A 116,740-nucleotide genomic window follows, 5' to 3' on the forward strand; every position below is an offset into this window, starting at 1 on the left:
TGACCGCAGGGGTGGTCACGCTGCACACACTCACCTCCTTGCCCTGTGCTGGCTGCAGGCTGGATGCCTTGTGCCGCGCCTCAGTTTCCCCTTTGGCAAATGAGGGCTTGCTTTTCCCTGAAGCCATCCCTGGGCTGAGGCCATGCCCGGTCAAGTGTCCGCGCATGTGTGCGGCTGGCTCCTTCCCAAGCCCACTTACTCGTGAGGTGCTGGGAACAGCGGGAGGGTCTGACATGGTGCTCTGTGTTTCAGGAGGGTTTGGTGGCCGGCCCCATCCTGCGGAGCTGGGGAGCCCACCCCAAGGATCGGCTGTGCCGGGCCGTCGGCAGCGGGCTGGGCGGCTGCCCGCGCCGGGGGAGCGGGAAGATGAGCAGCAGCACGGCCCATCTCCTGACGACTCTCTTCATGGCGGCGGCGGCGGCGATGGGCTACCCGTCACGGCGGTCTGCCACTGACCTGGATGCCACCCCCAGGACAACAGTCACCTTTGACGGTAAGGGGGTGTGGGTCTTGGTGGTGGCAGTGAGGTTTGGGATCCTGCTGGCACCCTGTTTGGTGCAACATGGCTGCATCCAGCCTTCACCAACCTCTCGGAGCAGGGGAGCTCAGCATGGGGGTGGCTACAGGGGGCCTCCGGTCCCCCAGGCTCCAGAAACTGGAGCCCACATGGCTGTGTGCCGTTGGATGGCCAGACATAGCTTGTGCCAGACGTGGTGCCACCAAAGCAACTTGTTTCTCTTTGACCTCCATCCCAACTCAGCCGCCCCACAGGATGGAGCAGGGCAAAGGCAGCTCCTCAAAAGCCAGGGGGGGACAAGGACATGCAGGGAGGCAGCCTGGGCCAGCCCCCAGCCCTGCCCAGCAGCCCGTGGAGGGTGGGCTGAGCTGGGCATCGCACCCAGGCTGGGCTCTCCTGGACCAAATAGTTGGCAGGGAGTTTTCTGCCATGGCTGTCTCTAATTGCCACTGGGCTCTTGTCCTCCAGCCTCCGCAGTGTCAGCCAGCCCCACAGTGTCATCGTGCCTTGGGCACCCACACGACATCGTTGACCTCATTAGTGAAGCTCAGCTCATTGGTCAATGGTGGGAGAGTGTTTCATTTGCAGCTGGGGTGCCTGGTTCTCCTCAAGCAATGACTCCTTTCAGGGGGGTCGTTCTCTCTCCAGCTGTCTCTGGGGTCCCAAGCCCCATGGGACTTTCTCCTCCTGCAGCAGGAGGGTCTGAGCCTGGCTTGGGGTCCCTCTGGCCAGGGCTGAGGCCCCCCTAGCACTTCTCAGCACCCTAAATTGGATGGTTTCTCCATCTGGGTGGGCAGGGAGCACCCAGCCTCGCTGCAGGAGCCCTCCCCTTGCACGGCAGTTTTGGTTCAGGTCTTTTGCATCCTTCCTTTTGGGCTGGCTGGGTTCGTCTGAAAGCTGAGGTCACTGCCGGTGTGTTTTCACTTCCTCCAGCGGTTCCCAAACAGTGTGGCAGGTCCATGCTGGGCATGGACATTGAGCTCCTACCCCGAGCCGCTGTTTTAATTAGCGGGGAGAAATTTCTCCTGTGAGTTTGAGCCCAATTAGTGCCTTTCACCTCCTACCAAACCTCCCCTCTTCCTTTCTTCCTGCTGTAGCTGCCGGCACCTGGCACCGTCTGCCCAATAACCTCACTGGGTGACTTCCCACCCACTTGTGGCTCCATCCTCTGTCTTTTCCTGGTGGCTTGCACCCTGCCTGCCCCAGGGACCCACATCAGCGCCCCTGTTCCCTTTGCAGAACTCTCAGGTGTCCGGCGCTTCAGCGGGCGCAGCCTCAACTACAGCACCCTGCTGCTGGAGGACGACCAGGGCATCCTCTATGTGGGCGCCAGGGGAGCCATCTTCGCCCTCAACTCCAGCGACGTGGCCGACGGCTCCCACCGCACGGTGAGCCCAGTCTCTGCCCACCACCGCCTGCTTGTCCCCTCCTGTCCTGTGCTGCCTGGGTCCCTGCCCAAATCCTGGCCACCCTGTCCCTGCTCAGGCTCCCGCTCGCCATCTCAGGTCTTGCCTGGAGGTGCTGTCCCTAGCTCTGTCCCCAGCTCCCCTGTGGGTGCCTGGTCCTTCTCAGCCAGGCAGCATGGGGATGGTGCTGAGAGATGTCCCCAAGTTCAGAGCTGCCTGGTACAGTGACCCCCCGACAGGACAAGAGGCAGCGGGGGAAGCACACCCCTTTGCTCCCCCAGGAAGGACACCTCAGAATCATCCAGGCTTCTGCAGGTGCTCTGGGGTTTCTGCCCACAGGTCAGGGTGTGGGACCGCTCTCGCCCTGGGCTGGAGTGATGCGGGCAGGGTGCCATCTCCTCCTCTAAGCTGCTGTCCCCTCTCTAAATAGAAGAGAGGATTTTAGTATCTCGAATGGCTCTTGCAGAGGTTGGAGCCTGCAGTGATAGGGAGACCCTGCGGTGATGGGAGGTCACACGGTGACAGTCCATCTTTCCCTTGCAGATCCACTGGGAAGCCTCTCCGGAGAAGCAGATGGACTGCCTGCAGAAGGGCAAAAACAACAAGGTAGAGCCAGTGGGGGGTGCTGAGGGGGGCTGCCACCACTTTCCCGAGGTGGTGACGCCTGTCCTCCCCCTCTGCAGACCGAGTGCTTCAACCACGTGCGGTTCCTGCAGCGGCTGAACAGCACCCACCTCTACGCCTGTGGCACCTACGCCTTCCACCCACTCTGTGCCACCATCGTGAGTACTGCTTGGCCCCATGGCTGTCACCCATCCCCTGCCACCGTGTCACCCCAGGGTGGCACAGCCCCTGTCCTCTCCCACCACCTCCATCCGCAGCCCCACTCCATTTCTGCCCCTGTCCCAGCCCTTTCCCAGCTCGCGGGGGCGGTGAGTGACACCCAGGCTGGGGTGTGTCAGTTTGGGGACAGCCACTGTGATGCAGGTGCACAAAGTTCCCACTCTGGTGCTGGGGTTGGACTCTGACCCCATAGCGAGATGGCTGGGGGTGGCTGTGGCAGGAACATGTGGGGGAGTGGGACATGCCTGCACTGGAGCTGGTCCCCAGCCCCTGCTGTTGCAGGGTCCCTTCCCAAAGCAGGGGCTGCAGACCGGCTGGTGGCCAGTGGCATGCCCAGGGAAGGTGACGGTGGCAGGGAGGGTGACGGTTGTGGGGCTGACTCAGCGGCCCCTCCCCAGGAATTTCCTGTGCTGGGGGTCCCCGTGTGACTGTGACTCACAGTAGAGCAACCAGAGGCAGCCACGTCCCCCAGCAGTGGGACTTTCACCCGTGTAGTGGCTTCTCGGTGACTCAGCTGCCCTTTGCCCACCTCCCTCTATGAGCTGGGGGACAAAGGGGCCTGGAGCCATGTCCCCAGTGTGGCCAGAGAGCCCCAGAGGGGCTGTGCCCATTCCCACGGCTGTGCCACCTGTCCGGTTTGGCCATCGCACGCCCTGGGAATCTGGTGGAGGAGCTGCAAAGTTAGAAGGGCCTCGTCATTATTTGACATGCTTTGAACTGCAAACCTCAAAGAAAATAACTCCTGCCGTGACGGGGATGGGGGGACCCAGCCGGGCTGGGCAGCATCTGCTGGCCAGGTACAGCCCGGGAACATCGGCTGCGCTGGCTCCTGCCTGGTGCCCATACGATGCCAAAGTGGAGAGTCAGGGCTCCCCTTCCCCGCTGCGCCCTCTCCCTGCCCTTGGCTGGGGGCTCTGGGTGTCCATGTGGTTTCTGACCAGCTGGAGGGTGCTGGGGGAGGTCGTATTGCCTGGACAATGACACAGGCATGGGCATCGCTTTGTCCCCACTAGCAGCCTCTGCAGAGAGCCTGGGGCTGGCAGTTGAGGCAGGTCTATCTCCTCCTGTCTAACCCTGTCCCCTCTCCCCACCTCAAGGATGCTGACAGGTTCATGTTGCCATCCCACTTTGAGGAAGGCAAGGAGAAATGCCCATATGACCCTGCCCGTGGCTACACTGGCCTCATCGTGGGTAAGCAGCACCTTTCCCAGAGCTGGCGGGGACGTGTGGGATGCCACCGACCCTGGTGCCATCCCAAGCATCCACACAGGGGGTCCCAAGTTAGGTGGGCTCTGCATGCTGGGGCTTAGCAAGCCAGGACCTGGTCGTCCTCCTCCTCTTCCTCCTTCTCCGCCTGGGGCATGGGGATGCTGGTGGCTTTTGGGGCTGTACCCACTGTCCCCAGGGTGCGGGGCCATGCTGACAGGTGTCTGCTCTGCCCAGACGGCGGCTTGTACACGGCCACGCGCTACGAGTTTCGGAGCCTGCCCGACATCCGGAGGAACCTGCACCAGCGGCCGCTGAAGACAGAGGAGTCCCCGCTGCACTGGCTGAATGGTGAGACATCCCCGTCCCCCTCCCAGGACCAGCGTCATGGGCTGTGGGATGCTGTGGATCACCTCAGGGAGGGTGGCCCTGGGGTCCTTTGTGGTTTGCCATGAGAGGAAACTGAGGCAGGGAGGGAATGCCCCATCCTCTGGCGGGTCCCTGATCTCTGCCTTTTGCTCTGCGCTCCCCAGATGCTGAGTTTGTGGCCTCTGTGCTGGTCCGGGAAAGCAAGGACAGCCCTGTGGGTGACGATGACAAAATCTACTACTTCTTCACGGAGCGGGCAGGCGAGGAGACCACGTCCTTCTTTGACAAGAACCAGGTGGCCCGAGTGGCCCGGGTGGCCCGTGTCTGCAAGGTAGGCTTGTCCCCAGCCACAGGGAGCCAAGTGCTGCTCCTCCTGGCAGCAGGAGTTGTGTGCCTGCACCTTGGGGGAAACCAAGGCGTGGGCAGAGGGGGACACGCAAGCCCACCAGCCTGTGCAGAAACGCTCCCTGCACCCTCCTAGAGTGATGTAGGGGGGAAGAAGATCCTGCAGCGCAAGTGGACGTCCTTCATGAAGGCACGCCTCGTCTGCTACATCCCCTACTACGAGGTGCTGCACAGCGTCTGCAGCCTGGACGGGGGCGGCTGGGCCAGCACTGTCTTCTATGCTGCCTTCACCCTCTCGGCGCAGTGGTGAGCAGGGCAGAGCTCGAAACGGCTGGGGCTAAGAGTCTGCGGTGTGGAGGGGACCAGAGATGCTCAAGGGGATGTGCAGGCGGGTGATGAGCACCTGGGGGTGCAATGGTGGGGAGCACCCAAGTGTCTGCCCAGGCTCAGGCAGGGCTCTGCCCCACAGGAGGACCATGGAGGCCTCGGCTGTGTGCCGCTACAGCATCTCGGCGGTGCAGCGCGCCTTTGAGGGCCCCTACATGGAGTACCAGGACTCGGCTCGCAAGTGGTCCCGCTATGATGGCGCGGTGCCTGAGCCCCGGCCCGGCTCTGTGAGTGCCCAGGGATGCAGAGCGGGGGGGTGGGGGGCAGTCGCATCCCCCTCTGATCCCACATCTCCCCTGGGCAGTGCATCACGGACCACTCCCGCAGGAAGGGTTACAACTCCTCGCAGGACCTGCCCAACAGTGTCCTGGACTTTGTCAAGCTGCACCCGCTGATGTTCGAGGAGGTGAAGCCGGTCGGTGGGGGGCCACTGTTGGTGAAGAAGAACGTGGCCTACAGCCGGCTGGCCGTGGACAGGGTGCAGGCTCTTGATGGCCATTCCTACGATGTGCTGTTCATGGGGACAGGTGAGCACAGGATGAGTTTCCTGGGTCTCTGCTGGGCAGAGGGATCACCCCACACTCCCTCTTGATCCCCCGGCTCTGCTCTTCAGGGGACGGCTGGATCCAGAAGGCTGTGGTGGTGGGTTCCAGCATCCACATCGTGGAGGAGGTGCAGGTGTTCAGGGACCCACAGCCCGTGGAGAGCCTGGTGATCTCCCACGCCCAGGTGAGGGGTGGAAGAGTCATAGAAGCATAGAATAATTTGGGTTGGAAGGGACCTTCAAAGGTCATCTAGTCTGACCCCCCTGCAATGAGCAGGGACATCTTCAACTAGATCAGGTTGCTCGGAAGTGGGAGTACACCACGCACAGGGCATGTTTGTGCTGTGGAGCTGCCGTTGGGCTGTTTGGGGGTGGCAGGGACACAACTCCTGGGTCAGTCCAGCTTGGGATACATGCCAAAGCCCCACGGAGCAGCCTGTGGTCAGGCACCACCTCCTTGACGTGTGCCAGCCACAGCTGTCAGCACCAACTGGAGCTGGGGGCCTGGCCCCATGCACCTCCACCAAGGGAGAACTGTTCTGTGGGGCTGGGGGGATCTCTGGGCACCATGGGGTGCCCCACAGCCCAGCCACCCCATGCTGAGCCAGCCCTTTTCCCCCAGCGGAGCCTGTACGTTGGGGCAGCCAGTGGGGTCCTGCAGGTGCCCCTGTCCTCCTGCGACAGGTATGTCTCCTGCTACGACTGCATCCTCGCCCGGGACCCCTACTGCGCCTGGGACGGCCGGGGCTGCCGCACCATCACCACTGCTGACAGGTAGGGATGGGCTGCCTGTCCCCAGGAAGGGCCCCACCTGCCCCATCCCATGCTGCTGCACGTCACCCCATGGCATGGTCACCCCAGTGACCCCTCAGGGTCTGGCATCCAGCGGCGGGTCTGCCAGTGGCTGTGACCCTGTCAGGGTGGGCTCAGCTGGGGCTGCATGGTGAAGCCCCTCATGTCTTGCAGGACGGGGCTGGTGCAGGACATTCAGAGTGGCAACAAGGGATGCCGGAGCAGCTTCGGGCGGGGTAAGTCCATAGAGTAGAATCATAGAACCATTTTGGTTGGAAGAGACCCTCAAGATCATCAAGTCCAACCGTTAACCCAACACTGGCACTAAACCATGTCCCTAAGAACCTCATCTCTGCATCTTTTAAACACCTCCAGGGATGGTGGCTCCATCACTGCCCTGGGCAGCCTGTTCCAATGCCTGACAACCCTTTCCATTAAGAAATTTTCCTAATATCCAATCTAAACCTCCCCTGGTGCAACTGTGGCCATTTCCTCTCATCCTGTCACTTGCTATATATCCTGTGCCACCCCTCGGGACCACAGGAGATGCCAGTGTCCCTTAGGTTGCCCGGGCCAGGTGCAAGGCGCTGTGTGTCCCCGCAGGCTCCCTGCTGTGGAAGAACCGGACGGTGCTGCGGGGGGATGATGTGCTGCTGCCCTGCGACCAGCGCTCCAACCTGGCCCGGGCTGTCTGGCTGCTGAACGGCAGCGAGGTGCCGGCTGCGGGGCAGGACCGGCTGCGTGTTGGGGTGGATGGGCTGCTGGTGACAGACACGCTGCTCCAGCACAGCGGCGAGTACCGCTGCTACGGGGAGGAGCAGGGACTGCAGACGCTGCTGGCTGCCTACAGCCTCACCGTGCTGCCTGAGCTGCCCCGCGGCCCCACGGCTGCCCCACGGCCCCATGCTGCCAGCCAGGCGGCCGGTGACATGAAGGTGGCCTACGTGTCTGCCATTGTCACCTTGGTAGTGCTGTGTGCCGTGCTCAGCACCATCCTCCTCTACGTCTCCTGTCTGGAGAAGCGCAAAGGCAAGTACGTGCTCGGGGAGCCGCGGCCGGCCAGCGTGGAGCTGCAGACTGTCTCGGCCAACTGCCTGCGCAAGGGCCGCCGGGAGGAGGAGGAGGAGGATGAAGAAGGGCTTGCCTACCCTGACGGCTGCCTACGGATCATCCCCGGCGAGGCACCCACAGCTGCCACCTCCCCGGTGAAGGAGGTGCCGGTCGCCGTGCCCCCGCTGCCGCCGCCCCCGCCACTGCCGGCTGAGCTCACCAACGGCGTGGGGGCTCTGCCCAGTGTCCTGCGCAAGATGAATGGCAACAGCTACATGTTGCTGCAGCAGCAGGAGGAGCCGCTGGCCTCCCCTCTCTACAGCGCGTCCTTCACTGAGGAACTCAGCAAGATCCTGGAGAAGCGGAAACACACGCAGCTGGTGGAGAAGCTGGACGAGAGCTCCGTGTAGGGGCTGGGGGGGGGGTCCTGCCAGCGGGACCCCCCTCCCTCTGGCCCCTTTTCCCACCCCCTGCCAGCAGTGTTACAAGACTTGGGCAAAACTACCTCCCGGATGGCAGAGCCAGGCCGGGCCTGGGCTCAGCCATTCCTTCAGCTTTTCACTCACTTTTGAGACTCACTGTACAGAAAAAAAAAAAAGAAGAAAAGAATCTATTTAAATTTGGGAGCTCTATTTATGTATAAAAACCCACCGATGGCGGCCACAAGCTGGAGGCAGGAGCTGGCACCTGGCTGAAGGTGGACACTGGGGGGAGGGAGAGTTTCTGTCTGTCTGTCCATGTCCATGCAGGTGTGAGATGCTGTTGTGGACGTGTGGACTCGAGCAGCCCTGCTGGGCATCCCTCAGTGCGCTGGAGACGAACGGCTGCTGAGAGGTGGGTGAGGAGCTGGGAGGGGGGCTGGGGGCTACCCCGAGGTGCCTGCACCTCTCGCGGGGTGCAGGGTCCCTTCCCGGTGTGGGGCGGGGGGGGTTCCCCCAGCTGCAGGAGAGGGGCTGCAGACACATGTGGGGGTTGGCCTGAGTGGCTGTCAGCCTCTGCCAGCTCCCCCATGGCTGCCCTCCAGGGTTTCCTTTCAGGAAGAGGATGGTTCAGCGAGGGATGGAGCAGGGATGCGGAGCCCATGTCCCGAATGCCCTGGAACAGCTGTTGGAATGGTGTGTGCCCACTGCAGGGGGGCCCCAGGTGAAATGCAGGGCCAAACGCCTGGGGAGGTGGCACGCCCGGGGCCCTCAACCCTGACAGGGCTCTGCTGGCTCCCCCCAGGGCACTGCAGGGGAAGAGCAGGACACAGCAGCAGCTGGCAGCAAGATGCACCAGCAGCAGAGGCAGTAGCCACCACTGTGCCCTGCAGCATGACGAGGGACCAGCACAGCACCCACGTCTCCCCAGCATCCACAGTGGCCATGGCCCCACAGTTCTGCTCTCCCGTGTGGTGCTGTTGGAGACCTGGGGTTCAGGCACAGCCCTGTCATCCATGGGACAACACGTGAGAGGGAGAAACGTCCTCACACAGACCTGGACCAGGGCCTGGCTCCCTCTGGGGCCTCCTGCTCTTCATGGCACTTTCCAGGGGCAGCCACTGTTCCTAAATCCCCCCAACTACCTCTGCTCCTGCTGCCTCCTGAGGGAACCCGAGGGACTGTGGTGACAAGAATGTGTTGTGCCCAGAGGACAGAGTGGTGACACCATGACAGACGTGCTAGGGGCTGTGTGTGTCCTCACCATGTTTGTTGCCAGGATCAGGACATCACCTGGAGCTCAGCCCTGCCGGCGAGGGCAGCAGCCCCAGGGGTCCATAACAGCAGGAGCTCAGGCCCTTCTCCCCCAGAAGAGCAAGGCTTAGTGGGAAAAGCCAAGAGTCGGACCCTTGGGCTCCCCTTGTCCTGCCCCCACCCTCATTTTTGCTGCTGGGGGGATGAGCCACCCCCAAGCACAGCTGTCCCCAACAAGGGGCATCACCCTCCGTGCGTGGCACCCCTTGTGCGCAGCCCCACTTGCCCCCAGCAATAAACGCGGCTCTGTCTGGACACGTCGCTGCAGCATCTCTCTGTGGATGTGGGACAGCGGGAGGAGAGATGGTCGTGGAGGTGTGAGGTGGGGGCAGAGGCTTTATTGGGGCTGCAGCCGTGGGCCCTGGACGGTGAGGGCGGAGGGTTTGTTGGTGAGCGGGTGCCACTGGCCCTGCACGCTGGGGTTGTTGGTGTGGAAGGGCTTGCGGATGCGGATGATGTCCAGGCCAGACTGGCCGGCGAGCTTGGTGGCCAATTGCACGATCTCCTCGCTTGTCTTGCTGGCGATCAGCTCCTCCCGCACTGTCCCGTTCACTGTGGCAGAGCGGAGGGGGTCAGACCCGTGTCCCCCCCCCCTGCCGCCCCCCAGGGGGGTGGCTACTGCTCCCCCGCCCGCAGGGCAGCCAGCCCAGCCCTGCCTGTCGCTGGGCAGCAGCAGCGCAGAGCCGGGCAGGGCCGGTCCCCATCCTGCCCCGCAAGCCCCCAGCTCCCGCACTCACGGTACTCGGCCAGCAGCGCGGGGGCCAGCCCGGGGCGGGGGCTGATGTACAGGACCACGTCGGGGTGTTGCTGGGCGAAGTCCAGCGCTGCCTCTTCCACGAACTGCCTGCGGGGGGTGGGGACGTGAGCGGGGTCAGAGGTCACCACGGCCAGGGCAAAGGTCGTGGGTGGGGTCAGTCCTGCTCGGGGCCGCTGCCCACGGGAGGGGTCACAGCGCAGAGGGCGGGGCTGTGCCGCCTGCGGGTCAGGGGTCACCAGGCAGCCGGGGGTCGGAGGTCAGGGGTCAGCAGCGCCACCGCCGGGGGTCACAGCCCCTGCCCTGCCCCCCCCCGTGCGGGTCAGAGACCAGCAACACCTTCCCTACGCACACAGGTCAGAGGTCACCACAGCTCCTCCTAGGCCGCTCCCTCACCAGGTCAGAGGTCAGGGGTCACCAGGCCACTCCCTCCCCATCCCCGGCGGTCGGGGGCAGCAGTCGGGGTGACTCCGGCGGTACCTGGCGCCGCGGGAGTCGGCCGCGGTGGGGCTGAAGAGGAGCTGGAGGCGCTGGAGCTGCCGCACGTAGCGGCCCACGCCGTTGTGCAGGACGGCGGCCAGGAACCGGCTGGGGGACCCGCGGGCCGTCATGGTGCCGCCCTGACCCGGACCCGGAACCCCGCGGGGAGCGCGAAAACATCCGCTTCCGGCTCCGCCCGGATGTGACGCGCTGAGCGCGGCCGCGGCGGGGCCGGGCAATGGCGGCGTCCGTGGGGCTCCACGTGAGCGGCGCGGCCTGAGTGCCGCGGGGCCGGGGGGGCCGGGGGGCCGCCCATGCGGGTCGGCAGCGCCGCGGGCGGGTGCCGGGGCGGCGCGGGCGGAGGCGGGCGCGATGGCGCTGGTGCCCCTGCGGCCCTGCAGAGCCGCCGGCCGCCTCCTGCCACTGCTGTGCGGGGCTGTGAGGAGCAAAGGAGCCGCCCTGAGCCCCGGGGTGCCGGGCCGCCTCACCCAGCGGCGCTACAAGAAGGACGTGCTGCCCTCCCCCGAGGGGCCCGTGCCCTCCGTCTCCATCACCGAGATCCGGCAGTACCTGCGCGCCCAGGGCATCCCCTTCCACGATGGGTACAGCTGCCTGCACACCCCCAGCCTCTTCACGGGCTGCCGGGACGAACAGCTGCCGCCTGCCAGCACCCCGTACACACTTTTCATTGACAAGACCACGGGCAGCTTCTTGTGCACAGCCACCCTGGCCGAGGGCACTTGGCAGGACTTCCAGGCCAACGTGGAGCTGCGACACCATGGCATTCCCCCCACAAGCTTGGAGGAGCAGGAGGAGGATGCACGACGGGCTTGCGAGGATGCCCGCTGCATCTGGGACCGGGCGCTGCCGCTCTGGGAGCTGCTGGATAAGGAAGAGACCAACGAGACCAAGGCCATGTTTGGCATCTCCCTGGTGACGGACGCCACCCTCAAACGCTTCGGGGTGCGTTACCTGAGAACTGCCAAGTCCCTCGTTTTCCCCTGGTTCAGCCCGCGCGATGCGACACTGAAGGGCCTGAAGCTCTTGAGGGCAGAGAAGAAGGGGGATGCGATAGCTTATGTGGAAGAGACTTTACCCCGCTTCGATTCCTATCACAATCTCTTTGGGCTGCCCCTAATTGGCCGCCGAGACACAGAACTGGTCTTAACCGGGTGGGAGCTGGATGCCTTGGCCCTGCACCAAGCTACAGGGGTGGCCAGCCTGGCCCTGCCACGGGGGGCCACGTCCTTACCCCCCGCCCTCCTTCCCTACCTGGAGCAGTTCAAACGTATCACACTGTGGTTGGGCGAGGACCTGCGCTCCTGGGAAGCTGCCAAGCTCTTCGCTCGCAAGCTGAGCCTCAAACGCTGCTCCCTGGTGCGCCCCGGCGACCTGCAGCCCCGGCCCTTAGAGGCCCTGAACCAGGACCTGAACCTCACCAAGATCCTGCGCGCCGCCCTGCCCGCCAGCCACAAATCCATCGTCTCCTTCCGGCAGCTGCGCGAGGAGGTGTTCGGGGAGCTGGTCAACACCGAGCAGGTGGCTGGCGTCAAGTGGGCGCGTTTCCCTGAGCTCAACAAGCTCCTCAAAGGGCACCGCAGAGGGGAGCTCACCATCTTCACAGGTGACGGGCAAACAGCTGGGGAGTGGGAGCAGCAGAGGGCACGTCAGTGGCTTCACCCCGCTGGGGGTGACGCCTCACAAGTCTTCCTGGTCCGTTTCTGCTCATGGCTTCGGCTGAGCCTGTCATGGGGATGCACAAGAGGCTGGGGCACGTTTCTGGGTGCGCTGTGGCTGAACACACCCATGTGGTGATGGGCTCCCTGCCCACAGTGGCACAAGAAACCCAGCGCTGCGCCCTACCCCTGCTCCTACCCACCGCCCCCTCATCTGAGGCCTCCCTGTGCCACCCCGCCAGCTGCTCAGCTCTTCCCCGCACCCCACAGGGACCTGCTGGAGCTGTCACACGTGCACCTGGACCTGCAGCCTGGCTGCTTGTTCGTGGTGGGAGTGCTGTGGATGGTTTGCTCTGATCCTTCTCCCTAGCACTTCCACGTCTGAACAGCCTCCAGCATGTTCAGGAGGGGTCAGATCTTTTCCTCCAGCTAATTCCTCCCCTTGTTGTCCTGCCAGGCCCGACGGGCAGCGGGAAGACAACCTTTATCAGTGAGTACGCGCTGGACCTGTGCATGCAGGGGGTGTGCACGCTGTGGGGCAGCTTTGAGATCAACAACGTCCGTCTGGCCAAGATCATGCTGACGCAGTTTGCCACCCGGCGCCTGGAAGAGCAGCTGGAGCTGTATGATGAGTGGGCTGACCGCTTTGAGGACCTCCCACTCTACTTCATGACCTTCCATGGCCAGCAGAACATCAAGTATGGCTCTGCACCTTCCTCCTCGGTAGCACTTACCTCTTGTGGCGCGTGTTGTGGGGCCGTGTGGAGCCAGAGCTCTTCTCCTGCAGTGGGTTGTGGCTTTGGGGCTGAAGGGAGGCACATTGGGGCTGGTCACGTCCTGGGTTTGGCACGTGTGGACTGTGTGGCTCAACCAGCTGCACCCCTGCTGTCACGGGGACTGTGACAGCCTTCCTCTGGGGCGGGGATGAGGGGAGGGAACTGTCCTTGTGCTAGGTGGCCACTCCAAAACCAGCTTCTGTTTCTGGCAGGACGTGTCCCCCCACACCCTGCTCACCCAGCAGCATTGACATTTGCTGAGGAGGGAGGACATGATGGTCACCACGGGCTGGGGGCAGGAGCTGTGTGGGCAGCAGCTGAGTCCTCCTGATCCAGCTGCTCTTACCTCTGGTGAGGGGGCTGCCCCATCCTGTGGTGCAGGTGATGTGGAGGTGGGACGTGCCCAGGGCCTGGTGGTCAGTGGCCAGCTGTCACCAGCACCAGCCTGGTGCCTCCCCGCTCTGCCTTTCCCCGTCCTTGTTCCTGCCTTAGCATCCCCCTTCTCGCCTCTGCGCATCCCTGTGGCTGATCCTGGCTGATCCTGGTCTCCCTCCGCCCAGGACAGTGATTGATACCATGCAGCACGCTGTCTACATGTACGACATCACCCACGTGGTCATTGACAACCTCCAGTTCATGATGGGACACGAGCACCTCTCTGTGGACAGGTAGCCCTTCTCCAAGCTGCCCCCTCCTTCCTCTGCCACCCTTGTCTCTGGAGCTGGCACCATTGGGTGTCATGGCAGGTGCTGGGGACACACACTGGCTGTCCCTCCCTCACCGCACTGGTTTTGTTAAAAGGGAGATCACTGCCCCGGGAGAGAAAGAGGTGGGGAAGGGTGAGCTGGTTACCTGTGATCCATGTCACACTCCGTCCCTTTGCCCACAAGGGCCTGCCTGCCCCATGGAGTGTGAGCCTGGACCCCTGGGTGCTTCCTGCTGTGGGGGGGGCTGAACCTGGAAACACCTTCCTGCCCCCCACCCCAGGCAGTACCAGCCACTGACCCCCTTCTCGCTGCCTTGGCAGGCTCGCTGTCCAGGACTACATTGTCGGTGCCTTCCGCAAGTTCGCCACGGACAACAACTGCCACATCACGCTGGTCATCCACCCCCGCAAGGAGGATGACGAGAAGGAGCTGCAGACTGCCTCCATCTTTGGCTCTGCCAAGGTGAGCTGGATTGGGATGGCCCTTCCTGTCCCTTGGGCACAGCATGTTCCCAGGAGGGAGCTGGGATGTTTTTGGCAGCCGTTCCCACCTCCCTGTATCTTCGCTGGGGACCTGAAAGGTGCTGTGAGGGGCAGAATGTCCCCAGGACTCCAGTCACCTGTTGTGGATGTGCGGAGTGCTGATTTGGCCAGGCCTTGGTACAGAGATGGAGACAGGGAGCAAACTCTTTGCTAACTGAAGCTCTATTGAGGCTTTAGGTGCAGTTAATTAACGCTTATTGACTGTGAGTGTGATGTAGGATGAGATAATTAAAGAAGGAGCCAGGGAGGGTGCAGGGATGGGCGCTCTGAGTGCTGCAGTCTGTTTTGATGCTGCACGATGGTGCAGCAGTGGGCTGGAGATGCTCTGGGTGTGCATGGCCGCCTCTGTGCTCCCTCATATCCCCAGGGCTGTGGCTTCAGCTCAAGCCTGTCTCCCCAGCCTGTCACTGTGATGTCCCAGGGGAAGACAAGTGGTCAGTGTTGGGGAGGTGCTGGAGTTCCCACGGCCTGAGATGCCCTGTAACAGGGCTCAAAGGAGCCAGGCAGGCAGCCTGTGAGCAGCTCCAAGCCCTGTGACTCTAGCTACATCAGCAGCACCATCCTGGAGATGTTTTCTTCCCCCCAGGCCAGCCAAGAGGCCGACAATGTCCTCATCCTGCAGGACCGTAAGCTGGTGACGGGGCCAGGGAGGCGCTACCTGCAGGTGTCCAAGAACCGCTTTGATGGGGACGTGGGTGTCTTCCCCCTGGAGTTCAGCAAGGCCTCACTCACCTTCTCATCATCCAGCAAAAGCAAGGTCAAGCTGAAGAAGATGAAGGAGGAGAAGGCAGTTTCAGCCAAAAAATCTCCAGAGGGAGGCTCAGGAACCTCCAAGAAGCTGTGAGCCCGGCAGGTCTCTTCCTTGGTCTGTCAGAAGGAACGGGGACTGGTGCTGGGAGCATGGGGCTGGGGTACACCAACCCTCTCCCCTGGGAGCAGCACTCACCTGCTGCTGTGGCTCCGTCTCCTGAACGAAGCAGCCTCTTTGCCACCAGCACGGTATCTCTGAGAGACACGGGGCCACCGTGAGAGGAGGAGTGGGCTTGTCATGGAGAAGAGCGGCAGGGGGTGGGGTGTTTGGCAAATGCTGACTGCTCCATACGGGTGCTGAGTGCTGGGAGCACGACGTGGGGAACAGAGTCAGCGTGGGCTGAGTGATGGAGGAGTAACCTGCAGCTCTGGGACTTCTGGGGTAGGTTGTTAAATTGCGGCTAAAACAGAGCCAAAATCCTGGGCTGTCACTGGTGGGAGGGACTGTGCAGGGGGACACATGGTGGGAGCCCCCTGTCAGGGGTAGGGGTCTCTGGGCTCAATCCTGGCTGGGCTGGAGGCAGCAAGGGGAAGGTGGTGCAGGGTGGTGTGGGAGGTTGCGGGTGGCTCTCACCCCAGAGCTGTGATCTATCCGTGGGACATGGTGTGAGCTGGGCCCCCTGTGGCATCACTGCTCACAGCGGGTTGAAGGCAGTGCTGGCTTCCTCCCGTGCCAGTTCTGCCCGCTCGGCTGATGCCTCACCCAGCCCTCTTTGCTCAGGGTTCTCCCCGTCCCCTTTCTCCAGGGGACATCACCAGCAGTAAAACCTTGTGGGGAGTGGCCATCCCTGTGCCCTCTGGGTTGTAGGGCAGCAAATACTGTGACCTGGCCGGTCCTTGCCGTGGTAGAAGTCCACAGCTGGATCTTGGTCTAATCCCTTTGGTTTTTTTCCCCTTCCTAGTTTTATTAAAGCAAAAACGTGAGTGCTGTTCCTGTGCCGCTGTCCCTGTGACCAGGCGACCCTGGGGCTGGGGAGGGGGTGGACCCCAGAGGATTGCGGGGTGTGGTGCCAGGGGAGGTCCCAGCTGCGCAGAGCATCGTGCCTCGGCCCACGGGTTATTACCAGCCTCCGTGCCGGGCATAGTTTTAACCTGAGCCATAATGAGGGGCTGGTGCGTGCGGTACACACCCAGCCCCGGATTTCGGGGTGCACCAGCTCTCCGGGGCCAGGAGAGCACCCTTGGGTGCTGTCAGCGCAGGTGTGAGCTCCCCCCAAGGCCGGCAGTGGGTGATGGAGGAGGAGGGTCCTGGGGACATGGAGGTAAGGTGGGGAATGGTGGGGGATGCCAGGCCCCAAGCACAGCTGGGGTGAGGGTTGTGGGTGTCCCCCTTTTGGCCCAAGGGCCCCCTGGCTCCCTGGCCCCTATTTTCCCCGAGTCTAGCTCAGCGCTGGTGCTGTCACAGGGCTGTGGAGTAGAAATGGGGCAGAGGAAAAGTCTGGGACCCCCATCTCCCACCTACCCACCCCTTGCTGGGGCTGGGAGCAGGTGATGGAGACCCAGGGGGGTAGCCCGGGTGACACCAGACTGCCTGGAGTGGATGGTGTGTGTCTGGGTGCCCACGGCTGAGTCCTGCCCAGTGGCTTTCTGGGCTGGGGATGGGTTTATATGTGTTTATTTTTTTTCTCCATTTCCCCCCGATTTGAAGCTCTTGAAGAGTCTCAAGAGCTGCAATATCCCATGGTGGGAGGGGAGCAGCAGACGGGGCAGAGCCCCCCCCCAGTCTCCTTGGCAAGGGGGCTGGGCTCTCCGGACAAATTTTGGGGGAGCGCATCCTCGGGGGCAACCTCCACCTGGCGGGCCTGGGGCTGCTTTGGGGGACGGAGATTCCCCCGGCGGGGCTGGGCCGGTGCGATGCAGGAGATGAGGCCCCCAGCCCCGGGATCGACGTGACTGGGTCTGTACGGGGCGAGGGTGACCCACGCGGCGGGTGCCCCCAGCCCCTTCCCGCTCGGGGGCGGGGCCTGAGGGGGCGGGGCTTTGCAGGGGGCGTGGCCTGGCGCGGGGCGGCGGGGCGCGGCGCGGCGCGGGAGGCGGCGGCGGGGCCGCGGTGAGTGCGGGGGCCGGGCCCGGGGGGTCCCGCGGGGCTGGGGTGGGGGGGCGCGCTGCGGCGGCGCTCGGAGCGAACCGTGGGGCGGCCAAGGCGCGGGGGCCACGGGGAGCGCTTTGGGGGAGCTGCCGGCACTTGAGGTGTTGGGGGGGCCGGGCCCCGGGGGCCGCTTTGGGGGGAACCGGGTGTCCGGGGGGCTGCGGCGCTGTGTGGCGCTTTGGGGCTGTTTCAGGGGCACTTTGGGGCGTCCTGGGGATGCAGAGGCCCTGGGGGTCCATGGGGCGCTTTTTGGGATTGCGGGGCACTTTGGAGGTGCTTTTGGGGCACTCTGGGGGAGTTTTGGGGCAGTGCAGGCCCAGCGGCCCCGTGGAGAACTTTGGGGGTGTTTTGGAGCACTTTGGAGGTGCTTTAGGGGCACTTTGGGGGAGCTGAGGGGCAGCAGAGGCCCAGGAGCTCCGTGCGGCACTTTGGGGGTGCCATGGGGCACTTTGGGGGTGTTGTGGGGCGGTACAGGCCCTGGGGCTCCGTAGGCCACTTTGGGGGTGTCATGGGGAACTTTGGGGGTATTTAGGGCACGTTGGGGGAGCTGTGGGGCAGCGGGGGCCCAGGGGAGCCGTGGGGCACTTAGTGGAGCTGAGGGGTCAGGCAGGGTGGAAGCACTGTGGGGCGGGCTGGGGGCTGCAGAGCTCAGTGGGGCAGTGTGGGGTGGTTGGGAGGGCAAGGGGGGTTGTGGGGTGGGCAAAGGGGGCAGCACCACTCGGGGAGCCTTGGGATGTGGGGGAGGCTAAAAGGGGGCATGCGGGGGTGCACACGGGCCAGGTGCATTGGGAGGGATGAGGGGCTGCTTCCCCTTGCCCTGGGGTGGCTCTGAGGTGCTGTTGTCATGTGGGGGTCCCCAGGGACCAGAAGCACCCAGCAGCTCAGGGTGGGGGTTCGACGGAGCAGGGACTGAGCCTTCCCTTGCCTTTTTGGGGTCGGAACGGTGCGATCTGGCTTTGCTGCGCTCCGGACGGAGCGGCTGGTGGTGACGCCGCCCCAGTTGCTGACTGGTTTTACTGGGTGGCTGGAGGGAGGTTTCATGGAGTGCTGGCAGCTGGCTGGGTGGCTGCCCCTGTCCCCCTGGTGACTTGCTCCCTTTGGCAGCAGTGGGACCCTCTCAGCGGGCTGGGGGGGCTTGTGGGAGGGAGAAGATGGAGCCCCTTCCCACCACCTCCCAGCCTGGCTGCTGAGCGTGGGGCTCTGGTGGTGGCAGCATCCCCTCTGTGGCTGTGTGGGGACCCGGCTGTCCCCAGAGGCTTCCACCTGACCCACACGTCCTGGGGGGTTTTCGCAGGGGTGGGGTGCTGCGCCTTGCCTGGCTGCAGCTGTGGGGGACTGAGATGCCCTTTGGGACAGGGTTGCTTCATGTCCCTCCCCAGTCCCTGATCCTGCCTCTCTGGCAACGTCAGGTCCCCACGGCAGGCCGTTGTCCCCAGCACCCCTCCCAGGGCGGCCACAGCCATCTCTGGGTGTTTGGAGAAGTGTACCGGCTGCTGGGCTCCCTTCACAGCCCCTGTGCCATGCTGGCACTGGTGGGCTTGAGCAGAGAGGACTGTGGGGGGCGCAGGGACCCCCGTTGCTGTTTGGCACCCTAACCCCCCTCCTCTTTCTCCATCCTGCTTCAGGGGCTGGTGGAGCCATCTTCGTGGTGCAAGAGCCCAAGCGGACCGGACGGATGGGCAGCGGCTGGCGAGGTTAGTGGGGGGAGGTCACCCACTTTCGCACCCTGGGGTGTCACAGGCATGACGTGAGGTCACCGTGTCCCTGGGGGTGCGTGTGCCAGTGGGGGCGATGGTGTCATGGGGGGCTGGCTCGTCGGTATCTCTCCCCTGCTCGTCCCCCTGGGCGCTGGCAGGCGGATTGATTTCAGGTGACAGCTCGGCAGGCGAGACCATGCGGGCAGCGGCCCCCCCGCCCGTGCCCCGTGCCAGCCGCAGCCATGTGCAAGATGTGATGAGGCAGCAGGGGACGGATCCAGCCCGTTGGCTGGCGCCCGTCATGCAGGCGTATGGCATGAGTTGGGGCGGGGGGGCCGCAGCAGGGCACTGGCAGAGCACCCTCCCCAGCTGGAGAGGGGCATGTGGGGCAGGAACCAGGGGCACCCATGTGTTGAGGCTGGGAAAGAGCCTGGTGCCCACATCTTGGACAACCTGCCTGCCTGGCAGCTGTCCTCTCAGTGGAGTGGGTGGCCAGCGGGGGTTCAATGCGGAGTGCCTGGGGCAGAGCCCCCTGCCCTGTGCTGTTCCATGTAGTCTCCAACTCACCCACCTGGTACCACGGTAGCCCTCCAACCTCAGTGGGTGGGTCAGGGGAGGGACCCCCTGCCTGGCCCCCCTGGTCAGCAGAGGCTTGATTAGCAGATGGTCAAGGCCTGGCAGCTCTCTGGGGTACCCTGCACCCCGCTGTGGGTGTCTGGGGTTAGGGGGCACCCTCTGTGGGGTCACTGCAGAGAGGTGGGGGCTGTGGGGCAGGGCAAGGGGCTGGCCTCTGGTCTCCATGTGGGCTGTGCTGGCGGGTGCCTTGGGGCAGGCAGGAGCCATGGGGCAGGCAGGCGGGCAGCCTGCCCGGGAGCCGTCTCTCTGCGGGCCTCTCGGGATTCGCCTCCAGCCCTGGCATGCTTCCTGCGGCGGGGTCACGCTGCAGGGCAGGACCTCATTGCTGCTGCCCCACGGTGCCACCAGCACCCACAGCCCCTGGCACCCCTGGGCTGCTCCCCTGGGATGCTGAGCCCAGCTGGGGGGTGTTGATGCTGCCCCCCCGGCTAAAACTTGTTTCATTCTTGTTCATTTGGCCTCTCATTCTGCCTGCTTCCCGTTGGGCCAACGTGCACCCACAAGATTGGGGATGATGTCTGCGAACCTGGGGTTTCCCCTGTGCCCACCCAGGGATGCTGGCAGCCATTGGGGCACGGCCAGCAGTCCCCATGGCTCTGACGTCCCATCTCCCTTGCCCACAGGCTGCCTGCGTGCCCCTGCCCGCTGGGGGCGCCCCCGCCATGGCCATCGTGCAGACGCTGCCGGTGCCCCTTGAGGCAGCTGCTGAGGGGTCTGCGCAGCTCCGCACGGCCACCCGCTCGCCCCCCGCCGCCATGGGCAGCGTCGGCAGCCTCCTGCCCGGCCGGCCCCGCCACGACCGTGCTGGCCAGCCCTGTGATGGGGGGCCCCCTGCCGCCTCATTCCGCAAGCAAGAGGGGCTGCTCCGGGCCAGCCCCGGGGACCCCCCGTCTCCTGAGGAGCCCCATACGGCCGTGTCCAGTGTCGCCCACGCCTACGCCAACGGGGGCTTCTGCGGTGACTGGCTCGACGCCCCCTCTCCTGCCAGCCTCTGCAGTGACTCAGATGAGCCCCACGATGACCGAGCCCCCAGTGATCACCTCCAGGGGCCGCCCCCCAAGCTGGTCCCTGTCTCTGGCAAGCTGGAGGAGGTGAGGGGGAGGCAGCAGCAGGTTGAGTGGGTGCTGGGGTCTTGGCTTTGCTCCCTGTGCCATGCTGGGTTGGCTATGGGCTGGGGTATGTGAACTGGGGCCACGTGGCCCCATTTTTGTTGCGCCTGGGGAGGTGGTGATCCTGTGCCCTTGATGTCCCTTCCTTCATGCCAAGGGTGCCTGTCGGAACCCACCTAGGCACCCCGTAGAGTAGGGACAGAGCAGGCAGCGACCGGCTCTTGTCTCCTTTTAGGTGCAAAGGCATTGGGGCTGAGGGCACCCCACTGTCACCACCCCAGGCAGACCCTTGGGATGGTGGCAGGTCCCCGAGACCCCCTACTCTCTCGTCTTCCCTTGGCAGAACGTGGAGAAGACCCTGATCCGCCCCATGGCCTTCAAGCCAGTGGTGCCCAAGCTCCGGAGCACCCAGCCAGGTGCACGCCCGGGGCTCTCAGAGAGCCAGGTGAGCCTCACCCACTTGCTGGGTGCTGAGAAGCCCGGCTCCCTGAGCTGCCGCGCCAGCACCCTCTCGGATTCAGGGCGCAACTCCCTCTCCAGCCTGCCCACCTACAGCACGGGCTGCAGCCAACACCCCGAGGTGGGCGCCCTGCCAGCCAGCCTCCACGGTCCCCCTGACCCCGTGGGGGGCTGCCGCCCCTCCAACTCGGACAGCGGGCGCTCATCCTCCAGCAAGAGCACGGGCTCGCTGAGCGGCAGGGGCCGGCCCTCCTCGGAGAGCGGCTCCTGCGGGCGCTCGCCCCTGCCCAGCGAGGAGGCCATGCTGGTGCGGGAGCTGGAGGACAAGCTGCGGGAGAGGGAGGCTGAGCTGCAGCTCCTGCGCGACAGCCTGGATGAGAACGAGGTGGCCATCTGCCAGGTATGCCACAGTGTCCCCCCATCCTGTCCCTGCCTCCCTCCCTGAGGTGCCTCACGTGGACATCTCTCCTGGTTGTGAAGCAGGGGACCCCCTTTGGGAACTCTCTACAGACCCTTGTATGGGAATACTTTTTCCCGTGGTTTTGGGAATGGGGGTTTTCCTCACCAGTGGGTGGTCCTATATAGGCTCTGGGGGATCCTCATATGATGTGGGGGGAGCATTTGTACTGACTGAGGTGCCTTGTCTTGAGGTGCCCTATTTTGGATGCACCTGGGACTTCTCCCCACTGGTGTTGGGGCTGGGGGAGCCCTATAGACTCTGGGAGTACTGACATAGGGGGGCCAGCATGACAAGGGATGGGAGCATGAGGAGAGAGGGGACACCACTACATCACACCCCTTCTGGGCCTCTCCTCTGCTTTGGGGCGGACATGCCACCCTCCTCCCTGTAGGCAGGGGATGCCCATCCTGGAGAGGGCAGCAGAAGCATGGAGGTGCCCCACCGCCCCCACAACACGTCCTTCCCTGCCACCCAGGTGTACGAGGAGAAGCAGCGGCGCTGTGAGCAGGAGCTGGAGGGGCTGCGGCAGCGCTGTGCGGCTCAGGCGCGGCAGGCAGCGCAGGCAGCGCAGCGTGGGCAGCAGGTCCTGCAGCTCCAGGTGCTGCAGCTGCAGCAGGAGAAGAAGCAGCTGCAGGAGGACTTGGCCCAGCTGCTGCAGGAGCGGGACCTGCTAGAGCGGCGCTGCGCCTCCTTCCAGCGCGAGCACACCGAGCTGGCACCCCGGCTGGAGGAGACCAAGTGGGAGGTGAGTTGTCCGACAGTGCTGGGCGAGTCGGGGAGTGCAGGGTGTGGCTGGGGGGGTCCTGGCCTGCACCTGAGCCCCATCAGCTGCAGGGGCTCAGTATTAGGGCCAGTTCTGTTTAATAATTTTATCAATGATCTGGACAAGGGGATTGAGTGCACCTCAGTAAGTTTGCAGACAATGCCAAGTCAGGTGGGAGTGTTGATCTGCTCAAGGGTAGGAAGGCTCTACAGAGGGATCTGGACCGGCTGGATCATTAGGCTGAGGCCAACTGTATGAGGTTTAACAAGGCCAAGTGCCAGGTCCTGCACTTGGATCACAACAACCCCATGGAGCGCTACAGGCTCAGGGAAGAGTGGCTGGAAAGCTGCCTGGAGGAAAAGGATCTTGGAGTGTTGATCAACAGCCGCCTGAATGTGAGCCAGCAGTGTGCCCAGGTGGCCAAAAAGGCCAACAGCATCTTGGCTTGTATCAGGAATAGTGTGGCCAGCAGGACTAGGGCAGTGATTGTCCTCCTGTACTCCGTGCTGGTGAGGCCCCACCTTGAATACTGTGTTTGTGTTTGGGCCCCTCACTACAAGAAAGACATGAAGGTGCAGGAGAGAGTGCAGAGAAGGGCAACAGAGCTGGTGAGGGGTCTGGAGCACAAGTCTGATGAGGATTGGCTGAGGGAAGTGGGACTGTTTAGCCTGGGGAAAAGGAGGCTGAGGGGAGACCTTATCGCTGTCTACAACTACCTGAAAGGAGGTTGTAGCATGGAGAGTCTTGGTCTCTTCTCCCGAGTAGCAAGTGATAGGATGAGAGGAAATGGCCTCAGGTTGCACCAGGGGAGGTTTAGATTGGGTATTAGGAAACATTTCTTCACAGGAAGGGTTGTCAAGCATTGGAACAGGCTGCCCAGGGAAGTGATGGAGTCGCCATCCCTTGAGGTGTTTAAGAGACGTGTAGATGATAATCTTAGGGACGTGCTTTAGTGCCAGTGTTGGGTTAATGGTTGGACTCGATGATCTCGAGAGTCTCTTCCAACCAAAATGATTCTATGATTCCATCATCCCGCAGGTGTGCCAGAAGTCGGGGGAGATCTCACTGCTGAAGCAGCAGCTGAAGGAGGCGCAGGCGGAGCTGGCGCAGCGGGGCGCCGAGCTGCTGGGGCTGCGGGCGCAGCTGCGGGAGGCGCGGGCGCAGCTGCAGGCGGGCGAGCGGCGGGCGCAGGGGCTGCAGGAGGCTGCTCGCCTGAAGGCACTGGAGCTGGAGGTCTGTGCCAACGAACTGCAGCGGCGCAAGAGCGAGGCTGACCTCTTCCGCGCCAAAGCCGGCCGGCTCGAGCAGGAGGTGGCAGGGCTGCGGGAAGCCACCCGCGGGCGATGCCACCAGCCCAGCGAGGGGTGTCCCCCACCTGCTGAGGGTTGTCCCCAACCCAGCGAGGAGCCCCGGGGCAGCGTGGGGCTGCGGCGGCAGCTGGAGCGGCTGCGGGCAGAGGTGGCCCTGGAGCGGCAGCATGGGCAGGAGCAGCGGGACGCCTTCGAGCAGGAGCGCAGCACATGGCAGGGTGAGAAGGAGCGGGTGATCCGCTACCAGAAGCAGCTGCAGTACAGCTACATCCAGATGTACCGCCGCAATCGGCGGCTCGAGCAGCGGCTCCAGCATCTCCGGCTCCAGGGTGAGGAGCCCCCGCCTGAGCCTTGCGACCCCCCTGGCCCTGACCCACCCTTCGAGGAGATCACAGCCACCGAGATCTGAGACACTGCCTGCCCTCGCCCTGTGCTCGGAGGGTGGAGGGAGCCTCCAGCCTCATGGATTTTGGGAGCCATGGGGGGTCCCTGCGCTCTCCCCAGCTCTGCAGAGACTGCTGGCACTGTGAGGGGGCAGAGGGGACCACAGGCACTGCTCCCTCCCCAGCACTGCAATGGTGGGGTGAGGGTGCATTGGCGCCCATCACGGTGGGGGGATGCCTGTGAGATGTGGGGCCAGGTGGGTGCTGAGTCCCGGCTTCAGGGCTGCCCAGAACTGGTTCCAGCTGATCCTCTTAGCGCCCGGGGGATTAGCAGCACTGGCTTCAGCCAGGGTCACCTTGGGCAGGGGGAGGGCTGGCTTGTCCCCTCCCTCTCATCCCTGCTGGCATTGTCACGCAGCCACTTCCAAAGGGGATGGCATGTGCCCTGTCCCTGCCTGTGCCAGCCTCCCCTCCACCCCCATGTGTTTGTCAGGGGATCGTTTCTGTGCCATTTTAAATAACTCTATTTTTATAGGACCTACCAAAACATATCACCCTTGCTCAGCTCACACCCCACCTGTCTGTGCCCCTCAGTGCCTTTCCCATGCCCTCACCCCCAGCATCCCTCTGTTTCCTCCCCAAAGAAATGCCTGGCCCATGCCCTTGTGATGCCCAGCCTGCCAGGGGAGAGGGGCACGGCGCTGGGAGTGACAGCTGGGGACATCCCTGGGGTGGGCCGAGGTGGGGGGGCCCAGCTGGGCACCCAGACGGGGTGTCAAACCAAAGGAAAAGCCTGGCTGTGTCCAGCTCTGGCTTGGTCGCCCCCAGCTCCAGAGGGGGGATTTTTGTACTTTATTTCAGTTATGTCCTGTTCCCAGAGCCTGGCTCGCCCATGTACCACCCAGAAATGCCAATTAAAAATGAGCCCCTGGCTGTGTTTTTTTTCAGGGCTGTGTCCATGTGTCCAGAGCGGGGCCAGGGGCCGCATGCCCCACTCCTGTATAACCAGCATTTGCCCCCCCGCAAGTCCTGCTGCGGGCAGCTCCTCTGTGCCTGTGTAGCAGCTCTGGCTCTCACACCCTCTGGCTACGCTGAGACCGGCCAAAGCTTGGTGCAGGAATGAGCTGTCTTGCTCCTCCAGAGGCAGGGGATGGCTCAAAGTGGGGGTGCAGCATCACTCTGGGGGGCCTCTGGGCACCCGCACCACCAGCTCCATGGGCTCCTTGGCTTTGTTGCGGTAGGCCTGGCGGATGATGTCCACAGCCCGCTGGTGGGTGACGTTCTGCAGGCTCTCCCCATCCACTGACACCAGCTCCTGCCCGGCCTGATCCCCAGGAGAGAAGGCAGTGGGTTGAAGTGCAGCTGCTTTTGGGGTGCCATGGGGCTGCCAGCACCCAGCAGCACTATAGGATGGGGGTGTCAGGATTCATGCCTACCCCCCTCCTTCTGGGGTTTGCTGTGTCCCTTAAGGTCCCCCCATACCTTGAGGACACCGCTGAGGAAGGCAGCTCCTCCGGGGAAGATCTTCTCAATCTTCACCACTGGCTGCGCTCTGGACTCGATGCCACCGGAGATGCTGATGCCTGCAGGGGAGACACAACACCCTCGTACCTGGGTAGGTTGGGACCCCCACCCACTCCCAGGTGTGGTACCCCGTCCCCTGTGCAGCTGTGCCTCCATCCCACCCTGTCTTGGTAGGTCCTACATGCATGCGAGCACGTCAGGGGCAGCTCCTCCCCTTCTAGTTTTGGAGAACTGCGACCGGGCAATGTTCAGGGTTTCGCTGTCTGCCTCCTAAATGGGGTGCCCCTTGCCAAGGGGGTGTCATGCAGGCCAGTGATGCTGGTGTTGGGGGGGGCCCGTCCCCACCCCACGCCCAGGGTCCCACCTGAAGGTCACCCACCCAGCGAGTGCTTCAGCTTGGAGAGGGTGACAGTGAGCAGCTGGTACTCTTCCTCCTCTTCCTCCCTGCCAGCATCCCCAGGGCCATTGATGGCTGTCCCAGCCCCCGCCTCACCTCCTGACCCCCCAAAGAGGGGTGCGAGGGGGGGCCGTGCCCGCCGGGGCTTCCCCAGCACCTCAGCCCCTCCATCAGGCGCCGACCCAGGGGGCTCCTTGTGCCAGACGGGCCGGGGGCTGCGTGAGCGCCCACGCCCCTCGCCTGGCGGGGGCTCGGCCAGCAGCCAGTTGGGGGACCGGGGGCTGGCGGCAGGTGGGGGGCGGCTGGCGCAGGCGTAGGCATCCACTGGCACGTCGGGGAGCGGGGTGTAGGCGCGGGGGTGAAGCCGGTGGGGGCTAGGGGAGGCCCGCGGCCGGGCTGGGCTTGCCTGCAGCCCCCCAGCTTCCTCTGGCTCTGGGGCTCCTGCCGGCTTCAGCAGAAACCCGCCCCGGTAGTCTGCAATGAGAAGGGTTTAGGGACGCCCCCAGCCCTGCTCCCTGAGATCCCCATCACCCAGGGATCCCCCCAGGACCCCAGCACCTGGGGACTCCTGCCACCCAGGGACCCCCTGGACACCAAGACCCCCATCTCTTCCTCCTCCAGGGACACCCTGCTCCCTGCCCGGGACCTCTGACACCCAGGGGCCCCCAGGCACCTCTCTCCAGGGACCCCAGATCCTTCTCCCCAAACCCCCCTGGTATCCAGGTTCCACAGATCCTGCTACCCCAGGACCAGCCAGGGATACCAGACCTGCCCTCTCCTGGGACCCTGTGCACCCAGACATCCCAGCTCACCCTTCTTTGGCTCCCACCTCCCTTTCTCCTCCCTCAAATTGCTCCTGCCAGGCAGACCCTAGGGGGTGGCACTCACCAGGCACTGGTGTGATAAGGTGTCTTTTGGGGGGGACATCGTGGTGGGCTGGACGGAGGGCAGGCGAGCGCACTGCGGGCAGGGAGAGCCAATGGTCACCCTTCACTGGCTGTGCCCACCCTGCCCACTGCCCCCCATGCCAGCCAAGGTCCCGAGGGGGTGGGGTTCTACCTGAGCGGCTCTTCAGGGCATCGAAGGCTTCCAGCTCCAGGGGCATCACCATGCTGTCAAACCGGCCTAGGTCTGTGGGGGCCACCACACTCCTGTGGGGGCATGGAGAGGGGACAGGTTGTGTCCACCTCTGGGATGGAGCACAAGCGGGGCAAAAGAGCGAGTGGGAGGCTCTGGGTCCTTCCCAACCCGCTGGATGGTATTAGAGTACCCCTGGCATCACCCACCTCACATCCCGCAGCAGTAGGACCTTCTCGGGCCGGTCCAGGATGGCCAGCAGCGGCCGCACCAAATCCTCCACGCTGCCCTCATGCAGGTACTGCGGGCACAGGAGGGGTGTTAGCAGATAGGTGCCCCCTACCCCGTGCCTCAGTTTACCTCTCAGACCTTAACATGCGCAGGTAGCACTGGTCGTGGTGCCCCGTGGGATGCAGGAGCTGCCTGGGGATAAGCCCAGGGCACCAGCACTGTTTTGCCTACACCCTGCCACTACACAGTGCCATACCCGGGAGCAGTGGCGCAGCACAGCTGTCACCTCGTCAGGGCTGAGGAGGCGTGCGGCGGTGTCCTGGATGTGTGGCAGCCGGGCCTCAGAGTCACTGCCGTTGGGCTGCAGGGTGGTGATGCTGGCCGGGCCCAGGATGCTGGCACGCCGGCTCTTCTCTGGTGGGGAGACAGCAAGGAGGGGTAGCCAGGGGGGCACCCCACAACCTCCCGTGACCCCACCACCTCAATCCACACCAGAGTTGCACAGACACATGCAGCACGGGGTCAGGTGCATGCAGAGCCTGCCCCGCGGCCCGCCCCGGGCACACGGGCACCCCCGTTACCCCGCTTTAGGCTCCGGATGACAAACTTCTGCACAGCGCCTACTGCAATGGAGATGGAGAGGGGTGAGCACCTGGCGGGAGGGGCGGTGAGCAGTGGCATTGCTGCCCATCACCAAAATTGCATGCCCAAGGACCCCTTTCCTACAACCGCTTCATGCAGGGGTGCCGTTTGCAGTGCCACAGAAGGGTAGACTGGTCCCAGACTGGATCCCTCCCCACGCTGTCCCCCAGCTCAGTACCTCTGTCCCCATCGGGGCGCCCCGGGGACTTGGCGCGTGTCCAGTGGTCGGAGGTGGAGGGCTCCTGGCTGGGGGGTGCCCAGCTCTGGCTGGCAGCACGGCCCCCCTTGAAGAAGAGGTTGACGAGGGTCTTGGAGCGGTGCAGCCCTGGGGGGGCTCCCCGTGCCCCTTGTCCCTCTGGCTTCTCCTTCTTCCGCTTCTCCTCTGGGGACAGAGAAGGGGGGTTGGAGTGGAGGGTCCAGGGGACACCACCCCAAATGGTGTTTGGCACCTGGGAAGTGGGGTCTGGGCTGGGAACCTGGGGGGGGCAGAGGGACTACTGGGGGGCACTGACTGGAAGACAGACCTGTTTTGTGGAGCAAGGGGTCTCCAGGAGCTGTGGGGTTGGGCTTTGGGGTGCCTGGCAATCTGCAAGGACACGACTGAGGCTATGCAGGTCTATAGGATGCCCAGGACTGGTGGTCTGGTGTCCGTATGGGGGGGGGGCGCAATATGATGCTGGGATAGGGGCCAGGGACTTGACTATAGGATGCTAAGGAGCGGCGGTCAGAAATCCGTGTGGGTCAGGGGTTATAGGATACTGGAGCAAGGGATGGGCACCACATGAGGCATAGACTGCGCTATGGGACTCCCAGGGCTAGGGGTGCAGGGTTGGAGGGGTACCCCAGCCAGGCGTGAGTCCCACACATGGGGTCGTACCCTGGTGCTTACCGGCGACGGTGAGGTCGCTCTGGGAGCGCGTGATGGGCTGCCGGGGCCGGCTCAGCGCCAGCAGCAGTGCCGTCTTGGGTGAGTGGGTGAAGGTCCGGCGCGGGTGGGTGCCAGGGAGCTCGCGGGCACCCTGGCCCCGGATGGCTGTGTCCCGCAGCAGCTCAGGGGGCCGCACCGTGCGCCGTGTCTCTGGCAGCCCCTCGGTGGCCGGCTCAGTCTGCATGGCCCGCTCAGCACGCTCCCGTGCCCAGCTCCGCCGTGGCCCATCCTCTGTGGAGATGGCCACGTCCACGGTGCGGGCGGGAGGCCCCAGGGTGGCCGTCCCCAGCCCGTTCACTGTCCCTGGCGCTGGCCCCGAGGAGTAGGAGGAGATGGAAGAGCTGGTCTCTGAGGCCTGAGACAGCTGCTGCAGCTGCCCGTTGGTCACTGCAAAGTCACAGCAGGGAGATGGTGTGACACACCATGGGGCCACAAGGAGCTCCACATAGCCCCTGAGGACAGGGGACATGTGAAGACCCACAGAGTCATGGGGATTGGGGAAGGGCTGCTGAGCATTGCATAGGGATCTTCATGTCCCCTGCAAGAATGGGAACACGTGGGACCCTGCAGGATCAACGGGACCACGAGGCTGCTGGCCACGGTACAGGGCTCTCCATGTCCCTTCCAAGGATAGGGTACAGGTGGGACTCTGCAAGGCCACGGGGACCATAGGGATGCTGACTCTGGCACAGGGAGCTTCGTACCCTTCCAAGGCCATGGCACAAGGACCTTCTCCCTCCCCACTAGGGACGGATGCCCCTTGCATGGGGGTCCCAGCCCCCCTGTGCCCCAGCCCAGTGTCCCTGCTGGTACCCGCACAGCACTGTCCTTACAGCGACTGAGCCAGCAGTACTCGGCCACCATCTCCTTGTAGGCAGGGAACCGGCCGGTCTCCTAGGCACAGGGGGAGAGGACATGGGGGTCAGTGAGTGCCGTCCGCCCTGGGCGAACCCGATACAGTGCCAGCCATGAATAATAAATTCCCCCCTCCCACCCGCTTGAAACCCAACCAGCCGGCAGCCGCACCGGCCCCACAGGCACCAGGCCAAGCTGGGGCAGTGCCAGTGTGGGGGGACACCGACCCCCCTGCCTCACCCAGGGGTCCCACAGGTACCTTGATGGTTAGCATGATATGTGTCTGCCCCTTGAGCACCTCCACTGCCTTGCTATGGCTTATGTCTTCAAACTTGACTCCATTGGCTGCAAGGACTTGGTCTCCCACCCGAATGCCGTTCTGCTCCGCCAGCCCCCCGGGGTCCACCCTAGGGCAGCAGCAGGGGCAGGATGGGTCAAAGCTCTTGCCGGAGCTCTGCTCCAACCCCACACCTCCAGCTGGGCAGTCCCATGCTCCAGCACCCATAGTGATGATGCCCCCAGACTTGTGAGCCTGAGGGGCTCAGCCAAGGAAGCGGTGCTGAGCCCCAGCATGGGCACAGCAGAGATGAGGGTGCCGTGTCCCGCTCCTGCCCCCCAGGGTGGCCGTACTTGGAAACATAGATGCCGAGGCCGAACTCCCTGCCACCGCGGATGTTGAAGCCCAGGCAGTAGTCATCGGAGGTGGTGTAGAGGTGGACAATGCGCCGCAAGCCATCCTCAGATCCACTCTCTGATGGTGTCGAGCCACTTTTCTCCACCACCAGGCGCCTGTTCACCACATCCACCCTGGGGCATGGGCACAGTGTTTGGGGGGGGCCTCAGTGGTCTGGTTCTTGTCTCCCAGTGGGATGGGGACATCAGTGTCACCCAGCAGACAAGAATGATGGGGATGGAGGATAGTGAGGATGGGGCTTGTGCCCACCCTGCCTGCTCCAGACCTTCCTGTTCCATCCTGTGCCCCACCTTGGGTTCTCCCCACCTTCCTTGGAGACCTCTGATGCCCTCCACCCTGGGGATCACCCAGCATTCCCCAGCAAGCTTCCCCACCATGACCTCCATGGAGCTGGGCTTTGGGACGCTGGCATGAGGGACACTCTGCTCACCATGCCGTCTTCTCCTTGGAGAACTTGATGCCTGGCACACGGCCCATCCGCCGAACCACCATGCGGAGGCGATTGTTGCCAGTGAGGACCTTGACAGCACTGCTCATGGTGATGTTCTCCAGGCTCACGCTGTTCACCTCCGTGATCTTGTCACCAACACACAGCCCGGCCTGCTCTGCAAGGGGCACATGGCTTGGCTGGGCACCTGACCCAGCACTGATGTCCTTGTTTGGTGTCTCCCTAAATGTGTCCCCAGCCTGATCTAGACCCCATGGTAGCAGAGGTGGGGATGCTCAGCAAATGCAGCAAGGCTGTGGCAGGCGAGAGGCTTGTCACCTTGCTGTGGCTTGGGGATGGAGCTCAGAGACATCAGCACGAGTCTGCCCGCTCCGGTCCCTGCCCCTTCTCTGTGGTCAGAGGCGGCAGGGAGCAAATGGTGGCTTGCCACCACGAAGGGTGGAATCGCTGCTGCAGCATTGTGTCACTGGGAGCTCCCCAAAGGGTCTTGCTGGCATGTGCCTGTCCCCACTGGTGTCCCTCAGCCTGCCCCACTTACCAGCAGCGCTGCCCTCGTCCACCTTGCTGACGAAGATGCCCAGCCCGTGCTCGGAGCCGCCACGGACGCTGAAACCCAGCTTGCCGTCCATGCTCTTCTCCACCGTGATGGCATTGATGACGTTGCTGTCATTGCTGCTGGCTGTGGGGACAGAAAATGTCACCTGGGCCGGGTCCAAGTGATAGGGAGGGTTGTCTCTTGCTGGGGATGTCCCCAGTCCCAGGATAACTCTCCCTGCTCCTGGGCCTGGACAACCCAGGTGTCTGGGCCCTCTGGCCACGTGTGTGAGCAGAGGGCTGGGACACCACACGCACCTTCGATGGGGTTGTTGATGAGGATGACACGGCCCATGGGGGAGGCAGTGCGGCTGCCCCGGTCGTCCCCGTTGAGCAGGCGGCTCTGCTTGCTGAGGAGGTAGCGGGGAGCCAGGCTGGCCTCGCTGCTGGAGCTCCGTGACCGGCTGCCCGCCGTCATCCCTGACAGCGCTGCATCCCAGCCCTGGGCCATGGTGGCGCTGGGCACCCTGGCGTCCCGGTGTCCCAGTGTCCGGCTCAGGACTGGCCGTGTCCTCACGGGACCAGGGCTGCCCACCGGCCGGGCGTGGACATGGCATAGTCCAGCAGCACATACCCGAGCTCCGGCACTGCTCTCTCTTAGCAGTGCGATGCTGGGGCCAGCTGGTGCAGGTGCTCGGTGCTGGCAGGACAGGTCCTGGGCACAGCTACACAGCCTGGAGGGACCAGGAACTTCGTGACCCCTTCTCAAGCCCTGTCCCCTCTCGTCCCACAGCGCCCCGGGGACCAAACTGCTGCAGGGTCCTGGGTACCACCATGGGGGTGGCAGGCACAGGCTGCCCTGCCCTGGGGCAAGGATGCTGAAATGCAAAGGGGCTTTACCTGGCAGGGATCTCAGTTTTAGGCCAGTGAGCAGGACCTGACCCCCCCCGGCCCCTCCCTGGGGAAGATTTGCAGCAGGAGATGGGGAGAGCCCCCTCTGTCCTCCCACGTTTGCACCGCCGGGAGCTGCCATGGGGTAGGGGACCGGCTGATGCCCCCAGCAAAGTGCTCACGGGGATTTTCCAGGTGTGGATGAAACGCCATCACGGGGCCCCCCCGCTTCGTCCCCTGTTTGCCCCAGCCTGACCTCAATAAATAAGTGATGATCCCGGCCAGGGGAACACGCCGGTGTCCCCGTCGCCTGACAGCCCCCCATGGCACCCCCGGCTGCTCCTTTCCCCCCCCAGCACCATCCAGCAGTGCTCACTCCTCAAAGGGGCGCTGGAGACCCCCTTACCGCCGCCCCCCCTTCCGCCGTCCCGTGCCCTCCTCACCTGTCCCCATGGTGCCACCTGCGAAAGAGACACCCGGCAGCGCGGGGGGGATGGAGAAGCCGGGGGGAGCAGCACCGCCTCCTGCCCCCCCGCCCGCGGGGATTGGCTGTCCCTGCGGGACCGGCGCGGCCATCGGGCGCGGGAGCTGTCAATCAAGAGCGGCCAGGGCTGGCCTTGCAGCTGGGGAGGGAGCCCTGTGTGTGTGTTTTCCCCACGGGCACGGCATGGTGGGGCTCGGGGGGCGAGTCTCCCCGCGGGGCTGCGTGGGGCGAGGGATTCGGTGCCCCCCCAAACCCCTCCTTTAGCGCGAGGGACCCCGGGGGACACAGGGGAAACTGAGGCACGGCCAGGGAAGGGGGTGTGTCCCCCCTCCGCCCACTCCGGTGATGCGAGCCGGTGTCCCCCCGTGTCCTCCCTCCCCGTGGGGCATCGCCTCCAACCCGGGCTGGCCGTGACCACCCGGCGGGGCCCGGCGCCGCCAGCGCGAACCCGACACCGTGGCGGTTTCAGGTGATGCGCGGCGGCCGGGGGTGCCGCGGGGGGGCTGCGGCCGGGCGGCGGGGGCGGGGACCAGGGTAGGGGGGTCCCTGCGCTCCCACAGTGGCAGGGTCCACGCTGCGCCCCGGGGCAGCCCCCCCGGGACACACCGACAGCGGGCGGCGGGGAAGCGCCGGGGTGAGGGGCTGGGGGGGCACGGCCGGCGTGGGGACGCGCACCCACACACACATACACCCCATGCACCCACACGTCCACGACATGCGTGTTTATACCCCTGCGCAGTCACACGCGTGCAAGCTCAGGCGTGCCGCCTGTGCGCACGCACTCGCAGACACCCACGGAGCGCCGCTGCACGCGCAGCGGGCCACACGCGTGCACGCAGCCCTGTGCATACGCAGGCACAGCGGTGCACACGCGTGTGCCAGTACCTTCTCCACAAGCCGACACACACTGGCACGCAGCCGCCCTGCCGAGACACCGTGCCACGCGTGAACACCGATGCGACACGCGTGAGCACGACGGTACGAGCACGCGCGCGCGTGGCACAGGCACCGACACCCGCGTGAGCCCCGCGGGCACACACGGCTGGAACGGGGACGCCCCTTGTGCGCGCAGCGACGCGCAGAAACACGCACGTGAACGCCCACGTGAAAACACACACACGTGCACCCGAGTGAGCGGAAAGCCGACGTGAACGCACACGCACGGACACCGATACGCACGTGAGCGCACAGGCACGCACCCACGTGAGAGCGCGCGCGCCCACGCGCGAATACTCCCGCGCACGCACCCACGCGAGCAATCGGAGGCGGGGGGGGGGGCGGGGGCGGACGCCGCGTGCGGCTCGGCACGTACCGCCCCTCCCGCAGCCAGACCGGTCCCGCGTGGCCCCCGCCGCCCCCCGCGCGGCGCCGCCGCCCGGCTCCCCCCGCCGCGGGGCCGCCCCCCCCGTGACGAGGCCGGACGTCAGCGCGCCGGGCGGGAGAGGGGCGGCGGCAGCGGCGGCGGCGGCGCGGGCACGGTGGGCGCTGCCCGGGAAGCCGTGAGTGCGGGGGGTCGTTATGGGGGCGGGGGAGGGAGGGCTACGCGTGCGGGAAGGGATGAGGGGAGGGATGATCTGACCTGGGAGGGGGGAGCAGAGCCCCGGTTCTCGCGGGGAAGGGCGGGCGTGGAGATGGGGCCGTGCCGTGTCTTTTGGTGCCTTCCGGGCGGGGTGTTATTCCTCCTTCCCGTTCCTTTCCTCGCCCTCCCCGCGACTGGTACCAACACCAGCCTCGAAGTAGGGGAGTCCCCGTCCCCCACCCGTGGCTGGGGTGTCCTGCTGGGGTGGGGGGTCCCTAACTGTTCTGGTGGCTGGTGTTAGCCATGTCGGAGGGCTCCTTACTGACAGATTGCAGGGTGAGAGGGTGCAGTGGTGGGGTCACCCCACCCGGGAGCTGCCCCGTGTGCTGGGTGGGCTTGGGGCTCCCACTCAGGGGCACCCTGGCCCCTGCCTGTGTCTCCTCCAGGCTGAGGGAACTGCAGAGCTGCCCCAGCAGGGCTGCAGGAGGGGAGCGCTCAGGCACTACATTCCATTAACTGCCTCTCCCCAGAAGATGCCACCATCCCTCCCTGCCACCATCAACATCCGAGAACCCCGCTGGGACCAGAGCACTTTCCAGGGACGGGCCAAGCACTTCTTCATGGTGACTGACCCCCGAAACCTGCTGCTCTCGGGGGCCACGCTGGACGAGGCTCGCCGGGTGGTGGAGGACTACAGGTATTGGGGTGGCTGTACCCCAGCACTGCTCCAGGACAGGGTATGGCCTTAGGGCCATCCCCAGGAGTGGGAATGGGAGCAGTTCTAGCCTTCCCCAGCCAAAGCGAACTGGTTGGTCCCCAAGGCATCTCCCTGCTGCCCCACATGGGGTCGGGGGACCAGGTATGGCATGGGTGCTGGCAGAGGTTCTCCCAACGGGTGCTACTCTTACCTGGCAGGGCAGGCACAGTACCCCCAGGTCTAACGGAGGACCAGCTTTGGCGGGCGAAGTACATCTACGACTCGGCTTTCCACCCCGACACGGGTGAGAAGATGCTCCTTATAGGGCGCATGTCCGCCCAGGTGCCCATGAACATGACCATCACCGGTTGCATGCTGACTTTCTACAGGTACCTGTCCCCTCCTCACCCCAGGGCCAAGAGGGTGTCTAGGGGAAGAAAGCCATCCCCTGGGTGCCCTTCTGCCACTGGGGTGAGGAGGGGACGCATGCCCTGTACCCTGCAAGGCACCCATGCCATAGGAGCATGGGTGGCATCCCCCAGTACCACCAGCACCATCTTCTCTCTGATAGGACCACTCCGGCCGTGCTCTTCTGGCAGTGGGTCAACCAGTCCTTCAATGCCGTTGTCAACTACACCAACCGCAGCGGGGATGCACCCATCACCCCCAGGTAAACATCCCTCTGAGCAGGTCCCTAGGGAACCCCAAAATGCCATGAGTAGGGTGCCTTGAATACCTTCTTGAGTAGCGGGGGGCTGTGAGATGGGACAATGGGGACCTGGCACAGCTAGAGATGGGCACCAATGGGGCTGTCAAGGTTGGTGGTAGAGCTGGGAGAGGAACCCAGGTGTCCTGCTGCTATTGAAAATCATGCTGTCCCATCCTTTGGGGGGGTGGCAGGTTGGGGAGATGCTCGTTTATTGGTGTCACTTCCTGCTCTTGCAGCCAGCTGGGCACAGCCTATGTGAGTGCAACCACGGGGGCAGTTGTCACAGCACTGGGGCTCAAATCTCTCACCAAGGTAAGGTGGCCTTTGGCCATCACTAGTTGGAGGCACCTGGACCCTCCCTGTGGGGTCTCCCTGAGGTCTGAGCTGAGCAGGGGATTTACCCCATCACCTGGGGCAGAGAAGAAAATGGAGGAAAGGGGTTTCCTGGGGCAGCCACACAAGTCAGCCCCTCTCCCCAGTGATGGCTCTGGAAATGGCCTGTCCCTCTGGCCCTGTTCCATCCCCAGCTGGATCTCTCCAGGCTTCTTTCACCCCTTGGCCTCCTCCAGGGCTGGGAGGGGACGTGGGACGTGCCAGACTCCCTGGGCTTTCACCAGCTGGAAGTTGTAGATGTAGAGAGAATGGTTTTCCCCAGCGGGGCTGGAATCCCTCAGGGTCTTGCAGCTCTGCCCCCAGACCCTTTGCATGACATGCTCCCTGCTTGCCCCCACAGCACTTGCCAGCCATCATCGGCCGGTACGTGCCTTTTGCAGCCGTGGCTGCTGCCAACTGCATCAACATCCCGCTGATGAGGCAGAGGTGAGCCCCTGGGCTGGGACACGGCACTTGGGCTTGCGTTGGGATTCACCAGACACTGGTGAGGGGACACAGGGAGGGTAGCAGTGCCCTGGGCTTACGGGGAGCTTCCTTCTGGCCCTGCTGGCAGCCCTTGCCCTGGATGTTTGGTTTGAGGGTACAAGCTCCCCTTTGCATCCCAAGGGATTATCAGTTAATGCCAGCTGTCAACTCCCCATCCCTGCCCTGCTGCACATCCAGCCTTGCTGTGTGTGGGTGTGAATGGGGATCCAGCTGTGACCCCTTAGACTCTTTACACAGGCAGTAATGGGGAATATAGGGGGACACCAACCTCTCCTGGAGATGTGCCCCTGTGCTGTCTCCCTGCCCTGCGTCTTGATCTCCCCATCTACGTGCCCTGGGGCCCTTCTCATGCTCCCTCTCCCTGCAGAGAACTCAAGCTGGGGATCCCTGTCACGGATGAGAACGGGAACCGCCTAGGTGAGTCCACAGCCGCAGCCCAGAAGGCCATTTTCCAGGTGGTGGTGTCCCGCATTGGCATGGCAGCCCCGGCCATGGGTGAGTATCCCTTCCTCCACCCATGTCCAAGGGCTGCAGCTGGTCCCTGGCAGCGTGGGACAGGGTCCCGTGGCTGGCAGGGGGCTGTGAGCACTGGGAACTCATCTCCTTCCCCTCTGCCCCAGCCATCCCACCGGTGATCATGAATGCCCTGGAGAAGAGAGCTTTCCTGAAGGTACTGCTGGTACTGGGAGGGGAGGGTGGGCACAGAGACACCCCCAAGCATGTGCCTGTGCTGGCACCCCTTGGGACTGGCACCCTGTCAGGGAACATACACCTTCCCGCCCCATCTGCCCCACTGACCTCAGCCTCTCCCTGTCCCCGGCAGCGGTACCCGTACCTGAACGCTCCTCTGCAGGTCGGCCTGGTGGGACTCTGGTAAGTCACCCTCTGCCGACGGGCATCACCACCCCAGGCACAGACCAACCCTGGCTACAGGGGGCGATGCCGCTGGGGAGTCTGCTTGGCAGGGGCAGTGAGAGCCACCCCAGAGCTCCTTGGGGAGGTGCCAGAGCTCAGCCAGGCTGTTATCCCCCCAGGCAGATAGGATGGGGTATGAGGTCCTGGGACTGGGAGCTGTTTTGCTCCGTCTTTATGTACCTCAAGCTCCAGTGGGCTCCTGCTCATCATTGCTGTACACCCATACTGATGGGGACAGGATTTGCCCCACTTCAGGAGCCGAATGTAGGGTCTGGAGCTTGGACAGGGCATCTCCTTACCCCTTCCTTGGCTGAGCACCCAGCACAGCTATGGGCTGCCTCCTTGTTGCCCTGCAGCCCAGCTTCTCCTCTCTGTGTCTTTCCCTTGCAGCTTGGTGTTTGCGACCCCACTGTGCTGTGCACTCTTCCCGCAGAAAAGGTGAGGATGGGCACCTTGCCTGCAAGCCTGGCCCCATGGGGCAGGATATGGGGGGTAGGTGGGGGTGCATGGGCTCCTTGTGCTCTCTAACTCCCAAGAGATGATTTGGCTCCTTCAAGCAGTCAGAGGCTTGAAACTGTGTGCACACACACGTCCCTGTGCACACACACATGCAGTGGGGCCGTGGGGACAATATCCCCATGGGCCGCAGGTGAGGAAGGAGTGACAGCAGGTGTTTTACCAACCTGAGGCTACTGGTGGGTGTCGCTTCTCCACTCCCTGTATCTGTGTCTGCTTGGCAGCTCGATGCCTGTGAGCCGCCTGGAGCCTGAAGTCCAAGCTCGGATCCGGGAGAAAGACCCACGGCTGGAGACCGTCTACTTCAACAAAGGGCTCTGAACAGGGGTCCCGGGGTGGCCGAGATGCCTGCTGCAGAGCTGCTGGGCCAGCACATTGCTGAGTTTCGCCCCTCAGATCCCTTTGGGGCCACTGCCGCTTTCCCTTGGCTGTTACGTGTCCGTAGATTCCAGGTGCTGAGCCCCGCATCCCAGGATGCCCACAGTACTGCACCACACCAAACCCTGTCCCCATGCCTTGGCTCAGCCCTGCTCTGGGGACATGCTGGCTGCCACCCCTGTGCATGTCTCTCGTGCTCAGCCTGCCTGTAGCTGTGTGCTGGAGCATAGGCAGCAGCACCAGGGACCTTGGGAGCAGGGATGTGGGGTGGAGAAGAAAATAATATAATCACAGAATAGTTCGGGTTGGAAGGGACCTTCAAAGGTCATCTAGTGCTACCCCCTTGCAATGAGAGGGACATCTTCAACTAGATCAGGTTGCTCAGAGCCCTGTCCAGCCTGGCCTTGAATATTTCCAGGGATGGAACATCTACCAGTTCTCTGGGCAACTTCCAGTATTTTACAGCCTTCATGGTAAAAAATTTCTTCCTCATGTCTAGCCTGAATGGTGCTCCTCAGCTTTAGGAGGCAGTGGACAATCATGGCATTTGAGGGTTAAACCCCTCTGCAGGCACCTCATGTTCCCCATCAGTTCAACAGCTGGCGCCTGGGGATGGCAGAGCAGCTTTCAGAGAGGAAAACTCCCTATACCCAAAATAGCCAAGGGTGAGTGATTTGAAGCACACACAGCAGCTCAAATGCCGGGGGGGCTCTCCCAGCCCAGGCATGTGATCTCAGCTCACCCTCTGCTCTCATCTGGGCTGCTCCGGGGATTTAATCTGACTTTCTGCTCCTTCCATCCCAGAGCAAATGGCACATTTTAATCCCAGCAGAGAGTCTCCCTTTTTATTCTTATCTTAATGCCATCTCTGTTCAGGGCTGGGCTCCCCCTGAGGGTTCATTCTCCCCCTCCTGGAGTGCTTGCTTTCAGGTAGACCTTCTTAAATAGCTTTAAGTATACCATGTTCTTCTCTAGTTATTTTTTATATACATACGATGTACCTATATATACCAAATAATAAAAGCAGGTTGTTTATACAAAACCAAATGAAAAGAGAAAAGTGTTGCTTGCCATTTTGTATACAGTGGAAAGGGACTGCCAATCGTGTGAAGATGGGAGTGGGAGGGATGGACAAGTCAGCTGCTGTGTTGCCCCTGTGCTCCCTGGGGCCAGGCTCTGCTCCCATGTTCCAGCCTGCTGCCTTTGCAGTGGCTCCGGCTGGCTTGGTGTGTGGTTAAGCTCATCCAGCTGTCGGGAGGTCTTTTTTTAGCACAGTCAGCTTTGCCCCTCACCACTGCACAGAGGGCTCTGCTAAGCTGCTGCCCTGGTTGCTGCTGGTTTGGAGAGGCTGGTGCATCCCCTTGGCTCTGCCCACACTCCCACCCTCTCTTGCAGCCCACTCACAGGCTGCTCTGCTTCAATCACTGGCCCTGGGCCTGTGCCTGCCTCCCCAGCGAGGATATTTTTATCCTGCTTTCTATGCACGGCTATCAGAGAGCACATTGCTGCTGTCGTGGGACCGCGGCAAGCCTGCAGGCAGCGGCTGTGTCACCCTGAAGCCAGGGCAGTCAGAAGGAGCTGTGGGTGACCATGCAAGGAGAAGAGGGAAGAAGGTAACCATGCTCCACCCTGCACTAAGCTGGGATGGAGGAGAGAGTGTTGCTGCAAAGCCAAAGACGGAGAGATGCCGCAGCTGGTGAGAGAAGGGCCAGGCAGCCCAAAACCACCCTGTGCTGTAGCTTCCCTGGCAGGCAGGGGCTGGGCAGGGGGTGCTCTCGCCCTGGGGCAGCCAGGAAGACACCTGCACCCAGCACCCACACAGGGTGGGGGAGAGGACTGAGACAGGCGTGTCGGGGATCTGTCCCCCTCCTTCTGCCAGCCCCGGCATATAGCAAATATCTCCCCTGAGCCAGCCATTGGCGGCTTATAAATAATGCAGCCCCTCGCCGTGCAATAAGGGCCTGTCAGTAGCTATTCTGCTCTCATAAATTAAAGATGAAAAGGTACAAGGCTCTTGCCAGAAAAATGAAGACAAATTTTTAATAGCTTGCCAAGACACAGGGAGATGGAACGCTCGGGAAGAATGAATTACGTTTTTATTATGTGTTTTATTGTGGTGTAATTGAACGGGATTAGCTGAGAATACAATATATTTCCAGGGCAGTGCAAAGAAAACAAAAATAATGATGACACCTGCTCCCCCCCGCCCCCCCCGCACTGCCAGCCTGCACAGGAATACTGTGTGTGCACTGAGTGGGAGCTGGCCCTGAGCTGCCAGTGGCCAGGAGAGGCAGAGGTGGGACTGGGAGGGACACTGAAGGGGAAACTGGGCACAGAGGGGCTCGGGGTGGCTGGGTCTGGTTGGATGGTCAGGCAGGGTCTGGGCTCACCCCAAGAGCCCACAGAGCTTTGGCGGCCAGGATGCAAGGCGGGCTGGCACGGCAGCACTAGCACAGAGTCTCTGGGTATCTTTCCCCATGTCTCCACCTGCTTTCATCCCACCCCTGAGACCCGCTTTGGCCTGCCCCCCACCCATACAAGCTGACACTGCTAGGCTGAGACCTGACAAACTCAGTTCTGGTGAGAAGCAGGTCTGAGGTGCTGCCCTGAAAGCCAGTCATGCTGGCTGTCCTCTCCCAGAGTTGGCAGCACTGCTGAGAGACCATGGACTTGGTCACTTCCCTGGTCTAGGGACAACCTGTCCCCATGGGTCCCCTGGTCAGTAAGGAATTACGACCTCCCAGCCAGTGAGTTTTGGGGGGCTGACAAGCCCAAAGGTGACACCACTGCCTCTGCAGGGAGCCCAGGATGCAGCAGTAGATGCAGGGGAGCAAGGATGCTCAGTCCCCTCCTGAGCTGGCTCATCCCAGAGCTCACGGGCCAGTCCCCGAAAGGCAGCGGCTGCATGTCTCCAGGGGTGCTGGGCAGCCCTGGGCTGGGAACATCGATTGGTCCCTGGCATTTTTAATGAGCTGCCCGACCACAAGCTTTAACCTTGCCCATAATGAGGGCGAGCAGCAGCAATTCCTACTGCCACAGCCGGCTCCCCCAGCCTTAATGAGCTAATCAATACTTGTTCTCAGCTTAATTTCCAGCTAATTGCTCTTTAATGACGGCTGGAAACGGGCAGCCTCTTGCAGGAGGGGGTGGGCAAGCTCCCCCTCCCCTATGCCCATCCCTGGTGGCAGGGGGTGCCGGGTGGCTGACCGTGGGTCACCTTTCCTGGCTGCTTCCCAGCCCAGCTGGCGCTGCTGGAGGCTGGGGAAAGGGAGGGTGTCAAAGAGGACAGTGGGCACAGGGCACCGCGCCACTGAGCTGGCAGCACCCTCGGGAGCACTCACCCCAGCCAGGGGGGCTGTGCAGCCCTGTGCACCCAGAGCAGGCGGAGCAGAGGGTCCCCGCACCCCAGGAGGGTCCCTAGGTTCCTCAGGATGCTCCATTGCGGTGTGGATCCCCACGGTGGGCTCATGGGGGGGGTTGTTTTGGGGTGCGGGGAGATGGGGGCCGCTGAGGTGGCCACGCATTGCTCCAGGATCTGCAGCACCCCAGGCACAGGGACAGTGTCGCGGCAAGCGGGCGAGGCCAGCAGTGCCCTGGAGGTGGCAGCAGAGACCCCGCAGCCTGCTGCCTGCACCGCCTGCCTGCGCCTCCGCAGTGTCAGCCCCTCGGGCAGGGGCTGCGGGAGGGTGGGGGACGTTTAGGGGGTGCTCCTGTTTCCTGCAGGGTCAGGGGTGTAGGGGGAACCTGGCATGTCGTGGGGCGGTGGGAACCGCGCTAACCCGGCCCCGAGGTGACAAAGTTGGCATGGCTGTGTCAGCCGGGGGGGCCACCCCCGGGAATGCAGCCCCCACCGCCTCTCTGGTTCCTGGCCCCGGGTTACACGACCTGCTTTTGGATGGCGCTGGTGGAAAAATCCCAGCGAGAAGCAGGGGGATTTCTGCGGGGAAGGAGCTGAACCGCATCCCCGCTCCTCGGCAGCGGCTGAGAGCCCCCCGTCCCTCCTGCTCACAGCTGCAACCATTTCCCCAAGAATTTGCTGATGGGTTTGTTCTGGAAAAGCCTGAAGAAACCTGAGCCTGGCTGCTTCCCAGTGCCGGTCCTGCCTGGCACGCTGACGGGAGGGACCTGCCTGCTGCTTGTCCCTGTGCTGGACCTCTGGAACGTGGCTGGGGGCCCTGAGAGCTACGTGGCCTTGGGGTGGGCTGGCCTGACCCTAGCTGTGTCAGGCTGCTCCGAACAGCAGGAAATGGAGAGAAGCAGCAGAGTGTTTGCAGTAAAACAAGGGAGATGTAGTTTATTATCAAAATGAGAACCCCACAGCCCCAGGCAGTGTGCCGGCTGCACTACTGTCCCAGGATCTCCCAGTGACATTTGCTGCTGCTGTGACATAACCCGCATTCATGTCCCTACCAGCCCCAATGCTGCTTGCCAGCCCTCCGTGACATCATGTGTGTTGAGTCACTTGGCTCATGGCTTTTTTTCCAGGGTGGGTTTTTTCCTTGACCTTGCCTGCTGGAAGCCACAGATCCCTGTGGAATGGTCCGGGAGATCAGCCTGGGGCTGGGGCAGAGGTCAGTGGGGCACCCTGGACCTGCTGTGATGGTTCTGCCATCAGAGGCACATCCTCATGACAGAGCTATGGATGGATGCCATGGCTGTGGTACCACTGGGAGAATCTACAGACTAGTGGCTTCAATGGGACCATCACGGGGGGGCAAATGGTGACAGGGAGCAATGCACTGGGGAGGGAGAAGGGGGCTTTGGTGCCTGAGGCTTGCTGAACCTTCAAAGACCAATTTCAGGAGCTTCACTGGGCTTGAGGCAAGTGAGGAAGAAGGAAGGATAACTGGCCAGCATGGACAGGGAGCTGAGAATTTGATCTACCCCAGTGTCAGGCCATGCAGGGCTGTGACCATCCTTTCCCACCCCCAGTCTACTCCCAGCAGCTGGAGCCACAAACCCGGGGTATAGCCAGAAACTGTGCTGATTGAATCAAGGTGATTGAACACAGCTCCTTGTTAAGCACAAGTTAGATCTTCCACCCTTCATTCATAGCTGCTACTGCTTATTAGCACATTCAACAGTCTCATTAAGTGGGAGGTTTAGTTACCTGCCAGGTGTGAGCTCCATCTTGTTTTCCTGAGCTGCACTGTGCTGCCCATGGCTTCCAGGCAGTGGGTTGTGTTGCCCCATGGCTGGAGCTTTCCCCAATCAGATCTGTGGTTGGATTTCACCTCCAGCTGGGAGATCTCCACCCAGAGACGTGACCTCTCTCCACCTTCCAGGTGACAGATGCTGCTTTGGTGACTGGGTGAATCCAGCCATTCACAGGCCACAGTAAGCCCACAGGAACAGGGATATGCCAGGCACCTGTGCCCAGGCCATTGCACATGGAAGAAAGAGTGAAGGCTGGGATCCTCGTGTGTGGAGAAGAGAGACAGCATTAGGGCCTGTGCCCCCTGCCCAGGGCAGGAGAAGCAAACAACCAGGGATCATTGCTGGCCCTGCTTTTCAGTGGCATTTGGGATTTAAGTGCTGGCTCTATCTCTGTGCTGGCCAGGAGCTGTGTGGGCTGAAGGTGGCACCTGGGGCCAGGCTCACCCCACTGCTTTGCTCGCCAGCATGGGACAGGGGCAGGCAAGGGTACACTTGGTGCAGGGATGCCCAAACTCACAGGCGATGCTTCATCCCAAGGCAAGGAAGCAGGTCATGGCGAGTGCAGCCCAGGGGGCTTGGCTGAGTCACGTACAGCCTGTCCCCTCTCTGCTCAGGCTGTGAACTGGTTCTGGGGGTGCGGGCAGGGGAACCTCAGCCTCCCTGCTCCCAAAGCAGCTGCAGCCTCAGCTGCTTGGTGACTCGTGGATGAGGGGCCCAAAAACCTGTGGCATGCCAGGACGGCACTTGATGGGCGCGGTGAGGGGAGCTGGGGAAGAAGCCAGCCCTGAGCCAAGGGGCTGGGGGCCATGGAGGGGGAGCAGGAGATGAGATCGAGTGTAGAGCCAGCAAGAAACCCCTGTCTGTGGCTGGGGGCTGGAGGGGGAGGGTTGGCCAGCAAAGGTGGATTTAGCAGGGGGTGGTGGTGAAGCCTGGTGCATTTTCCCTCATTAGCCATGGCCGGATTCGTAACGTGACCAAGTAAAAGCCGCGGAGCCCGGAACAAATTTGCAGGAGGGTGTTGGAAAGCAAAAGCAGATTTTTGCAGTGTGGTGAAGGAAACCAGATCCTTTGAGGGGTCCTGCAACAGCTCTGCTTTGCCTGAGTTTCACCAGGGAAACAAATCCCTAAAATTCCTTGCCTGGAGGAGGTGAGTGGGCTGCTGGCTCCCCCCGCACAGCAGCAGGAGCAAGATGCAAATGCACAGCATGTTTGTGCTGCAAAGGCACTATGGGTACCCTGCTCCTCGGATCCCAGGGAAACTGAGGCAGAGAGCACTGAGGCAGCTTTCTGGGGGGCTCCAGAGCCCCAGTCCTGTGCACACAGGTTTTGCATTGCCATGGCATGGAGCAGCCCCACCACTGCTCCTGACGGCTCTGCTCCAGCCAAGGTAATGCCATGGCTTGCACCACAGTACTTCCTTCGTACCTGGTTCCCAGGGTGGAGTGAGTGTGGACATCCCCTGGGAATTATCCCTCTGTTTAATTACAGTGTTTCAGCCTGTGTTTCTCACCTAAACTACCGGTTAAAAGATGCTTTTGCCTGCTTCCCTGGCTGTGCCTTCCTCAGGCCTGGGGCAGTTGCTGCCCCCACCCTGGTCTCCTTCTCCATGAATGGAGCTGAGCATCAGCTCAGGTCCCAGCACACGGCTTGGGGTGACCCCAGCGTCGGGGTTCACCGAGAGGTGCCGGTGTTGGGGGACCAGAGCAACAGAGCCCCGGGGCCAGGGTGCAGTGGGTGGCAGGACCCCGGCAGGGAAGGGGTGCCGGCCAGCCCGGGTCCCGGTCCAGGGATGGGCCGCGGGCCCGGAGAGGGGCGGGGGGACTCACGTTTCGCTGACATCACGGCGGGTGCCGGAGCAGCCGGGGGCCACCAGCCCCATCGCCACGGCCGCTGCGCACCCGCCGCTCCCCAGCACCGGCACCTCCGGTAAGTGGTGACTTGCGGCTGAGTGGCTCCCGGGGGACCCCAGGGGACACCGTGCTCCTTCTCAGCTTTCAGACAGGATCCCCAGCACCTGCACGCCGGACTTGGGGAGCCAGACACCAACTTTGCAGCCCGGGGTAGGGGGTGTGGGGGCGGCTCCGGCACCGGGACCCCCTGCCTCTTTCCACCCGCTGTAGCCGGGGATCCCCCAGGCCCTGGGGGGCTCGGTGCTCTCCGGTAAACAGGCCAAAGGTTCGCAGTTTGTTATCCGGGCGGGGGGCGAGGGGCGGTTACGTGTATGTAAACCTGCAAACCCACCGACCTGGCCATCCCCATCACCCCCGCTCTGGGTTCCATTAGCCCCGGAGGGTGGGGGCTCTGCGGAGTGCAGCTGTGGGGGGCTGCAGCCTGCTCTTCGGTGCTTTTCCCAGCAGGAGGGGAGGAGACAGCCCGGTCACCTGGGTCCTCTCTCCTGCTCTTAGGGAGAGGACTAATTTCACTCTATCACAGGGAAGGCAGACAGAGTGTAACAGGGGGGCAGGGGATGTTTGCAAAGGGGATTTGTTCATCATCACCCTCTCTGGGGATGGGTTCCAAAACCCTTCATGTCCCCCTGACAGAGATGGGAAGCCCAGGGGCAGATCAGCTGATCTGCTTGCCCAGAATGGGTTTGCAGGCTTGGGGTCTGTGGACAGGGACCCTGCTGTGCTGGTACAGGCTGATCACACTGGGCCTGCTACCAGCCCACTGACTACCCATTTATGCACTGAGTTCCCCTGTGCTCAACCTGTTGCCTACATGATCATTGAAGGGGGTCACAAAGCTCTCCTGGAGGAATGTTTTTGCTCCTGGTCAGGCGAGTGGTGCCAAAAAGAGGGGTTATGGTGCAGGGAGAGGACAAGGACAAAAGCTAGTCATGACCCAGAGCATCCTCCTGGCTCAGCTCCTCTCGGCTGGCTGTCTCCAGTGCAGAAAGGACCGCTTGTCTGCAGGATCAGCTGCTCCACTGCGCTTGGCTGGATGGTGAGGGAGGAAAAAAGGGCTCGTGACTCTTGCAAAGAAATGGGGAAAGGGGTACCTGGCTTGAAAGTGGCTTCCTGAGAGGAGACAAGGAACAGGCTACAAATCAGCCAAGCTGTGATGGTGCAGTGCAGCCTGTCCGGCTGCCTGCCAGCCCTGTGGCTCCCCAGGCCATGGTGGGGTCAGTGCAGGCTGGGCTCTGCCCGCTGGGCTGCCAGGGAAGAAGGATGAAACCTAGTGAGTCTGGGGCCAGCAGCCCTGTCCCACTGGAAGATGCTCAGCATCCCGAGGTGGGAGCTTGTTGAGGAGCCTGGCAGGAGTTGGGGACCCCCAGGGTGCATAGGATGTGGCTGCAGGGCGGGGGGTGAGAGGGGCTGGGATCAACCCTCCTCTGCACATCACACAGTGGTGCTGCTCAGGGCAAGCCAGCCAGGAGCCAGAGGGATGAGAAACCCTCCCTGCACTGGTAACACACATCCTTCCTCCTCGCAGGCCAGGATGGCTCCTTGGATGTAGCCAAGGGGGCCAGAGCAGTGCTGGAGATCTCTGTCCAAGTGATGGTTGGACTGTGATAGAGGAGCTGTCGCAAGGATGTCTGAAGTCAAGACTCTGAGCTCCTCTTGCCTTCTGCTTTCCTTGCTCTCCTTACACTGGGCTTTGCTCCAGCTGGGCCAGGCTTTTCCCAGCACCTCTGACTACCTTCAGCGGGGCTGGCAGCGGTTGTTGGAGGAAGGGGAGGGCTGTGCCGAGTGCCGGCCGGAGGAGTGCCCAGTGCCTCGTGGATGCCTGGCTGGCACGGTGCAGGATGCCTGCGACTGCTGCTGGGAGTGTGCCAACCTGGAAGGACAGATCTGCGACCTGGACAACACCAACCACTTCTATGGCAAGTGCGGGGAGCACCTGGAGTGCCGACTGGATACTGGGGACCTGCGACATGGAGAGGTGCCTGAGCCTCAATGTGCCTGCCTTTCCAGCCTGGCCCTCTGTGGCTCCGATGGCAAAACCTATGCCCAGATCTGCAGGTTCCTGGAAGCTGCCCATGCCCAGCCCGACGCCAACCTCACTGTGGCCCATGAGGGTCCCTGCGAGTCAGGTAGTGCCCCAGGAATGGCTGTGCAGGCAGTGGGATGGAGGCTTGTGCATCTTGGGAAGGAACAAGGAAGGGAGTCTGGTTTAAATATTTCACCTGGCAGCAAATCCACAGCATCTGCAGGGACATGGCAGCACCAGGGTCTGGGTACAGGGTACCCACCCTGTGGGGTCCCTCTCCCCCAGTCCCCCCAGCTCTGCTGCGCTAGGGCAGCCCCTGCGGATCCCACGCCTGGAGAGGTCTGGGAGCAGTTTGCCAAGTGGGATTGGGGTTTATGGGAAGCAGCAAATCCTGCTGGAGCAGATGGGGAAGTTCCAGGGAATTGTTAGCGAATTCTTGGCGACGGCTCCAGGTTCACGCTGGCCCAGAGCTCCCAAGAAATACGTCTGCCTCCTGCAAATGGAAACGTGGGGTGGTTTGACTTGGCTGCATGATTTCCATCTCTGTTTAAAACCCAGCAGGAGGCTGGGGGGCAGGCAGTGGTGGGGAGGTAGTGACCCAGCCTGCCCAGTCTACACAGGTTACCCAGTGTTGTCCTTCCAGGAAGGAATGTGGGACCTGGAGATATCGGCTCTGTACAGAAGCCGGGGACCCACTGGCTCCCTTAATCTCTGGCCTGAGCCCTGTGCTAGAGCCTCATTCAGCTAGAACCTCATCTACCTCATCCATCCCCACCAGCCTTGGGCTGGATTAGTGTTCCTTGGCCTTTGCCCTGCAGGAGGAGTGCGCCCCTCTTGCACCGGAGGGCTTTGCTTTGCAGCATTGCTGTTATTGAATTGTTCCTGCTGCCCATGTGTCCCTGAGATTCACTGCACAGGTGGGGAAAGCAAGGCCAGGAGGGATGGCAACTCCCTATGGGCTGGGGAGGGAGCCCCAAACCCAGCTGCGAGGAGGGACCATGTCCTGGGTCAAGGTGAGGGTGTGCTATGGGCAGGAAAGGAGAAGGTGAGGGGAAGGGTCCCAGCATCTCTATGTGAGCCAAATGCTGCCACCCAGCCCAGGAGAGCACGTGGGACCTGCCAAAGGTGGGACCTCGTCTGAGCCCACCCTGTTCTCCTGTCCCCCTCCCCAGAGCCCCAGATCACCTCTCCTCCCTACGACACATGGAACATCACTGGGCAGGATGTAATCTTTGGCTGTGAGGTCTTTGCCTACCCCATGGCATCCATCGAGTGGAGGAAGGATGGCACAGAGATGCTGCTGCCCGGAGATGATCCCCACATCTCTGTCCAGGTGAGTGGTGTGCCTAGGGCATTGGGCATGGCCCTGGAGTGACCCAGCCCTTCCCAGAGCTTGTGGGCAACAAGACCTGGGAGTGGCCATCTTCTGGGGGTGGCCAAGCCTGGATGCCTGGAGATGAGAAGGGGTGACTGGAGTCTGCACACCACAAGGACTGGCTGAGCCAGGGCTGGTGTCTCGGTGGTAGGAGCCATCAGCATAGCTCTCTTTGGCAATTTTCTCTAGTAGTTTTTGAACTTACTAATATTTTGGGGGACATGCAGAGGCCTTCAGCAGGCAGCTCCCCTGCTCTGCCTGCTGGCTTCACTTGCAGCAGGGCTGGAGAAGACCTCCCGAGGCCCCTTCCAGCCTGGGTTATCCTCTGCTCCCACCAGCAGATGCAGGCACTCCCTGCCCTTTTCTGCCCACCGCTCCGAGCAGGGTTCCCCTCCCAGGGCTAGCACAACCGGAGGTCAGCATCCTGCCCCTGGCCAGCCCCAAAATAGCCCCCAGTCTAGCGTACCCAGCTATTAGAGGGTGTGGGCTGAGGCACAGGGGCCGTGCACCACAGCCAGGCACTGGCAGGGAGTAAACTCTGGTGGGATGGATGGGGAGCAGGTGGGACCCAGCACTATTTCAGGGTGACAGGCTGGTCTCCTTCCACCTTTCTGACCTTCATATTGCCCCATACCCTGTCACAGGGTCTGGCCAAGGACCTTCTCCCCAAACAGGGCTACCCAGCCTGCCTAGAGGAGCCTTGACTGTCCTCCACCCCCAGCCACCGCACCATAATTGCAGCCTGCAAACACAGCTGCAGCCCAGCTGGGTCAGGAGAAGGTTATTTCTTGCTGGGGACAAACAGAAAATAGCATGTTTGGTGCCAAAGTAGTCCTGGGACCTCATTGTCTGCCGAAACAGGGGACTTGGTCTCCTCTGAGCCCTCCCAGGCTGGCTGTGTCCATGGCACAGGTACCCCCTTGCTTCTGCCACCCTGCAAAGCACTGAACCCAGTATCCTCCTGCTGCTTGGGGACCATGGTGGCACTGGGGGCACAGCTGGGAGCCTGGGACACATCTGTAGGGTCCTGCTGAAAGCAGGGCTCCCGGGCCTTCCCAGGGGCAAGAAGATGCCCATTCCCCCAACCTCACCTGGGTAGTGGGAAAAGGGGAGACCTGCATCCAGGGGGTCTGCGCCTGCCCCCAGAGTGGTACTTAGGTGGGACGCAAAGAGTTTTCCTGGGCTTGTATCCCCCTTCCCATCCATCCCAGCCCCACTCAGGGGCTTTCCTGGCCCCAGGGCTAACTAAAATCTCCCTCCTTGTAGTTCAGAGGTGGCCCCCAGAAATACGAAGTGACAGGCTGGCTCCAGATCCAGGATGTGCGGGTGACAGATGAAGGCACCTACCGCTGCTTTGCCAGGAACAGGGTCGGAGAGGTGATGGCATTAGCCAGCCTGACCGTCTTCACACCAGGTGAGCACCGCATCCTTGTTCCCATGTACTCACGGGGACAAGGGAGGGAATGTTTGGGCAGGGTGCACTGGTATGGTGGGAGCTGCTGGCGCATCGGGCTGTGCTGGGGCTGCCCCAGCAAGCTGCTATGCATGGTTTGGCTTTGATCCTGGTGGGGAAGGGGGCAGGCACCAATTGGGCACAATATCACATCATCCCTGTGCTGCCATTTCAGACCAGCTCAACATGACGGGCTTTTCCCTGCCGAAGCCCCGCACGACACCCGAGGACTATGGAGAAAGTGAGGAGGACTATTACTAGCCCAGAGATGGCATGTTCGGCCGCGGAGATCACTTTGCCCATGGTGGCTGTTCCCAGGGGTCGGGGACATCTCCTGAGCACCACTCCCAGCCCAAAACTCCTTCTCTGAACAGCCTTGGCACAGCAGCCTCTCTTTTTGGGGTGAGGGACAGGGTGACACATCCCTTTGCTGGGGCTGCTCAGGGAGGGGACACTGGCTAGTTGGTGGCACAGGGCTGGGACTGGTGGTGGCTCCACCTGGGGCAGGGTGGGTCTGTCCTCCAGCACCGAGCAGGGATGCAGTGGCAGGTAGGACACTGCGGGGACAGCCATGCTGTGTATGACATGGACTGGGTTCTGGGGGTGCAGGCAGCCTCACCGGGAAAGGGAAGCCAGGGCAGGGGCATCTCTGCCCTGTGTGAAGCATTTTGGGGAAGCTGGCGCCAAGGGCTGGGACCTGGCCATGACACTCAGTGTGTCCTCCCCCAGGCCCAACCTGTGTTCCCAAAGGCAGAGACAGCCAGGCTTGTCCCCAGGACCTGCAGAACTTGCTGCTGAAACATCCTTCTGGTTTGTTTTTAACCAGAAAAGTAGTGATTTGAGGAACCCAGACGCTTGTGGTTTTCAGTGCTATTTTTGCTTCCCTGGACAATGTTGGCCCAGTCACCCTTGTGGTCAGAAACACTTTGGCCTTTTTCAACTGATTTTGTGCTTTCCCTACCAAGCAGCTATTTACTTTGCCGTTTCGGTTAATGTTAGTTAAAATATACGTGTAGGTCAAAGCCGACACAGACCAGGCGACTGTTCTCTATCTGCAAGGATTATTGTGGGGATGAGGGAGCGTGCAAACACTGTGGATGCTCCCTTGTCTGTGGTGGAAGTGCTTGAGTTGAGGAGCCCTCCTGCCCATCCTGGTGCTTGCAGCTGGTCCTGGTGTGGGTCCTGTCCCTCTCACCCCACGTGGGGATGGGGGTCCCGAGCAGACCATCCCCTGTGCAGTGGGGATACATCAGGCTGTCTCTTTGCAACCCTATCACTTCGAGTCCCATCCCACCTCTGCCCATCTTCATTCCAGGGTCCTGCTGAGGGGGCAGAGCAGTTCTGTGTGTGGCTGGAGAAGGACAGAGAGGCTCCCATTTCCACTGGAAATGGTCCATTTTTAAAGAAAACCCACCTGCCTTCCAGTGCTGGTGATTTAGAGCAAATCGGCATTTTGGGGGAGAGTGGGAAGGAAGCCCAGAGCAGCGCTGTGCTGCTCTGTGCCTGGAGGCGGCTGGAAGGGCCCTTTCCCATGGGCATCCTGGGGCTGAGCTCACACTCAAGGAGGGTTTTTCACCCCAAACCATCAGCATTTACAGGACTTTTGAGACTCAAAACCTCCCCGTGGACCAAACTGCTCCTGGTTACTCAATCCGAGCTCCAGGGAGGTCCAAAGCTGCGGTGGAGAGCCAGAGCCAGGAGGAAGGATTTGGCCAGTCCCCAGGCAGGATGCGACAAGGCTGGCGGCTTGGGCGCAGTGCTGCTCTCCCTCCCCCTTCCCCCTTTTTTTTTTTTCATTTCGTTTCTTCCTTTTTCTCTTGAGAGCTGGCTTAGACGATGCAATTACAGCATCGAAACCTGAACAAGCAAATAAAAGGGATCTGTCTGGAGTTGGCAGCGGAGCAAAATTCCTGCAGCCAGTGAGGCTGGGCCAGCCCCGGCTCCTGCGCCGCAGCCTGACGAGGCACAGCCGGCAGTGCTGCACCCTGCCTGCCTGGCTGCCTGTCCCCTCTGGCAGCAGCCCCCTTCTCCGCTGCAGACACACAGCAGCCCCCTTCTCCGCTGCAGACACACAGCAGCCCCCTTCTCGGCTGCAGACATGCAGAAGCCACCCTTAGTTTCTCTCTTCATCTAATGAAATAATAGCATCTTCCCAGGGCTGCTACATTGAAGTCGGAGTGTGGTGGGAGAGACCACAGACAGAAACGTGCTATTGGCTTTTATTTTGCTTTTTTTGGGTGCAAAACCTGCTCTCAGAGAAGCCAAGGTGTTTTCATCTGTCCCGATCCCCTCCCCGCTTCACACACAAGTTGGCTGGTGGAACTGGGCCGTGTTCAGGCTGACGCTGCCACAGGGAAACCCGAGAGCATCCCGGCGTTTCATCAGGCATGAGCTGCTCGCTGGGCTCCCTGCCGGTGCCTGGTGCTGGCCCCTGGCCAGGGCTGCCATGCCAACCCTCCCAGGGGCCAGGCTCCCCCTGCCCACCCTGCATGTGCCAGCCCAAATCCAGGTCGTGCCAGATGTCGGTGCAGTGCCTGGTGCTGGCTGGGGGAGGTTGGATGGGTCAGACCCCGTCTCTGGCTCTCTGTATGCTCTGCAGGGTGATACCTGGACACAGCTGGGCATCTGCATTTTGGTCTGAGTCCTTGTCCCCCTCAGCTCCTCACCCGGCCTCTGTGGTATCCCCCGTGTACCTGGCAGCAGGTGCCGTCAGCTCCCGCTCCTGCCCTGCAGGAATGACAGCAGGCACATAGTGGCTGAGGGAGGGAGGAGCTTAAGCAGGAGTCCTGGGCCAAAATTAACCAAACCGAAGGCTTTGTCTCCCAGTTTCCCCGGATCCCAGTTCAGGAGAGGGCTGTCTGCATTACAGGCTGGCATTTCAGTCAGCATTTGGGCTCCATTCACCTCAGTATGAGGGGCAGCAGAGTAGCCCCAGGGGCACGGAGGGGAGGCCCCTGGCTCCCAGCCTTGCCATTTCCAACCACTTAAAAATTAAACGAGCCAATATAGCTACACGGCTGGAATCGGTCACTGCCACAGAGCTTAATTGAGGTTATTTGTTGGCTCTAAAAATGTTTGGTCAGCTTTGCCACAGGCTGCTCGGATGGCTGCTTTTGAGGAGGGGTCCCTCCCCAGTTCTGCTAGCAGTGGATGTTCTGCTTGGCAGTGGGCACCCAGAGGATCCTAGGGACCCAACCAAACCTTGCCTGGTGTCAGTGTGATCATGCCACAACAACATGCAGTGCCAAATCTCTTCGCTGACCAGTTTTTGGGTGGTTGCTTCCTGGGGGTGGTAGGGGCAGAGGTGGCTGAGCAGCTCCTGCCTGCCCAGCTGCCTGCACTCAGAGCAGCAGCTTGGCCCAGATGTTGGGCTGACGTCAGGGACAGGGTCGGCTGGACCGGGAAGTGCTAATGTGGCCACTGGCCCCGGGCACACACCAGCCCCAGCACCTCCTGGCCACCCAGGGTGAGCAGGGTGAGCAGGTCACTGTGAGGCTGGGGACAGAGAAAGAGGGGCGCTAGTCATGCCAGCACCTGACCTACCCTGAAGACACACTAAGGGAGGCAAAACTGTGGTTTGTGTGGTTAAAAGCCCTCTGGACCCCAGCTCCTGCAAGGACATGCACAAAGCTGGCACTGCTGATACCATCAAAAATTTCAGTCACCTCTGATGTGTACTTGCACCTCAGGATGCTATGGGGGACATTCAGGTAAAACAGGCCCCCCAGCCTCCAGAGCAGCTGCTTTCTGCTCCAGACCTGTGGTTCGTGTTGCACCCAGCCCCTGCTGCAGGCTGCCTGTGGGACCTCAGCTCTTCCCCTCACTCCAGCCTCCAGCGTGGGGGCATCATCCATGTCCTCAGACCTCTTCCGGGACCACTATGGGCCAGGAGTCCACCAAGACGGTCAGCAGCTCACCCAGAGGTGACACTAGGATGCCCTGCTCCCTGAACAGCCGACCTGGACACCCCTGGTGCCTCCCCCATCCTTGCACCCCCCTGATGCTGCCTGGCAGCAAGCACCCCAAGCAGCCACTTAGCCACGGGACTTTGTGGTCTGCAGGGAAATCTCACCAGGTTTGGAAAATAAAGATGATCCACCAGTGAACACACACTGTCCCTGTCCTTCCCTGCCCTCGGGGGTGCCGGGCCTGGCTCCTGAGTCCAAGCTAGATGCACATCTATGACTCCATCGCAGAGTCCGAATTTGGGCCACCGGCGTGATTAGCCGCTAAACAGTGCCATCTCCTGGCAAAGCCACCGGCCACGCCGAGCCCTGCCACTGTGCTGGGCAGCCGGTGAAGGAACATGGGGCTTTGGGCACCCCTTGAGCACCCGGAACCCCCAAATCCAGCCCTGCCTGCTCCGTGCCCTTCCCCTTGCCCCTGGCAGCAGCTCTGCCTTGCTGGGGGGGCGATGCCATTCCGAGGGATGTGGGTGCTAAACTGTCTCTCGAAATGCTCATGGGAGCCAGAGCATCCTCTTGACAGTGGCTTTGGGTGGCTGCAGCAGGTACAGCTGGGATGAGGCAGAGCCTGGAGGTGTTCAGCCACTGTCCTGAGGTGTGTACTTTAAACAGGGGCTGCAGAAGGGTCAAAACACCTCCTGGCTGCCCTGACAGTTCCCACACACCATGGGTATCTCCCATGGGAGATGAGTGGCTTCTGGCAGGGGTCTCAGCAGGCCTGAGCTGAAGGTTGGTCATGCCTGGATGGAAACTGGCAGCACTGTAACCTCACTCTGCTAACAGGTAAAATGAGGCACAGAGCAACCAGGCATGGGGAACTCAACCAGAGCCAGGGAGACAAGCGGGGCAGAGCAGCCAGCTATACCAAAGACTTCTGTCCCCATCCCTGGCAGGGTGGCATTTTCCAGTGTGCCCTCTCCATGGCACCTCTTTGCTGTGCTGGTTCAGGGGGAAAATAAAAAGAGCAAGGCCTCTTCCCTGCCTCCACCCAGCACTTACACTGCCTGATAAACAAAATGGAAATAAATCCTCCTGCGTTTGCAGCAAATAGGTCTCTACGGGGGGTTGCTTTCAATAATTCAAATGCCATTGCAGAGCAGAGCCCACGCCAATGGGTTTTAATAAACACAGCTGTAATGTGACATGCAATTTATTATTAAGCTTAAAACAGGAAGCAAAGACTTTAATAAAAGCACCAGGTTCACTGTATCAGTCATGGCAAGCAGGGGGATGCTGGTTGCTGGGGAAAGCTAGCTGAGCTGGCTGCAGGGGCACACAGAGCCAGGTTTACTTTGCTACACAGCCCCTGAGCTGGGACCGCAGGGATCCCAGGCAGGGCACAGGGATGTGAGCCAGACTGAGGGAAAAGGGGATTATTGCATGGACAGGGGTAAGGCATGAAATGCTGCCTGCACCAGGCTGCTGCCTTCACCCTGCCTGCTACACCCCTCACAGCTGCTCAACCGCCCAGAGCACCTTGGCAGAGCTCTGCTCTGGCATCACAGCTTGTGAGGGCAGATTAAAGCCTCAGGCTTAGTCCCTCTCCCCCAAGACTTTCTCAACCACATCCCTTCCTAACTCAGCTCCACCTGGGCAGCCCTGCCCTGCTCCACCCTTGCCATCCCTGGGTCTGCCTTTAAAAGCAGGCAGAGGGGACAGCTGAGCTCCTGGGGACAGTGTGCCTGTACAAGGTGAGGTGCTGCAAGGCATGGGGGACAGGAGCTGGTGACTGGTACTGCCTCAAGCGTGTGTGCTGCCCACTGGGCCACATGGCTGTTCCTTCAGGCGCTGGGCCTGCTCAAGGGCTGCTGACAAGCAGAATCTCTGCAGAGAGGTGGCTCAGCTGACGGATGGAGCTGAGTGTGAGGTTCTCTTCCGCTCAGGGCTGCAGAGGACCTTCTGTGCACAGATGAGAGGTGATGCAGGTGGCAGCATCCCGTGTTTGAGGGTGGTAAAATGCTGGCACAGGTTGCCCAGGGAGGTGGTAGATGCTCCATCCCTGGAAACGTTTGAGGCCAGGCTGGACAGGGCTCTGAACTACCTGATCTAGTTGAAGATGTCTCTGCTCAGTGCAGGGGGATTGGGCTAGATGAGCCTAGAAGGTCCCTGTCAACCCAAACTATTCTATGATTCTGTGTTCATCACCTAGCAGGAGCGAGGCACTGCCTTCTCACTGTCTCCACTCTCGGCTTTCCTGGGCACTTGAATGCTGACACTTCCCCTGGGGATGTGGTTTTCTTGCCTTCTCTCCTTGGTCTTGCATCCCAGCAGCACTTTTTCTGTTTTGGAAGGGTCCTGGCAAACTCCAGTACCTACTGCAGAGACCAGCACAGCTGCTGGAAGAGGGATGAAAGATGGTGCAGGGACTGCCTGTGCTGGTCCCCTATGGAAATGGGGTTTGTATGACTGCCCTGTGCTCTGGCTTAGGCGAATGGCCTTCAGGAGATGCAGGTCCCTAGATGCAAGACTTGCTCCTGCTGTATTAGACAACAGAGTTCCTTCCCCACTAAAGCTGTGGGAGATGGGTGGCTTTGTCCCAGTCTAGCCAAGGAGCAGACTGGGGCTGAGCCAGGGGCTCCAGGGCACCTGCAGCTCCTTCCAGCAGAGCGAGCAGCCTCCTATCTTAAGGAGGGCTTTTCAGCCAGATAAAGTCATGCAAGTAGCCCCTGTCCTCCAGCTTGGCTGAAGTGCTGGCAGGGCTTTTGCGGGCTCTTTATCTGGTGTTGACAGCAGAGTGTTCACGCTGGGACTGATGCTGGGTGACACCCTCTGGCTCCTGCCAGCACCAGTGCCTGGTGGAGCCTGTTTAAAGGACTTTAACTTGAGATTGCTTTTTTTTTTTTTTTTTCTTCAGCTGTGTTTGCTGATGTGACTCCACTACCCCTGGCTTTAAATGCCCAAAGGCTGCTGATGTGACTCTGTGTCCACTACTGAGGCTGCAAGTGGGATTTTGAACCTGAATCCAGTGAAGGGACATAGTGTCTTGCTTATCTTCCTGAGGTGACTATCCCTGGGCAGGGCCATCAGGAGGGCCCCTGCAGCTCTCCATGTGAAGGAATTGGAGGGGTTGGGGGTGCTCCTTGTGACACAGATGGTTTTTGTCCTTCACCCCTGTTCAGCTGGGGGAAGGACCTGCCCTTAGTGGTATGTGGAGATGATCCTGGTTATATCTCAGTATGTGTGCTTGTCTGATGTCTCAAGTCTGCTCCCTGTGCCAAGCACCACCCCACTTGATCCGGGCTTTCCATGTGGGGCTGGAAGTGTGGGGCCAGGATTTGACCCCATGGAGAGAGGGAGATGAACTGGAGCAAGGCAATAACCCGTGCCTGGGCACAACCTGCGGAGAGCACAGGTACCCTTTGGGGCGGGTTATCTCAGCAGCAAGGAGGTGCTCAGCAGGGATCTGCCTTATCGCAGGGGCTGGTTGCTGTCTCTCCTCGCAGCCCTTTCTGCCTGGGGGCTGCTCTCTGTCACTTCTCTGCTCCGTAACAGCCGGAGGCAGGCGGAAATGGAAGCCCCTCTGCCTGGTCCCTGCTGGAGAGCGTTGTTTCGGAAGTGGTGTGGGGGGGTATCTGGCTTGCAATTACTGTGCCTTTGGCTTGGCAGGCCTGAAAGTGTGAGTGATGGGGGCTCTGCAGAGCAACCCCTGAGCCCTGGTGGGTTGGGAGTGCTCAGACCCATCAGCAGCCTCTCCAACTGACTGGGCTCAACCGGTTTGGGAATGCAGGAGGGGAGCATGGGACAACAACTTTGGCCTACTAGTGAACACCTCCAAAAAATTCACTCAGCTGGATGCTCACATTCAAACACAGCCCAAGCCTTTCCCTTTAATCACCTCTCTCTCTTAACTATGGCTGGGAGAAGAGGCAGAAGCAGTGGGAGGTTTGCATCTCCTGTGCCCATCCACACTTCTTGCTTTGGAGCTGCATGTTGCTGTATGCAGGGGAGGGCTGGGGTGGCTGTTCAGCATCTCTCCAGGGCATCTGCTGGAGCCAGTCCTTCCCTTTCAGGAGAGCTAATGTAGGCAGGAGGGGAAAAAAGAAAAAAATCTGTTATTGCCTCTTGGCTGAGGCCAGTGGGACCAAGAGGGTCTTGGGAGCCCTGGTATTCTGTGTTCTGCAAGTGCAGCTGCAGTCAGCAGGTTGAAGCCGCTGTGCCTGTAGATAACAAATCATCAGCCACTGGGCTGCTGGATGGGACCAGCACTTCCCTCTCAAGTATTTTGAGAGGGAGGATGCTGCCTGCCTTGCTCAAGGGTGGAGGGGCCAGGAATAAGTGATAGGGGGGTGGATAGTAGGTCGAGAGAGGTTCTCCTTTCCCTCTACTCTGCCCTGGTGAGACCTCATCTGGAATATTGTGTCCAGTTCTGGGCCCCTCAGTTCAGGAAGGACAGGGAACTGCTGGAGAGAGTCCAGCGCAGGGCCACAAAGATGATGAAGGGAGTGGAGCATCTCCCTTATGAGAAAAGGCTGAGGGAGCTGGGGCTCTTTAGCTTGGAGAAGAGGAGACTGAGGGGTGACCTCATCAATGTTTATAAATATATAAAGGGTGGGTGTCACGAGGATGGAGCCAGGCTCTTCTCGGTGACAACCAACAGTAAGACAAGGGGTAATGGGTTCAAGCTGGAACACAAGAGGTTCCACTTAAATTTGAGAAGAAACTTCTTCTCAGTGAGGGTGACGGAACACTGGAACAGGCTGCCCAGGGAGGTTGTAGATTCTCCTTCTCTGGAGACATTCAAAACCCGCCTGGATGCCTTCCTGTGTAACCTCACCTAGGTGTTCCTGCCCTGGCAGGGGGATTGGACTCGATGATCTTTTGAGGTCCCTTCCAATCCCTAACATTCTGTGATTCTGTGATTCTGATTTCAGCTCAAGAGACCTCAGTTTAAACATGAGTAGAGCGCCAAAAGCCCTGAGCGCATTAAGATGGTGTCCTCAGGACTCATCCCAAATTCCAGCGCTCTCCCACCTCCAGCTTACTCTGGCCTTGGAGAATGAAGGGTTAAGCTGCAGGTCTCAGCAAAGCAAGTGCTCTCCAAAAAAACCAGCCAGGCTACCCAAATGCTGGCCTCCCCTCTGCCCCCACCCTTATCCATCTCTCTTATCTGCCCTGGGCAAGAGCAGGGCATTTCCCTTCCTCAGACTGACGAGGACCAGAGCTGGCGACAGGCGGAAGCCAGAGCTGCCTGTGCGAAGGGCTTGGGGAGGCCATGGCCATGGTGTCCCGGCTGTGAGGTGGCCTCTGTAGCTGCAGGTCAGAGATGTGGAAGGACGATACTGTCCACCATGGGGCTGGACCCACTGAGGGAGTCTGCTGTCCCATGCAGGCTGTCTCACATCCCAGAGACCTCCAGATGAGCCTCATTTACGCAGTCTGCATGTAACGAGCTGCTGGATCTCAACTCCTCTCTGGAAAGCAGGGCTCGTGTCACAGGGGGTGGTAGCTCTGCAAGGTCTAAGTACCCTCTGGGCACTGATATCTGAGGGCATGGCAGCCCAGTTTGGGGTGGCATCACGCAAGCTAGGGCTGTGCTCTGCCTGTGCCAGGAGTGCAGGTGGGGGGGTCCAAAGATCTGGCAAGGGCTGTAATGTGAGCGAGGCGCCAGGACATCTCCGGCAGTGTGGCGGGCTCTGCCGACATGAGGCAAGCTTGGATGGGCTATTTAATTAAATGTGAAGGGCTCTTGCACTTCACAAGCTGCAGTCCTCAATGCAGCCTGAGCGACTTCGGAAAAGAGACCTTTTATTAAAAGAGAGAGAGACTCCAGCTCTGCCAGGCAGCCATCAAATGGCACATTTAATTGTCTTGGCTCGTTTAGCTGTCGAGCAGGGAGGGATGTGCTCAGCTCTTCAGCCTTTCCTATACATCCTCCCTGGCAGGCACATACACTTGCCTGCAGTCTAGGTGCTCCTGCTGCTCTCCAGGAGGACTGGTGAGGAGGAGGAGGAGGTGGGAGATGAGCTGTCCAAGGACAGCACTGGGGGCTTGCCAGGGGCTGGGCAGAGCCCTGGCTTGCTCAGTGCACTGATGGCCCAGCCTGCCTGGGGCTGAGGACTGAGGTTCCAAAGGGCTTGGGAAAGCATCTGGGGAGATGGGAGGCTCCTGGGGTTGTGGGAGCTGTCTGGAAGGCAGGGGGTAACTAAATGGCAGCTTAGAAGTGTCTTCTTGTTTATTCCCATAGTATAAATGAGGCAGAACATTTCTGGCTCTGAAGAAGCCATCCTAGCCTGGTTGCAATATGGCAACCTCAGTGTATAAACCACATGGCAGGCTGGCAGTGGGTTGGGAGAACTGTGCTGCTCCCCTCCTCTAGGAACTTTAAGTCCTTGGAAATATCTTCTGGACTCTGCACCCTCCCTGCACTGGGACCTGGCCCGTTCAGCGTGCACAAGGAGGAAGAAAGGACCTCTGGGTGGCTTTGTTTTAATTCCACTGTTTTGCTGCTGGGTGATATGGACAGATTGAACTCAGGTTCAGCTGCTGGTACCGAGCCCATCATCCTGGGGGAGAGGCTGTTTGGCTGAGCGAGGGGAGGTGTCCCTGGGGTGAAGACACAGCCTTTCCCTTGGCTGTGTGGGACCAGCCATGCCAAAGCTCACCATTTGGAAAGGAGGAAGAAAAAAAAGATCAAGAGGGGGAGGAAATACAGGCTTTTATCAAAACCTCCTACTTCAAAGTTGTCCGGCTGAAGTGCTCCCTCTTGGTTTAATTTGAAGTGATGTTTCCTTCAGCAACTGCAGCTAAATGGCATCAAATGAGGTTGAAAGAGCCGGAAAGCCTGGAAAGGAAAGGCACCGTTTGGGAATGGCTCAAGGCAGATCTTCCCATTGGGGTCACCCATGAAAGCCTTTCCATGGGGATTAAAACTTCCAGTGCTGGCACTTCTCATCCCTCAGCTCGTGGCATGGGATAAAATCCAAGCCCTTTTGGGAGTAGGAACAAGGGTAATTTCCCGTCTGGGATACCTGAGGATGGCTCTGCCCTTCTGAACCCGCTGCAGTGTCAGTGCTCACAAGCAAGGGGAAGGCAGGTTCCTGGCCGGGAGCTAGAGGCAGAGTGCTGCTTTGGCAGCCCTTCCACACGGGCGAGAGCTAAACCAGGTTGTGGGGAGTGCCAGGGGAAGGGGCTCAAATCCGTCTTCCTGATGAATCCTTCCAAGCCCTCCTGGAGAGGAAAAGGCCAGTCCATGCTCCTGCTGCCTGGGGAATTCCTGTGTGGGGGCAGTCGGGAAAACCAGCAACAGTGGGGCACGTGCTCCCCTGTCACAGCATCCCTTAACTACCAAAAAACTGCCTGGGAGGCAAAGCAGCTGGATTTTCCTGGGAGAGCCCAGCATGCTCCTGTCTGCTACCTAGGAACTGATTTTTCCCATCTGGCTGGAAAATGGAGAGAAGTCATTCTGGAGGCAGCTGTGTCCTGTCTCAGTTGGGGACAGTGGGGCTGGGTGACTCCTGGGCAGTGAGTCTGGTTGCTGGGAGGACAAAGCTGGTCAACAAATGTGAAAGTTTCTTTGGAGGGAGGGATGTGTCCTGGGAAACAGAGAAAGGTCATGGTCATCTCTTCCCTCTCCAGCAGTCAAAGAAAGTTTTTAATGGCAATAATTATCCTAGCTCTAAAGCCACTGGCTAGGGAGGGAAGTGAATGATAAGTCATCTAGCACTGCACATGGAGGAGGGATACTCAGGACTGTCTGTCTGCTAGGGAGTGTTCATAAGAGCACCTCCAAAGCTTCTTCCACCCAAAAGACTTGAGTATTGTTCCAGCCAGAGGCTGCTTTACAGAATGAGACTTCAGAGACCTGTGATGGTGGCAAAGCTGGAACCCGGATCCTGTGAGGTTTTCTTCCATTAAATCTCAAGGGGGAGATGCTCAAATATGTGTCTGCTTGCAGTGATGGAAGCTTCATGGAGCAGAAAGCATCCGACCATGTGCTCTTTCTCATGCTCAACCTCAATCTGTGATGTTCGGTGAAAGGTGTCCGCCAGTTTTACTTGTAGTCTTCAAGCTGCTTGAAGAGGCAAGGAAGACAAAAAATAAGAGTGGCGTGAAAGAATCTGTAATTTCTCTTCTCCCAGTCCAGAAACCCCACATCCCACGCAGCAGATCCATTACAGTGCTGGTAGGGTTGCTGCTGTCTCAACTCTCCCCCTTCCTCTGCCTCCCCCCAGCTCCGCTCCGTGTGCTCTCAGCTGCTCTAGGATGATACAGGCGGGCGCAGAGTTCATGGGAGCTGTACCTGTGCTTTGTCTTCATCTGTCACCCCTCCTGACAGTCAGATCCATCTTAAACGGGGAGCGAGAGGGGAAAAGAGGGAAGCAATAATTAACCTCTGTGCAGGCCGCTCCCGAAATGCTGCAGTCTGGTGATGCACAAGGAGACATCCCTGACACTTTTATTGCTACTCCAGCACTGTGCTGCGTCTGTAGGAGGTGATTTGGCCAAGCTGGGATACCTGAGACTTTCATTACAGTTGAAGAGCTGCTGGCACCCACAGCTCTTCCTTGCATTAGTGAGGGCTCCCCACTGCCCTTGCCTGTGGAGCTGGGGGGCCCAAGCTCATTTGGGGTATCTGCAGGCAGGCTGGGTTAGGGTCTTCATGGTGCAGTCCGCAGGGGGGGTTAGATTTAGGGGTTCAAGTTGTCTGATGTGTGGGTGGAATACAGGTGTGCAGGAGCAGAGTTGGTGGGGTGGTCCAGGATGGGTAGTCCCAGCCCCAGGGTGAGCTGCCGGGGAGCACAGCCCCAGGGCCGGGATGTGCCTGAGGTCTAGGGCAGGACCTCAGGTGTTACAGAGCCTGAGCTCCCATTGCCTGTGATGGATCCTTGGTGGCAACCTTGTCCTGGACTGGAAAGTTCCTTCCATGGGGACGTGAAGAGGCTGGGGGCTTTTGGGCTCCTTCATGGTGCTATGTCAGACTGTGATGCCACCTTGGCAAGGGATGCTGCTGAACATCTCTCTCGGTCCCTGCAGGTCCCTGCCCCAGGTGCCTGTGGGGCCCTGTGCCAGCACCCTTGGGGTGGAGTGGCCCCACAGCCACCTCCCAGTGGCACTGACACAACAGCGACACTGCAGAGCTGACAAAGTCAGCTACATGCCTGTCTGCTCAGACCTGGTAGCAAAAGAGCCCAGCAATTAAAGCAGCATTAGTGGCCAAGCTCCATGAAATGCAAAGGCAAGGATTATTCTTCTGAACCCAGTACAGCCTGGGGACAAACACAGCCTGACCCTGCATGGAAGCCAGGAAATGCTGTCCAGGGATTGGTGTCTGGCTTGGTTGTCTGCTCCTTGGTCCTTCTACATGATTCCTGGGCCGTCAGTCAGAGCAGTGACTGCATTTCATTACATACCAATGCCCGTTCAGCAGAAGTTGCAGCCTCATCTTGTATGAGCATGAGAGAAAAATCAATGCCAAAAGCCCTTGGCAGCCAAACCCTGGTCATGCTGATCCAAAGCACCTCATGGTCAGCCTGGTGATGTGTCAAAATCCTGGTCCTCTGTGTAGGCGTGTGAAGGCTGGGTAAGGATGGGGCAGCACTGGCCTGAGCTGGGTACTGGGTGTAGAGCCAGAACCTGGTGTGGGATGTGCTGTTGTGCAGTGCCCTGAACATGGAAGTTACTGTGAAGAACAGAAAGGGCTCCTTGGGATGTGTCTTTGGGATAGTACCAGCATATTGTGTTTACCCATGAGATGGGTTGCAGTGGCTATTCCTCCCCCAAAAATGGTCCCGAGTAAACAGGACTGTGAGTGGGCAGGAGCTCAGCACCAGGTTCCCAGGGTCTGCAGCAAGGGGTGGCCATCCAAGGGCTGTGAACTTCCTGGGATGGAGGGTTGGTAGGTCAGTGCCATCTTCTGGGTGGGAGGATGGAGGTGCCACTGGAGCTGGCACAGGGAAGAGCCATGGAGGGATTTCAGGTCCAGAGAAAAATGCCTTGTTGGGTCTGGTGGACTGAGCTTATCAAAATGAGTGTGAGGGTCCCTGGTCACTTTGTGAGGAGGAATCACCAAATGTTGAAGGTCTGGCTCATGAAACTAAGAAAGGGAAAACAAGAATCTAGACCTGAGTCCAAACCAAGAAAAAGAACACTTGAAAATAAAATCCATTTTGGTTTTCAGTTGTTTTAGCAGTGAGGGGGACAGAAATAAACCTGTCCACCCAGATAAGAGATGGCTTAGCTTGTTCTTGTTGACTGCAGAGAAAGATGGGATGCTTTTCCGTGTGTTTTTGTCATAAAGATGCTTTAAGCAAACCTGAGTTACAGCTGTTGGAGTTTGGAGGCAGGCTGAAATAACCTGGCCTGGGTAGTCTCAGGGGCACCTGAAGAAGATCCTAACATCAATCCTAGCCTTGAATTCTCTAATTGCAGCCTCGGTCCTGGCAAGTTTCTTACTCCATGTCCTGGCACCCAGGTCTTATGAACCGTCAGTCACATGGGTGTCCCCAGGCTATTTCTAAGGGATTTGTGAAAAGCCACCAAGAAAAGCAGAAGTGGCTTCTGCATGGGCCAGAATTTTGGGCAAATTCCTAGTGGGAGACAGTCTCTGCTTTAAAGAAAACACAGTCCCTGCATGTAAGAAGTTGTTGCTCATATCAGTTGGAGATAGAGGAACTGAGGCACAGAGGATGAGACTGATTGGTAGCAAGCCCAGAGATGACTCAAAGTCTTGTACAGCTTCCCTCTTCTAGCTGTAAAAGCATCCATTGGGAACAGGTCACCAGACTGAGGAAAACCAGCCCCAAACTTTCCAGTTCAACCTTCAAGGGGTAGTTTGCTAGGGGTGGAGTGGGGAAAAAAAGCTCCTGAAGACCTGAAATTTCTGAAGAGGCTGCAGATGAGGCCGTGCACAAGAGCTGCCAGCTCCCTGGCTTTTGAGCAGTGGCGAGACTTGGCCTTTTCCTGCACAGATGGGGGTTTAATCAGGCACAGTTTAAGCACATGGGCATTCAGCACTAATCCAATTTCCCTCCATTCATTAGGGTGGTTATTCATCACTTGGGAATGATGAAAGGCTGTGAGTCTGCATGGATGCTGGAGAGCGGTGCTGCTGCTCGATGCCGGCATAAAGCCCTTCCCTTACCACAGAGCCTGACCACTGGTGGGGGTGGCAAATGAGCTGCTGGGTCATCCCAACCTCTTCACAATGCCAAATCGCGAGGTAGGTTTGCTCAGCCAGACTCTGGAGACTAAGTCACCTTAGGCTTGCCCAGAAATTGGATGGGAAACTGGCTGAACTGCCAGATAATGCAGGCAGACAGAGAGCTGCTGGGTTGGGAGAGGACCTGAAGAAATATAAATCTGTAGCCCTGCTCTTCTCCATCAGATTTCCGCATCACTCCTGAGGGTTAATTGTAGGACGAAGGTTGCAGGGCAAAGCCAGCCTCCCATGCCTCTGTGAGTCCACAAACCACTGTGTTCAACAAGCTCGGCCCATCCCTACAGAGAAAGGCAATGGTCTGTGAGACCAGAGTTATGGGATGGCCGGTGCCCTGGGCTGGGCAGAGCTTGGGTAGGACATCAGCTGGTACAGACACAGGTGAGGCTGCACGGGGAAGGCAGCTGCCCTGGGTGCATGTTTGTTTCTTCCAAGGGTTTGGCAGATGCACTTCCAACTCTGCCACTCGGTGCTTGGGCAGATGGGTCAGGAGGCTGCCAGAATAGGTCCTGGCTGTGTCCTGGGACCCTGGACCTGAAAAAAAGGTAAAAGATGTGTCTCCGTCTGTCCCTTTCCTCCGTATATAGAGCTCAACACACCTTAGATTTCCAGACAAACAGGAAAGTTTGCACAAACGTCTAAGATGCTCCCTCCCGTCTCTCAACTCCTGTCTCTGGTGCAAATATTCTGGCCATTAAAGGCAAAAAAAATAAGTTATGCACCATGGTTGGTCTAAATTTTTTGCGTGAGGTGAATGAAAGGGGCTGCAGCCGTGGTACAGGAGGAATCAAAGGCTGTTGGGTGGATGCAAGAGTTTCCCTGATGCATTTATTCCCCTAACTCTAGTAAATGACAGTCGGTAGCATGGCTCTTCGTGCATGAGAGTTACTACCCTGCCCCAGGGAGCTAAAGGGTAAATACCAATTAGTGGCTGGAGAGTTACTGGATAATTCAGATTATCACGAGGTGTCTGGGGACCTCCAGGTCATCACCACGGGGCACCTGGGCTTTGAGCAGTTATTTAACTGTGTTCTGGAGTGAAGTGATTTCCACATCCTGGCCAGGGCTTGGTCCTGCAGACCCCACTTGGGTGTCCCAGCACAGAGCCCGGGAGGAGTGGGGAGTAAGAGCTGTTAACCACCCATGGAGCTGAGCTCCTGGCCAGTTTGTCTGTCCATCCTGTGCCTTCCTTGGCTGGGAGCTGGGTACTAACATATCTGAGATGCCCTCCCTCTGGACCTGGAAACTGAACATACTTTTGGGGGCCCTTAAGTCGCCTCCAGGATGCCTGCTGGCATGGGGTCTCCTTTGCCTCCCCACTTCTTTCCTTTCCTTTGCAGGATCTCTTCTCCAAAGCACTGAACCCACAGTTCCCACCACCTGAGTTCCTCATTCATTTGGTCTCCAGCTCACAGCATCTTCCAAAATCCCCCTAGCATCCTTATAGCCCCCTGCCCACCCTGAGCCCATCACCCCTCCCTCCCCAGCACCACACTTCCCAGACCCCAGCAAAGCAATGAGGTGCTAACACCGGCACCTCTCTACCTTCCGAAAGAGGCTGGTGGTTGTGTTTGATGGGAGCAATCCATCTCCATCATTGTAATGACCATTCCCATTAATCGGCCATAAACTAATAAAGTAAGCACTTTCCCCTCCATCCCCACCACCCCCCCAAACTTCATTAAGTCTTTAGTACATTAATATGTCTTACTTAGTGTCTGCTTTGGCCTCTGTTGTTGTTTTTTGTTGTTGTTGATGGGGTTTTGTTTGTTTGGTTTGGGGGTTTTGTAATTTTTGTTTGTTTTGGTTTTGTTTGTTTGTTTGTTTTGTTGTGGGTAGTATGGGTTTACCCGATGATGTTATTCCCTGCAGCCCTGAGGAAGCTTTGACAGCCCAGGTCATCCCTATGGCAGCGGGAGCATCACACGTGCTCTTGAGCTGAGAAGAAAGGGACAGGGATGGGGGAGTGGAGGGAGGGAGGAATAAAAGATCCCGTACACCTCCAAATTAAATTTGTGATGCCTGGCATCAGATGGGCCCGCAGCCAGAGATTAATTCGACTGATCAAGTTATAAAGAGCGCTGAGGCGGGTAATCAATCTTGGAGCTGTCAGGCGAATCTGCAGCAGTATTAACCTGGCAGGACTCGCACACACATTCACACGCAGAAGCCTTTTTAATTCCTTTCACATTGACTATTATTTCCCAGACCTGTATATTTTGGAAGGGCTGGGGGCAGCTGAGGGGCTGCGGTGCTTTGCTCTCTCCTCCCCTGTCCCCAGCAGCAATAGCCCCATCCAAGTGGAGCATCGTTCTGCCTATTGTGTGTCCACCACTTCCACATGTGAAGTGAAAGCCCTTGGCCATGAAGTTGGAAGCCTTTGGGGTCTGTTTTCCAAGGGACAACACCAGACTTTTTGCCTGATACTGAGAAGACTTGGGCTGGATTTCCTCCTCTTCCCAGACCCATGGTGGTGGTGTTGCTCTTCCCTGCCAGCCCCCAGGTTGCGACTGCCCCCAGGCTGGTGATGCTCTGCCCAGGGCACCTGTCTGGGCAGGCACAGTGCCCATGTGTCCCCAGAGGGTCACAGAGCCACTGAGCCACCCCGAGTCAGCTGCAAACTGGAGCTCCTTGGAGCTGTGTCTGCACAGCCCACAGCAGATGAAGGCCAGGAGCTCTCTTTGGAGCTCTTCCTCGGGAACAGGGTGCAAAAACAGGGTCCAGCTTAGAAGTGGTGAGAGCTGGGCAGGTCCCTCTTTGCTCTGAGCCTTGGGACTGACAAGTCCCAGCAGCAGCAGAGGAGGGCTCTACCCACATGGGCTGGGCACTCCTGTGCTGGCCAGGTGCTGTGCAGAGACCTTGTCTGGTCCAGCCTCATAGGTGGACAGAGCAGGTCCTACAGGCTCAGGGTTGGGAGTCTAAAGAGTGATCAACTCCAGAGAGAAAAAAAGACTCGCAGGTGAGAGCAGGGGCAAGTCCAGCCAGAGACCAGGGAATGGGCTGTTTCAGGAGAGAGCTACATTGGGCCACTTGGAAAGATGACAGAAGGAGCAGGAGTTTGGGGTGCTCAGCCAGCAGCCCTCACTGCAGTGAATCTAGGAGACCTCCAGTGCTGTGTAGAATCGTTTGCTATAAATGTGCACCCAGCTACTGGCTGTTCATAGCAAATCACCCATAACATTTGGAGGCAGTGGGACCTCCTTGCATGAGAAGTGTGGGATATTGTCCCTTGATAACTCCTCTCTGGCTGGGAACATCTCAGGGGTTATAGTCAAAGAGCAATATCTCCATGCAGAGGTCACTGCGAGCAGCCACTAAAAGCTGTTGGGGCTTTTTTTGCCAGAGCAAATGTGTGATGCCTCATCTGGCATCCTCCAGGAGCTGGGAGGAGACCTGGGCAGGTGAACCAGGTCATACTGGTCCTAGCTTTGAACTCAAGAGCTGAGCATGGCCCAAATGCATGGGGACTGAGGGCTGGCTCTGCAGAGTTCTACTCCTGGTGGCTGGTGGCCATGGGTCCTCCATATGAGTGTGAATACTGGTTTAAAGAAAAGGCTGTGGGTGCTTCACTGGCATGAGTCCTCCTTGTACCACAGCTCTTCTGGTTGTCCTGGCTGGCTGAGAAGCAAGGAGCCCATATTGAGCCCTGGGCTCAGGGTCATGCTGCCCCAAGGCCCCAGTAGGCTGGAGTTTTTCAGCAGCCCTGGAGTCCCTTCCAGTGCCAAAGCTGCAAGCCGTCAGTGTGACACAAGCAGGACACGTGGCTCAGGCTGCTGGGAACACTGTGGCCTTTCTAGAATGCTCAAGTGGATCCTTCCAAGCTGGAACAAACTGCGTGGGCAGCTGATGGGTCTCTGAGAAACATGCTGGGGTGGGAGCTGGCATTCCTGCTGGAGGAGCTGTTTCCAAGCAAGGCTCCCCGGTCAAATATTTCAAAATCCTTTCACTCCCACAGTTTCCCTGCACATCCCCTTCAGGGGCTGTCAGTCAGGCAGCAATGGCCCTGCAGCTCACAGCCTGCTCCTGTATCTGTGCATCCAGCACTTGAGGGCATGCAAGAGCTGTGCTGAAAGGAGACAGCCGCCTTTGGGGTGCTTGGGGTAGTTCCCCAAAAGGGGCAAGGGTTGAGGAAGGATTGCTGGATGACGTTCTCAGTGCCAGCACTCATCCTCCACATCTTGAAGGGGATGTGGGGCTCCCTGGGTCCTCCTTGCCATGGACGATGCATGTCCTGGTGGCATCCCCATCCTCCCTCATGTCTCCCATGGAGCAGAGCAGAGGATTGCCCTTGTCCTCCATGTTGAGCAGGTGTCCTCTCTGCTCAGAGCAGGTGACTGTAGCCATTCCCCCATCTCCTGTTCCCATGGCCCCATCCCTGCCGTCCTGCAGAGCTCTGATTGATGCTGCAGCTCCTTCGCCTGGATCCACTGACAAACACCTGTATCCTCCACCGGCTGCGCCGACCCCGCCAGCTCGCAGGGCTGCAGGCAAGAGGCAGCATCCTGGTGCCAGCACTGCTCCCACTCAGCTCATGCCGGTGGATTTTAGAGCTGTTTGGTGCCAAAGTCTTCTCCAATTAATCTTCCCCCTCCCTGGCTCCCTCCCCTCCTTGCTGAGTGACATCTTGGGGAGGATCCATCAATCTCAAAAGTGCCCAACAGAGCATCTGGAGCTCAGGCTAGGCTGCATTTCCAAGCATCTTCTCCAGGTTCCTGGGTACCAGTGTGGTTGGTGTCTTCATATTTGATGTGGTTATTAGCACAGGGGGAGGAGGAGGGGAGAAAGAAAGCACTAATTGATCTGCTAATAAAGTAAATAGATGCTCTTATGAGCTTGCCCATTAAGAATAATTAAGGAAGGGTGAGTGAGGGGAGGAGAGTGAATTCTCCTGAGGCTGGGGCAGGCTGGTTGGCTTGGTGGGGGTTTGCAGAAGCCCTTCCAGCCCACACCTCCTGCTCTTGGCCTTCATCCCCAAATGGTTTCCTCTCCCTGCTCCTAAGGCCTCAGGCAGGTCCAGCTTCTCCAGTTGGGACTGGGGCAGCTGGGAGCATGGGTCACTCTGGACCTGGGAGGGGTGAGGCTGGGGTCCTCCCTGCTGGTATCCAGGCAAGGCTGGGGTCCTGTAGGAAGTTGTTGGGGGCAGGAACTGGAGACAATGGGGATCTTCTTCCAAAGATCTTCCAGCAGAAGGTGAAGACAAGTTTTTACCAGGCTTTTCAGAGATGCTGGGATACTCTGTCTCACCGGCTGGCTTGGCAGGAGCAGCATCCTTGTGCTGAGCTGCGGCTGCTGCAGACTGTTCAAGCTGCGAAGGGCCAGGAAGCATCCTGGGCTGGAGACAGGATGGCTGAGCTCTGGCATGGAGAAAAAAGCCAACCTCCAAGCAGCTGGTAAACACAATTGTTGAAAGAAGAAAAGAGCAGCTCGGCGGGGTCAGGGGTTAATACCGGCAGGGCTACTACTACAAATGGCAAGGAAAACAGGTGGGATTTCAGCAGCCGATAACAGGGGGAAGCGTGGACAGGCATGTGGTGGGGTTGTGAGGTGACAGCAGTAGGACCAGCCTGGCTGTGGGGTAAGGGGCTGCCGAGTATCTGGGGGCAACGGGGAGTCAGCCCCCCACTCCATCCCTGCCTGTGGGACAGCAGGCAGCATGGCACAGGCTGCCCATGACATGGCCTCTCTGAACTCCTGGAGACACTCTCCCCTGCTTTCTCAGGGCTCGTTGTAGGGGTGTGCCCAGTTTGGTGGATGCTGCCAGCTACCAGCACTAAGCTGGATTCCAGGAAGCTGGGCAGAATATGCCCAATAAACAAAGAATTCAGAGGATGAGCGCGATGCTGCCGGTCCATCTGCAGCAAATAGCAGTGTCCCAGCTGCCACGTAGTGAAAGTACCTGGGGACTCTCAGCAGTGCTGGCCCCATCTGCTGCCGAGCATTGAAATGGAGCTAGAGGGAGAAAGTAGGGACCTGCCTTCACCTGCAGCTCTGCCCCCGCAGCGGCATGCAGGTGAGCTGCCCCAAAAGGGAGGCAAAGTTTCTCCTGACTCCCAGCTCCTCTGCCTGCTCCTGGGTGGCTCCCAGCCCATCCGCCTGCAACCAGCCGGGACGTGCAGCTGGGCCGGGCTGTGGGGCAGGCGGATGCAGGGTTGATTTGAGTGGCAGGCGGATTTTGCTGTGGGCACCAAAATGCAGACACCAGGTAGCGGGGCTGGACTGGCTCTGCCCAATGGTCTCCCCAGCCTGGATCCCTCCTCATCCCCCTGCCCTTGGCTTTGCAGCTCAGCCCTGACGTTCTCTGCCCATCCCTGAAGCACCCACTGCAGCACCGTGCCCGTGGGTTTCCAGGCAGCTCTGCCAACCAAATCTACATGCAGCATGGACTTCTGTCCTGCTCGTACCACACAAAGAGTGGCTTCATTGTTGTGTGAGTGGCATGGCAACCCTAAGGCTCTCTGCCATGGGGAGAGATGGGCTGGTTTCTCCCACCAGCAGGGTGCAAGGAGGAGCCTTGGCGGTGGAGCGGGATGTGGAAGGTGCAGCCTGGAGCACCCAACCCAGCCCAGGCTGGCTGCATGTGGTGTCAATGGGAGGATGAAGCCTGCCCTGCTGTCCCCCAAGCTGAAGCAGTGGGCAATGCTGTCTGTGTGTGTTTGCTTTGAGAAAAAGCGTGAAACCAGATCCAGCTGTGCTGCTGTTTGTGGCGAGGCCCTGACCCAAACACAGGAGACATGGTAAACAGCAGCGGGAGGCCAGTGCTCACCGGAGAGACTGTGTCCTTCCTGCAAGTGCCTTGGCCACAGGGAAGCACCCCCACACTGCTTCCATCCATCTCTGCCCCTCCTGGCCCCCTCTGCAGCACTTCTGTGTCTGGAGCAGAAAATCCCATTTGCTGGTGACTTTGTAGCATTGCCACATGACGTGCCGGCTACTAACATGGGCATGGGAGCCAGGCTGCTGGCATGACCCTGGAGAGGTCCTTGGACTCTCCCACTGATTCAGTCAACGTGACTGGCAGAGGGTCCCTGCAAGGAGGTCGGTGACATCTTAAAAGCTGCTGCAACACTAGCCGGTGGGTTGGGGACACCCATATGCTCTGCTGGGCTCTGGGGAGGGCAGCGAGGGCCAGCAGGCTCCAAATATCGATTGCGACTGGGATGCTTACAGAGAATCTTCCAAGCCAGGCTGCCACAGAGAGCCACGGCCAGATGTCACTGCTTTAAACACCCCATGGGTGGAAAGAAGTGATGCCTGCTCCTCAGATCCCAAATAACCCCAATGTCTGTCATCACCCAAGGGTGATGGAGCCACTCATTGCCACTGCAGACCAGGCATGTCCTGTGTGGCCGTGAAACACCTCTGCTTGGGGGTGACACCCTTTCTCCCCTATGAATACAGGCTAACGAATGGGGCCTGTGATCTTTTGTGATAATTCCAAGCAATGATTTACATTTAATTAGCCAAATGAATATGAAAATAGACTCTGTCCAGGAGCCTGCTAATAACTTTCTGTGTGAATGGCTTGGGCTAACACGACTCCTCCCTGAAAGATCGCTGTGCCAAGCAGCGGGGAGCGAGAGCCTGGCCAGGCTGCGGGGGGAGCTGGAGCTGTGTATGCCACAGAGTGGGACAGAGGGCTTTGCCATCAAGAGGTCTGCGACCACAGCTTTTCCCCTTCTTCTTAGTGGGTGCTGCGGGTCTGATGTGATTGAGGCTGCTCTAAAATATGTAGTTATAGCCTAACGGCATGGAGATGAGTCACTGGTGGTTTTCCTGGTCTTAAATTTGGTGTTGCATTGGTTAGCAAGGCCCAAATCTGAATAAACAGGCATTTTGTTATTGAGGGCAATGATACAAGAGGAAGGAGTCAGGTGTAACCATAGCAGAGAGGTCAAACAGCAAAAAATAGTCACTGCACAGAGTCAGCCCAGGAGCTGGATTCAAACCACATCACATCACACCTGACACCTGTGAGCTTGGTAAGGGCTTGGCTATAAAAACCTCCAGAGCGTCTCCTCTTTGGTCCCTCCAGCAGACATAGAAGCATTTCTGTAAGGCTGCTGGCCATCAGAAACAAATCAGTTGGTACCTGTGGGGCACAGGAGGGATCCTGCTGCAAAAGAGCAAAGCTCCCAGGCTAGCCTGGAAATGATGCATTGTAAGAGACAGCCCTGGACAAGGTGAAAATGGACACTTGGAGTCAGCTGTTACCACGGAATTAAAATAACATTAATTTTGTTAATTAATTGTTAGTTAATGTTAATCAAGCCAGGATGCTGCATTTTTTCAGTTTTAAAATAGCCACTGTGCCCCAGGTATTCTGCTCCCAGGGCATTGGGGGGCTGATCTGATAAACCTGCAGATTCATGTGATGGATGTGATGTAAGAACTGGCTTTGATGGCTTTGCACTAAATCACAAATGCACAGGGATATCAGAATGTGCCTGATTTTTGTGTGTGTTTGTTTTCTTCACCTGTCTGAGCCCCATTAAACCTGATTGAGGCTAATATGGGGTGTACCCACTCGAAATCTCTTACAGTGGCCTGGAGTCTCCCCAGTCAGTCTTGTCTCTGTTTGATTTCTTGCCGCCAGGGAGCCCCCCAGCAGCTGTAATTGAATGTAAGGGCTTCTGTCCAGGGGAGTAGCGTTGTATTAATCACTGCAACCTGGCAGAGCTGCATCGATAGATCTTCCTAGCACATAAAATAACTCATGTTAATCATTGCTTGTGATTTATCCTCTTTTCTGTCTTGTACATTAATTATTCAGGGTGGTGCTGGGGGAGGCTGGGGCAAGGAAAGCCATGAGAAAGTCCCATGGCTGCTGTGGGTGGCCCTGCTCCCCCGGCTAGGAGGGCAGAGTGGGATGCGGTGGGGCTCTCCCTCCAGCCCTGGGCACGTCCAGGCTGCAGGAGGAGCTTGGCCATGTTCTTTGCTCTCACAGGGCCTGCTGGAAATTAATTGCACAGTCAACAGCTATGTGTTGAACTCTCTGAGCATCCCTACCTGGGCTTCTCGGGACAGGCTTTCCTCTCATCTGTCTTCGTGCTGGCTGCAGGGCTGTGTCCATCATTGGCGCCGCATTTGTTTTGCTATGGGTATTTTTCTTTAGTCCCAATTACACTCAGGCTTATACCAAAACAAACAAGCCCTGGGATGCAGAGGTACCTGGCTGGCTCAGACAGGCTGGTGCCACGACTGGCCCCAGGGCTGATAAAGGACCCACCGTGTCGCTGCGCTGGAGTCTGGGCTTGCAAAATGTGACACAGGTTCTCTTGACAATTAATCACTGGGGAGAGAGCGGCATCAATTAATGAGCATTTGGCTTCATTTTAGGTCAGCATTTCCAGGCCAGAATTCTTTTGGCTGTCTCTCCGCTGCAAGGATGGACATCCCCATCCCAGGACCTGGATGCAAAACCGCGAGGGAGCTGGTGGACAGGGGTGCAGGTTGATCCCCCAGCAATGACAGCAGAGGGGGTTATTTCCCTGGACGAGAAGAGATATTAGCAAAAAGCCCAAGATGAGGAATAGGGACCCAACTGGGTGAGGAGATGACCAGCCCCAGCCGGGCTGGGAGTGGGTGTCCCACCAGAGCCATGGGGTGTTTGGGGGCTGAATGCTTTCAGGGTTTCTGTTCCCTGCATGGCCCTGTGTGGGGACAGAGGCGAGGGCTGCTGACTCTGGATTTAAGGGTGAACTGAGATGTCTCTAATGGCAGGAACTGCAAATATTTCTGGTCCATGGTTGCTTTAGGAAGGGCAGCAGTGAGGTGGCTGCTTGCAGCACTTAGTGGGGAAACCAAAACGGTGAAGCAGCTTTCTTAAGATCAAAAAAACCCTGGTGAAAAGAGATCCTCCCAGTCATAGCAGGTGGCACAGGGGGCAGCTCCTGGGGCATCCTCAGCCCTCTCCAGTGAAGCACCTGGCTCGAAGGATGGTGATGCACATTTGTTGCCCTCAGTCAGAGCCCTTCCCACCCGCTGCCTGGCCGGGGACCACATCCCGCTGCAGCTCCAAAACAGTTCAGCAAAGGAGTACAGGATGGGAGAGTAATTCGATGCTCTGAGTGTCCAGGAGAAATCCTGCTAGAAATACCCATCTGACATGCCGCTTGAGATAAAACAGGGGAGGCGGCATTACTTTAGCTTATCGGACACATTTCCTCCAGAGAGATCTCCATCAGCTCGGGGAGGAAACTACTGAATTTTTCTGGTTTGGTGGCTTTTTTACTTTTGAAATTTTTCAAGAAGAAGAAAGATGGTTGGGGAAAAAAAGGGTTTGTTGTGTCCTTAGTTTGTTAGTGAGAAAGTTTGAAACTGGAAAGTTTTTGTCTCTATTTTCTTTTAGTATCAAAAATAGAAGGTTTTAATAATTTATTTCCACAGTTGAGATGAAGTAAAAAACACTGCCTGGAGAAAGAAGTGGAAGAGAAATATTTAAGTTGAAGAAGAACAAGTGTCACACTTGGAAAGCTGTATTTTTCATAATTATCCAATGGAGACGAAGTGAAGCACAAGGACAACATGTGAATTTCCCCTAGTACTTCAAAGCTGATTTAATGAAATACCATTTTTCAGGGAAAGAAGTGAATCGCCAGAAAGCATTTGCAGACATCCCCATCCCTAGGACCCGACCTCATCCCCAGGAGCTGACCCCCTGCTCAGGCTCTTTGCACATGCTGGGAAGGTGCAAAAGGACATTGCGAATACTCCACCCCATGAAGACCCGCTGGGGCTTTGCTTGGCCTTGCCTGCTGTGCAAACCGCTTCCCTCCCTGCGTCTGCTGTCATTAGTCGTTGCTGGGCAGGCTTTGGGGTTTCAGTGTCCCTAGCTCCCCCAGTCCCATTGGCGCAGGAGAGAAGTGGCTACCAGCCTGCTTCTCTTCTCCTGGGCCACATCCAGGCACTGGGGGTATCAGCAGGGACCTCCCCCCCAGGACATCTCTTCCTGGGGGGTGGGGACCCCCATCTCCCCCACCCTCCAGCATCCCTCTGCCCCTGGCCAGCCCCAGATGTGCACACAGTGGGGCATGTGAGCAGGATGCTGTGGTGCCAGGCAGTTTGGCTGCTCACCTGGCACAAGCCCAGAGAGCTGTCGTCTCAATACCGCTGCACTGCTAAACGTCAGGCATTTAGCATCAGTGCCCCAAAACCCATCAGCATCTTCAGGGGATCCGCCCTGCAAGCTGCAAGGATGAGCAAATGTGGTGCAGTGCACCACTGTCTCAGAAAAACTTCTGCAAGGTGGTGAACACGTTAAGTATCAGTTTTGGTATGGCGGCATGTGGGGACCAGATGCTGGGGAGCACAGTCAGCTCTCAGGAACCGGAAGTACCTTCATCCATTTGACCTTTCAGCTCCTTTTATTATGATTTCTGAAAACTTTTACCACTTGCTAGTATTTTGTGAGTGCCCCTTTGCACCCTTGGTCCGGGAAATGCAGCCCTGGGACAATGCTCTCCCCACTGATGTACTCTAGAACCACTATAATTCATTTTCCTTCATATTTTTCCCCCAAATCCCAGCTCTGTTTCAGTGAGGAGACACTCCTCAAGCCTCCCAGGTTTTCTGCTCTCACTTTCAGCTCCGTGTTAACCTGACCTAGCCATCGCTGAACATGATGTTTGAGTTTGCTGGTAGTCACGGGTTGTTTCTGCATGGCCCTGACACCTGAGATGGTGATGGCCTTAGAGGCTCCTGTAGGTAATAGCAGGGAGAACACAGGCACAGGTCAGACACAACTGTTTGGAGAGAAGCATCAGCAGAAAAACCTGCCTTTGCTGGCCAAGCTTTGCTGTGGAGTGAGTAGGGCTAGGGATGTGCTGGACCACCAGTGAACTGAGCCCCTTGCCAGCCTGGCAGCAGCATTAGGTCCTTGGAAAGTGAAGGTTTCCACCTTCAATACCCAGCAGCACTAGATGCATGGCCAGGGTGGGTAGTGCATCAGGTAGCTGATTGGGGTGGTGATGGATGGGAAAGGTGTTTGGGGCTCATTAATTTCCTGGCAGGGATCGCATCCTATAATGCAATCAAAGTGGGAGCACACACATCTCACTCAGGGAACACATGGAGCACTCAACCAGGAGGCCTTGAAACATCTTCCAGCTGAAAAATACCCTCCCTACCACTGTGAGAGTTTAATCCTGCTAAATGTTGAACACCTGGGGCATAGCTCTGCCTTGGCCCTATAACTTGCAGCAGGGGCACTGCTCCAGTTTGGCTGTTTTTTCCAGGTTCCCCAGAGCACATGCTGGGCTACAGCCAGCACCACTGTGGCCAGCGGATGCTGTGGGACAGGGCTGCAGTTGGGGAGTCAGGGCAGATGAGCTCATGCTCCCTCCCAGCCTGAAACTCCCCAAATCCCCAGCCTCCTCTCCAAGATGCTGCCGCTTCCCATCCTCTGAAGGAACAGGAGAGCACTGAAACAAAAAGATTAAAAAAAGAAAAAAAAGGCCCTGTGGTGACAAACATGAGCAGCATGGCTGTGAGCCAAGGCACCGCTCACCCACCCTGGGGACAAGGTCAGGGAGGACGCATGGTCCCTTTGGCCAGGCCTGCAAAGTGGGGAGGCCGTTTTTTCCGGCTACGGCATTGTTCTGCAGGACCTGAATAAACACCCAGCCTGGGGCACCCAGGTGAAGGACACGTATCCCTCCCAGCGCCTGGAGCCTTCAAGGAAATGTCTTTTGCGTATGCCTTCAGCTGACCCCCTGAAACTACCTCCGCTCCTTGCAGCTGGCGCTGCCTGCAGCAGCACTGCGGGTCCCTGGCTGTTAGGAGAGGGTGGGACAGGGCTGTTCTCTGGCTCCTGCCTGGACATCTGGTGCAAAGTTGGAATCCCTCATCTGCTTCTTCATGGCCTACACTCAGCACAAGTGTTGGAGGTACTTGAGAAGTACTTGAATTTATCCTTTTGAGTATTATTCAACAGTAAGGATTTGATAAATATTTATTGAGTAATACTGCTTATTTACTACTATTGATTGCTTTGGTTTGATGTTGGGGGGTTGAGGGCAGCCTTAGGCACCCTGAGGCAAGCTGCAGCATCCAAAGTGAGGGGAGAGATGCTCTGCATTGTCTGTCCTCAGGTGGGACAGGAGTGGGACAATACCACTCCCTGGGGCTCATGCAAGCAGACAAGGTTTGAAAGCTGCTGGTTTTATGGCCAGTCCTGGCTGGGGGGCTGTGGATGCCCTACAGAGCTGCAACTCTCTGCTTTTGGGAGACTTTCTGTCTCTGGGCCCACACAGCAGCCACCCCAGGGGGTCCAGGGCTCGTCTGAGACCCACTAGGTTTTCATGTCCTGGGGTTGCTCTAACTGCACAGAGGGCACTGGGCAAGGGAAGCAGCTGCCTGCTCTGGGCACAGAGCCTGGAGCTGGCATGTTCCCCTACTTGGCACAGGGCTCTAGATCTGCTTGCTGAGGCTCTCACTGGTGCAGAAGCATCTAATGGGCCCAGGACAGGCCCTTGGTCACTCCTGGAGGGCAACAACACAAGGATGCTGCCATGTTCAGGGGTGCTGCTGTTCCACGGGACAGCGAATGATGTGGTACAACCAGCTCCAGAGACATCAGCAAGCAGGATCTGCCAGGTGATGTTAGGGCTATATTTTTTCCCTACCATTCACGATTTTTAAAATGAACTTGTCAGTGCTTGGAAGCCTCTGCATTCCTCATTTTGTTACATGTTGAATCAGACCTTACCCCAGGGTAGGAAGGAGCTGCTCCCACCCAGCCTGCTTTGCAGTGCTGCACTGGTATCACCTGGAGAAGACAACGCTCTTCGCTCCACACAAGAGTTGGGGAGCACAGCCTCCTGACCAGGGAGCAGGTTAGCAGTCCACTTTGTATGTTATCCAAAGCACTGAAAGGGCTGCAGATGAACTAAGCGAAGGACTAAGTAAATAAAGGATTGACCTTCCACCCCGGGGGGCCAGAGGGCAGCTACAAGCTAGTGCTAATGTGAAATAGAGAGGCAAACTTTGCAGGCTCTGGAGGAATTCATCCTGGAAGCATCAAAGAAGGCAAAGGACTCATGTAACTCTCTGTTTGCATCAACATGGGGTGATGGCGCTGCCACCCAGAGGACCAAGCTCTGGCCAGTGGCTCTAGGAGGGACACTGTCAGCTCAAGGGCTGAAGCAGGTCTGCAGGAAAGGGTACAGGGAAATCCCTGACTTGGAGGCCTGGGGCTGCTCACACTTTCAGCGTGGTGCCCCATGGGCAGCTTGGCACAAGCAAGTTGCTGTGATTCCCACAATGTCCTGCAAAGTCATTGCGGGGCTGCTGTGTGCCCTGAAGATGGATGGACCTGGGAGCTCGTGTTTTTATGTCAACCTGGTCATCACTGGGAGCGGGGAACTGCTGAAAAGCTGGGGTCATGCCATACAGTCTTCAAAGGACTTTCTGGAAAAAAAAAAAAGCCGCATCTAAATGTCTCAGGCTGGGCAACCAACATCTCCAGTCACTTTTGGCCATACATAAATGGGCACATGGCCGACAGTCACACGATAGAGGCAGAAGACCACGAGAGATGGATGGTTCAATAGGAAGTGGCAGATGGACACGGCCACTGGAGAGAGGGAAAGGCAAGCGGGTAAAGGTCAGAGCTTCAGGAGCTGTCTTGAGATCAGCAGAGGAGAGCTAAGATTTGATGAGCAGATTTTGTTCTGTCTGAGGGAAGCTGGATGGAGGGACGGTTTTTGTTGTTGCTTTTCTCAGTCTCGCATTGGCTAGGATGAGAGGTGAGGCTCTGCCTATGTTATTAATAGCTGGGGACACGTGGGCTGGCACAGAGCTTTTCTGATGAGCCCACAGGGCCCCCAAATGCTGGGTAATGCATGGCTGATAGCCAGGCAGTAATTCAGTCACAGGATCATGATAATGTGCACAAACCTCCCTAGGCCTGTTGCATTATGAATTGCTGTGAGTGATTTACACCCTGTTAGCAGCTAACCGATCTGTGTGTTATGTACAGCACAACCAGACCCTCTGGGCTACTTACAGCTCCACTTGCCATCACAGTTGATCCCTGGGAATGGCTCTTCCTCCCTTGCAATTGATGCCATGGTACCGTGCTTCCCTTTCCCCCGGTGCATAAAATCCCCAGTTCCCCAAAGCCCCCTGTTAAGAACTTCCACATCTCATTGAGCTGTTATTAATAGGGGGATTGTCTGGTGTCACAGCACAGACATAAAATACATTAACATTATCACATAATCTTATTTAGCAAACACTTGTGTCGCTTCACCCTTGGTAATTGCATTTGGGAGATGCAATATTTATGAAAGGGGAGAAGGAAATGTCTTGGCTCATCTCCTCTGAGCAGTAAAAGTCCTAGGGAAAGAAGAAAAAAAAATGCTGGAGGGGTTGTGGGAGCCTGGAAAGGGGATGTCAGAGCTGCTGCTTTGCTCACAGTGGGTCTGGTGTTTGTTGGGACTCTCTCTAAGCTTGAGCTCTCCTGGACCTGACTGAGGCTGGGGTATGGACCCGGGTTTTGCAAGGGCTTCTTTCTACACTACACAGTGTCGGACCCCGGCACCCTCCGGGCATCTCTCTGCAGCTATTGCTGTGAGGCTGCACTCGGGGCTCAGCTCCGAGGTTGCTGCCCGCTAAGCACGATGCTTGACTGGGATTTCTCCTAGGACTGAAATCCTTCCACCCAGCCCTGCATTTTTCTGTAGGACCTTCCAGAACGCTAGCAGGGTCTGAAGAGCAGAGTTTTATCCTGGATACAGCATCCCCGAGCCTGGAAGGTCAGATCTGGCTGTGCACCTTTCCCCCCATCTCTGAAGCCCAGGCTCTTGCCACTTCCCATTTTAGGGAGAATTTGCAGCAGGGTATGAGCTGCTGGAAGTTGTCCCTGTTTCTCAGGGCATGCTGTACTGAGCTCAGCTACAGCAGCGGTACAGAGAGAGCCGTCTTGGAAGATTATTTAACGCCTCGGACAGCTCAATTCTTTCGGAACCTTCATGTACTTTCTCCCAAAAAGTAAAGCTCATTTCCCCACCTGCAACCACCCACGTCTCTTGCTGTCCCCGGTATCCACGGGCCAGGGAGGCACCGCTGGCTCTGCTAGTGTCTCGCCAGCGCCCGCTCCAGAAAGTCGCGGAGGGAGCAGTGACATGAAACGGCGACTTTACACAACACCCGACCCTCTGTACTGGAACTGACAGTTCAAAGCCGCTGGTGATGTGCATGGGACTGAAAAACCGGTGTCACCTACTCTTTCCCCCGACTAATGTTTACACGCTCTGTTTAATTTGTTTGTTTTCTGTCGTGCTCTTTCTAAGCTTGTTTTCGGGATCCCACCTGGGCAAAACCTTACGGATGGAGACGGCTCTGTCTTCTTCCCGTGTTTGCTCGGTGAATCAGAGGGCTGTAGCACCGGAAATTACAACTAATTACAGGCGAAAAATACAATTAATATAATAGCTGAAAATGCAATTAATTAATTAAACTTACAAGTGTGGAGAATACTATTTGCATAAATTGCCGATCGTGTTTAAACCCAGATAATCCCTCGCACTCCCTATCCCCGAGACATTGCTCCCCCGGGTGTAACTCGTTTGGTGTGTTACCGAGCGGGGTGCGTTGGGCTGGGCGGGTTGTGCCACGGGAAGAGAATTAGTGTTTGGAAACACCGATGATTTTTCTATCTCTACATCGTTTCCCTTTTTTTTTTTTTTGGTCATGGTTAATGCCAAACCCCCTCTGTTTCTCCGCATCTTCTGCGCTGCAAACGACGCGAGCCGAATTTTCCAAGTGCCCTTCCAGAACGGAGATGTATTTCTGCCGGCGAAGGAAAAGTGTCTGAAGCCGCCGGAGTCCCCAGACTTCGGGGATCGAGGAGACCCCGCGGCAGGGCAAGGACTCGTCCCCGCAGCCGCCCACCTGCATGGCAGCTGCCTGCAGCGGGGAGGGGGAGCTGCCCCTCCTGCCCAGCCCTCCTCTCCGAAGGCTAATGCAAACAGCAGCAAATTAGACTTAAGTTTACCCATTGGTTCTGCTATAATTTGTATTTGCTTTTTGCGTGCTAATTAACCTCGGGGAAGGGAAAGGGGGGAAAAGAATAAATAAACGCGAGGATTTACCGAGGAGGAGTTTGAGGGTTTTATAGCTAAACCCGTAACAATGTTCGCAATAATTAAGACCATTTTTATTGGATCTTCCTGTTCATTAGTGAAAGCCACTTTGTTAGCGGAGCCGGCAGGGCGTGCCGATTCCCTGCCTGCACGGCGTTTGCGGAGCTGCCTGCGCCCCTGACCCCGAGGGCTGCTTTTAAGACGTGGGGAACGGGAGGAGAGAAACACAAATCTGTTGGTAAAACAGGACTTTGTCTGATGGTGAAAAAGGCCTTCGAGCTCGGAGACAAAAGCAGCCGCCGCTCCCCCGGCGAGCGAACAAACAAGGCAGCTGCCGACAGCCGGGGCCGGGGGTGGCGAGCAGCCCGCGGGGGAAACGCAGGATCGGGGACAAATCACGACTGCCACCCTCTGTGTCGCGACAGGCATGGCTGTCGCAGGGGCCAGCTTACGGAGCAGGGCAGGCTCAAGGGAAGGCGGTGGAGGGACCCGGCTGTCCAGCGCACGTCTGTTCCCTCACCGCACGACTGTATTAACTGGCACAGCGGGTTTAATTAAACTGGGAGTTAATAACGGGGCAGAGCCCCCGGTGTCCCCTGCTGCCGTCGGTGCCCTCGGGGGTGGCGGCCAGACGCCATTCATTAGCGGGGCTGGTGCGGGGCGGGTGGCCAAGGGGACGGGGCTAATGGGATTACATGCATTTCTGCACGGTGGAGAGTCGGGCTGGTGCCGCAGGACCAATAACTTCTTAGCAGATGCTCCTCGGGCAACCAGCAATATTGAATATTCATGTAGCGCCGCCGGGCACTTCAGCCCCCATCGGCCACCACCGCGCTCCCTCTGCTCCTGCGGGTACCCCCGACCGATGGGCCCGAGAGGGATGAGAGACCCCGGCCTGTTGCACGGAGCCGGTCAGACGCGAGGCAGAGGGAGGCAAGGGGGCAGCCAAGGGGATGGTGGATGCAGGCCGACCTGCCCTCCGGGGCTCCGCCGCACCGGCGTTGCGTGCGCCCGTTGGTGCAATGAGTTATGACCATTCTCTTTTCTCTGATGAACCCATTTTCTTCAGGCAGCCAGCGGCTACAAGGAGGCGAGGGGGAAGTTTGCGGACTGCATTACTTATTTTTAGTAGAAAACAACTGCCCCCGGAGATATCGTTGAAGGAGCGCGGACCTGGCCGCCCTCCCCGCCCCGGCCCTGCTGCGCTCTCCCGGCCCTCCGTTCCTTCCCCGCCGTACTAACTCGTAGCCCCTCGATCGTTTGTAACCATAAAGGGGAGAAATATTGTTGCGGGTGAAGTTCGTGCGATGCTGCGTCTGCCGCCCGCTCCCGCTGCGCCGGGCACTTTATACTCATTAAGTGCAGCGGCGCTAAGTCATTACTGTAATAAAGAGTTATGCTGAATACAAGGGGCTACGTTTCCAAAGCCATAAATTACAACTGTCAGTGCGTGTTCGAAGGATCAACAGAGCTGGGAGTAATTATTTACAGCGTGCTTTATAGAGCAATTAAAAATTCCCCGAATGGTGTTAATTGCTTTTAATGCGCAGGAAGCGCTGCCCGCCCATCCCGCGGACGCGGAGCTGGGGAAAAGCCGCCGCTGCCGCCGGGACGGGGGGCTTTGGAGACTGTCTGTATAGAGCGGGTCTCGGTGAGAAATGCGGGAAACGATATTCCGCGCTGGGAAGCACACACAGCCGCGGGAGGCCGGCGGGTGGGTGCGGGGGTCTCCCTGCTTCGCTATTGACGGCTGTCGCGATATTTGCGGCATAACTCAGTGGAGGCGGCGGCGCTGAGAAGCAGAGCCGCGAGTGCAGTGAAGAGCGTGTCCCCCTGCTCCGGGGAGCGGGGCCGCCCTGCCCCGGGGCTCTCTGGCCGGCTCCTGTGCGCAGCCCGGGCCCACATGGTCCCGCACGGGCACCGGCTCCTCCGCCGTAATTGACTTCACAGCGGTCGGGGAGGGAGAGAAAGAGCTGCGGAAGGGTATGTGTGGCAGGGTGAATAATCAGCCGGGGCTCGGAGAGCCCCCAACCCAATGAATTAAACGAATTAAAAAGCGAGGAAGGGAAGGAATCGCGGTTCGCCCTTCTGCTGATGGGGTGCGGGTGTGTTTGTCACTGGGCACCTGCTCAGGGCAGAGTCGCTCACTCTCCTTTTCGGAAAACGAGAGGATTTTACAGGTTCTAGAAGGTGCTAATTGAAGTACAGGTTTTGGAGCAAGCCTGGTGCATTTTGCTGGGACCCTGCCAAGGTCCCAGACATGCCACTTTTGTGCCTAGTCCCTGCAGGAGGGCTTGTATTTCACAGTAGTCTCCCGGCCAGCAGCTGCGAGGCCGGAAGGCAGCTTGTGATGCTGAGCTCCCGGGAGCCCCAAGCCGTAGAATAGCTCAGTGGCTAAAACGAGCCCTGGAAAGCCAGCAAGGCAGAAGAAAATGCGAGTGGAAGGTGGAGGTCAGGCCCTGGCTGGGCTGCCCCTCTTCACTAGCAGGAGGCAGATGCACCCGATCAATGAGAAAACCTGAGAAAGGATCTCTAGGCCTGTGTGGAGAGGGAGAGGGAAGCCTTATGGAGCACAGGAAGGTCCCTAGTCTCCATTGCTGTCTACTTGCACAGATATGCTAAGCTCTCAAGTGGGGCAGGACTGAACCACTGCTTTGGAAATGAGCCTGCCCAGCAGCTGCTCAAGGTGGGTGAGGGGGGACAAAAGTTTCAAGGCTGTCAGGAATATGTAAGTGGCTGTGGGTGCTTGAAGGGTGTAAGACACTCTGGGGAAGCAGGGATCAAGAACACTGGGCTTGTCAACGCACAAATTTTTCAGCAATTTAGTGTATATGTCAGCTCCTGCACTGGAGGCTTTTTTCCACCTCTGAAGAGGGCTGATCCAGCTTATTGCTTCCTGCAGAGGAGGATTTCTTTGGCCAGAAAAGAAACCCCACTGACCTAAATAGCTCTTTGGGCAAACATCTGAGAATGCCTATCTCCTCGGGCTCTGCTTAGAGTATGGTCTTTGAATGTTTTTTTGCAGGACCTGACATCCATAGCCCTAGTAAAGACAGACAAACCCAGCCTTTGGTAGGCAGGAGGATGCTGGCTGGGGGTCTGCCTCCAAGCACCAGCCAGGCAGAGCTGGCTGGCCTGGTGCGCCTCTGCCCCCCAACCCAGGGTTCCATTTGTAGGATCATTGGATTCACCTTAAAGCAAGTGCTGGCCCTGGTAAACTCTCCCATCAGGATGTGAACCTGAAAGCAGCAAAACTGGCCCTGACATGTCCTGAAGTATGAACTTGCAGTACTGCGTGCAAGTCCCCTTTAGCCCCAGAATTAGGGAGCTGGATAGAAAGGCTGTAAATTCATTGCCAACTCTCATGAGGCAGAATGTTTCAGAGCCTTGTGTTCTACTGCACCACTCAAGCCCCAGCCCCAGACAGCCCAAGAGGAAAATGAGTCCAGGAGCAATCTGAACTGAAGCATCTGAACTGGGTATTGTCCTGAAGCTTAGATGTGCAGCACCCAAACTTCCAGCACCAGGAGCTGTGTCACATTCCCAAGGCTGCAGGCAAGGTCTGTGGCTTGTGCAGGGATTAAATCCTGAGGCTGTGCATCATCCCCAAACCTATCAATAATTTGCATTGACTTCCAGGAGTCTTGAATCCCAGCTGAGACCTACCTCTTCCTGCCCTTTCCTTTTGTGCTCGCTGGGCAGAGAAAGGCCTGACTGACTTTTAGTCTCTCTCCTGGCAGGTTTTATTGCCCAAAAGCTGCTACCTTGGACTCAGCAGCCGGGGGCTGCAAGCCTCATTAGCTAGCCTGGCTCACTGATGGAGACCTTGTGATTTCTTGAGACCAGTCACTCTGGGGCCCTCGGCATCTGCTCAGCCTGGGTGATGTCTGGTGCAGGGAAGGCCAAAGGCTTTGCCCAGTTTTGAGCAGGGCCTTTGGGATGCACAAGAAGCATCAGACAGCTGTGTTATTTACTGGAGAAAGTGAAGCTCCCATGTCTCAGCAGCACAGCTGAGTCCCTCTGGATGTCAGAACCCACTGGCAGGGCACTCTGTGGCATGGCATGTTCTGCTGCTTCCCTGTGGAGACAACCTGATGTGCTGGTGAGCAGGCTCTGCCCCACGTCCCCTGCGTGGGAAGGAGTTGGAGAAGAGGCCCAGGCTGGTCCTGGAGGAGGGCAAAGGTAGCTGCAGCCCTGGGGCTGAGAAGATCCCCTACCCGAGGGCAACCTCCTGGCCCCCGCTGGCCCCAGCCCTCACTCCCTCCCCTCTCGGCTCCTCCTAACCACAAGGACTTTGGTTGATGGAGCTGGCGCCAGCGAGTTCCCTGAAGAGTTCAGAAGTCAAGAAGTGAGGCAGGTACTGGGAGGGGGGAAACCTGACCCGGGCCAGCAGGCAGGGCTGGGCGGCGGAGAGAGGGAGCTGGCAGGCTGGGTACTGGGCACTGGTTGGGCATGGGGCTGAGCGGTCACCATGAACTGCTGCTGCCTGCTGTGCCCCCACAGCCTCCCCGCTGTGGGGCTGTAGGGGTGGGTACAGTGATAGCGCTGGGTCCCCACTGGGGTGGGGTGTCACAGCAGGGTTGTGGCTGCGGTGAGGGTGGCAAAACCCCACAAGTGCTGGTGTGTATGCCTGTGTCTGCGGGTGTGTTAATGCATGATGTGGGGGTGTGTGTGGATGCATACAGCTGTGAAGCTGTGAGTGAGAACGCGTGTCTGTGTGAATTTGTGTGGGTACAGAGAGGATTGTGTCTGTGTGAATGGGGGGATGAATAAGAGTTCACAAATGTAGGTGCATGTGCAATCAAATATGTGGAACTGTGTGGCAGCATGGGTGTCTGTGAGCTTGTGACGGTGTTCATGTGTGTGCATCTTTGTGAGAGTGAGGCCATGTGAGTGGGTGTGTGTGAGGATGTGGATGGAGTAGTATGCATAGCAGTGAGTGAGGAAGTGTACCTGAGTGCATGGGCATGATTTTCTCTGCTAGTGCATTTGTATTGCATGGGGGATGCCCCAGAGCAGGCTGTCGTGTGGGACCCTCACGGTCCCCAGGGGGCACAAAACTACCGGCACACTGAAGACAGAGGGCAGCGTTTGCCCCAGCCGGGGAGGAGGGGGCCTGCCGGGCCGGCCCCAGCCGGGAGCGGGGAGGATGGAATGGGCTGCCTGATGCTGCCAGAGCACAAACCAGTGGGGAAACCCTCGACACTGCGGCCGGGAGCGTCGGTCCCCGCTGGGCAGAGCCGGTCGGCAGAGGCAAGGCGGGGTGCAGGAGTCAGCCATGCTCCGGCCCCACCGGCGGCTCTGCCTCCTGCCCGGCTGCGCAGAGAGGGAGCACCGACCGGCCAGGGCCAAAACAAATTTTGCAGCAAATTACGGTAGCGGTTTTATTTTATTTTATTTTTATTTTATTATTTATTTTATTTTAATTTTATTTTTATTTTATTATTTATTTTATTTTTATTTTATTATTTATTTTATTTTTATTTTATTATTTATTTTATTTTTATTTTATTTTTATTTTATTATTTATTTTATTTTTATTTTATTATTTATTTTATTATTTGTTTTATATTTTATTTTATTATTTTAAAATTTATTTTTAAAAAAATTTTTTATTCGAAACACCCATCTCTCCGCGGGCAGGCGCGGGAGGGGGCGGGGCTGGCAGCAGCGGGTGCCCGTTCAGCTCACTCCGCCGCGGCGTGCGCCGCTCTCCCGGGGGGAGTAGCTGGGGCCGGCCCCCGCCCGGGGGAATGAGCCCCCACAGGAAAATCTCCCCGACCCCACCGCGGTCCTTCGGAGGCAGGTGTGACCCGGGCTGCCATCGCCTCCTCCCTTAAGAAGTATCTCCACGGGCCTGGGCACCCGTGGGGGGCCTCCATACAGCCCGCGTGTCCCTGTCCTGGGCTCAGTAGATAGGGGAGCCCCCTTCTCCTCCTCCGCGACTTTTTGAGAGGTTCTGGCTTTTGAAACTGAGAAAACTCCTCTGAAGAAAAGGGGCACGGCGGGTCTGGGACCCCTCCAGGAGGGGATCCCCCGCACGGGATCAGCTGGCGGCCCCCGGGCATTTCGGCCCCGTGCCACCCCCCAGTGCCCGACTCCCCCGCGGGGTTTGGCAGCCAGGACCCCAGCAGCCCACGGCCACAAACTCTGGGACAAAACGTCCCCCTCCGCCACCCGGTACCTGTCACTCTTTTACCCACTCCGATGCCCTGCGTGCACCCAGCTCTGACTTTATAAGGCCGATCCGGGTGGTGATTTTGGGCGGGGGGGGGGGGGTAGTGCGGGGGGGTTAGGGAAAAAGAAACTCCTTTTCTCGTGTGCTCTTCTCTCCTGTCATTCACTCGGCTCCTTTCAGCATCTAGCCAATGGAGAGTGAGGGCCTGGGAGCAGCAGGCCTGGGGTAGCGTGATTGATGGGCAAGCGGGGTGGCGGGGCGATCGCACTCGCACTTCGCTCCGCGCTGCGCTGCTCCGCGGGGCTCTCGGCTCCTCACCGCCCGCGGCGGCGAGGGGTCCCCAGGGCACCTTCGTGTGTGTGTGTCTCTGTGTGTCTGTCTCTTGGGTGAGTGGCTCCTGGCTTGGGGTGGTTTTGTCTTGTTGGCGTGAGGGTGTCGGGTCTCATCGAAGCAGGACCGGTATCCGTGGGTAGGGGTGTCACGTCTCTGCTCCTGGAGGCTCTTGGGTCCAGGGTGTGTGTGTGGCGCGGTTGTGTCTCGAGTGTGCATGGCTGTCGTGTTGTTCAGCTCTTGTTCTTCGGTTGCGCATGGCTCTGCTGTTGTGTCTTCGGGTTGAGCGTGTAGCTGCCGTGTCTCGGTTCTGCGTGGCTCTGCTAGTGTGTCTTGAGGTGCGTGACTGCCGAGCTATGGGACTGAGCGTGTAGGCGGCGTGCCCCCGCTGTACGCGGCTCCGTTGCGTGCTGTTGCCGTGTTTTCGGGGCGGTGCGGGGCTGTGCTGCCCAGCCCGGGGTGGAGGTGCGGCCCCGGTGCCCCGGGCCGTTCTGTACGGCTGCGCTGCCGGGACCGGGCGGCGACATGGAGCACCTCGGAGCTCACCATCTGCACCAAGGCCAAGCTGAGCCCATCAGCTTCGGCATCGACCAGATCCTCAACACGTCGGAGCCGGGCAGCTGCATGGTGTCGCACCCGCGGCTGCAAGACTCGGCGGACTACGGGCTGGGCTGCATCGTGGGCAGCGCCTACAACACGGTCACGGGTGGCTACGGGGCGAACGGCGGCACGGCCGGCGCCTACACCAGCACCTCTTGCAGTATGGGAGGCCTGCCCGGCTCCTACAACGTGAACATGGCGGTGAGCATGAACGGCAACACCTTGAGCTCGGCCGGAGGGGTGATCCGCGTCCCGGCGCATCGCCCCGTGACCGGCGGCGTGCACCAGCCCCTCTCCGCCGCCGTGCCGGCGGTGAACGGCATGAACAGTCTCACGGGGCTCACCTTCCCCTGGATGGAGAGCAACAGGCGATACACAAAAGACAGGTTCACAGGTGAGTCGGGCCACCGGGGTCCTCCTTTTCCCTCCCTGCTCCCGCCGTCCTGCTCCCTTCCCCGCCGCTCGGCCTCGGCGCGGCAGCCAGTGCCCGCCGGGGAAAGCACGATCCGTCCGAGGGTGGAGAGACGGCCACGGATCGGCCCGGGAAGTCGGTCCCGGAGGAGGCCAGAAGCAAGAAGGGATGGAATATCAGGCGCATTCAGTTCCCCCAAAATGCGTTGTTTTGGTTTTAATTTTATTTTGGTTTTGCTTTTTTTTTTTTTTTTTACTCCGCCGAGAAAGGCGGGCAGGGAGGAAACGGGACGGCAAACTCCTCGCACCTCTCGCAAGCCCTGGACACGGCTGCCCGCTCCTCGCCAACCGACCCAACACCCGGGGAAAGTTTCCTTTAAAACAGAGGGTTATTTCGGGAGCAGAGCCCGGGCCGGCGGGAAGGGATCCCGACGGACCCGGCCCTCGCCCGCACGGCGAGGCCGGCCTGTTGCCAGCCGTTCGTACGGTAGTTTTTCCCGTGCGTACTGTAACTCGGCAGGTTTTTCCAGGCTGCAGATTTCGGCTCTGTCTTTCCCCCGCCAAAACAGATTTTTTGCAGCCCAGATCCGAGCCGAGCTTGGGCTATAGCCGCTTTCCGGACCCGCCGCCGTTTTCAGATGTATCTGGGCTCGTCTTTCGCTGCTAACAAAGCAAAATATCGATCAACGGAAAAAAAGGAAAAAAGCAACGAAATTGCAAGGGGGGCGAAAATCGGCACCCGCTCCCGCAGCGCCCGCACCGGCCCTTATTCCCGGGGGCAGAAACCGAGGTCAGACTTTTGCTTGGCTCAGGCACGGTCGCGGGCGAACAAACGGGCCGTTCCCCCCGCAGACACCAGGCTGCTTTTCACAGAGGCCATTCCCGGCCCGCGGCGGCTAAAACACGCTGCGAGTTTTCTCCTTTTTTTTTTTTTGTGGGGAAAAAACCCCAAACCACAAAAATATTTTAAAAATAACGACAAAACTGCAAACAAACAAGAAAAAAAATAAAACCAAACACAAACCCCCACACCACAACGAAATGTAACTCCCGTTTCCTGCCCGTAAAGTTATTTCCCGGGTACGAAACACCGGGGCCGAGGACGATGGCGGTTACTGCCGCGGCCGAACGAAATTAAACCGAGTCTTGTTTTCACAAAGCGCGGAGCCCCGGCTCGTACCGATCCCCTCCGCCCCTCGCCAGGCACTTCGCCGGGCAATCGGCCGCCCCCTCCGTAGCCAAAGCAGTGCGGTGCCCGGCGGGTGCTCGAAGCGCTCGGCGAAGGCGCCGGGGCCGCCGCCGCGTTTTTGCAGCCCGTGCGCGGGTGTCGGCGGCGAAGCGGCGGCTTCGCAGCGGGGGGGGTCCCAGCCCAGCGCCCGGGAGCCGGAACCCCTCTGCTGATGTGTCGCTGCTTGCTTCTTTGCCTCTCATCCCCCCTCCTCCCGTGTTCCCCCCAGTGGCCCTCTCACCCTTCACTGTAACACGCCGTATAGGTCACCCCTACCAGAACCGCACGCCCCCCAAGAAGAAGAAGCCGCGCACATCCTTCACCCGCCTGCAGATCTGCGAGCTGGAGAAGCGCTTCCACCGGCAGAAATACCTGGCCTCGGCCGAGCGCGCTGCCCTGGCCAAGGCCCTCAAGATGACGGATGCTCAGGTGAAGACCTGGTTCCAGAACCGGCGCACCAAGTGGAGGTGAGGGGTTGGGGGCCTCGGCAGACCTGGGGGGCAGCTGCTGGGGCAGCCCTGGGGGAGCAAGCCCGGCCGCTGCTGGCTCTGCTAAGGGTGCCTGAACACAGGGTGTGAGCCCTCCGAGTACACGCATGGGGAGGTCACACATATGTGCATGTGGATGTGTCTGCACACATGCATGGGAATGTGTGTGCGTGCACAGCCGTGTGTGTGCATTTAGCGCCTGTGGGTATGAATGTGCTTGTTGGGGGGGGGTGTGTGTAGGCCATGTGGGCACATGCCTGTGTGTGTGTACACAGTGTGTGTACACAGTGTGTGTGCGCACCTCTGCGTGTGCAAACAGGGCATGAGTGTCTAACTCTTCACAGTGCGTGTGAAGGCCCTTGTGCACCTGGGTGTGCACACATGCAGTGTGTATGTGCGTGTGCCTCTGTGTGAGCATGCATGTGGGTGTGCGTGCAAACTGGATTGTCTGCATATGAATGCGTGTGCAGTGTGTGTGCAGGCAGTGTGCATTCTGTCTGTGTGTGTATGCTGTGTGAGCACGCTAGGTCTGCATGCAGGTAGGTGTGCATGTATGTAATGTGGAGGAATGCATGTGTACGTGGTGTGTGTGCGCGGTGGTGCTGTGGGGGGGGTGTGGGTGGTATCATGGGGGGCCCAGTGGGTGCAGTGGTTGCAGCAGCTCCTTCCCCTGTAGCAGCGTGCAGAAGCCCTGTGTCTCTGGCTGGATCCTGCTCCCGGGTCTGCCGGGATATCAGGCCCTGCAGAACGTGAAAATTCTCACCCCTGCGGGGTTTATGGCACCTCCTTGCCAAAATGCTCCTTTTTTTTTTTTTTTTTTTAATATATATTTCCTGCCAAGCGTGCTGATAAAGCTGGGCAGGAGAGGAAGAAGAGGCTGGGCTTACACGGAGGCTCCTGGGCTACATCACCATGACCCGGAGCTTCCCGCAGTGTCCCCAGGGGCGGCACCCCAGTCCTGGGAGCATTCCCAGCCCTGCCCCGGGCTAGGGACAGGCATATTGCAGGGGGGACCTGGGCAAGGGGCCGCTCCCCTGGTGGGTCAGGGGACAAGGGTGTTGCAGGGTGCTGAGCACTGGGCGCTTGGGTGCAGGCAGGCAGTAGCTTCTTCAAGGCAGGGGAAAAAGGTTTCCTGGGATCTGCCCGAGGGTGAATAGGAGAGTGATTGCCTGGAGATGCAGAGGTTGGAAAAGAAGTAAGGGACAAGGAACTTGAAGCCAAGAATGTGGGTGAATCCCCCCTTCAGTGAGTCCTTTCCTGAAGAGCCCATGGAACAGCAGCTCCCCAAGTGCCAGGAAGTCTCCAGCTGGAGTGATCTCTCTTAGCCAGGAGCAGAGTCCCGGAGGAGGAACACTCTTGCCATGGCAATGTCTTCTAACCTGGCTCCCTAAGGAAGTGAGGCAAATGTGGTTTGGCTGGATCTTCATCTGTCTGTCAATACTCCTTGCGTCTGTTGGCTAAGTTAAGTCCCCTTTGGCAGAGGAGCAGAGGATACAAACCTATTCATACGTTTCACAAAAAAAATAGCTGGGTAAAGAGAAACAAAATCCTTTTTCTGCCTAAGGGAAAGGCTGCAGCCTGACCTCAGCCATGGTACTAGACATGGGAGAATCTCCACCGGCCTGAGCAGCATGGAGTATCTGAGAGTTGCTTTAAGCTCTCTGAGGGATTTAACTGTTTAAATAAATGCAGGGTGGGGAGAGAATCTCGCCTCTACTCCTTGCCCGGGCACCTCTACTGGAGTGAGGTGCTATGTGACCCCCTCCCCAGATTTGGGTTCTTGTTTGAGACATGGGAATTGAGGTTTAGTTCCTTCCTTTGACTGAGAAGATTTGAACCTACAAATCCCAGCCTGACATGAATGCATGAACAGGCCAGCTGCTTGGAGCAGGGAGGTGTTTGGGAGCCTGGTGGCTTTTGGTCCAGCTGGATGATTGCAGCCACCAAGCTCCCAACTGCCCTGGATGTGGGGCTCTCTCCCTTCTCCTGTGAGCATTTCTTCATTGTGCAGGGAGTCATTAATTATTCATAGAAGCAGAGACAGAGCCGCTCCTGGGCTGTGTGGGGAGGGCCATTGCTGCTCTGAGCCCTCTCTTACCGGGATGTCTGACATGAAATGTTGACACAGTGATTAGAGCAGGGACTGAGCCCTGAGCTACCTGCTCCCAGGCAGGAGCCCTGGCCACACGCTTGGAGGCTTGGGTGCACTGGAGGCCCATGACCCGCATCCAGCCCTTGCCCGCTTCCCTGGTGAGGAGAAAGGGACCCCCTGCCCTGTGCTTCAAGTTGTCACCATGGTGCTCACAGCTGCCACTTCCAATCCCCACAGCCAAAGAAGGTGAGATATCTCATCTCCCTGAGTTGCTAAATTAAAAGCTGCCATTTCTCTTGTCGTTGATTCACTGAAGCTGCCAGGAGAGTGTTGGTTGGGCCCAGGGTGAAAGCAAGGGAGAGGATGCTTTGGGGATCATCCTGGGACCAGCACTGTGAACTGCCCCTAGGCTTTCCCAGCAGCTTCACTGAAGGTGCCAGGTGATGTTCACCAGTAAAAGCAGAGGTGACTACAGGCTGTAGCCTCCACACTAACCCATCATCCAAACAAGGGGGATTTGGGATTTTCACTGTGGATTTAAGTGTGTTCAGGCTGTTCCTACCTATACCATCCCCTCCTCCCAGACAACCCAAAGCTGGGACGCTATCAGCACTGGAAAGGGCCCCTGCAGGCCCCTTAATCCTCGCTTCGGCAGGATCAGCTCCGCTGGTGTCATTCCAGACAGATGCGTGTCCAACCTCTTCTTAAAAATGTTCTCCACCCTGCCCAGACAGTTTATTCTGGGCTTTGATTTGTCTCACTGCTAATAATGTGTTTCTAGTGTTTAGCTGACATTTTGCTGATTTTTGACCTGCCTGCCATGGGCGTGTTGTTGCTTTCATCCAGACTCTCGTCAGCTAGCCACCGCAGCCCGGCAGAGGAGGTGGCAAGCCAGGGTGAAGTTGCCTGCCTCCCAGCCACGTGGCTCTGCCAGTCGGTGGTGTCTCACCTAGCTCCTGCCCTGTGTTCCTCAGTGGGATGTTGTGCGCTTGGCTCTCTCTCCTGTGCACTGAGCACGTTTGCAGGGAATTGCACCTTTTGCAGCCCTGTTGTGTGCCCCTTTGGGTGTTTTGTCCCTGCTTGGATTTTTCCCATGGGCAGAAAATAAACCAGACTGGTAGGCTGTTCTTGGCTTTCTCTGATGGGAGCAATTTTTTCAGGGGCCACTAAGACAACCCCGGTCCCTAGTTTATGTGACTTACTGGCAGTTTGTGCAGGGATGTGGGACCATGCCGTGGCTAGGCACCCTCTTTTCCTACTTCTCCCCAGCCCTAAGCACCCAGCACAACCCTTTCTCTGTGGAGATGTTCCTCTTTTGCTTCTCCAGGCCCCCCTAACTGCTCCCTCTCTCCTAGGAGGCAGACAGCGGAGGAGCGGGAGGCTGAGCGGCAGCAAGCGAACCGCATCCTCATGCAGCTGCAGCAGGAGGCCTTCCAAAAAACCATCAACCAGCCCATCCAAGCTGACCCCATCTGTGTCCATAACTCCTCCCTCTTCGCTCTCCAGAACCTCCAGCCTTGGTCTGATGACTCCACCAAGATCACCAGTGTCACCACTGTTGCCTCTGCTTGCGAATAAGACTGGCACCCACCAGTGGCACATGCACCTTCTGCCAGTGGGGCTGTACCTGGTGGGAGACGTCATCCCCAGTGGGACGTGTGGCATCTCTATTTGTCCCCAGGGAAGGCTGGCACCCCACGGTCCCCTGACCACACATGAATCCCATGTGTCTGGCCAGGAAAACCCTCCACGAGGACCAAAAGGAAGGGAAACCACTCCAAAAACTTTCCCTGCACGTAGGGCTGCTGGAGCAGCGGTGGTGTCTTGCCTCTCCCCAGCCCTTGTTCTCTTGAAAGTCTCTGGTGCCGACCATGAACTTGCTGACGTGCTGCCAGACAAAAGCCCAGCCCTGACAGACAGGGCTGCCGGCGTTCACCCAGCCGGGGGAGAAAAAACTTCCTTTGGATTCTGCTGGCAGTGGTGCAAAGCCTGGCGTCACCCCTATATCCATGTGTATATATATATATATATATATATAGTGTATATATATATATATGTGTTCTTTGGACTGGTGGCTTGAAACAAAAGGAGGAGGCTCCCTGGAAAACATGACTCCTCGGGTTGTCTGTGCCGGAGACGTTCAGGGATGCAACAAATGGAGGAAACAGCAGCAATTTCTGCTTGCACCAGATGGGAACCCTTCGGAGCTCACCTCGCCATCTCTCCTCCTCTTTTTCATTAATTTTTTCTTGCAAGGGGGGAATAAGAGAAGGATCTGACAGACTCCTGAGGACGGTAAATATGATATCTCAATTGTATGATGAGTCCAAACTGTCCCCAGCTGCCACGGACTCTGTACCCATCAGTGTGTATTTTAATAACGAGAAGACTTTGCTGGCAGTTTGTGGGTGTAATGCAGCTTCTTTCTGTGGATTATATCCATATTATTTGCAAAATGTTTTTCAATGTTTTATTTTACCTGTTTCCCTTTAGAAGGCAATTCCTGATGGCAAAAAATCAATTTCACTCTCAACTGTTTAACTTAGTTGGTTCTTTAATTGTATTGAGGGAATGACACACAATTAAACAAAGCACTTCTTATAGCAAATGCCAGGAATATATATATATACATACAGTATATATTTTTCAGTTACTTGTAATCTAAAAACAGCACTGCCAATTTAAGCGTCCAGTACAAACAAGCAATCGGAAAAACTATTTTCAGTGAGATTATTTTAAAGTCTTTTTTTTTTAAGTTATGCACTTACGAGGTGTTTTACGTGTATTCATTTTATAAAGTGCTTGTGTAATTTATGTGGAAATGCAAAAGAAAAGAAAAAAAAATCTCCAGAGTACTGAATAAATCATTTAAAGCCTTGCTCTTCCCTGTCTGTTAGCTTCCCAAGAGAAGACAACGTATCACAGCTAATGCTGAAGCCTCTGCCATTTGTTTAAAATGAAAAGCTTTTCCATTTGTGTTTGCTCAGGTCCACTTGGCTTTGGAAGCTCCAGAGGTAATTTACTGTATTTTAATCCCCGATCCTGTAAACATTTTCAGGCTTTGACCCAGCAGTGCATTTAGCATCCGCTTTAATGGGAGCCCTTCTAGGGGACTTGCTGGGAGTGGCAGGAATTGCTCAGGGGCTTGGCCTTAAACACATGTTGAATAATTTCTTGAATAAAACCTTGGAGTGGGGTTTCGCCTGGTCTGGCGTGGGGAGAAAGATATTCATGTCTGAAACTTTCTATAGAAAGTGGAACTTTGATATAAAGAAATCTACGCGAGTACATTTTAGAGGCAATTTTTCAGGGAATTATTCTAAGGACCCTGTTTTCTGTTCATGCTCAGCCTTGTTCGGGAACATCATCCCCAGCTTGGCGAGCCTTTCTCAGAGGAAAATCAAACCAGTGGGAAAACTCCCATCGGCTTCCTTGGGCGATATTCCCAGCATTACAGCCAGGGAAGCTGTGTTGACTTCAGCCTGGCCTTTCCTTCCAGCACTGGGAATTACTGGGTAAAGGATGTTGGAGGAGAGCACGGAAAAGGGTGGCCAGCCATGAGCTGCTGGCAGGGACCCCCTGATGTGGCCCTGGAGGCTAGGCTGCCTGTGGGACATGGGCGAGAAAATACCCCCAGCCTTTGATACCCAGTGGCTGATGGTGCTTGTGGAAATGGGGTCCTCTGGGTGCAGCATTGCTGGGAGCTTGTTAAGGGAGCGTATGAATAGCCTGCTTTATCCAAAATCTGTTATTGCAGGATCAGAATGAAAATTTATGGTACTGCAGGATTTTCCCATCCTGCAGTCCAATGCATGAGTGAACACAGAGAAACATCTGCAGCAATGGAGAGTGGAAAAGCCAAAAAAAGAAAGAAAATTACAAAACACAGGAAAACAAGTAAATACAGAAAAAACACATTTTTTGGAGATATCTTTAAAATATACTTGATTACACCCCCCAACAGATAAAATAAAACAGCTTGTATTTTTTTCCAAGATAAATGTCACGGAAGTCCTTTATTTGAATTTTGTTTCACACCACAGAAAGATTTTTAGGAGTTGATTAAGCTAATTATTTAATATGTGCCCAACTTTGGCTACAAAGATAATGCTGGGTTAGGGCTTACTCCTTCAAGAGGCATTGCTGTGTACAAATCTTTAACGGTTTCCAGTTTGTTGCAGTGTGCCTTTTTTTTCAAGGTTTCCATGTAGGAAAAAGCACCAATCACAAAATAATTTAAAAAAACAGGATGATGGAGCTCACTGTTGATATTAAAAGTGTTTTCTATTTTATTATTACGACACATCAATATCTTAAAATTTAATTCCAAGACAGCCATTTTATAATACCCACATTATTCAGTTCATATTCCAAAATGTTCCCCAGCGAAGTTGAGCGTATGATAACGCACATTCAAGGGCATGCGCTTAGATACAGTATTTAGCTACATCTTGTTCTCAAAACTGTTGACTTCCTCCTTATCATTTTTTTCCTGTTAAAAAAAGATCAAAAGAAAAACAAAATAAAGAAATCTTGGTATGAAATTACAATACATGTAATGTTGGAACCAGAAAATAATCCCCTGGTCTTTCTCGTCCCTGGAATAATTGCTTCTGGAAGGGGTTTATCTTAAAATATTTTTTTCTGGATTCATTTTTAAAATTGGTTTAGTGACAGGAGTTGTTTTTGATATCTGCATATGTGTTTCCAGTTATTAATATGATGATCTGTACCTAGGCAATAAAAGTTGCCTGAAATACGATGGAATTAAATCAATAAGCAATGACATGAAACAATGACACATAATGATATGTTTTGTAGACTGACATCACCTCAGCTATATCCTGGGGCTATCCATACCACAGTGAAGGCTGATTTAATTTTTTGTATTATACCTATTTGGGAACAGGATAAAAATTGCATGAAGACACCTTGAAAGTCATTTCCTCCTTCCCTCTATCTCAAAATACAGTGAATCCTGAATGTGAAATTTTTTCCACTGTTTGCCTATATCTAGGAAATACAGACCAAGGCAGAGTGAACCTGGGGAAAGCCCATGTGACACCCGCAGCCAGGGCACTCGGGCGCAGCAGGGGAGTGTCGTGTGGTCAGGCACACATCTGTCACCTGCAAGGCTGCCAGGGGCCAAGAGCTATCGATGACATTGGGTTGGCTGTAGATATGCTGAGGTTTTGAAAGCAATATTGGGGGGTAGGGGGAGCACTTCTTTGCATGAACAAGCGGAGTATTAAACATCTGTGTGGAGCTGGAAGAGACGAAGCCCAGCTGGACGGGCTGCGGTTGTCTGGGTTTGGTCCCAGCTCAGCAAACTATGCGGGCAGTAGGGAACCAGAGGTCTGGCCCCCATTTAGCCAATTAGTTAAGCACATGAGTCATCCAAATGAGGATCAGTTGGTTTATCTCTGTGAGAGATGGGCCCAGGGAAAGGCTGAAGGGTCTTTGCTGGAGCCTTCTGCCTTGAGTGGAGCCTGCAGTTGTGCTTTTTCCTAGGCACAGGCCAGCACGTTTGGTCTGTTGCAACACGTCTATGCTCCAGTTTCTATGTGAGAACTTGGTGAAGACCACATGCAGCTTTTCTCATGCTGCATTATCCTGTCTATGGGGCACTTCTGTATATTTAATGCTATTTTTTCCTGCAGCAGCTTCTGTGATCATCACCTGTATGTGGCATTTGCTGGAGGAAGACCCAGGTGGGTGTATGTATCCTCTAATATGGTTTGTATACTTGATAATAAAGAGATGCTCTGACCCTACAACCTCCCATATATAGGATAATTTTAACTACCTCACCAGGACTATTGATCAGTATTTTTGGATGTTCTCCCAATTAATCAAACCACCAAAAAAAAAAGCTTAAAATGGGGCTGCTGACTTGGCAGGGCATCAGCAGGAGCCCAGCCCCACAGGAAGCAGAGCCCTCCTTGCTGCCAAGGACAGCTTACATGCAGATGGGGTAGAAAACACAAACCAATTTAGTGACAAAACTGAGAATGGCTTTGCTGAAAACTGTTTGGGTTACAGTAAAAAGCCAGCCCTGTCTGGGGGGCTGGGACAGCTGGAACTTTTTGAATCTTTTTTTTTTTCTCTTCCTGCCAGAAGTAGGCTGGCTGAGTGATACTGATTTATTTGCGTAACAGTGAACTTTGATGGTTACTTATTTGAAAAACCTTTGTGAAATAAGATTTGGAATTATCAAAATATCCTAGTTGAATTTTTCTAAGTGAAAGGGTCTCAACTTGTGAAGTACAATTAGATTTTTAAAAGACGGTTGTAAACAAATATTAAGGAAAGAAGAAAAGCACACAAAGCTATAGATTATCACAACAAGCTCCTGCTGGAATCAAACCATCCAGATTTTCTCAATTTTTGCATATCTTTTCTTTGTGAAGTTAGCTGGGGCTTTGATTTTTTTTTAAAATTATTGTTGTTATTGTTATTTTTGCCTTTGTTAAAGTAGGATTGAGGTTATTCACTCCTATTCATTTTAATTTATCAAAACCTCATTATTTCTGTAGTTTTAAATTGATTCTATAAATTTATTCAAGTCAAACTTAAAACTGTATTCAAAGAGAATTTTTTTTTTTGCAAAAGCATAACAAAAGTCTTGATTTTTCCAAGACTAGAAATTGATTTTCAGCCTCCTGCTTTTTTCACAGCTAGTTGTGGTAAGCATGGAGCTGGCTCCAGCAGCTTTTAGATGTATAACTCTTAATTACATGCTAAACCTCCAACCGAAACCCTGAGCACTGGAGGTGTGTGAATCCCTTGCTGCAGAGCTGCAAACCTCTGCCCTGTGCTTCCTTGGGGCTAGAAATTCAGTACTTACCCTTAGCTCAGCCGCCCTTTGCCTTTCTGCTTCTGGAGCAAAAGTAAAATGAGCAGAAATAGATGAGGAGTACCCGCGCTGATTTTTGAGGAGGAAGAAACAAGGCTTGAGGAAACTTGTTTTCTCGTTGCCTGCAAAGAACGTAAACCTGCTGGTCTGAGAGCTGCGGTTAACTGTCTGTCTTTCCTAGACTGCAGCTGCCTAAAAATAACAAAGCAGTGATTAAAAAATATCAATCAATATATACTTCTTTTTTTCAACTACAATTCGGAAGCAGTACAAAGATGGGGATAGATGAAAACATGGAGAAAACTTCATTTCTCAGGGACTTTCTCAGCAAGAGTACTTTTTCAGAAAGTCACTTTGTTTAGTGCCTAGTACCTGCTGTTGCTGATACTCAGCTTTTGGGTGCGTACCAGGGCTGGCCAGACTCTTCCTCTCTGAGTTTTCATCTAGGAAGCATTTGGCTTGTGATGCTGGTGGTCATTGGGTTCAAGACCGAGCCTGAGCTCTCAGGTATGTTGGATGTAAATGTGCTGAGTGGCAGGGCTTGACCCCAAGATCTCATGTAAAAAGTGGCAAAAGGGAAAAAAGAGGTATAGATGGAGGATGGGCTTGCTCAGGATTGTTATGAGGGAGTGAGCACAAGTGCACTGAGTTGTGGCCAGGCCTCTGCACAGCTGCCCCGCTCCAGGGGTAAGAGCCTATATAGCTGATCTGGCTGTTTTCACAGGAGAGCTCTGAGAGCCTAGGGGAGAAGAGAGGGTCCTTCAAGGCCAGGCTGGAGGAGAAGAGGACAAATTCCTGCAGGTCCCCTGGAGCCATGATGAATTGAAAGGATGCTCTTTGGAAAGTCACAGAAAAAAGGCACCAGGTCTCTGTAGGCCCATGGGGGTGAGTGGCGAGGGGCACCTGGGACTTGGGGTCCTGGTCCAGTGGGAGTCTGGGCTGTCCCCCAGCAGGGACTATCCCTGGCCCATTTGGCCCTGCAGTGGGTGGCATGTGCTGGAGGAGCTTGCAGGATCTGGAGATGTCACATCAGGGGGTGGCTGCTGAAGGACAGGTCCTGCCTGTGGCATTCCCTGGTGACGCAGGCATGGAGCACGGCAGTAGCTGCTGGGCTGTATCCAGGGCTCTGCCCTCCTTCCAGGATGAAGCTCCGGGAAATTTTATACACAATCATGACGCCATTGGGTTTCTGCCACTAGTAGGTTGTACTCTCCTGCTGCTGGAGAGATCCCTGTGCCCACAGAGGGATCCAGCACCCTGCTCGCCAACATGGCTTCTCAAAGAGGCAAGCAAGGGATCTGCAGAGGTGACATACCCCACTGCCCTCTGTCCTCATGAGAATGCTTGAAGAGATCTGGCTTTCATTTTGAGATGGAATGAAAACAAATGTTGAAACCTTATCGGTTGTTATGACAGGTCTGAAACCTGCTTTGACCGTGGCTCATACCACCACATCCAGAGGCAGGAGGTGGGATGCAGAGCGTGATCTCCAGGGAGCAAGAGGGATGTGTTGGTGAACCCACAACCATTCCCACACAGTGTCTATCCAGGCCCAGTCCTTTGAGGATCTGGGAGTACATGTATCCTTGAGCAGAGCCAAGCCACGCACCATGTACAGAAGCAAGACTGGCAACAGTCAGGTGAGGGAGTGCAGAGCCCTGCATTGGGACCCTAGGACTCGTGTGTGTGTGCCAACCACTGGGGAAGCACACCACAGCTGTGGCAGAGAAAGTCTGGGGAGAGGCAGAGACACAGCTATAATGTTATCCATCAGAAAGTGTTTCCTGAGAGAGCTCACGGCCACAGATGCTGCTAAAAGAGGTGAGAAGTGAGGAACGGTGTCCCGTTGCTGAATGTCTCCTGTGTTTTGGGAGTCAGTTTCTCTCCCTTCCCTGCCAACAAGTGGGATCATAAGTCCTGACTCCAGCTCAGTTCCGCTTCCAGAGGAAACCCCAACTGTGGCTGATAGCTTGGCTCAAACTGGCCCTGGTGGGATGGTGGGAGTGGAGATGCACTCATACAATAGATGGGGTGGTGGGAACTGTATGCATATTGCTTGGCAGTGCTGCAGATGCTGCCTCGCATGGCTCTAACTCCACAGTTCTTCTTTCCTTCCTTGTGCTTTCCCCCATTTCAGTCTCAATACTTCCTAGCCTCCTCTTATTTGCCTTTATTTTAAGGGCTTATGGATGTTTTCTGGATGGGAGCCAAGGGACCTCAGGCCTCTCTGCAGCAGAGGGAGAAAGGGGCACCTGGCTGTCTGGTCTCCCCCAAATGATGGCATCTAGGGCAAGATAATCCCTCCCACAAGTGACTTTAGACAAATAGGGGTCAAATTCGTTGGTGTTCCCCCCAAAAATGCACTGCACCTGCCTTCACAGGTGAACCTGGTGCACGGTGACCTATAGAGCCGGCCAGAGCTGCAGGATGGTGCACACCAGCTGGAGTGAAACGGTGTCCCGGTGGCCACCTCTCCGCTCAGGCGTGCGCACCGATGGGTGAGTTGGACACGCAGGACCATGAGGACAGCCTGCTCTGTGCTGGGGGAAGCGGTGGGCACCGAGCTCCACCTAGGGGCCAGCGTGTGCCTGGCGCCGCCCGGCGACAGGTGCCACCCGGCATCCGCGACACGTCGTTCCCTCCCGTCCTGTCTCCACGGCTGGGGCTGCTCACGGGGAGCCGAGCCCCAGGTTAACCAGAGGGGTCTCAGACTGGGAGCACTGGGGAGGCAGCTCAGGGAGATGCGCAGCCCAGCCCCGAGTGTGACTTTCAGGACACAAGCTGTTCCCAAAGGGACCTCGGGTAAAATCAGCACTGAGAAATTCAGAGGATGGATTCCCCTGAATTCAGTATTCCCCACTGAGATTTAGAATTGAGATTTTTCCATGGGAGTCGCATCTCCTGAAGCTTCATGTGATGGGTAGGCCTGAAGGATGCTGGGGTAGGCGGGGCGGTGTCAGGGCGGCGTGTAGGAATGTGTGCAGGGCCACTGCTTGGGGATGACTGCCACACTGAGGACACAAAAATACGAGCCCCCGCCTCCCTGGGCTCCAACAATGGATGGAGAAAGAAGTCTGGCTCCATCCCTTTCCTGGCTCCATCCCTTTCCTGGCCCCGCACCCGTTTCCTGGCTCACAAGGTGCAGCAAGTACTGACTGGGGTCAAGAAGATAGGATTTTTTTAAGGACAGAGGGGTGAGCTTGGGTTAAAGCAGGCACTGCAGCAGCTCTCTGGGACAGCCAAGAAGCTGCTTGCATTGATCGACTCTTCCAGGAGATAAAAAAATAGAAATCCAAGAAATGCTAAAACAGATAAACAAGGAAGCACTGATTTTTCTCTTTGTGGGATAGGAAGTCAATAAAGCTCAATGAAACCACCTGTATTTTATTATCACATATTCATATGTTTAATGCTATTAAAACAAGAGTCTGGGGTAAGCTGCAGGTAATGAAAGCATTTAATGGTGCAGACACAAACCCTCTTTTCTCCCTCCCCAATGGTGATTTGAACCAGTTTAAGCAAATGTGTCTTCATCTCTTAAAATAATTATGTGATTTAGAGACACTTTTCCCTGGCTCACATCAAACAACTTTAATGGGGTCTGCTCATGTGTGTCTGTGTCTGTTTAACACGTTATTGCTTTTTAAGGCTGCATTTATCCCCTAGTATTCGCCAGAAAAGTAATTCTCTCTGAGAAGCGATGATTCGTGTTCCATCATTGTTTGGCATTTACTCCACAGTACATTTAGTAGTAAAATGGTGCCCAGAGGGCAGAGGCCAAAATGTGATCTAAAGGATATGCAGAATTTTTTCTTTTTTCTTTTAGCCTGGCTTCCAAAAAAACTCAAAATTTTTGAGTGTACTTGCACATGTTGGTGCATTCAGATGAGTGTATGTGTGTGTGTGTTATCTGTCATCTTTAATAATTTTTGTCCTGCTCCCTTGGCTCTTCTAAAGACCAGTCTGAGCACTGCTCTCCCTGCCTGTGTCCTCCTCACTGCCCTGCCCAAAATGGGATTTCCCTGGGGCAGAGGAGAGCTGACAGCAGTCCCTGCCAGCCTGGTATGGGGACCTTACTGTAGGTTTCACACCTTCCATCAAGTGAGTGGCAGATGCCCTGGGTGGGTCCTCACAAGTGACCCTGCTGTCCTTGTCCCATAAAGGCTTTTAGTCAGTGTTGGGGAGATAAGGGCTGTTTTGGGGGGTAGGTGAGCATGCAGGGGGGCAGCAGGAGCCAGGCTGCATTCCTGTCCCCCAGCCATATCTGAGCCAGTCAAGGACTGTTTTCACCAGATGTTCAGGGTGATGCTGAGACTACTTGCTAATGTACAAAATGGGAAGAAAAGCTGGGAAGAGCAAAAAACTCATTGCATTTGGTAGGAAGGAGGGCAGGAGAATCCACAGCAAACCTGCTGGAGTGCATCATTTCCCACAGTAAGGGGAAAGCTGTTGGATAAATCCCAGGTGGGCTCTGTTTGGTGCAGTCCTCAGTTCTGGTGGGATGGCTGGGAAGGCAGAGCGCTGAGCTATGGGCATGTCTGCCCGAAGCCACGCTCTTCTGGGTAGATGCTCACTGGATGAGCTGCTTCATTTACCCATTGTGCTGGAGGCACTGGGAATCTCCCAAGCAACTGAGCTCTGTCACTGAAGCAGATAATTTCTCCTCACAGGTGTATTTGGCTGCTTCAGGTAATGGTAAAGCGAAGTGTCACATGCAAGTCATCAGAGTGGTCTGGGGACCAAGGGGGACAGTGACAGCTCAGCCACAACCAGTCTGTATTTCTTGGAGAGAAAAAAGACCAGAACAGACAACAAGAGGTGCAAGAGAAAGGGCACAGCAGTTAAAGAATCATGCTGTTCATGGCATAAATCTCACGTTAACATGCTACAGAGATGGTCTCAGCAGGATGTCCCCAATCTCAGTTGCTGGTACAAGGGAAGAGATGAGTACCACCAAGTGGGGAAGCAGGAGAATGAGCGAGCGTGTTTACAGCCACAGCCTTCATCAGGCCACAGGCTCACAGAGCTGAGCTGGCTCCAGCAGCAGGGCAAGCTCCTCCATGGGATGCTGGCACAAAGGCCCCTGGCTCTGTCTGGTGCTCCACTGACTGCAGCTGCCCATGGGAGATGCCTCGTGTGCCTGCAAAAGGAGCCCAGGGAACGCTACCCCTGCAGTAGGATCAAGTCTCTCCACCAAAGCAGACACCCGCATTGCAAAGAAATGTCCAGGGCTTCAATTGAGAAATTCTGGGCTACTCAGCTCTGCCAGGGCACTGGCTTTGGTTTGCAGGTCTCCTCTCCTGGGACCACATAGCTTGGAGCCTGGCATCATTGGATCTCCCCAGGAGGGTGGTAATCAAAAAAGGGAGGTAGGAATATGAAATGTTTTGGTGACTCATTTGGGTGAAAGATGAATGTGTGTTGTGACCAGAACAGATCCTTCTAACAATTCATCTGACCTACTGGATCTCCCAGACACAATACTTTTGCTCGTTAGTTTGTGCTTCAGACAACTCCTTGCTTTCAACTTGCAGCAAATCTCCTAGAGGGACATCCATGTTTGATTAAAGGGCCTCTGTGATGTAGAACCTGCTCTCCCATTCCAGCCTTACAAGTTGTCTTTCATGTTGAAAGTTGCAACTTTAACCCTAAATTGCTTTGTGTCAAATCCTGAACACATCAAGCCTTTTGTATCTCTTCAAGACTAAAGAAGCAGCTTCCAGTGGAAGTAGGTTTTGTTCCCATGCAGCTTAAGTCTTTTCTAGAGGAAGAAATCAGCTCAATTCTCACACTCTTCGTGCCTGCAATAGCAGCAATTGCAAACAGCTGCAGTCCCTGTCCTGACATAAAGCCACCAAGAAGCACCCTTACTCTCTGTTGACCTTCCAGCTCTTTACAAAATCAGAGCAAACCACTCCAGCTCCTTGTAAATGGTCTCTCCTGCTCTTGGCCTGTTGTCTGCATCACCCAATGCTCAGATGGGACAGCGTCCTTTCCTGGTGCTCTTGGATGGTCATGAGGGAACTGGAAGGTGTGAGTTTCCCAGGGGGAAGGAGCCTCAGCTCCTTTGTGTTGGTCTATTGCTGGGATTATTCACTGATAATGGACTAACAAACTGACACCAAGTTGAAAATTATTCATTTCCATGGTCTAAGGTGGGTTCTCTGAAGCCATCAGCCCGGGCCAGCCCTGTGTGAGCACAAGCACCTGAATGCCATGAAGTGTTGCAGTGAATTGGACATGGCATGAAACCTGGCCTCGATTGGGCCCTGGAGATGGGCGTTTGGTCACACCAGCATCCCACTCAGAAGTTTGTCCTGAGACCCCACAGATGTCTGCCTCAATGAGGTAAGTGGCTGTGTGGATCTGAGCACCCTTTGCCCATCTCCTGGCTGGAGGGAGGGAATGGTGTGGGATTTATGGGCGTGGAAGCGACACCTGGGCTACAGTAATCCTGGGTAGGTTAAGCAATATGCACATTTATGGCAGAAAAATGCCCTTGTCCCCACACCTAAATGATGGTCTGCGAGCTGTTCGTCATGCCAGGTTCCCAGGGCAATGCTGCTACAGCTTTCTAGGAGATGGAGTGGTGAGAGGCTGGTGGGAATGGTCTGGGTTCTCTGCGTGCTCCAACCTGAGGGATGCTTTGCCAGGGAGGGTCTGACCCTGTCCTCACAGTGCCAGCCTTGTCCCCTGTTCCTTCCCTGCCCTGTTGCAGCAACTCATCTCAGCAAAACCCGAGGCAGGGGTGTCTCGGTGATGTCTCTTTATTTTGCAGACAGCAGCACACAGGGATAAGGTAACTAATTTGGGAAATGACTCCGGCCATCAGTTCCCTGAGTGATTTGTTGGGAGAGGCTTTGAATGTTCAGCTGAGCCTCATGCACGCTCCCTGCTGTTTACTTGGGCTTAAATTACCCTTTTATTTTACTTCCTCCTTGTTCTCTTTGCCACACCACTCAAACTAAAATTATTCGCCTACAACCACAAACGCAGGGATATATCACTGGGAGTGCTGTAGGGCTGTCGCCATATATAATGCTCTGAGCTCAATATTTATAGAGCTACATATGGCACAAATCATATCCAGAAAGGCCGTCGAGCTGGAGAGCTAGGTATAAACTCCAGAAATATCGCAAGCCATCGCTCACAAGAGACTGCCCGGCAGACCCGCCGGCTGTACATCACACTGTAATGCCATCCGAGTCCGCGCTCGGCACTGGAGTGGATCGGAGGTCACTGCCAAGCTTTTCTTCCATAAATCCTGGGTGCTGGCTCTCAGCAAGGTTAGGGGCTGGGAGAGCCCTGCTCTGAGTACTTCTTCCTCCTGCTTGCAGTCACCAACACCGAGTTGTCCCAGCACCATATGTGGGCATTTATATTCAGGGTCTTGTCCTGCCTTCTCCCTCTCTGCTGTGGGAATCAGAAGGGGAAGGGAGGAGAGATGTGATGGATCTCTCAGCTCAACTGTGCGAGCTATGGAGAGCTGACAGCTCATCTGAAATGTCCGTTTGCTGGAATTTGGAGGTACCTGTGCCCCTCTTCTCACCCTTATGGGTCACGTTCTCCCTCATCCCCCTGCCCTGTGCAGGAAAACAAATTTTTATCCAAATGCCGTATCAAATCCCATGTGGTTAAGGGCACCCTGGAGCCTGCCTGCCTAGAATCGGAAAAGTGAGAAAACTCATGGGCTGAGATGAAGACAATTCAGGAAGTAAAGCAAAAGCTGCCAACTCAAGTGAAGCAAAACAAGGGGTTCATTCACTACTTCCCATTGGCAAGCAGGTGTCCAGCCATCTCCAGGTCAGCAGGGCTCCATCATGTGTAACAGTTACTTGGGAAGACAAACCTCGTATCTCTGAACGTTCCCCTCTTCCTTCTTCTTTGCCCAGCTCTATATACTGAGCATGATGTCCTATGGTATGGAAAATCCCTTTGGTCAGTTGGGGTCAGCTGTCGCAGCTGTGTCTCCTTCCAGCTGTTTGTGCACCCCCTTCCTTCTCACCGGTGGGGTGGTGTGAGCAGCCAAAAAGGCCTTCATTCTGTATAAGCACTGCTCAGCAATAACTAAGACATTCCTGTATTATCAACGCTATTCTCATTCTAAATCCAAAACACAGCACTATACAAGCTACTAGGAAGAAAATTAATTGCATCCCATCTGAAACCAGGGCAGTCCTCAAAGCCACCCAGTTGTCTACTATGCGGCCACCTCCAAAACAGCCCCAGAGAAACCAGCAGTGATGGAGGTATTTTAGTTTCTGCTGTTGGCAGCTACCAGTGAACACAGCCTGCTCCTTTGATATGTGGGGACATCCCAGCCTGCACCCCCACTATGAGCCCTGGGGATTGGGAAATCTCTCCCCAGCTCATCCCACCCCTGACAACCCCAACCCTGAAACACTGGTGGTCTAAACCATACCACAGTGGATGGAGAAGATCCAGGAGATGACACCAAATCTAATGAGCAGGTGAAGCATCTCTGAAGCAGGAGAGCAGTGACATGGTGCTTTCTGGATAAACAAGCACCATGGTTTTGCCTAAGAAATCACCACCCAGACAGTCACTTGTATTTCTAAGATTAGTATAATAGACTAGAGCCTCTCCCTCAGCAGTGTGGCAGGCAAACTCTGACATTAAACAAAATAAAATCTAACCCTTAGCATTAAGTAAAACTCCCAGCATGATGGGTTTGTGGCTTGCAGCAACAACTCAGCAGGGGCGTGTTAAAGCTGGTCTCTAGCGAGTGGAAGAATGAAGCTTTACGAAACCCTGAAGAAGCAAAGCTCCTAAAAACCCAATTGAATTAAACTTAATTCATTTTCACTTAATACCCTAATAGTGCCTTTAGCAAACGATGTTATTATTATTTTGAGGAAGAAAATGGGGAGGTGCAGTCTGGATGCAACTCACATCTCCTTAGTGAAAGGCAGACAACTTTGGTGGAAATAAAAGAAGCCATGTGAAGAAATGCAGATGGTCCAGATTTTTCATTTGAGAGGAAACACTCGAAACCCAGCCAGTCTCATGTTCTTCGAGATGTGCCCCAAACTCCAGAGTGTGCAAAATTGTGTCTTTTTTTCCAGGTGCTCGGGATTTCCTGGATTTGCCAGAGTTAGAAGCATGGTCACATCCAGCGTCCATGGACAGCTGGCTGAGCCCTTCCTATTCTCCTCTTGTCCTGCATCTTCTTGTGCTTCTCCAAGGTATTTGAACCCCTGATGTCCACTGCTCGCTCTCCCCCTCACAGGCCTCATGTGCAGGGTTTGAAGCGCTGTGCTCACTTCTTTTTCCATGGATGATGTGTTGGGGTGAGCCCTTCCCTTGGGAAAGCTGAGCTAACTCCTCTGCAGGTGGCCCTGCACTGCAGCAGCCATGGACACCCAACCATACACTAGCAGTTAGGCATGGCCAGGTCCTTACCTCCAGCCTTGCCTCCTGTTTGCTTGTGCTTGCCCTCATTTCTGCTGGAGATAGGATTTGGCAAGCCCATCTCTACTAAGGTTTTCTTCCACAGTTGGGGCTGCAGATCAGAGTGCTGGTAGGGGCATCCTGCAGTTCTTCCCCTCAACAAAGAGGGAATATCTCATGGTCCCACACTCCAGAGAGGGTTGGTCAACTGAAGCAAGCAGTAAATGGACCGAAGGAGCCATTCCAACCCTGTCCCAAAAACTTTCCTGCTCTGAGCCTCAGGTTCTGCAAACCAGAGGGAGCAAAGGCAGCTCCTAAATGGCCGTGCAGGCAGTGAACTACACTTCCCAGTAGGCCATAGAGCAAGATCTTCCCTCCCAGTACTAAAAAGCCTCTGTTTGATTTACTCGTGCTCGATGGGGATGGGGACAGCCAGGGGACTTCAGGGCTAGAGGTAGCCATTGCTCATCAATGTGTAAGCAACAGCAGGCATTAGAGTAAAATTAATTTCCTTTAAATGTAGGTTTCCTCTGTTACTACTGGGTTTACAATCTTCCTCACAGAGCTCTAGAAAATAGCCCAGACAGGCTTTGCAAGGTTGCCTCACCCTCTGTCTTGCTCGGAGGCAGGCTCTGCTCCAGCTAATCCTCTCCTGACAGACCTTCTTGTTTCTCTTACTCAGAGGAATCTTTCTCCACCTGCCATGGTTAGGACAGGCAGCTTCTTAGCTTTAACAAAAATGAGAATAAATATTCTCACTAAGACATAACTTTTCAAAGCTCTCTGCTCTTCTCACAAATTACAACTGGCTAATTTTATGTTTTTTCTACCAAAACTGAATGAGAAGGTCCTTGGGACAGCAAGCACCCATTCTTCCTGGTTGCAGCTGCTCTGCTGCTAACAGATGTTTCTGCTTCTCTCTCCTGCTGCCAGACAGGGAGAAGTGATATTTTGAGCCTGTATCAGTAGCAGGGATGAGAGGCAGGCAAGAAATAAGTTTGTCAGGACATTTTCCCATAACCTGAAGAGTTAGCACATACCCATCTAGCTATTCCTCTGCACCTTTCTGCTGCTAGCAAGCTACACCTCTCTGCCCTGATAGACTTTCAGAACTATTTCAACTAAAATCCATCTCTGCTTTCAAATGCAAGGATTAATGGGAAAACAATTAGCAAACCTGTGGAGTACTCCATCAAAATCAGACCATCAGAATGTTGGACTGTAGACAAAGAAGAATATGAGATGTAGGAAGTGAACTTCATCACCTCTGGGGCTGCAATGAGCTATTTGCCTTCTGTATTGCTGTCTAAGAAATGGATTTTCTTGGGCATTGTTCATTTGAGGGGAGATTCCCACCTTGGGGAAGAGCCAGGGCTTGGAAGAAACAAAGATCTAGGTAGTCGTTTGCCAGAGCTTGTGGATGGACTCCAGTGCCCAGCATGTGCAAGATCCACGCTCATTAGGAAACTGCATGGGCGGTCCTGGTGGCAGCCCCATGTTATCTGTTAATTATTATTTATTCTCACTTTGGGGTGATCCTGTCTCTGTCTTTACATCTGGCAGTACTACCCATCTTTATGCTTTCCCTTGAAATGTTCATGGGTCAAATGGGTCAAATTCACTCCCCGCCTTGGCCATTGTTTCTGCACCCTGGCCTGAGCAGGGCACAAGGAATAAAGGCAGAAGTTGTTTTGCAACCTTCCTCGTGCGGGTTGTGGCTGATTCCCCCTGCAGGGGAAAGAGAGAGAGAATAAAGTGAGAAAAACGAAAGCTATTAGTACCAAACAATTAAGGACTATGGTTGAATTAGGTGAAGAACAAATAGGACTATTTGGGAAAAGCATTAGTGGATCATAAAATAATATTATTTTAAGAAATGAGAAATAGCAGCTGATTAAAGGCTGTGTGACACTGGCTTTACATTGCTGCTTGTGCTGATGAGCCTGGAAGTTGCTTGACTGCTCCAGTTTATTTTGCTGTGGTGGAAAGCACTGATGGATGAGGGGGATATGGGAGTGGCAGCCAGGGGTTTGTTTGCATCGTCATTGAATCATAGCATAATTCAGGTTGGAAGGGACCTCAGGAAGTCTCTGATCCAGCCCTCTCTCTGAGCAGGGCTCACTGCTGCTATGTCAGGTTGCTCAGTTCAGTCAACCTTTGAATGTCTCCAAGGTTGGAGACTGCAAATTCTGGTCTCTAGTCCCATATTTGACTACCATCCATGTGGAAAATTTCTTTTCCTAATATCTAATCAGATGTGTCCATTGCCCCTTAGCCTTTCTCTGTACTCCAAGAAGAGTCTGGCTCCATCATTTCCATCCACCAAGGATCCCTGGCATGGAGGAGGATGCCTGTGCAAGGGGGTGTACAAGCACAGGACAGCTGGGAGAACTGCCAGCGTGAGCATAAAAGGAATGTGACTTGTGTTCCCCCCTGTGCCCAAGGCTTAAATACTTCAACCAAAAAAAAAAAGCTGAAAATCATTATATTTTCTTTCAAATAATTATTTTTCTGAAACTCCCTCAGTGGAAGTAAAGTGGCTGTAGTATGCATTTTTGTGATTCAGAGGCAGGGCCAATACCTGGGGATGTAACTGATGCCCAAGTAACTGAGAGCAGAAAATAACCTGGAGACAGTGTGTCTGTCCACCAGCTGTATGGTCAGGACATATGTAACACTTCATGCTGGCAGCTTCACCACCCTCACAGCAGGGTGCAGAGGATCCCCTGACCAGTGAAGCGGGGACACCAAAAGTTTGGTTGATACCAAACACTGACAGCTTGGGTGCTTTGCTGAATTTTAGAACAGGTTACAGAAAAGCAGGTTAAAGTCTGGGATGCGCTTGTGTCCATGGATGGGGTGATCATGCAATGGTACCACCAGCATCGATAACTGAAAGCAGTGCTGCTGTGCAGCAAGTGTGCCCTGATACTGCTGGGGGAGCAGGGACCTCACCAGCCAACATCATCATGCAACAATGTGATGGGTTCAGAGCTGCTCCAGGAGCCCTAAAAAGCCCCTGCTGCATGTGGAAGTGTGGACTGGCAGTACCAAAGGAAGACAAAGACCTTTGGGGAGCCAGCTTTGTGCAAGAGGTCCAGGCAGGGCAGTAATTTCATATAAAGCAGATCCTAACAGTTAAGCAACTGGTAGGTTTGGGACAGGCCACAGACACACACTCCAGGTGTGAAGTCTTGTCAGCTGGCACGCAGTGACCCAGAGACCCTGCAGCCTTCCTGGCTCTGGGAGTGAAGCAAGAGGCAGGAGAGTTTCTGCTAAAGGTGACCCCAGTTGTGAAAGATTTTGTGTGCACACACCAGGGAGCACTCCAAAGTTCATCTTCCCAGTGCAGCAGGACTTGAAACATCCAGGGACTGGATTTCCTGTACTTGTCATGTCCCTAATCATATTTTGTCTGGAATTCAACAAGACATTTAAATTTTGGGGGGGCAGGGACCGAAGGACATGCATGATGTACATACAGGACCACCTGTTGCTTCCATGCTGCCCCACTTTTTCTCAGAGCGGTCAGGTTGTGTCTAACCCTGTATCTGACTTTGACCTTCCCTGCTGTCGCCGAGATCTGTGGCACCGGTGTTACTTAGGTTTAGTAGCAATCCTCTCTGAAAACATGGTGAACCAGGGGGTGTGTTTCACCCTTCAGCCTGCATTACTGGGGTAGCATCCTGCTTCCTCAGCTCCTGGTATGGGGCATGGGGGCCAATATGCTTCTTCACATGGTGTCTGCCATTAGTAGTGTCATCCATCCAGGAAAAACACGGCTTGATTTCTCTGTGGGCCCGAAGCAACTGCTCACCTAGCAGAAAAAGAGATGCTACGGGGCGTTTTGCTCGCAAAACCCTTCCGCTCTTTAGCGGTTTACCTTTAGAAAGGAATTTTCCCTTATCAAAAAAGGCCTGCTAGGAGGCAGCACGCCCTGCTCTGTCCCACAAGGCGGAGTGGGCAGCCGTGTTTGGGGAGGGCCGGCGGCGGCGGCGCTGCCTGCAGAGGTCCCCCTCGCCTAAGCTTTGAGAGCCGGCCCGGGCGGCAGCGCCGAGCCGGGTCCGCCGCGCCGGGCGAGGGGGAAGCGGCACCGGGGCGGGGGGATCAGGGATTCCTCTCGTATACGCCCAACCCAACTCCCTCCTCTACTGTCCGGAGCAAAGCAGTGTTGGGGATGCCTTCGGGTTTGTTGTAGGGATGTGGTGAGGTGAGGCTGGGGAAGCTGTGGCCTTGGAGTGGGATACCGGTAAGGCAGGAAAATTGGCAGACTGGGCTAATGCCTGAATTTGATGTCTTGGTGGCTCAGCCTGCCCTGCTGAGAGCAGGAGCAGGACATGGCCAAGGGCTGGTGCAAGGCAGCAGCACTTTGGGTCATGTCAAGAGCAGAGGCCAGCACTTGACAGAAGCTGAGGGGAGAGGGAGTGGGACAAGACAGCCCATTCCTCCTCACGAGCTGCTTATGCCTCTAGTTTTTGCTCTGGTCTCTGTGGTGGATTTGGAGCTCTCCAGTTTGTGCCCATGTCAGTACTGTGGCTGCTCCGTCTTTGGCAGTGTACAGGAATTTGGGGAGCAACGACCAGCCCCAGCTACATTAAAAGGTAGTATCTACTGGGGACACTCCAGAGAAAAAAACACAAAGAGTATTCCTTCCTGTGCCCTGTGCCAGCTAAAATCAGGGGTGCCACAAGTAACCGGAAGGGCCCCCCACACCTTGCCAAGGCTGTACCCCCACAGGGTGCATGCTGCTTCCTCCAGCCTCGCTGCAAAACCAGGCTGGGGCAATCAGGGGTGTGCAGGATGCCCTGGGCTCCACTCATGCCCTGAGTACCCACCGCAGTTCTTCTATTCATGCTCACAGGACTCCTCTCACTCTCAGTGCATGGGCGGTGGTACCCCTGCCCTGACCAGATGCCAGAGCGCTTGGGCTTGGCATTTGGGGTTTGGGGATGAGGACAGCACTCTGCACTCTTCTAATTCCCTGCTTTAAAATAAAAAACAAATAGGGAACAAGATGACCCATCCACTCGTGTCAGTACGTGCGATTTTACTGTGGGAGCCAGGACGTGAGCTGCTAACACTGGCAAACTCCTCCTCAGCGTGGGCCGGCATTTAGGGACGAGTGGCCTCCCCACAGCTGACTAGCCACATGCTCACTGTCACATCTCTTTTCCACCAAATATCATGTACTTGCTCCCAAGGATAGGACAGGGAGGGGAAAAAAAAAAAAAAAAAAAAAAAAGGGAAAGGAGAATAGCAGCCAGCTAATAGCGTAAAGAGAGGAAAATTCTGAACGAGTCCTCTGGGGGAATCAGCGTGGGCTCAAAGTTTCTGAGGAGACTTGCCCTGCGCTGTCCTCTTCTCGCCACTCTGTTCTCTGAGCACAGCATGAGTCCCTTCCAAGGGGAAAGTTATTTCCATAATAAATGGCGGGGCGGGGGGGGGCACCCGGGGGCTGAGAGGAATATTGGCTTTGTCAGGAAAGGACAGATCTGAAGTGATTTATTTGGATGAATTTTACATCTTGGAAAACTCCAGTCTGGTTGTAATAATAATGTTTTATAAGGTAAGGAGCATTTGTGTAAACAAGCCGGTCCTGGTTCAGCGTGGCCTCAGCATTGGTTTGGGATATGAACTCATCATGGACCCTTTGCATTTTCTTGAGTACTCTGAACATGTTTCCAACAGCAGATTAGTGATTCTGCAAGAAAAATGAAGTGAGGCTGGTGCTTGGGGTAGGCCTGCTGTGGGTGATACAGAGGGGGCAGCTGTGACTCTGGTGGGGTGTGTTTGCAGATTGGGAAACTGTTCAGAGCATTTATAATCCTGGGGCTGTGGCCCTGGTGCAGTGAGACCTTCCCTTTGCCATGTGCTGCTGTGCCTGCTCCCCTTCCCAGGCCAGGCACCAGGAGGGGTACAGGGGGGCTCCAAGCCAGCTGGGGCAAGCCTGGGCCGTGGGGGGCACAGCGGGATGGAGCTGAGCTTTCACCTGTGTCAGGGGAGCGGGGCATAAGGGATCCCCAGCTTTGCAGACTGCTGGGACTGCCCAGACTCTCTCACAAGGAGGTTTGCTTTGGATTTAGGGAGGTGTTGAGGTCGGGGGGGGCTGTGGAACAGCAGCCCATCTCCTTAGCTGTCAGGACACCTTGGAGCGGGACGGTTTTGCTGCAGCCTCGCAGGCTGCCTGCAGCCCTCTAAGGGATCCCCACCAAGTCAGAGAAAGCCCAGATCTCCATCTACGACACTGCTGAGCCGGGTCTGGGGAGGCTTGACTCGGGAGAAAGGAGGAAGAGGGACCCCTCGGCCACGGGGCTGCTCTGATCTTTAACGGCTGCCTTGCTCCCTTCCTCACCACTCGGTTCCCTCAGGCCCACCGATGTTTCTGCCTGCAAAGCCCTCCCCGGGGGGGTAGGGGGACCGGGGGGGAGCGCTGCCTTGTTCGGGAAATGGGAAACAGCGGTTGGGAAGGAGGGAGAAAGGCTTTTGCCAGAGGAAATCGATATCCCGTGAAAAGTAATTATTGAAGCATAAATTTATCATAAGGGTGATCACCAATAAAACATCTCTTGGCGACGTTTTAATTTAAAATCAAATTCGAAAAGGCCCCCCCTCCCCCTTCCAAAAAAAAATCCTTAACAAGCAGAAAAATAACTGCAGCCCTTGGAACACTTCATTATACGTTCAAAGAGAGCTCCATCATCTTCGCACCGACGCCGGGCTCTGCTCTTCTGATGGATCCAATGCAGCTGATTTATGGAAATGACTTGCAAATCCATAAATGTAGTTTGCAGTGACAGCCGTGCATATCACTAGTAATTCCTTTAAAGTATGCAAAGAAAAATGATTCATATCTGGTTGGACCC

General features: G+C 57.1%; 9 protein-coding genes across 13 annotated transcripts; 6 read left to right on the plus strand and 3 right to left on the minus strand.

The window, feature by feature from the left end:
• Positions 1–255: 255 nt before the first annotated feature.
• Positions 256–9,432, plus strand: SEMA4G (semaphorin 4G). Its single transcript, XM_065639179.1, has 16 exons — positions 256–493; positions 1,757–1,905; positions 2,467–2,529; positions 2,607–2,705; positions 3,864–3,957; positions 4,210–4,323; positions 4,506–4,672; positions 4,823–4,992; positions 5,156–5,300; positions 5,378–5,600; positions 5,687–5,802; positions 6,240–6,391; positions 6,584–6,645; positions 7,013–8,293; positions 8,497–8,574; positions 8,684–9,432. The coding sequence occupies exons 1-14, from the start codon at positions 367–369 to the stop codon at positions 7,867–7,869; spliced, it is 2,538 nt and encodes an 845-aa protein (XP_065495251.1). The 5' UTR covers positions 256–366; the 3' UTR covers positions 7,870–8,293; positions 8,497–8,574; positions 8,684–9,432.
• An 83-nt stretch (positions 9,433–9,515) lies between these two features.
• MRPL43 (mitochondrial ribosomal protein L43) lies at positions 9,516–10,582 on the minus strand. Its single transcript, XM_065639180.1, has 3 exons — positions 10,427–10,582; positions 9,930–10,036; positions 9,516–9,744 (listed from the first exon to the last, which is right to left on the minus strand). The coding sequence occupies exons 1-3, from the start codon at positions 10,555–10,557 to the stop codon at positions 9,530–9,532; spliced, it is 453 nt and encodes a 150-aa protein (XP_065495252.1). The 5' UTR covers positions 10,558–10,582; the 3' UTR covers positions 9,516–9,529.
• Positions 10,583–10,784: 202 nt separating this feature from the next.
• Positions 10,785–15,874, plus strand: TWNK (twinkle mtDNA helicase). 2 transcript variants are annotated; one of them, XM_065638971.1, is made up of 5 exons: positions 10,785–12,050; positions 12,560–12,800; positions 13,439–13,546; positions 13,906–14,047; positions 14,714–15,874. In XM_065638971.1, exons 1-5 carry the CDS (start codon positions 10,799–10,801, stop codon positions 14,969–14,971), a joined length of 2,001 nt encoding a protein of 666 aa, XP_065495043.1. In that variant the 5' UTR covers positions 10,785–10,798; the 3' UTR covers positions 14,972–15,874. The 2 variants fall into 2 exon arrangements, with proteins under 2 accessions (XP_065495043.1, XP_065495044.1); XM_065638972.1 differs by having other exon boundaries at positions 14,750–15,874.
• Positions 15,875–16,598: 724 nt separating this feature from the next.
• LOC135990893 (proline-rich protein HaeIII subfamily 1-like) lies at positions 16,599–19,026 on the minus strand. Its single transcript, XM_065639021.1, has 2 exons — positions 18,744–19,026; positions 16,599–17,236 (listed from the first exon to the last, which is right to left on the minus strand). Exons 1-2 carry the CDS (start codon positions 19,024–19,026, stop codon positions 16,599–16,601), a joined length of 921 nt encoding a protein of 306 aa, XP_065495093.1.
• LZTS2 (leucine zipper tumor suppressor 2) lies at positions 16,954–24,767 on the plus strand. The gene is made up of 6 exons (XM_065639554.1): positions 16,954–16,987; positions 18,652–18,720; positions 19,983–20,450; positions 20,812–21,327; positions 21,863–22,132; positions 23,189–24,767. Exons 3-6 carry the CDS (start codon positions 20,022–20,024, stop codon positions 23,867–23,869), a joined length of 1,896 nt encoding a protein of 631 aa, XP_065495626.1. The 5' UTR covers positions 16,954–16,987; positions 18,652–18,720; positions 19,983–20,021; the 3' UTR covers positions 23,870–24,767.
• On the minus strand, positions 24,658–33,888 carry PDZD7 (PDZ domain containing 7). 3 transcript variants are annotated; one of them, XM_065639553.1, is made up of 18 exons: positions 33,861–33,888; positions 32,508–32,652; positions 31,492–31,907; positions 31,178–31,318; positions 30,622–30,796; positions 30,128–30,304; positions 29,757–29,904; positions 29,476–29,536; positions 28,604–29,029; positions 27,893–28,096; positions 27,654–27,695; positions 27,329–27,486; positions 27,051–27,142; positions 26,824–26,915; positions 26,653–26,724; positions 25,747–26,238; positions 25,326–25,426; positions 24,658–25,167 (listed from the first exon to the last, which is right to left on the minus strand). In XM_065639553.1, exons 3-18 carry the CDS (start codon positions 31,682–31,684, stop codon positions 25,018–25,020), a joined length of 2,724 nt encoding a protein of 907 aa, XP_065495625.1. In that variant the 5' UTR covers positions 31,685–31,907; positions 32,508–32,652; positions 33,861–33,888; the 3' UTR covers positions 24,658–25,017. The 3 variants fall into 3 exon arrangements, with proteins under 3 accessions (XP_065495625.1, XP_065495623.1, XP_065495624.1); XM_065639551.1 differs by lacking the exons at positions 32,508–32,652; positions 33,861–33,888 and having other exon boundaries at positions 31,492–32,333; XM_065639552.1 differs by lacking the exons at positions 27,654–27,695; positions 32,508–32,652; positions 33,861–33,888 and having other exon boundaries at positions 31,492–32,333.
• A 77-nt stretch (positions 33,889–33,965) lies between these two features.
• On the plus strand, positions 33,966–39,198 carry SFXN3 (sideroflexin 3). Of its 2 annotated transcripts, none has more exons than XM_065639556.1 (11): positions 33,966–34,047; positions 34,598–34,764; positions 34,983–35,153; positions 35,336–35,434; positions 35,710–35,785; positions 36,207–36,292; positions 36,720–36,847; positions 36,973–37,022; positions 37,176–37,225; positions 37,658–37,705; positions 38,008–39,198. In XM_065639556.1, exons 2-11 carry the CDS (start codon positions 34,601–34,603, stop codon positions 38,102–38,104), a joined length of 969 nt encoding a protein of 322 aa, XP_065495628.1. In that variant the 5' UTR covers positions 33,966–34,047; positions 34,598–34,600; the 3' UTR covers positions 38,105–39,198. The 2 variants fall into 2 exon arrangements, with proteins under 2 accessions (XP_065495628.1, XP_065495629.1); XM_065639557.1 differs by having other exon boundaries at positions 33,990–34,047; positions 34,514–34,764.
• A 5,971-nt stretch (positions 39,199–45,169) lies between these two features.
• On the plus strand, positions 45,170–51,117 carry KAZALD1 (Kazal type serine peptidase inhibitor domain 1). Its single transcript, XM_065639042.1, has 5 exons — positions 45,170–45,244; positions 46,754–47,354; positions 48,424–48,584; positions 49,893–50,040; positions 50,255–51,117. The coding sequence occupies exons 2-5, from the start codon at positions 46,853–46,855 to the stop codon at positions 50,338–50,340; spliced, it is 897 nt and encodes a 298-aa protein (XP_065495114.1). The 5' UTR covers positions 45,170–45,244; positions 46,754–46,852; the 3' UTR covers positions 50,341–51,117.
• A 38,199-nt stretch (positions 51,118–89,316) lies between these two features.
• On the plus strand, positions 89,317–95,188 carry TLX1 (T cell leukemia homeobox 1). The gene is made up of 3 exons (XM_065639354.1): positions 89,317–89,785; positions 91,296–91,497; positions 94,966–95,188. The coding sequence occupies exons 1-3, from the start codon at positions 89,317–89,319 to the stop codon at positions 95,186–95,188; spliced, it is 894 nt and encodes a 297-aa protein (XP_065495426.1).
• The last annotated feature ends 21,552 nt before the right edge of the window (positions 95,189–116,740 follow it).

Source organism: Caloenas nicobarica, chromosome 7 (assembly GCF_036013445.1).
Source record: "Caloenas nicobarica isolate bCalNic1 chromosome 7, bCalNic1.hap1, whole genome shotgun sequence".
Classification (NCBI taxonomy): domain Eukaryota; kingdom Metazoa; phylum Chordata; class Aves; order Columbiformes; family Columbidae; genus Caloenas; species Caloenas nicobarica.

Coding starts and splice junctions, on each gene's coding strand:
- SEMA4G (XM_065639179.1), top strand. CDS start 367: ATGAGCAGCAGCACGGCCCATCTCCTGACGACTCTCTTCATGGCGGCG. Junction 2,706..3,863: donor ACCCACTCTGTGCCACCATC/GTGAGTACTGCT, acceptor CCCCACCTCAAG/GATGCTGACAGGTTCATGTT. Junction 4,324..4,505: donor CCCGCTGCACTGGCTGAATG/GTGAGACATCCC, acceptor TGCGCTCCCCAG/ATGCTGAGTTTGTGGCCTCT.
- MRPL43 (XM_065639180.1), bottom strand. CDS start 10,557: ATGACGGCCCGCGGGTCCCCCAGCCGGTTCCTGGCCGCCGTCCTGCAC. Junction 10,037..10,426: donor GCCGACTCCCGCGGCGCCAG/GTACCGCCGGAG, acceptor CACCCCCCGCAG/GCAGTTCGTGGAAGAGGCAG. Junction 9,745..9,929: donor CGCGCTGCTGGCCGAGTACC/GTGAGTGCGGGA, acceptor GCTCTGCCACAG/TGAACGGGACAGTGCGGGAG.
- TWNK (XM_065638971.1), top strand. CDS start 10,799: ATGGCGCTGGTGCCCCTGCGGCCCTGCAGAGCCGCCGGCCGCCTCCTG. Junction 12,051..12,559: donor GGAGCTCACCATCTTCACAG/GTGACGGGCAAA, acceptor TTGTCCTGCCAG/GCCCGACGGGCAGCGGGAAG. Junction 14,048..14,713: donor CCATCTTTGGCTCTGCCAAG/GTGAGCTGGATT, acceptor TCTTCCCCCCAG/GCCAGCCAAGAGGCCGACAA.
- LOC135990893 (XM_065639021.1), bottom strand. CDS start 19,026: ATGACGGGCGCCAGCCAACGGGCTGGATCCGTCCCCTGCTGCCTCATC. Junction 17,237..18,743: donor TGACACCCCAGGGTGCGAAA/GTGGGTGACCTC, acceptor CTGCATCCCCAG/GACGCCCCAAAGTGCCCCTG.
- LZTS2 (XM_065639554.1), top strand. CDS start 20,022: ATGGCCATCGTGCAGACGCTGCCGGTGCCCCTTGAGGCAGCTGCTGAG. Junction 20,451..20,811: donor TCTCTGGCAAGCTGGAGGAG/GTGAGGGGGAGG, acceptor TTCCCTTGGCAG/AACGTGGAGAAGACCCTGAT. Junction 21,328..21,862: donor ACGAGGTGGCCATCTGCCAG/GTATGCCACAGT, acceptor CCTGCCACCCAG/GTGTACGAGGAGAAGCAGCG.
- PDZD7 (XM_065639551.1), bottom strand. CDS start 32,206: ATGGCAGCTCCCGGCGGTGCAAACGTGGGAGGACAGAGGGGGCTCTCC. Junction 27,696..27,892: donor GCGCCCCGATGGGGACAGAG/GTACTGAGCTGG, acceptor TCTCCATTGCAG/TAGGCGCTGTGCAGAAGTTT. Junction 26,725..26,823: donor TGCCCTGAAGAGCCGCTCAG/GTAGAACCCCAC, acceptor CCCTGCCCGCAG/TGCGCTCGCCTGCCCTCCGT.
- SFXN3 (XM_065639556.1), top strand. CDS start 34,601: ATGCCACCATCCCTCCCTGCCACCATCAACATCCGAGAACCCCGCTGG. Junction 34,765..34,982: donor CGGGTGGTGGAGGACTACAG/GTATTGGGGTGG, acceptor CTTACCTGGCAG/GGCAGGCACAGTACCCCCAG. Junction 37,226..37,657: donor GTCGGCCTGGTGGGACTCTG/GTAAGTCACCCT, acceptor TTTCCCTTGCAG/CTTGGTGTTTGCGACCCCAC.
- KAZALD1 (XM_065639042.1), top strand. CDS start 46,853: ATGTCTGAAGTCAAGACTCTGAGCTCCTCTTGCCTTCTGCTTTCCTTG. Junction 47,355..48,423: donor TGAGGGTCCCTGCGAGTCAG/GTAGTGCCCCAG, acceptor CCCCCTCCCCAG/AGCCCCAGATCACCTCTCCT. Junction 48,585..49,892: donor ATCCCCACATCTCTGTCCAG/GTGAGTGGTGTG, acceptor CCCTCCTTGTAG/TTCAGAGGTGGCCCCCAGAA.
- TLX1 (XM_065639354.1), top strand. CDS start 89,317: ATGGAGCACCTCGGAGCTCACCATCTGCACCAAGGCCAAGCTGAGCCC. Junction 89,786..91,295: donor CACAAAAGACAGGTTCACAG/GTGAGTCGGGCC, acceptor CACGCCGTATAG/GTCACCCCTACCAGAACCGC. Junction 91,498..94,965: donor AACCGGCGCACCAAGTGGAG/GTGAGGGGTTGG, acceptor CCTCTCTCCTAG/GAGGCAGACAGCGGAGGAGC.